The 120,320-nt window shown below is 48.3% G+C and overlaps 6 protein-coding genes, 1 long non-coding RNA gene and 1 other non-coding gene across 15 annotated transcripts in view; 4 read left to right on the forward strand and 4 right to left on the reverse strand.

Moving 5' to 3' along the window:
* The window catches only part of PHB (prohibitin), a 5,769-nt gene extending 1,713 nt beyond the window's left edge, over positions 1-4,056 (forward strand). The window contains exons 5-7 of the mRNA XM_042787420.1: positions 571-687; positions 1,862-1,957; positions 2,922-4,056. Coding sequence (XP_042643354.1) covers positions 571-687; positions 1,862-1,957; positions 2,922-3,134 — 426 coding nt within the window. The 3' untranslated portion in view covers positions 3,135-4,056. The remainder of the gene's footprint in view (positions 1-570; positions 688-1,861; positions 1,958-2,921) is intronic.
* Positions 4,057-10,070: 6,014 nt separating this feature from the next.
* Positions 10,071-14,938, reverse strand: LOC116959662. Its single transcript, XR_004405999.2, has 2 exons — positions 14,459-14,938; positions 10,071-10,980 (listed from the first exon to the last, which is right to left on the reverse strand). It is a non-coding gene; the product is annotated as an uncharacterized LOC116959662 (long non-coding RNA).
* A 275-nt stretch (positions 14,939-15,213) lies between these two features.
* ZNF652 (zinc finger protein 652) lies at positions 15,214-43,520 on the forward strand. Of its 2 annotated transcripts, XM_032984985.2 has the most exons (7): positions 15,214-15,516; positions 16,033-16,199; positions 31,750-32,897; positions 36,333-36,480; positions 36,785-36,900; positions 38,166-38,310; positions 38,740-43,520. In XM_032984985.2, exons 3-7 carry the CDS (start codon positions 31,989-31,991, stop codon positions 39,252-39,254), a joined length of 1,833 nt encoding a protein of 610 aa, XP_032840876.1. In that variant the 5' UTR covers positions 15,214-15,516; positions 16,033-16,199; positions 31,750-31,988; the 3' UTR covers positions 39,255-43,520. The 2 variants fall into 2 exon arrangements, with proteins under 2 accessions (XP_032840876.1, XP_032840875.1); XM_032984984.2 differs by lacking the exon at positions 16,033-16,199.
* A 9,069-nt stretch (positions 43,521-52,589) lies between these two features.
* PHOSPHO1 (phosphoethanolamine/phosphocholine phosphatase 1) lies at positions 52,590-60,482 on the forward strand. Of its 7 annotated transcripts, XM_042787389.1 has the most exons (4): positions 52,590-52,779; positions 53,487-53,623; positions 54,705-54,807; positions 58,287-60,482. In XM_042787389.1, exons 3-4 carry the CDS (start codon positions 54,715-54,717, stop codon positions 59,046-59,048), a joined length of 855 nt encoding a protein of 284 aa, XP_042643323.1. In that variant the 5' UTR covers positions 52,590-52,779; positions 53,487-53,623; positions 54,705-54,714; the 3' UTR covers positions 59,049-60,482. The 7 variants fall into 7 exon arrangements, with proteins under 7 accessions (XP_042643323.1, XP_042643322.1, XP_032840903.1 ...); XM_042787388.1 differs by lacking the exon at positions 53,487-53,623; XM_032985012.2 differs by lacking the exons at positions 53,487-53,623; positions 54,705-54,807 and adding an exon at positions 57,343-57,459 and having other exon boundaries at positions 52,591-52,779.
* ABI3 (ABI family member 3) lies at positions 60,402-65,743 on the reverse strand. Its single transcript, XM_042787387.1, has 8 exons — positions 65,578-65,743; positions 64,409-64,576; positions 63,363-63,539; positions 62,604-62,686; positions 62,312-62,407; positions 61,756-61,919; positions 61,525-61,644; positions 60,402-61,269 (listed from the first exon to the last, which is right to left on the reverse strand). Exons 1-8 carry the CDS (start codon positions 65,692-65,694, stop codon positions 61,109-61,111), a joined length of 1,086 nt encoding a protein of 361 aa, XP_042643321.1. The 5' UTR covers positions 65,695-65,743; the 3' UTR covers positions 60,402-61,108.
* A 1,251-nt stretch (positions 65,744-66,994) lies between these two features.
* Positions 66,995-70,592, forward strand: GNGT2 (G protein subunit gamma transducin 2). Its single transcript, XM_032984983.2, has 3 exons — positions 66,995-67,172; positions 68,184-68,273; positions 68,663-70,592. Exons 2-3 carry the CDS (start codon positions 68,190-68,192, stop codon positions 68,786-68,788), a joined length of 210 nt encoding a protein of 69 aa, XP_032840874.1. The 5' UTR covers positions 66,995-67,172; positions 68,184-68,189; the 3' UTR covers positions 68,789-70,592.
* A 500-nt stretch (positions 70,593-71,092) lies between these two features.
* TRNAQ-UUG lies at positions 71,093-71,164 on the reverse strand. Its single transcript has one exon. It is a non-coding gene; the product is annotated as a tRNA-Gln (tRNA).
* Positions 71,165-80,472: 9,308 nt separating this feature from the next.
* Positions 80,473-109,888, reverse strand: IGF2BP1 (insulin like growth factor 2 mRNA binding protein 1). The gene is made up of 15 exons (XM_042787383.1): positions 109,714-109,888; positions 108,565-108,625; positions 87,908-87,956; positions 87,357-87,408; positions 86,523-86,586; positions 84,544-84,825; positions 83,715-83,849; positions 83,340-83,462; positions 82,715-82,850; positions 82,492-82,614; positions 82,042-82,158; positions 81,829-81,903; positions 81,403-81,534; positions 81,082-81,195; positions 80,473-80,677 (listed from the first exon to the last, which is right to left on the reverse strand). The coding sequence occupies exons 1-15, from the start codon at positions 109,886-109,888 to the stop codon at positions 80,585-80,587; spliced, it is 1,731 nt and encodes a 576-aa protein (XP_042643317.1). The 3' UTR covers positions 80,473-80,584.
* Between the last annotated feature and the right edge of the window lie 10,432 nt (positions 109,889-120,320).

The following is a 120,320-nucleotide window of genomic DNA, read 5'->3' on the forward strand; positions in this document are numbered from 1 at the left end:
GCCCTGCTGAAGTGTAGAATATGTTGTGCTCCAGAATAAAGCTTCTCTTTCCAACCCTCAGGCTCTCATGGGCCATCCAGAAAAGCTATGTAGCTATGCTAATTGCTTGTTTCTCTGTCACTGACTGCTTGGCCTGACTTGACTCACATCTCTGGATGGAAAGGGGTTTTCTCATTACTTGCTCTCGGCTGTTAGCTCTGCTCTTCAGGCTGGGAATCTCGAGCAGGAGACTGGGATTTTCACTTCTCATGTAATCTTAGATTTCCGTTTACAGTTTACTGAAGATCTCTGGGTTTGGAAGCATCCCCAGTGACTGCTAAATAGCTACTAATCAGCTTTAGTCTAGCTTGTGTGCTTTTTATGTTAAGTGCTCACCTGGACAACCTCCCCTCCAGCTTACACTTAAATTCCCAGTTGTTCAGTCTTTGACTTCAAACACCTGGGCAGCTCTGTGTTTGCTAGCTTTGGGAGGAGAACTGGATTAACGGGCTCATGGGTGCAAAGACAGGCAGGGCCTGGAGAATCTGTCACTTCTGGGAGCTTTCTTATTGTTGTCCATCCTGGTTTCAGGCTCGCTTTGATGCTGGAGAATTGATCACTCAGAGAGAGCTGGTCTCAAGGCAAGTGAGTGAAGACCTCACGGAGAGAGCAGCAACCTTCGGGCTCATTCTGGATGATGTGTCCTTGGTAAGAGTTTTCCCTTTTCAGTTTTTCTCTTTGGGGTGTGCCCAAGTAAGAGCAGTGGAGAAGAGGCTCAGTGGATGGCCAGAGAAGGGTGGGCTGGAAGTTTGGATGCGTGGACTATGTCTGTCTGTCTGCCATTGCATGGTATGTAGCGGTTACAGCTCAAGCCAGTACCTCTGGTTTTGTCGCTGGCCTGTGACCTTGAGCAAGCCCTTGAAGGCTCTGCTGTGCTGGCTTATCGACAGACTTCACTGTTGCAGGGCTTTTACAGTTCAAATAAAGAGCAAATGGTTCTGTGGGTGATGGATGAGGCTGCACCTTGCTTTAGAAAAGGCAGCTGTTCCACAGGTACCCTGAGACACAGGAGAAAGTGCAAGGCATGAGGAGGCAGTGCAGATGTATATTTTTCATAGCATCTTTTTTCTATGAAGTATTTATTAGTTATTCTCCTGGCTGTGTAAGTCTTCTAAGACTATTCAAGGAGGGAGCTTTTCCCTCCTACCGCCCTATAAGCTTTGTAAGTTAAATCTGTTTTCATCTATCTGTACATGCACTTCTCCCTCTCTCTTTTGGGACTTCCCTTGAAAGTCTGCTTAGAGGAAATGGAAACAAGCTCTTTCATTTGCCTTTGAACATATAGGAAGTCTTTGCAGGAAGGTGACTTAGTTTCTGCAAAACGTGAGTTTTTGACTCGTCATTTCTGGTGCTTTCCACTGAGCACACTACTGAAGGAAATTCACCTTTTCCCTGTCCCATCCCAGGAGCGCACGGCTGTCCAGGCAGCCCGGGCTGAGCACACCAGTGCATAATGGAGCATGAGAGGTGTAGATGGGTTGGCAGAGCGCGGGCTGCCCTGCTGTGGGAGGGGCGCGCTGAGCCAGCGGGCTCCCTCTGCCGGGTGCTCGTGCAGGCGGTGGTGGCAGGAGAGCGTGGTGCTTCTCTGAAATTACTGGTGTTAGGACTGGAGCTGTGCTGGTGATGGCTCCCTTGAAACATCAAAACTGGATGGGGAGGCCTACTTGTCCCAGTTTCTGTTCTTTTAGGGATACTGGCTTTCCATCTCCATTCCAGTTTCACTGATACAGGCAGGCTGCCTGCCCCCGGGAGCTGTGCATGTTGCAGCAGCACTGCTGTAAACTGTCAGTATTGTGGACTTTGCTTGATTTCTGCCCTGCAGACCCATCTCACCTTTGGCAAGGAGTTCACAGAGGCGGTGGAAATGAAGCAAGTGGCTCAGCAAGAAGCAGAGAGAGCCAGATTCATTGTGGAAAAGGTACCTCATCCTTCTGAGAAACTTGGAAACGGTTCCTGGTATTTCCTTCTCACTCTAGCTTGCAGTGAATGTCTCGCTCACCTGTCCAGGAGACTGGGCAGGTTGAATGATGAAGTCACTTAGGGTCATAATGGTGATATGGTTCTCAGCTCTGGCACATGATTGTTGGATAGATAAAGCCTACGGTTGGTTTTGTTGAGTTTTGGGGTCTTTCTTTTACTACCATGTCAGTCTTACTGGAATGCTGAACAGAAACATCTGTGTGGAGGAGGGAGGAATCAGCAGTCAGTTAGAAATGGGGTTCGAGGTTGAGATTTGCAACCCAAGCGATCCTGCTATGAATTTTGAATTTTGAGAGGGTGGCCAAAGCTTTCCATGGTGGTTGATATCATGGCACGGGGGCCCATGTCCTTGGTGTGTTACTGACTGCATGCAAGGCCACATCTCAGATCAACCCAGGATCTTGGTGAACGTCCACAGAAACAATTCGTGTAAAAGTACCCCAGTATGGCTGAGAACACACACCTGTTGAAATTGCAAGAACCTACAATTACACCTAAAGTTAATCTAGTGGATGCAGTAAGATGCATGTAATCAACCAGGAGGATTAAACAGTAGAAGTGTTTATCTGACCTGGTTTTAACTCCACTGAAGTTCTCGACTCTGATAGACAATTTTCCAAAGGGAGTGCCCCTTAGGTGGGTTAATGTTTCATGAGGTTAAGACTGACAAGGCAATTTCAAGATGATTTTTCAACATTTTTTTCCACAGCAGGCAGAAAAACAGTCTAACAGAATACAGCTTTAAAATAAAATCACCTTCTATCTTAGCTCTCCCACTGAGGAAAAGAACTGTAGGGTGGTGAAGTGGGAATTTATATTTTAAATGTGACAATAGCATCTTCCTTCTCTTTCGCTCTGGTTTTCCCTGTTGCTTATTCCCCTTCTCATGTGTTTACTTTCAGGCTGAGCAGCAAAAGAAAGCGGCTGTCATCTCTGCCGAGGGAGACTCAAAAGCAGCCGAGCTGATTGCCAACTCACTGGCCACTGCAGGCGATGGCTTGATTGAGCTGCGCAAGCTGGAGGCGGCTGAAGACATCGCGTACCAGCTCTCACGGTCCCGCAATATCACCTATCTGCCCTCTGGACAGTCTGTGCTCCTCCAGCTGCCACAGTGAACCTGGCTCTGCAGCCATAGCTAGCCTGGTCACCTCCACCTATCAGATCAGCCCTTTTCAAAAGAATCCTTGCAATTTCCTCATTGGTAAAAGCAGAGGAAATTAAACCCATTTTGAATTCTTAATCAAATAAAACTGAACACTTGACAGCAAACCTCCATTCCTCCCATGTACGGTCAGAGCAGTGGCTCCATTGACCTTTTAGCTAGGCTTGAGAATTGCCCCTTCCCAGGCAGTTTGAGCAACAGAGTTTTCATCTGTTCACTCCTGGGATGAACAAGTAGCCCAGGTGACTCCCTGACCATGAGTGCTGTATCAGTCAGGTTTCACAGTGATGCTTCAGTGCCTTTAGGCTGGCTCAGCCAGGGTTGTTACAGACTTGCAGGTCTTGGACTATGGAACAGGGATGCTCGGGGCTCGCTCTTCAGTCAAGCCAGTCTTTTTTCAGGTGCCAGCTGAGAGGGGACATCTTGGCTGTTAGGCAGTGGCTCTGCTGTGCCTGTGTGAACCACAGCACTGACAGCTGGAGGCACAGGTCGAGTGGAATGGCTGGGGGTGAGAACAGAGATTCACTGTGTGTAGTAGATAGATTTCAGGCACAGAGGAAAAGATGCTTCCTCCACAGGAAATAATTCTCATGTACATGCTGGCAGTGGGACATCTCCACTTCTCCCCTTGCTGCCACATGCTGATCTTTTGCTGCCTTGTGCAGGACCAAGGTCAGTAGAAGTGGCAGTTGGCCTATTGCAAATGGCACCTGGGACAAAGAGGGGATGATTCGGTGCTCTGTGGCTCAGGCAGTCGGAGGTGGGCAGAATTCTCTGTTAAATCAATACTCTTTATTTAGAGAACCTGAATTGTGAGGAGGATGTGATGGGTTTGAGATTGTATAATCAGCCTTCAATAAATGTCACGGTCCCAAGTGTAGTGTGGGGTGGTTTTTCTTGATAACTCAGACAAATGAAGGTTGGGTCAGTGGAGCAACACACCTTATACTTGTGCTAGATTATTTGGTTAAAAGTCACTTGGCACAGGCAAATAGGTCTTGCTCCTGACAAAAGCCTGAAATATGACTCTTAGCCTGAATTCCTGCAACAAGGTAAGGCCGAGAATATCTTGAGGTTATTGCAAAGGCTTTTAACTGCTTTCCATGCACAGTTCAGGCTGTTGTTTACTGAATGTACGTACATTTTCCAGGGTGCTCTTGACGCAACGCTGTGCTGTTGGAAAGAAAGCGGGGGTGTATTGTACCAGATACAGCCTACAGGGAACTTCAAACCTGTCAGCAGCTGTCAGAAGACATGGTCCTCGCCTGGTACAACACTACCCCCATCCTGCAAACGGGGTGCTCATACCATGTTTGTTAGCCCTGTGCAGCACAGTCTTAGGTTGGCGTCATCGCTATGCTGAGGATGTTGAGCCCTCGGGAAAGCTGCTGTGAATGGTGGGCTCCTTTCGTCATTGTACAGCCACTCTGAGTTGTTGCCCTTGCCTCTGGCAAAATGGAAAGACTTGCCTGCTTTTTCTGTTGGGCAGGGTACAGTCTTGCAGTGATGAGGTGCCTGAGCTTGCAAAATATTTTAAGCAGCTGAGCAGTCAGGTCCATAACTCCCAAATAACTTCCAGATCTCTTCCCCTTCCAGTGCTCTTGTTCTTCTGGTTTACTGCTTCAGACACTTCTAAGGAAGCTTCCACTTCTCTCCCAAGGCTCCTTTTAAAGCCCCCTTAGCGTTTCCTGCGTTTCTCTCTGTTAGTTTCATGCACCAGGTGTTGGGCTCAAAACAGTGTGTCTCAAATCTCTTCTCAGCTTCTGTGGCTCTGCATTACCTCTCCCTCCAGTTCTACATTTTCAGTGGAGTGTGGAGTGTTTCCTGCTGCTTTTGCTGTTGGCCTCTCTGGAGGAGGTGTCTGAGGCTCTAACGGTGGCCCCTGGGTCTGATTAATCACCATTTCCTTTGCTTTTGGGTATAATTCTTTTTACAAATGTTCCCTGGCTGTTAACTGCTCTTTTACCCTCGCTTTGCTTCACTTAATGCCTAAAGCTGCCATGAACTCATCAGACTTCAAAGCTGCTCTTGAACCTGTAGCTGTCTTTGTGTGTGCTAGCTGAACCCCTTGTTTATATTGTGTTTATAGCCACTCTTCAGCCTTGTAGACCATGTGGACTGTTGAGCTATCTGGTTCCAGATGAGAACAGGGACCCTAAAATCAGGATGTGGTTTTGTGGGGGCTGTACAGGGATATTGGGTGAGAAAACACCTTCTGCTTACTGGATGTATGCTGCTCTGAGAGCTGCACAGCAGAGTGAGCACTGCCTGTCACCCTCTGCCAAACTGCTTAGGTGCTAGCAGTCTCCCTGCTGTAAAAAAAAAAATAAAACTTCAAGATGGTGTAGTCAAGGACTGGCCTGCCCGGAGTTCCAGGGCAAGGCTGGACAGAAGAGAGCTGAAGGTTGAATTCTGCTTCCCAGGACGCTGGCCCTTCCCTTCCCTCGCAGCATTCGGGAGGTGTTAGCAGGGTGTGAGCACTTGCTCTCAGTGCTCTACTTGTCAGGGCAATAGAAAGAGCTTCGGGCTTGGGTAACATGAAGGCAGGCCGCCCATGCTGCTCGAACAAACAAGGCACCCCCACCCTCTCTGGCGTTTCTAACCTTGTTGCTCTTAATAATCCATTAACAAAAACTTGCTCATGGAAGCGGAGCGCAACCTGGGGTAAAGAAACAAGAGAGGGTCTTGTTGTGGCTTTGTACCGAGGACAGTGAGAGGAGTTCAGTTGTGCAGGTCTTGGTCTGCCCTCCCAGAAATCCTCCATAAACCACTCCCTCAGCTCAGCATCCTGCAGGGCCTCAGCCAGGCTGGCTCCCAGCTGCAGGGCAGAGCTATTGCAAGGGCTACCTGCTCCTTGCAACTCTCACACATACGAAGGTGCTGGAGATGCTCCAGTAATGGCACATCTTCCCCCTTCACCTCATCCTTAGAGAGAGCAGGGAAGGGGCTGTCTCGTGACCATGCCCAGAGGAGCAGGCACTGTCTGTGACACAGGACTCCATGACCACCATGTGCCACATCTTCTGGGTAAGATGCTTCAGGCCCAGGTAAGCTGTGAGCGCAGGTGGGAGGCAGCTGGATGATACCACTTGAAGGGAGGTGAAGAAACCTCAGGTTTGTTTCTGTGAACAGAAAAGCCAGTGGGCCTATGGTCTGGCACAAGTCCAATTGATTGAAGAATTTTCTGCATCAGGCAGTTACACCAGTTGTCTGTTGTGTGGGCTTTCTGCTGCTTATTAGGGATTGCAGCCATGCTTTGGGAAGGGGAATGTATTCCTTTTCTTCATTTTTGCCACTTATTTGCACAGAACACATTGCATTTAATATATTTGACAATTTTCAATCCCTCATCAAATTAGTTTGAAATTGGTTTTCTCTGGAGGAAACAGCATGATTGCATAAAGCCAGTGCTTCCCCAGCAAGTTTGGATGTGTTACTGGGCTGAAGCAAGCACATACTTCCTAAAGCAACCCAGATAAAAAGGCCCAAAAATTTACTCAGAGAAAGGGTCTGCCCCAGACCTTTGCCTGGGTGTTCGCTAGTCAGAATTAAATGCCCTTCTGTCAGGCTCTGCCTCCCCAGAGCTAAGTCACACCAGGTAATCCTGGATCTTTCCATTTTCCAGCAAATTGTTACATTTAGCAGGAAAGTCTTGGGGCCAGGAGTGTTTTGTGGGTGAGAGGTGGAGGCTGTAGCTTTGCTGCTAACCATGACAGACTGCATTAGCCGGGAAGGACACTTGCGAAGAGGTCACCTTTCTCAGAAGGCAAGATGACTGCAAACTGAAGAGCAGCAGAGGCCGGCAGCCAGGCTGCTCTCCCACCAGATGGCAGCAGCAATTCTCGCTGCGTGGGAAGGGTAGCGGGACCAAAGGGTGTCCCCCCCAGCCTCCCGTGGGGGCAGATGAGTGGGGAGGTCACCCTGCCCTGGGCAGACGATGCAAAGAGTGGACACGGTCAAGGGCAAACACAATTAACACAGTCACCAGGTGAGGAAGAAAAGGCACAAGCTGGCATGAGAGCTGTCTGACGGGCAGTACTGCTCTGATAGGTACGAGGGCTTAGTCCCACTGCTGGGCTGTCCTGGAAAACCTCTGGTGCCCATTTCACTCTGCTGAGCATCTCTAGCTCCAGGTTTTAACTCCTCTAGCCTCAGGTAGCACACTGAAAGGTGCAAATGCCTTTCTAAGCTGGTCCCAGAGTGATTTGGCTTTGCATCCAGTCTCCTCGCAGCCCTTTGAGCATTCCTCCTTTCCCACTCACCAAAGTATCTCCCTAGTTTATTACTAATATTACTAATTCAGGGTGAACAGGAACAACAGAAATGTCTAGGCATGACTTCAGAGGTGCAAGTTGCTTTAGCTTGACATTAGGAAACAGCACTGAGTCCTTGGGTCCAGAACACTAGTATAATGAATTCATACTGGAGGGCCCAGCGTTGGTAAAAGCTTGGTAGTTCTTTAGTCTGAAGCCCTGTAGTTTTGTGGCCACGAAGCAATTAGTGTAATGGCAGCACGGACTCATCACTTGTATTTCTCTGAATATAGTCCAAAAACTAAACTACAGGGACCAGGTTTTGGGTAAAGGTCTGCTGGAAATTGAAAATGTACTTAAAGGGTCCTGTACGAGAGGGACTACAGCCCTCACTGCTGCCAGAACGCATCACCTACTTGAGACCAAAGAGCAGCAGTTGGCTGCCACCTTCACACTACAGAGCCCTATGAGCCAAGGTGAAACCTTCCTGCCCACCATTCTGCCTTGGCTGTAAACCTCCAGAGAGGTTTGGTTTGGTTTTTTTTTTTTTTTCTTCCTGTGAGACTTTGCCTTACTTCTTCCTTTCATGCTAGTGGAAGAGCTCAGCTCTGCACCACCCGCAGCAGCTGGGCCAGCTTGCTAGCAACATTCAGACCAGCCAAACAAGCTTTTGTTCATGATAAACAAACAGGAAACTGCCTGATTTCCTCTGTGTGTTCACCTTCTCACTCTCTCTTGCACGCGCTCTCCCTATTTAATAGATAACCAGCCTACCTGATTTGTGAAGAGACAGAAAGCAACCGCATGGACAGGTGCTCCGGAGCAGTCGTAATTTGTAGACCGGCTGTTGCACTGAAACGGGCATCTGATCCCCAACAGTCACTGATGCACCAGAGCTGAAGCCTCTCCAGGTAAGGGATCTCCCCGAGTTTGTGATAATTTGTACCCTGCAGCAAGCTGGCAGCATGTCTGAAGTGGTTAGAGCAAGGGATAGGGAGGAGTTTCCTTATTGCTTCCTTTGTGCTGTTTATATCCAAGTGGATCTAGCACAAAATGCCTCTGTTCTGAAACACAAAGGATGGGGCAGGGTGTACAGGGGGAGAAAGCACTTGTGAAAGCAGGTAGGAAATAACGTCCTAAGCCAGGCTGGAGCTCAGCTCGGAGATGTGGAGCAATTCTTAGGGCCAAATTTGTTTTTAAATATTCTTTGTCTAGCACTAGGGGCTGAGACATTTCTCATATGCCTGTTTTCCATCAGCAGTACCAAGCTGACTTCAGTCCAGCAAGTCCTGACTTACACTAGTGTGTAAGTCTGAGAGGTAGGTCAGGTTGGCTTAGGGATGACTGGATGCTTTGTGCTTTGGTTTACTTAGTATATCAGGAAGACTGTCACTGGTAGAGAAGTATAAGGGTCAGTGATGGGGGACATAAAGTGTACTGTAGCTAGTGGATGCAGAACCAAGTCCAGAGAAAGTGAAGCATCTTGAGAATGCTTCTAAAGACACCTTTAGATGTGTTTAGAAAAATATGGTGGATACTTCTTTTAACCACACGATTACCCACAGCCATGTCCGGTTTACTTTCTCCACCCATAGAAAGCAATAAAAACCTAAATCTATGGGGAAGGGACATGGTAGAGCAGGCATCCAGTTCTTGATGAACACATCCCCAGACAGGAGCGGAACTAGAGAGGCTGGACTCAACTGCTGCTGCAAAAACAGCATTTGGGGTTCCCCACACTGGATCTGCACACAATGCTGATCTGGACCAAGTCAGAAACCTGCAGTGAGTTATCCTTGATCTCTGACAAGCCAAAGTTGTGCATGAGCATGAGAAATTGTGTCCCAAACTGAGCTGCAAAATGGCAGTGCAGATGCCAGTTGCAAGATGTGTTTGTGTCCCCCATGCTGGTAGGGGCAGCAAGGCAGGAAGGGCAGGAGGAGGCTAGGAAAGTGTGTGCAGGATGCCTCTGAAGCGGTACGTTAAAAATATTCAACAGAGGCAAGAACAGGAAGGAAGCAGGGGTTAAGCCTGAACAAGGTGAGTCTATCCCAGAGACATTAATTCAAACAAGAATTTCTTGGGTATGAGTCTTGCAGTGCCTCTTCTGCAAAGCTGGCAAAATACAGCTCTGCTTCCTCTGTCACAGCATTCTCCTCCCAAGCACAGCTTTCCACCGGTGCTTTTCAGACCCAGAGGGAAGTTTCTACACAAAAAGCTAGGCTGGAGGATTGGGTGTGAATGGAAAGGACTCTAGTTAAACCAGTCTGTTCCTCACCAGCCAAGATACACGGACCTTACTTGGGACCTTACTTGTACTGCTTCGGTAGGGGTTGGTGCTGATCTGAGCAGAGGTGCTCTTTAACACGGGAGCAGAAGTGTCTCTAACAGCCTGCTCTGGTGACATTTCCATTTAACAATTACCTCAGCACAAACTTTAGCACTTCCCTTATGTGGGCAGTCTGCTGGAGAGATCACTTGGATTACAGCGTAACACTAAAGCTGATTAAACAGACAACAAAGAGTAAAAGCCCAGTTCTGTCTCACTCCCATCCTGTTCTTGTCCAACTGCCATATCTCAGGATCTGTATTTTACTTTATTAAAAAAAAAAAAAAAAAAGGCACAAAACCAAGGCTCCCCAAGAGAACTTTTTATTATTTTTTTTGTGGCATGATTTTTATGCAGAGGCTGATGGCTCTGATAATAGTCATGCTACCACCCCACCCCCAGTATCCCAAAGTTAATAACCCACACATGGATCTACCAGGCTCTTCTGTATTATACAAGGCTGTTACTGCTGTCCTGTCCAGGCTGAGCTCAAGCCCTTAATGCACAAGGCCCTGTAAAACCATGGTGAAATGAGATAGCCATGCCGGGACCCTGAAGAGCTGCCCCTCAGCACGCAGGTGCTTGCACCATTAAAATCCTTGTCAGGGAGGGCCCGGTGTGTCTTTTCAGAAGGGCAGAGTTAAACCTACCGGTACCCGCAGTAGGTACTTCAGTCTGCAGTTCTGCCTCTCTGTTGTTTGTTGCATGTCAACTCTGCCTGTATCCTGCTGCTCCAAAGGTCTAATCTTGGGCACAAGGAGATGCTGGTGGATGTTAGCTTGGATGATACGTTATTTGGAGGCAGTTAATCTTTAATTGTGGCTTTACACTGAACTAGTAAAGGAGAAGGGAGAATGGGAACAGGAATTTCCTCTGCTTGAACTTCTACTTTGCTCTCATATAGTCTCAAAGTCCAGCACCTCTGCACTCAGTGGTGGTGGATCCCTCAGACAGTGCGGGGCTTCCTGTGACAAGAGCTAGCAGGAAAGACCCTTTGTTTTCCTTTTGCTTCCTTTCCCATTGCCTGCGAGGATCCCAAATCCTGCAGGACATAGCAGGATACCTAAGAGATAAAGCATTAATTTGAGAATCACCTGGTTTGTGCAGACTGGATCAGCAAGGCGTCAGTGCCCTGTCCATGCCTGTTTCTCTTCTCAGCCTTGGCTTGTTTTCCTAGTGGGCCAGGGCCTGTTCTCTGCAGGGTCCTTGGGCAGCACCTCAGGGAAGGAGAAAGAGTCCCCATTACAAGTGCATTCTCACAAGTGTCAAGTCATGCCCAGGTCAAGCTGTGCCCAAAACAGATCTGTTATGATTTGGAGGCCTCAGCAAAAGACCAATTATGTAGAGAAAGACTAGTGCTGTTCCCCTGGGCCCTGCTTAGTATCAGCCCTGTCACCGGCACCAACAAGCCACCTCTCACCATGGGAGGAGGCAGGGAGGACAGCAGGAAGGCAGCCCATCTCCCTGTTGGCTGTGGGAAGAAAAGGGCTAGAAGGGCTGGCTTGCTGGCAGCTGAGTTTCCTGAGAAATCATCACAAGTGCCCAGATGAAGCAGCGAGCCATCACTGCCTGGGTAAAGCCAAGAACTCTCATAAATTGGGCCCCATCTCCCAGCAGCACAGCTCACATGGGACTGCAGGCCCCAGACTGGGCTGACATCTCTCATACTAGAGGATTCCAGCCCCAGTTTGCTACCTGAAAGACATATAAAATAGCTAGAGCAGATGGCTCAGGGATTGCCCAAGAACACCCAACTTTGCAAACTCAAGAAGCTTGCCCACACCACATGAAAATTAACGGCTGATAAAAGCAGGGGTTTACCTCTGTTTGATTTTTCTCCTTCCCACACTATTCTGCAGCTGGTACTAGTGGTTATCCCCACCACAGAGCTCACTGCATCTCAACAATACTCTTGTTAAGTTCACTTTCTCAGCAAGTCTAGAATATCTTATCCTCTAGAAAAAACACAGGTGAGTAACACAGTGTTCTGCTGTATCTGCAGCCCTTGGCCCAACAAATTCTCATACTTTTATTGTACTTTTCACCCTGAAAGGTCCTAAGCTACTTAGCAGAAAAAAAGGCCTGGTTTCCAGGGAGGGACAATGTCACCTACTGTTGTATTGCTGCTACTTCTGGAGCGAGCTGAAACACTGCAGCAGTTTAGGGAGGAAATGAAGATATGCATCACCTGTCCCTCGCACCACATGCAATGAGGGGGATGCATAAAGGCATCTCCCACACTGATTATACTCTGGAGAAGAGGGAAATGCCAGAGAGAGGGGGCAAGGGAGCCACAGCGTATTACTAAGCAAGTAACAAGATGCAGAAAGTTGCCCCTAGAAGTTATACACCGGTGTGAAGGGAAAACAGAGATGACAGCAAGGAAATCAGAGGGCTGATAAGGATCTGTGGCTATGAGGCAGGTGTTTGCTAGGGAGCAGATCATGTGCAAGCAGAGATATGGGGTGGTTAGTGCATTTTGTTTGTTTCCCTTTACCTGGCTGACATGTCTTTTCATGTCAAAAGCTAGATCAAAGAGAGGGATGTAAATAGCTCTAACAGGCTTCCTTGTGGGAACAGGGCTAAGTACAACAGCCAACCTCTCAGCTGGATCTCTCCCTGGGAGCAGCATGAGGAGCTGTCACCCTCCATTAGCTAAACACCCAGGGAAGAAAGTGTGCGACTAGTGGGTGCCCTGGGCTTTTGGGAGCCAAACCAGGCAGCGAGGCTAGGAAGAATCACTCTCCTCTGCAGTTCTCTCTTCCCTAGGCCACCACTGATGCTGATGGGAGACAAGGAGGGCCATGAGGACAAGTGCTTTGGTTTCTTCACATCAGAAGCCCTTCAGAGTCCAGGGATATTTGCACTTGGCGCTTGCTTTATTTTTTTTAAAACTCTCCCTCTGCAGAGTCAAGGACTCCACTGAGAAAGAGGGACTTAACACTTCGTTTCAATCTCTGCATAGCTCTTATCTGGGAGGAGTAAAATCACCCTTGCTGACATATGTGAAGCTGAGGATGTAGAACACCTTCTTCAGGAAAGGCCCCTGCAATTCTTCAATAGCCATTTCAACGCAAGGGGACCTCGTGCTGCAGGCTCAGGGTACAGAAGCCAAGTTAGAAAACCACAGACTGCATCAGAGAAAAGGGAACAGCAAAACAGCCTGGGAGACCAAAAGCTCACCTCATGCTGGAGAGAGATATTATCAAAGCCCCAGCCTACTCATGTCCCATGGACACATGCAGTGGCTTCACATTTGTGGGTGTTGAAACAGTTGATGGCTTTACTTTTCATGTGTACTCCTTTGGACAAGAGCACCTACTGTTTTCCAACATCCCTTAGTTGTGCCTCTGATGAAATCCCACATGTGAAAGTGGGGCTCTGTCACTGTCTTGTTCATTCACTTTCCAAGAAAAAGGTCCCCAGCCCTTTCAAGGCAAGAAATTCTACTATATGGCATCCTTCACATGCACACAATTAACAAACAGTAGCACCACATCCCCTGACATCCTCTATTTTTCTCAAGAAGCTGCACTGCACAAGGGTGTTAGGCTAAAATGGAGCAGTGCCCATTCTCTCAAAACCCAGGGTCTCCCCTGGCTATCCCCTCCCTCTCCAGCTACACAGTCCCACCAGAGATGAGAACAGCCTGGGGCCTGTTCTGAACTGGGCCAGTTAGTAACAGCTCCCATGGGGCTGGTCAGAGTAAAGTGTGACATGCTCTGCTCCTTTCCCATGCCCACACATCAGGGGGTTGCTGGGGCAAGGAATAAAACTGGCAACATTGCTCTGATCCCACCAAGGAGCTTTCCCAGCCTACCCTGCCCCTTTTATTTGATTATAAACTTTAATTCTGAAAGCCCCAATCCTTGCTCTGCACAGGGAGCTCAAATCTGGGCTTTACGTTCAATAATCAAGAGCAGGTCTAATACACTGGCATGAAACACTGCATTTTAGAGGAGTGAGGGCATATAGATTTTTTTGCAGAACCTCAAATCAAGTGCCCTACACTGTTAAGTGGGGGACATTTGAAGCAAACAGCAAAAACCACAGGTAGAAAAGGGATTGCGGTCTATAAGATTTAAAAAAAGGGAACTACAGCAGGAACACAGGTCTGAGAGTAGACAAGAGGGAGCCAAAACTACAGGGCATAAGAGATTCCTGAAGTCCCTGGGAAGCAGCTAACACTACCAAAGGGGCTGGTGCCATTCCCCCTTTTCCTGTTTCTGCTACTCTCACTAACTCTTTTACCGCCGCCAAACCTAAACCACAGCAGTGCTCCTCCCTCCTACACAGCACTCAGCAGTGGTTTTCAGGGCTATGGAGTAAGCTTTGCAGCTTCCTGGGAGAAGTGGTTCTGCTGCAAAACGCTGTGCCAGCCTGGAAAACAGCAGCCCTGACCCTCCCCACATCCCTTCCTGAGTCCCATACCTGCCGCTAACAGGGAGCTCTACCAGCAAAAAGTATTTTTTTTACTTCTGGTCACATCTCCCTCATGCATCAGTCCTGGGCCCTGCAGGTGGGTGTAATCAAGAAACCACAGGCCAGAGTTAAGTAGTTATTAGTGTTTTAAGGAGAGATGAAGGTTTGAGTAAGTAGGAGATGGGGTTTGGCATAATAACAGAAGCGACCGACTCCTCTGGCTACTGTAAATTAGATTGGGCCTCACTGATAAGGCCTTTTTTAAGGTCTTACCTGTCTCCTGAGGGGCAGCTCTATCACCCTACACGACACACGACCCTTTCAAGGCGTCTCCCATCCCGTGGCCGCAGCCGCTGTGTGAAGCATTAACCCCACTTATCCGTGAGGACCAGGGCCCCGAAGCCTCACGCCGACCCGGCTCCCATCACGACGATTATTCTCCCAGCTGCCAGCGGCAGAGCTGCGACCGGCGGCCTTCACCAGAGCGACGGAGGCGAGGCGAGGCGTGGGCCGGGGTTAGCCGCAGCTCGGCGGAGCACTCGCCACAGCTTGCCCGGCTCAGCTGACTGCAATTAGGGCGGCCTTCCCTAATTACCTCAGCGGAGTAACGGTCGGCCCCACTGAGGGGAGCCGGCGCCTTCCCGCCGCGCGCCAGGCTACACGCGCGCGCCGCCTCACCTGAGCCCCGCGGGGCGCCGGCCCCCGCGCATGCGCAGACACCCCCCCCCGCGCCTCACCTGCGCTCCGCCGCAGCCCGAGGTGAACAGCGAAGGGGGGGGGGGGGGGGCAGCGAGGTAACAGCCCCATGGCGCATGCGCCCCCCGCCCCTCAGCCTATGGGTGTTCCGTGTGTGTGTGTATACCCCCCCACACACATACACCCCCCCCCCCACCCTCACTCCGCCCCGCGCGCGCGCGCTCCCCTGCCCGCGCACACGCGCGGCAATCCACCCTCCTTGCGCGCGCGCCCGCCCGCCCCGCGCCGGCGCGCGCCCGCGCGCGTGCGCGCGCGCGCGGCGGAGTCGCGAGACTGGCTGCGGCGGCCACGTAGCGCTGCGGCGGCGGCGGCGGCAGCTGAGGGGAGCGGGAGCCGGAGCCGTGTCCGCCGGCGGCCGCGGGGCCTGGGCCTCAGCCCGAGCCCGAGGCAGCGGCTACTCCGCGGCGGCGGCTGAGGGGGCCGAGCGGAGGGAGAGAGGGAGGGCCCCGGGCGCCCTGCCCTCCGCCCTCCCGCCTCGCCTCCTCCACCCGCCCTTCGCCGCCTCGCCTGTGCCCCCCTCCCCTCGCCGCCCGGCATGGAAGGCGGCGGGGGCGGCCCTGAGGGGATCGGCCTGGGTGAGTGTGGGCCGCCCGCTCGGCTGGGGATCCCCTTCCCCCTTCTCCTCGGGCCTGGCGGCAGCCGCCGAGCAGCGCTAGGCCCAGCCCGGGGGTGGGTGACGGAGGGAGCGGGGTAGAGCCGCCTCCCGGCCTGGAAGGGAGCGAGGAGGGGAGGAAGCGCCATGCCCGGCCCACAACCCCAGGGGGGGGAGCAGGGTGCGGGCAGGACACCCCCCTGGGCGGAGGGGTGCAGCCAGGGGAGCCCCCCGCGGGAGGAGGGGAGCGGGCGGGGGAGGAATGCTGCCGGAGGGTCGGGGGATCTGCCCTGGCTGCTGCACCCCGCTGCGAGGGGGCTGTGCCACCTGCCTGGGGGGGAGGGGAGGGAAGGTGAGTTGCACGAAGCAAGCCGGGGAGTGACGGGGGGGGGGGGGGGGGGGGCGGGCAAAAAAAAAACAAAAAAAAAAATCTTGCTGCATTTGGCTATGCTGGACTGCCTTTCCACACCTCTCTTCGCTTTCTGCCTTTGCTTTCCAGCCCCCTCCCGCGGAGCGGTGGCACGGAGGTGTGGGGGCCACTGGCAGCCCTCTCCTTCCTCCTTGTCACTTGCGAATTGTGCAGCCACGACGGTGCACGGTCCGCGATTGTTAGGAGGGAATGCGGTTCTTAAATGCCCTCGCTTCTGGGACTGGAGTTGTCATTGGGTAGGTGAGGAAATGAAATGTTACCTTTTACAATTGCGGGTTCTGGGTCTAGGCGTGTGAAAGGAAAAATCAGACGTAAAATCAGTTGTTCTCTCTCTTCCTCAGTCTTTTGCTTAGGTATCTTCCTCTTCTCTTTGCTCTCAGGACATAAGTTGTGGTATGTGCGCTCTAGGGTTTTGTTTTTTGTTTTGATTTTTAACTGCCATCTGTGCAACTTTCGGTCCTGTGGATGTCTTGGAACAGGTATTGTTAGAATGAAAAGATATGCTTCAGGATAGTGTATCTCTTTGGTCTTCATAGTATTATGTAAGTATCTTTAATCACAACTGAGTTTTGGCATCTTGTGCAGTAGAAGTGATTTAAGTCAAAGCGAGGGAAGTACAGCAGACATAAAGGATGTGAGGAATGTGCATTTTTATCTTTTCAGGGGATGACCTGAGCTGTATTGTTCTGGGAATGGCAACTGGCACATGCTTTGTTGACAGTGGTGTATGCGCGGTGAATCAAGAGACTGATGGTGGGGTATGTGTGTGCGCGCTGAATAAAGGAGATGTAATGTGCGAGCATTGATTTGTGAAGGATGGTCTGGTGCACCTTGATTTGCCACTGTGCTGATTGACTGCAGCTTGATTGTTCCTGTGCGGAAGTTGGGCACCTTTTCTTTTGAGTTATCTGGTGTGTATTAACAAAATGCATTTTATAGATACAGGACTGTGAATACTGGTGGTGTTAAAAGGGCTGTGGAGCTGCAAAATGTCATTTTAAAATGATCTAGTATTTTATGGTAACAGATCATTCATTTACATCCTTTACGTGGGTTTAGTGTTCTTATAGGTACCTATTTGAAACCCATTTATCTGTCTTTCTGCCTGAATGTAAGATGCATTTTTTTTCTGCTTTTAATCAAGCACTTGCAATATGGTTGCTGTGCTGAATGAATGAAGAGCCCCATCCCTGCCCCAGGCAGCCAACACTTAAATTTAGATGCTGATAATAAAGTTGAGATATAGAGTAAACACACAGAGTAAATGTGTAGTTGAGGCATAGAAATTTTGAACGCTTTTTCAGAGAGTATGTGTTTGAAAGAAAAGTGCAAAATCAGGAAGGGTTTTTATTTTTTCGAAGCAATTGCATTTAATAGGATGTCAGAGACTTTAAGATTTTATTTATAATGTTATCTAGTATTTGGTGACCAGTATTTCTAGCTACTTCAGATTTAGTTGGTGTAATTGAGATTTGGGAAGATCAGTAAATGTTTTGTGGCTTAGCATCTGTAATATTTGTAAAAAAACCTTAAAAATATTTACCTGATCAGAAGAGACTTTGGCATTATAGACTACAGTGAATTTGTTTTAAAGGGCTTAATGGATTATATTATTATTTCTTCTTATTTAATACTGATACAGGAAGCCTTTAACTGATGTTTTCTGGAGAGTAAGTTCTTCAGCAGTTTTGTACAAATGGTTAGGTATGTATAAAAGCTGTTTGTCAGGTTCTGTTGCAAGTGCAAGATACTGGGATGTTCTGTTTTAGCTTCTCTTTGCCAGAATGATAGCATGTCGACATTTCAGACTGAGAATTTCATCTAAAGGTGGAAAGTATATGTATAAGAAATTGCTTATAGACCAGACATAATATTTCTGGTGTCATACCACCTAGAGCATGAGATGTACAAGTATGAATGACTTGGGAAGAGTCCTTTGAGTTTGTCCAACTGCATTAAATAGATATTTTCAGTAAACAAGATCCCATCTTCCAGTGTTGGTATCCTGTGTTGTATCAGTGCCTAATGGAAGAATGGTGCACCAACAGCGTATCAGAGATAGGCACAGGTATATTTGAGGTGATTACAAAACTACATGTCATCAGTGACCTATTTCTCTGTGGCATGCTATAATATGCCTTATCAAAGAATAAATTTCTTTCTAACCCCACAAAAAAGAGAGACATAATCGGAAGGAAGTACCAACCAGTTGAGAAGATTGACATCTCTAACAACCTGATTCTGTGGGTTAATATTGTTTTAAAATATTTTATAGCCATTCTCTGGGTTAAATGCCTACAACACAGAACAGCTGATCTCTTAATGTATTCTGCTGTGAAACAGCTCTCTCCCTGTAAGGTTCAGATCTTGGCTTCTACATGGAAGATGACGTAAATTTTAAATAAAATAATTTTGTTTTTTAAAACAATATTATTTTACATTTTGCTAAATATGTGCTATATGTCTTTTCAGAACCTTATAATACCAAAGTTTGGGGTTTTTTCCCCCCACAATAGTTAGAAAAAATGTAGATTTTTATGTGGAGGTCATTTTATTATCATGAAGTTATACACCTTAAATATTAATGCAGTCAATGTGCAGATACTGTCTACTAGTTGACATCACTGTATAATGTCTTGAGCTTCCTTGAGCTGAGGAAGCATGGTTGAATTATTTCAGACAGTGTTTTCCAACAAGAATGTGTAGTTTGTAAGCTGTTCTTTCTGTGGATCTAAATGCCTAACTTCCAACTGTTGCCATTGTAAATGTGAGGCTTACATATTTTAAAAACTTCGCAGTAACTCCTTTATTATATCAAAATTCTAAATAACTAATCTCTTAACAGAAAAGGATGTTTTGTGTCGAAGTGACAAATTTTATGCCTTTAAGAACCTTTTAATAAAAATATTATTTGTTCTTGAAGTTGCAAACTGTTTAAACACATACCCTTATAAGCGACTAACTGTGAGTAAAATTATATACGATCTTGGGTCTCTGCAGAATCTTCATTTTCAGTATTTTGGAAAGTGGGTGGGGTTTGCTTATAACTCTTTAAGTAGGATTCAGGTAGCTCTCCTAACTAGTAAAAGCATAACAGACAGCCTCTCCTAGTTCAGTTGAAACATTCACTATAACCTAAACTTCTAGTATCTACTTTACAAATTACCTTTGCAAATGCTTAATTTTCCAGGTAATCTTAAATTGGTGATTTTTAGGTTGCTCCTTCCTCCTGAAAAACAATTGCATAGGGAGTGAAACTCTGGCAGTAGCTCTGGTGCCAGCAGCTTAAACTCATTAACACAAGCAGCTTGCATTAGTTTCCTTGACACTTTCAGACACCCTTCCCTGAGGAGGTTTCAGACTAGTAGTTTTCACTCAAGAGAAACATTTAGCTATGCTAAGCAACTACCAGCACTTTATGCTGTATTGCTCTCTTGTTTGTGTATTTTTAAGTTTTGAAATTTGATTCTTTCAGTGGAAATGTGATTTTAGGAATGTAATGTGAAAGGCGAGTGGGCTTGCTTGAAGATACATTACTGGAACTAGGACCCATATTAATATTTGAGACAAAACCTGTTAAGCCAATTTCGTTCTGTCCCAGGTAGTAAATACAACCGAACAGAAAGTTTTTCAGCTGGAATTTTGGAGGAATATTTGTGGTCCCACTGCAAAGACAGATGGCTTGGTAGGATAAGGTAGTAGAGCTTTTCCTTTTTTACAAGCAGAAAGTTTTATAGTTTAAAATTTACAGACAAGCATCCATTGATCCACATACCTTCTTTTATGGGAATGTTGTACACAAAAAGTTGCAAATATTTGAGTTGGAGCATAGCTGAATCTTGCAGGTGCAGAAAGCTTACTAGAACTTTGCTTTTCCTGTGGCTGACTAGTCTCATGGAAGACAGTAAAAATCTGTTCTGAACTCCACAGTTGCTTGCAGGTCATGCTTATTTAAGCCTTTTTAGTGCTTATGTGATGAAAAGGGAATTATGGTATGTGTCTTAATAGTGCTGTCTGAAGATAAATTACATACAGAGACAACTGTGAATTTTAATGGTAGAAGGTAGATTATTTCTAACGAAAAGCCCGATTGCTGTTAGCATCCAGTATCCTGACACATAGCAAGTACTGTCAACTAGCTGTGTCACTGTAATATTTTTGGATATTTGCTGAACAGGAGTATTTATGTTTTCTGATTGATGCAGATATTTTTTGCTACATGTGTTTTAAAGAAGAAGCTCTCCTTCCTGCTCATACTTCTGTAGGTTTTCTGGTTCTGTCCTAAAAACTTACAGTTTCATACAATGATGGGAGCGCTATCCTTAATTCCAGTAAATATCCCTTTTTTTCTTTTTCAGGCTAGCAAATTTGAGGTATTAATCACAGAAATGATGGGGTCACATACATTGCCATTCCTCAGTATATTTTGTATGCTTTCTTACTGTAGTAAATTATCCAAGTTCCCTGTTAAGTGACATGCACTGTGCTTGGATTTCCTGTGTTTTAACCGCATGTTGCTTTGAGGGACTTACGCTGGGATAGGTGTTTGATGCACTGTGACACCAGTAGGCTTGAGATTATGAAAATAGAAGTTGTGGTATATAGATGTGACTTCAGAAGTCTTTAGCAGGGACAGAAACATATCCTAATAAATCTTCAGCGCCTTTGTCATGTAATAGTAAAAATGGCTGCTGAGAATCCCTAGTTTGCTTTATTGTAGTGTGCATGTCTTGAATCATTCATTTCACACTTAGTAGCTGCAGTACAAAATCTATTAGAGTGAAATGCCATGCTGACTGCAGTTTAAAGGTCTGAAAAAAAATGTCCTGAATGTAATTGCAACTTTTTGAAAGGCAGCCTTGTATTAACACATACCCAGTTGGACTTTTCCTCTTTCACTTGTACCTTTCCAAATTCATTCCAGTACTTCTGTTTTCCTATTTGGTGTCCCCTCACCTTAATCTATTGTAGTGTTTTCTGCTGCCTTTTTTTAAACTTGTTTCCTAAACTAGTCTGTTTTCTTTTCCCTCTTTTAGATTTTCAGACCTTTTCCTCTAACCTGCAGATTTCTTGATGAAGGATCCCACCTTCTACTTATCTTTGGTAAATTACCTAGCCCGCTTATGGTGCTATGAAATAATTTAAAATAATCTCTCCTGTACACAACTAACTTCTGTCATCCTACACTCCAAGCACTTTAGATTCAGACAATATGATGAAGTTAGTAATCCTTGCTGTCAGTGCACACTTTTTCTTTTATCACCCTCCCTTTGCACAAATAACCCAAACCTTACTGAGATGCTATTCCCTGTCCTGCTTAGGAAGCTAAATAACTGTTGTTCCTTTCTGCCAAGAGGGAAAAGAAAAGTTTGGGTTTGGTTTTTTTTTTGTTGTTGTTGTTTGTTTGTTTGTTTGGGGTTTTTTGTTTGTGTTTTGTTTGTTTGTTGGTTGGTTTGGTTTTTTGTTTTTGTTTGTTTGTTTTTTTCCCAAGTGTTGTACCTCTCATCTGGCTTGCTGTAAAGACAGCATCTCGTTGCTGAGATTTGGAATTTGTGTGCCACTAAGGGGGTTTCCTGAGGTGGTTTCTGTGATACGTGATTCAGACCTTTGCCAAGATGTGGATCTGACTTGAAGCCTGTTACTCTGCTACTGTTCTTAAAGATAGATCTGTGGGTTTAGATTATAACATGTCAGTAAGGAGAGAAAACCCATATCTCAGAATATTTTCATAAGCATTAGGAAGTTATTTTTAAATGAAAGCATAAGCTATGCAAAGGCTGAAGTCATATGAGAAAAATTCCTGTTTGCTACAGGTTCTTGAAAGCATAGTTATTTTTCTAACTTCAATTCTTAAGCATTATCCTCAGATTTTTTTCCACAGACTTGTTATTGTGCTTCTGGTTCTCTTACCTTGGTATTTTATGGAAGGTGAAAGTCAAGGTGGCATCTGTAGAACAAACTGATTATTTCAGGAAACAAAATCTTGTAATGGAAGGTAATATTCATGAAATTGCACAGTGAGCTCGTTCAGAGAACTGATCCAGCTGAAAATTTATCCCAAGGAATGGTTATTTTCCAGGCAGACTGATTTCCCAAGGCACCCTGCCTTGCAACCATAAGAATGCTGGTATTGGCATATAAATAGGGAAAGAGTGTACTGCCTCCTTTGGCAGCCACACAGACTTAGATCAGATTAAAATGAACAAGTAACTTTGGTCGTAACTGATAATTGTCCTGACTTTCCCCAGAAGGAAATTTAAATACAAAGTGGTCATGAGATGTCTACAGCTGCATAACGAATTAGAGGAAAAACTGGGAATAAAATCCACTTTATCAGTGGGAAGAGTATTTATGCTTGAGAATTGCAACTGTAAAATATGTGAGGGTTAAAATGAACTGCTGCGGTGGTACAGTGTCTGTTCTGATCACACACAGACTTGCTGAACAGCTTCATATCCCCATGTCTAACTGGTAACCTCAGGGAGAGCGCTGAATGTAGTTTCTACTTGCAGAGGTAGCACATCTGCGAATAGGACTTCTGTCGAAGTGTTGTTACTTGGTTAGCATTTCTTGGAAGCTGATAAGTTTGTGTATTGTTAAATTATGTAAGTATTAGAAAAGCAAGACCCTCTGTTTTTTCCAGATGTACCCACTGTGCATCTAAAACTAGTTTCATAAGATTCAGTAGCTCAAAACAAGACAGGAATTGGTGGTGGAAGATAACCATACCAAATGGTTATTTGGGGTTTACAGGAGCGTTGTGACATTGTGCAAGAAGAAACACAATGGTATAGTTTTGGTATTGACACATTAAGACTTTGTCAACACTACATAAACTTCTACTGGTGATTTGTTCTTGCATGAACACGTATCATCTTTGTATTAACCACAAGGTTAGCCGGGCTTGATCTTAGTAGCGTTTGGTGATTTGGTAGTTAAAATGCTGCTTGAAGTTATAAAACTGAAACTCTACAGGTGAATGCAGGTGTGTTTTGGTGGGCAGTTTGAAAGGTGGAGATACTAAAAGAGAAACTCAGGTAAAGAAAAGAAGGCAAAGCTCTTTGAGCTAATTCTCCATCAGCACAGCTTTTAACAGTATTTATGCAGCTTTTACCAGAGAGAGGTGAGTCATGCTCCTAGCTAGTGCATCTGCCACTGTACAGGGGACAGTTGTGCAGCTGCTGCGAGCTTTTTTGTTGCTATGGTGGTTTTTACAAACTTGTTGCTGGTTTCAAAGGCAAAATTATCTAGTGTGTAAAGAGCTCTAAATGAAAAATGGAGAGGATTTTAAACCTATCCGTAAGCACATTCCAATGATGTGAGAAGAACAAACTATTTTGGAGAGATCAAATTCACACTTCACGAAGCCAAAGAAGATTTTGCTATTTAAATTTTCTTTTTTCTACTACATACCACTCTTAGCAAAGTTCCAAAATATTGAGCAGGTTTTTTTAAGATAAACTGGTAGACTGGAAATGAATCTAAGTGTTTTTTAAAAACTACATTAAACTGACTGAGGGACTCTGTAAAGTGTGTGTGTGTAACAGCGTGATCTCAGCTCAGATGAGATTATTTTAAACATTCCGTTATTACAGTGCAAAAGATAAATGGTACAGGAGCACATTATGTGCTGTGATGTGTAGTACAGGCTGGTCAGCAAAAAGCTATAAGCAAATAAGTGAACCTGTCTGTGGGTTTTCTTAAACTGAACCCTTCTGTAAAAAATACAAAACTTCATTGTTACCTCCACTCTGTATATTGCAGAGGTCTCCTTTAGGACTTGGTAGGAGAGGAGGTAAGTCTATTCTGGATATAAAATTTTATTATTTCTTGCCAAGCTAGTGCTGTCAGCTTAAACCAAGGAAAAACACCTTTCCTCTGGAATAAATGCCCAGGTGGAAGTTATACCTGTCAGTTTTACTTTGTGGACAGACCATTTACAGACGTTTTTTTGAGCTCTTTCAATTGATTCCATCTACATATTCAAAGGCACAGATACACATCTAATGCTTCTTTCTCCACTCCTCCCTGGGAGGAAAAATGCTAACTTTGGGAAACAGAAGTACAGAACTTGATGATAGATTTCCTTTTCGTATTCACGTGGCCTTGTGTGTAGCCTATATTGTCTGAACAATCCTTTGCAATCTTAGAATAAGTTAATGATGTTTGGTAAGAATAGTCATCACTGGCATCTATTAATGGATGGTTTATAAAATCTTAACAGTTTTTACTAGTCTTCAAGATACATGAGCAGACAGTGATGAAAGCATGAGCTTTTAAAGCAAAAAGGAATCTTGCCACTGAACAAGAAGAAAACTAGGCACTAAGATGTGATTTGGAACAAAGAGTAGGCTAATGGGAGAAACGAAGGCCCTGCAGTGGGTAGTTTTGAACTTCTGGCACATATTTTGATGAGTATACAGATTTGAAGGGACAGATAATATGCTGATGTGGTCAGATAAAGCTTTTTTTGCTTCATATGTGTGTATATATACAAGTCATCAAACGATTTATCAAGTTATCAGAAAATTACAGAAAAGTAGTGTGAAAGGTGTATACATGTGAATGGCTACTGTTGAGGGGTAACTACCTGGTTTTATTTTAATCTTGCTTTCATTTTTTTGCATTGAAAGATACAGATGCGACACAACAATGGATTTGAATATGAGGAAGTTTCTTATTCAGTCACAGGTGTTTAATTTTTATATTTTTAAGGTAGTAGGAAGGGCTTAGACTTCTAATTAGAGTGTATATTGTGGTGTACTAGAACTTCTTTCGAGATGGTTTTGCCTAGTGAAAGAAAAATATTGAGATTTATGGCTGTCATATCTACAACTAGTTCATAGCCAATAGAAAGCCTTCAGCTTATTGCAAAAGCTGAGGGATTATAATGCTGCTGAATTCTGAAATGGCAACCTCTTAAACTATTTTCTGTGGAGATAATGCTTGAAAAAATTCCAGATTCACAGTTCTGGAAATCACTGGTTTGAAAGCCTTTGTCCCTCAAACCAGATTCTGGATACAGCCAAATAATTCATCTTAAGAAATGGAAAAAGCCTGAAGGTTTTTTTTATCGTAGTTTTTATGTTTTAGCTGCAGGACATTATATAAGGCATTTTTCTGGAATTGGAAATATGTTCTGCTTCATTTTCCATTAGACTGTTAAATACTTACAGGCAAATAGCCAGCTCCATACAGTGAAAATATGTTGCCTGCTGAGTTAGCAAGATACCTATCATAGATTATTTTAGGAATGGTCGAAAAAAAATAACTGGAAGATGGGACAGTCTAGATGCTGTACTGCATCTTCAGTCTTCCATATACCATGCTGTCGAACATACTTCTGCCCAGACCTTTATTTTGAGAACTGGACAGTATTTATTCACTCTCCAGTCTTTTGTTTCCCTGCCAAGACTCCCTGCAATACTTTCAGTTGTTGCCAGAGTTGTTGGTTTTTTATGATGTGCGTGTCGGTTTGCTTAGTTGTACCAAGACTAATCCATTTGAGACAGAGATGCCCAAATATGCGGCATAGCTTTAATTTTACCAAAATTCAAGCCACAGTGCCACACACCATTTTATGTCTGATCTTTTATACGAGTCGATGGGAAGATCTATTTCAGGCGAATTTTGATCTTGGAGTGAAAAGAAGAAAGTTACGATTTTCTGTTTTTCACAGAACAGTCCCAGGAATGTGAATGCTGTTTCCAAATATCCTCTGGATATGTTACACTGTATTCTCGAAGTCTGTGTCAGCTACACAGAATTGTCCTGATACAGACAGGATTACTCTTTCCTCCTTTTCTTTGTAGCTCTAATAAGCGTGAACCCATTACAGATACCATCTCTTAGGTGGGTGTTAAAAGCTGTCCCTTAACGTTTCGGAGATGACAGAATAGATCGTTAGTTGCAGTCAAGTCTTTTTATTTTGCATTTACATGGGCAAAGGCAGGCTTGAGTATTTACCCATAGAAATGCAAAAACTGAGGATGTGCTGACTGGCTCTGTCTTGAGATAAAGCTTACCACTTAACATATTTTCAGGTTTTTGCATATAAAGCAGCTGAGATGCACAAGAAAGGAGTGATTGTACAATGATATAAATAATTCCCTCTTGTGTTATAGTCCTGATTACTATCCGCTGACATGATGTAACTTGTACCAGATGTGTTTTCCCAGTAACTGGGAATTGCTGTGCCTGTGCACTATTCTGTTTCATGCACCTGTTCTTCAAACTGTGCAAGTATATTGAAACTATTTTTTTCATGTGCTCTGAAGTATTGCTAATGTATTGAACTGTAGGAGACTGGATCGTTTGAGTCAAACACTTTGTATTTCACATTGCAATCTCTAGGCATGTCTTGCTAATATGCTATTCACATTAGCTAAGAATTTCATAGAGCAGAGTTGTGAGAAGGCATTCCTGGTTTGTTATCTTAGGAAATACACTGCAGAACTTTGCACTGGGCAGTATACTTAAAGCTAAGGTGTATCTGTGCAATGAAAATTAGATATTTTTTTTTTCTGATGCATTTTCTTGTGTTTCTGTTCTGTCTGCTGACTTGAAAATGATTAATGGATAACACTGATTAATATTAACAGAAACTAAGTGAAAAATCACACTCTTGTTTACCTGTACATTTATACTTACCAGAATTCACTTATCAGCCTTTCAAAATAAACACGTGCCAGTTTATCATAGTTGTAATACTTCTGGATCCAAATAATGTGACTAGTAAGTGTGAAAGCATTTTAACTTAAAATGATACTGCCGTTTTGAAAGGGTTGAGCTACACTTGCATTCTGAATTCACACAGGTTTTAGCTGTACTAGAAATTTCTACCTGATGAGTAAAAAGGAAGCAGGGAAGCTGGAGCTCCAGTTTTGGTTAGAAATTTGGGTGGCAGCCAGACTGTAACATGTCCCATCTTTGAGTTAATGTTGGAGCTGTATATAATTAATCCTCCTAACCTGCAACCACTGTCTTATTCCTGTTCTTAGTGAAGTTTCTTCAGCAACTACTTGGACTAGTTTAAAATTGGTGCATTATCTTAAATAATGTAAACTATTTATTTATGCACATGGTTGTTTCACCACTTGTAAACTGCCTGCAAATCTGGTTGCCGCAGGACTTAATGGAACTGCTGGATTGTAACTTCCAACCAAAAGGCATCTGGGATCCTTAAAAACCTCAGATTGTTGATGCATATGCAAAGTAGCATTGCCTTTAATTATAACAGGGTTATAATTTTTTTCTTAACTTTTACTTTCTCGAACTGTAGTTTGAGAGAAGTCTTGTTTTATGGAAAAGAAAAATTAAAATTTCAAGGTACTCAAACTTTCTCATTGAACTTGGTTTGTGATGGTCTGTATACCTAAATGGCAGAGTGGAAAACCTATTCATGCCCCACAATGCCTCCTGATTGTATCCTTCAAAAAGCTGCTGTTACACTGAGATCGGTCTGCTTTTAAACTGAAAAGGGGAAGAAAAAGAAGTATTGGGGGTTGTCTCATGTGAACGTAGAGGTTTTGTGTTGTAAAGGAAGTGTGCAAATTATTTGTGATGCTTGTATAAGGTGTGTGGTATTTCAGTGCTGCAGTGTTAGCTGTGGCTCAGATTCCCCCACGTGTTAGGTGCTGTATACTTTTGGAGGAATAATTTTGTCTTGGTGTCTTGTGAGCTATATTAAGGTTGCGAGCACTTCTACTGTACCAAGCTGGAAGTGAAATCTGGAACAAGTGTCTAGTAAACAGAAACAAAAAATATTCTGTACCTGTGTCAAAAGGCTGTGTTATAACAGAGAAAGAACATAATGGACGGCTAATAAAGGAATGGCATTTTTAATGTTCGACATTGACTACTGCAATCTCTTTTTTCATAGTATTAACTCTTCATGCAAGAAGTAGGTGAGCTGCAGGAAAGCCCCAAGCTCTTACTCTTCCCCCTCTTTTTCCTTATGGTATGTGTAAAACTTTCTGTGGCAAATGCCACTGATTTGTGAATTGTGGCATGGGTATTTTTTTAAAGGAATTTTTTGGTCCCTGTGCCTATCTGGGAAGAGTGAGGGGAACTTCCAGATGTTGACTAATTAATAGATCGATACAGTGCTGTCTTTGTGTCTATAGACAAATCACCCTTGTGCCTGCGATGCTTTGAGACTTGCCAACCTGCAGCAAAGTGAATTAGACCAGCTCTCAATTTTCAGAGCTAATATTGGTAACGTTGTGGGCTGCAATTAAACTGGTTAAAAATAAAGAATAAAAAAAAAAAAATTAGGCTACTGTCACATTGACCAGGAGTGGCAGGGTCATCGCTGGTTGTGGGGTGCCCTGAAGTGCCTCTTCTGTGCTTTTATGGGAGCCACCAGAAACATCCAGGCAGAAAGAATGAGCAGTTAAGTGTACATCTGTGGAGCTGGCAGCCTGCTTGCCATCGAAGGCAAACAGCTGTAGGCCATGCAGGGGTCAGGGGCTCACAGCGAGCCTTGATAGGCAGGAATGACTGGGCAGCCTCTTCACTTACTACAAACGCTGGAAGAAGCAGTGTTTTTCTTTACATCAGTGTCTGCTTCTGGTGGATGCTTGCCAGAAGTCAAATCGTACGTCCTTGGCACAGGTTAGACGATAATATGAGATAGCCAGACTGTCAAGCTGGTCCCTTTCTGAGGGCAAACTAAGGACATGTAATGTAAAGTCGTTAACCTCGGAGTGTGTTGCTCTTGGTCTGTGCTGATTTCAAGGCATCTGTTGAGCCAGAGTTGGGGCAGGTAGTTGTGCTAGCGCTCTCTGCTATAAATTGTTCTAATTTTAGTACAGATAATGTGAAGAAATGTGGTTTTTCTTTAGAAGTAGCGAAAGCATTGTAAGAAGTGTTGCTCCCACATACACATGCTTCTTCCTCCTACACGTTTGTCTGCAAGTTATTTGTACTTTTTTCTGGGTTTGAGCCTTTAATATTCGTAGGCTTGCAAACCTTTCTTGTATGAGCTTTGGTTGCTAAGTGTTGCATACACCTCAGGTTCACTCTATGCTTGTACTACAGTTATTCCTCAGTTTTATGTCTAGATAGGCTGCTTCAAGAATTGCTTTGAATCTCTGTGTATCCTTTTTACATTTTAATCAGAACCTGTGTCGCTCCCTTTTGTAGTGTGGCTGAAATTCATTTTGTGAGTCCAAGCTGTTTAGCAGCTTGGAAAAAAGTGGATTCACCTTTAAAAAGAAAAAAGGCAAAAAAAACCCCACCCAAACGGTGCTTTGGGATTAGAAACATAAGGGAAAAAAATCTTCTATTAAAATATTTTGGGCAGTATTTAAACTACTGTCTCTCAGAACTGTCAGTAGCCTAGTAAAGCACTGATGGTATTAAATGTATAAGGAGGGCTTTGCTTTACCAGCTGTTTGACTGTTAAATACTGTTGTTCGAAAGTTGCGGGTCCCTTGAGGGTAGCAGGCGGTGTATTCAAAGTGAAAGTAGGTTACGGATTCTGCAGAGTGAAGTGGTTTTAAGACCAAATAGCTTTGATAACTCAGAATAAGCCCCTTTGTTGTTTTTATTTGAAGTGGTACTGTGTTCAAACAAAGTGGTTTATTATACAGAATATTCCTTAAATGTGCAGAGGTGAAATGATGGCAGGATATGTAAAGAGAACATTTTGACACTCAATAAATGGGGGATGGAGGTAAAGCTTCCTTTTCATGGCAAATTTTTTTTACTTTTTCTGGCAATCTAGCAGCAGCATTCTGATAGCCTTCCTGATTTACTTGTGCAACTTGAGAGATGCTTAATATGCTGAGGAAATAATCGGGTATCATTTTCTACATGACACAGTGATTTTTCTGAGCTTCTGAGTAATTAATTAAATTTTATTAAAGGAAAAGCTAAACTGGATTTCATCATGCCTACTGCTTTCTAAGGGCCTTCCTGGGTATAGGATTGTTAATTTTGGCTTGGAATTGCAACCAGTTTATTTTGTTATTTACTAGCTTTTCCATCTGAATATTACTTGTGATCACAAGCCAATGCTAACAGCCCATCTCCACGTATTTCCTGGCCCAGCTGGGTCTTGGCGCTCCTCTTCCTGCCTCACCTCTGGAGCTGCAAAGCTGGGACCGGAGACCCTGCTGAGGATGGAGCGGGTATGCAGCAGCAGGAATAGACCCTACTCTTGTGGTGCTGTGAGTCTGTCTGCAGGTCACTGTCAGGCATCTTCAGGACACTCTTTGAGTGCATTTAGAAATTGCAGAGATCTGGTCAAGAATCTTTTCATTAACTTTATGCTGGTAATCAGATGAGTGATTATTGGTCCATCATTTTCCCCAGTGTGTCACTTCACAAAGATTATAGGGCACAGTTCAGTCTTCTTATTCAAACCACCAAGAACATTGTTAGGTTTATCTCCTGTTCAATTAAATTCACTTCAAAGGGGGAAATTTCTAGTGGAAGAGTAAAATAGAAACTATAATACATGAATTGTATCAAAACATGTTTGGATAGAAGTTACTGCATTTGTAGTGTGGAGAGTATTTTAACTCAGTGTACAGTGTGGTAAGAAATTTATCATAAAAATCCATGTCTGTAATACTGCTCTAGGATGGTTGGTTTTTATTGTTGTTCTAAGAATACTAAAAATAAAAATGGCCATATGATTCTGTGAAATCCAAGTGTTTTATACCTGTCTGCTGGATTTAGCCCAAGCTTATAGCCTCAAGGAAATCTTCACATTCCTATAGCAGGGATCCGGTTTTCTTCATATTTAGGTGCTTGATCCATCCATTTTCTGTTAGGGCCCTTCTCTGTCCTCTAGTCATGAGATGTCTCTTCAGCTCTGTTCTTCTGCACCCTCTAGTCACAGGTTTAGCTCTGAGTATGCTGTTTGGTCAGGAGTCCCAATGTATTTCTGATTTGATCTGCACAGCCAAAAATCTTGGCTTGATGTTGCAATACTGTGCTACCAAAATGTAATTGTTCTGGTGAAAAATAGATGTGAGAGCTTGATTACTTGTATTCATTAGGGATCATGTGGCATTTTTTGCAAGAGGAAGTAACAGTGTCCTGGTCAAATTCCAACTTGGATAACTGCAAGTGAAATTTAGATGGGCAAATGTCATATTGTTTGGCTACTGCACTGAGGAATAAGTAGCCGGGAGAAGGGAGAATAAGACAAAAGAATAAGTGCCTTATATTAAGAGGCTGTACAGGAGATCTCTGAGGTGCAAACAAGCAGTGGGCATGGTGTTCTTAATCTGATTTAGTGCTGAAAGTTGAAAAGGTCTCCATTGAAATTCTTCATGCATATCTACATTAACGGAATGTTGTTCGGTATAATAAGTCCTCTTTCTGGGTGAGGATGGGCTCCCTTTGGGAGATGTAGGAGAAGAGGTGTTTCTGTGTAGCTATGCAATTTGTTTGATGGAGAGAAGATACGGGAGTAGGGCAGAGTCTCGGGACCAGTGCTCCCAAGAGTCCAGGAGAAACACAGATCAGCATCTTTACCCAGTGTTAGGTGGGTGGTTGTGATCTTTGGCAGGTGGAGAATATTCGTTGCCTTGACTTCCATATCTCAGGAGCCTAGTATCAGTTCTGATCCCCGCAAAAGATGCACGTATTTTTACCTGCCAGTTTTGCTTGAGCCAGTGCTACAGGACAGTTCACCCCCAGCAGATACAGCTCATAGATAATATACCCTGTGCTTTATCCCATTTGTACAAACTAAAAACAAAAGAATTTGCTGATGATTTTAGTGATTTATTTTTTAATTGACTTTGTTTTCTCTGTTGTCTTTTATAGATAAAATCCTCAACGGTTCATTGGCAACTTTCTTCAGAAGAATAATTACTACTGCTCTGCTCTTGCCATAATACCAGAATTCTGTGACCTACACGTCAGTGCTAAACACCAGCAGAGAATCATATTTTGTTCATTCTGTGTAGATGGAGCAGGCATCGGTCTTGAAAATCCATCCTGATTTAAAGCTGCTTACTTGGTTTTCTGGGATTAAAGGTGCTCAATGAATCAGGGCCCCCCAAATGAGTCAAACAGCCAATTCTTGCCAACAGGTGGTTGAAAACTGTGCCGCGCATGTAGCAGGGATGGCACAAGAGGACAGTCGCCGTGGTCAAGTGCCACCCACGTTTTATCATGGTGCCAGCCAGGAACTTGATCTGTCCACCAAAGTATACAAGAGAGAGTCAGGAAGTCCTTACTCTGTGTTGGTGGACAGCAAAATGAGTAAACCACATCTCCATGAGAGAGAGGAGCAGCCATATTTCAGGGAGAACAGATCGGTAGGAGAGGTCCGGGCTGTGAAAGAAGATAGAGAAAACTCTGACGACTCTGAGGAGGAAGAAGAGGAGGAAGATGAAGTGACTTACAAAAGGGAGCAGATTATAGTAGAGGTAAACCTTAACAACCAAACATTAAATGTATCAAAAGGGGAGAAGGGTGTCCCCTCCCAGTCCAAAGAGACTGCTGTTCTTAAGACCAGCAGTGAGGAAGAGGAGGGTGACAGTGGGGAAGAGGCCACTGAAGACAGTGATGATTATGAGGAAAATGAGAGGCAGAAGAAAAAAGAGAAAAGAGTGGAAAAAGTTAGTGTTGCACAAAGGAGAACAAGGAGAGCTGCATCTGCTGCAGCAGCCACAACTTCCCCATCACCCAGAACTACAAGGGGTCGTAGAAAGAGTGTGGAGCCCCCCAAGCGTAAGAAGAAAGCTGCAAAGGAGCCCAAGGCACCTGTGCAGAAATCAAAGTGTGAAGAGAAGGAGACTTTAACCTGTGAGAAGTGCCCCAGGGTGTTTAACACACGCTGGTACCTGGAGAAGCACATGAACGTCACTCACAGGCGCATGCAGATCTGCGACAAATGTGGGAAGAAATTTGTTCTAGAAAGTGAGCTGTCCCTTCACCAGCAAACAGACTGTGAAAAAAATATCCAGGTAGGTTTGCTCACCTGCTTGCCAGATTTCCATACCTTCTGTCGTGCCCTGGATACAGCTAGTGGACACTTCAGAGGGGGAAATCTTTTGCACAGACCAGGTTCTGACCAAGACCTTGTCTCTACATATCAACGCTTTGGTGTCTTCCAAAATAAGTGAATTGCAGGGAACAGAGTGTACAACTGACATCTGCTTTAGCAGAGTTACTCTAGTATCTAACTACAAGTTGGGGAAAACACAAAGCTACTCTAACAGATGTCAGACTCAAGAGTAACTGGCCTGAAAACAAGTTCATTTGCAGTGAAGTACTTTGACAGGATAAACCCTCCTTCTTCAGGTGCTGAGCACCTGCAGCTATCACTAGCTTTGAAGTTCAAAGTGTTTCAGTGTCCTGAAATGCAGTCACAGAGTGTGTCCAGGTAAGGTTTCAAGGCAGAACAGAATTATGGCACTTCGCTGGTATTAGAATCAGAAATTTGTAAAATACCAGAGAGGCAAGCAGGTGAGAAAGAAACTGGTGTAGTCAGGATTTGAACTTGTGTTAAAATGTAACTTTTTTAAAAATCCTACTGAGGTAATTCTATGCAGGTAATTTCCAGTAGTGTTCATGTATGCATGGGAAGTGTATGAATTCAGCAACTCAATCTGTTCATGAGCCTGCCCTTTTCCCAGTGTAAAAAGCTCGGTAAATCTCACTGATAATATAAAGATTTCTGGTCTTTCTCACCAGGAGATTTGCAACTTTTAATTTTATACAACAATGGAAGCCTGTGTTGTAATAGAACCATTTGAAAGTTTAAATTGTGGAAAGAGTTTCAGAGTTTCTTATTCATCTGTGGTTTGTACTTTGCTCATAGCCATCTATGTTCTCATGTAACTAGGGGCAGTGTTGTTTTATCTGGCAATTCGAACATGCTTTTTTTTTTTTTTTTTTTGCCTTGTTAAACTAGGCAGTGTTGCCACCTACTTCTGAAATAATCTCACTGCCAGCATGAAGCAGATCAAGTTAAATTTTTGTACAGCTGAAATGTTGAGAGCTTGTAGGGCAACAAGTTTTTTGTCTGTCCAGTGAGTTTTACCAGAAAGATTTAAGATTTTTTTGTTTGTTTACTTAAAGGCTAAACTGAATTGGTATTCAATTCCCACTGTGTGGGAGACAGTTGAAATATTTATTGCAATTTCTCTTTGCTGTAAGACTCAAATGCAGCTCTGTGTAACGCTATGCTATTTTTCCTTATGTTTCAGCTCATAGGAGGAAGACTGAAGGAAGGAGTATAATATAAGATAATGAGTCTTGAGCGTAGTTAGTAGAATACATAAAACTTTCAGTATGTCCTTGCAGTTTTTGAAATACTTAAAAAGTTTAATGTAGCACAGAACATTTAAATGTAAATTTAAGGAATGCCCTGTCATCCAGGTGGCTCTTTCACAGTATCAAATGTTTTGACTTTAAACAGGAATTCATGAACAGTTTGAACCTATGGTATAGAATGGAGAAGTATCATGTAATCCATGCACACACATACTTCTGGTGGGTTACATTCCTATGTCCAAAAGTGATAGGAAAAGAAGAAATTGTAGAAATAGTATTTTATATCCAGTACCAGAAGAATCAGGTCTAGAAACTTTCCCAAATATTCCTAGTGCCAGAAGCACTGCTAGTCATCTTCACATTCTTTGTATAAGCATATATTCAACAATTACTTTTGTCTGTCCTGACATTTGGATTGTGTTTCACAGCTGCCTGCTAATTTGTTTTTATTACACTTGGCAAAAGGAGTAAGGGGATATGAAAGTTTTACATTAATGCAGGGTTTAATATGTCAAAGTGGATATGGAGCTTTGTCTAGGAAAAAACTGTTTCATTATGTAAGTCATAATTGAACTGATAAATATGGCTGGCTCCTCTCTATATTTTTCATCTAAGTGATGGAATATATCTGCTTTTCCAGGTAATTGCTGTTTTCATCCTTTCAAAATAAGCACCTTCACAGAATTTCTGTTGTCACCTTAGACTCTGTGTAGTAGCTCTCAGTATTAGTGTTGTAAATTACTTTCTGCTGATCATCAATTAAATTGTAGACTGACCTCTTTGGGAGCTCACTTAACCTTAAATCACAGGATTTTTGATCGTTTCTTAGCATTGCTTTACTCTCCAGGGTGGTTTTTTTCACCCCAAGGGCTACAGTTTGTTCCTCACATGCCTCCAAGTAGGTACTTTTGGAAGCAGAGCTCTTGGAGTCAGCATGGCGAGCGGTATACCAGAGGTTCAAGCACTGTGGAAGCAGCGTAACTTGTCTGTGCAGAGAAGAAACAAGTCAAGTTGGCAGAAGGCATGGTATTTTCTAGTTCTTCGGCAAACAGCGTACAGCCCTTCTTACTTTGAGGGAAGGAGAGTAATTGCTAGGCACAAAATTGGAGATGTACCAAAAACCCCAAACACCCCAACAGCTAACAAAAAATAACAAGCCACAATTCCTTCCTCTTCACTTCAAAGATGAAAATTACTTGGTATCCTCACATATGTGTCTGCTATCAAGTTTTACAACTAAGGCTATTCTGGAATTTTCAAAATTGTACAAGGATTTTTTTTATCTAGTCTTTAACAGGAACCGACTAATGAGGAAAAAAAAAGAGTTGCATGAAAGCCCGTGGATGCTGCTCGTCGCTGACTTTCTGGACGCTTCACAGTAGTTGTGGGAAGAGATTAAAACATTGTTTGCGTATTGTCATTTTAGACCTACAGTGCTACTGATATGTATAAAGGAAGAGTCATAACACGAAAGACGGAGGTGACAACCTGCTTTGCTGTATGAGCTGTGTACTGGACTCTTCACATGGTCAAGAGCTACAAGATGGAAGCTGTCTTCTGTATAGAGCTAAAAGGACGAGAGCACTTTGACTAGTTCACGGGCTGTTAGAGCTGGAGCTTGAGGGGTCCCAGCGCTCCTGTGAAAGCCAGGGTTGGACACGCACGTGGGTTTAAGGCAACTTGGTGGTGTTGGCCTCCTCCCCCTCTGTTGGCTTCTTCCCACACCAGTGGTTTGGATTCTTCCCACACCCAGCAGCATCAATCAGTGCCTATGAAGTTGTCTTCTCTGTGTTAGCTCCTCGAGGGCTGCATCCAGCTATATGTGCTGTTATGTTTCGGAAATAAATTAGTGCAGTGGCTGTGGTGCTCTTTCGGTGGCACCGGAATGCAGTGTGTTAACATCCTCTCTAATCCTGCTTGATCTGGCTTTTTTTAGTGTAATTGTTTCAAGCGTGAAACAGTAAATGTAAGTTGAAGTACAGTCTGAGACAGTATACAGCATTTTGACTTGTTTTGGGCTTCTTTTTGTCATGCAGGAGGAGGATATGGGGACTTAACTCCACAAACTTGAATCACTGAATCTTTCTAATTTAAACTTCCTTCTGTTTATCCCATTCATTCAGTGCGTTTCCTGTAATAAATCATTCAAGAAGCTCTGGTCCCTCCATGAACATACCAAGATTGTCCACGGATATGCAGAAAAGAAATTCTCTTGTGAGATTTGCGAAAAAAAGTTTTACACCATGGCCCACGTGCGGAAACATATGGTTGGTGAGTTATTGATCAGTGCTTCTGTTGGTTCTGCCTTATAATGTGTTTTTGTGGTTCTTAACTCGTAACTGCTGTGTTGAGGAGAAAAATAAGACAAATTTTGTTGTCTGAGCCTTATCCTTAGCAAAAAAGTTCAAGTCCATAGTACTGGGCAGCAAGCAAAATATGTATATGTGTATGTATGTGTATATACTTCTACGCTGTTCAGTAGTAATCATTTTCCTGCTCAGAGGTGGAGAAAATAATTGGTTTAAAGAACTGTTTGCATTTGAATGACCCTCTCTAACATACTGTTGTGTTGCAGCACACACAAAGGACATGCCATTTACATGTGAAACCTGTGGAAAATCATTCAAACGAAGTATGTCTCTCAAAGTCCATTCCCTACAGCATTCTGGAGAGAAACCTTTCAGATGTGAGGTGAGGCAGTGACTTGTTCATATGCTTTGATACGGTAGCATAAGGTATAAAATTAGTAACACTTGTCAGTAGGGCATGTAGGTGGAAACTGAATTGACTGACTTGTAAATGAGGTGGAGTTTCATAAAAATTTGGGGAAAATTCTCCGTGTGGAGAGCACAGCAGGAGTGCATTAGCAGTAGTTCAAACTGAGATGTATTTGGTTTGCTTTCACTGCTGGCTGTCAGGTTTTCCTCAGTGAGTACACGGTACAGCAGGATTTGAATCCCTCGGTGTTCGTAGCAAAGCCTGATGCAAATTACATTAATCCTCCCTGTCCTGCCCAGTAACTTGAAAGAGATAGAAGTGGCGACAGTGAAAGTAAACAAATTATTGCTTGATTTTTCACTTGTGGGAAAAACTATTGTCCTCACTGCAAACTATTACCTCCTTGAGATCTAAGATAGTGCTCTGAATTTGCATTTCTTAAACCAAGTGTATTGGAATAGGAGAGAGTATCTCACTGATGCATTCGCATGCATTTGGGTTTGCAATTTTATGCCTGCCCTCGGGAAGGAGACAGTATGGGACAGAAGTACCCAGTCATATGTCTGGGACAGATAATGTCTCGGTCATCTGATGGGGATGCTTGTGGGTATCTCATGATGGAGGCAGGGGAGGTGCAGAGCCCTTCCTGTTTCCAGGGCAGGTCTCGTGGCTCACCCTGTCCATGAAGTAGGGCACAACACCAGCCAGACACACAGTATTAATGGCAGTAGTGCAGCCAGAGAAGTCTTGGGGATAAGACTCATAGGGGGAGAGAAATTACCTCATACCAATAAATAATAGCTGGAAAACAGACTGGCTTGCTGAAAAACAAGGCTGCCGTAGAGCTGCTCTTGGTTTTGCTGTGCGAGCAGAGTCCTCTAGTGGAGACACGCTGTAGTCCAGCAGAGATCGCCGGCAAAGCTGCAAAACCTCCAAATGATACATTAAGCCCATGGAAGCACTTTGCTGTTGGCATAACCATGTTTCTGCCGGTCTGTGTAAACTAAAGGTTGTGACTGTTCCATGCTCCTTGCCAAGGCTCTTGTGCCTTTCGGTTCAGACCAAATTCTGTTCTCTCTAAAGAATTTAAATTCTTGTGATTGTGTGAGGGTCTGTGTGTGTACTAGTTCAGGTGTTCTTTACTTCTTCACATAGTAGGTCTGAGTGGTGTCCCATGACTGCCTTGCTTTCTGACGTGTGATGCCTGAATATTATGGGTTGCTGTTTTTCTGTTGCAGAACTGTGATGAGAGGTTTCAGTACAAGTACCAGCTGCGTTCCCACATGAGCATCCACATTGGGCACAAGCAGTTCATGTGCCAGTGGTGTGGCAAAGACTTCAACATGAAACAGTACTTTGATGAGCACATGAAAACACACACTGGTAAGAACTTAGCAAAACAGAAGTACCTCCGGGACAAAAACTTCCAGCTGTATTCCTGTCCTTGGAATTTGGGATTAAAACTTACCCAACCTAGAAAATAAGACAGGAAAGGTTAATACATGAACTTACTGCTAAATGTAACTGTGTGTAGTCCTGTGATTCACTGCAGGGCAAAGTGAGAGGTTATGCATACTTCCTTGTTATTTTGGTCTGAAGGAACCCCTTGCCAAAGCCTTCTAAAAGGTTGTCTCGTGCATCAAAACCCAAAGGTGAGAGAGGTTTTCATGAAGACTGAGGACTTCTGTGGAACAGCTGTCGCTGTATTTGCTGAAAGCAGCAGTCACAGTAGCTTTTGTAGGATGCAGTTTGTTTGTGTAAGTATGAGCAGACGTTCTGTGCCTAACTGATTGCTGTATCTGCGTTTGGCAGGAGAGAAGCCCTTTATCTGTGAAATCTGTGGGAAGAGCTTCACCAGCCGCCCCAACATGAAGAGACATCGCAGAACTCACACAGGAGAGAAGCCCTACCCATGTGACGTGTGCGGCCAGCGATTTCGCTTCTCCAACATGCTTAAGGCACACAAGGAAAAGTGCTTCCGTGTTACCAGCCCCGTCAACGTGTCAACTGCTGTCCAGATCCCACTGTCCACGACTTCTCCTGCCACCACAGTCCCTGCTGTAGTGAACACACCCACCACCCCAACTCCACCTATCAACCTGAACCCAGTGAGCACACTTCCTCCACGTCCCATTCCTCACCCATATTCACACCTTCACCTACATCCTCATCCTCACCATCCACATCATCTCCCGGTCCCCCCGGTTCCTCATTTACCCCCCCCTCCAGCTCTTTTTAAGAGTGAGCCTTTAAATCACAGAGGCCAGAGTGAGGACAACTTTCTGCGACACCTGGCAGAAAAAAACAGTTCAGCACAGCACCACTAACATCTTTGCTTCCTGCCAGCTATTCTCCCATTTTATGCACATGGAAACATGCCCTCGTGGAAGTAGTTGGTGAGGATCTTTGTCTTTCTCTTAGCCCCAGCAGATGGTCCTAATTTTTCCCTTGAATCAGTTAACAAACAAAGAAATCCTGTTTTGGATCAGCAGTGCTCATTTGAACCTGGGAACCGACAGGACTTAAACCCAATTTGCTTGCATTTTACTGGTGACTTTTATAAATTTCAGATACTGAGACTTGTGGAATTTTATAATTTCATATCAGCTGATGAGGTATGCTTGCTTTTATATCCTGGACTTCTCCTCAAAGAGGAGATAGGCCTGGTTTTCTTTGTACTAATCGGAAAGGCTGTGAGATTAATACAGAGCATTAATTGTATCACTGTGTATCGTAATGGATTCTTTTCAGCTTTTGGTGCCGGCTATGGAGTGAGCCAGCCACGTATCACAGTATATTTGAGCATTATAAAGAAAGACAAAAAAATTTCTTGTTTGTGTAGCTCTCCTAACACACTCTTTATTTTACTACAGAAATTATTTTAGAGTTTTTTGTATAGACCTATTTAGTAGTCTGTTTCTAAAATGAAATGTATTTCAATAAGCGGTGTAATTTTTTCAGTGTAGCTGGACCTATGTTGTATAATAGATAAATTTTTATAATCATCAAAATGTGATTCTTAAAAGATGCATATAGCTTCTATAGTTAAAGTTATTCTTACAACCATACAACTTAAAAGGTGCTTCAGAGAAGAAAGGAACCCAAGAGGTCTCTGGAAAGGTTGCCTCAAAAGTTATGTTGATTTCAGAACTTTATGTAATTTATTTTAGTAGGGCTTTTTTTTTTTTTTTCCCCCCCCTTAACCTTAAGTTTCCCTCTTCACAGTTTCTCTTAAGCTTTTTGGACAAGGACGTTGGGATACTGTATTCCTGCTCCACAGGTTTCCTTTAGTTCAGCTGGAGTGAGGTATGAGATGGGTTAGAAAGGGAGCCCCTCACACGCAGGGACCCACCAGTTTGGGAACAGTCACAAGAGAATGAGAGATCCGACAGCAGAGAGGAAAACAAGTATCTCAAGTCAGTCGAGCATCTTTTCTCTTTATGTAGGAGAGCTGGGTTTAGTGGCTTTTCATGGTATGATTTTAAGTTGGGGATCATATCAAATGCTGCTCCTCAGATTGCTTTTTGGAATTCCTGGAGTTGTTAGGAGAGGGGAATTAAGTGAGATCATCAATGTGGTGTTTCTGACTGGTTGATTGTAAGAGTGAGAAGTTTGAATGAGACAATGGTGTTTCAGTTGCATTGCTAAGAAAATGCTGATAGCACTGTATGTACCATGTGAAGTTTTATCCCATAAATGTAATGTGCATAAAATTATGGGATGATTTTCTAGGGGTCGTAGTCATACTTTTGGCAAATCTAAGTTTTACAGTTGTAGGATAGGAAACTTTGAATTGTAGGCATGTCACTGTTTCATAATCCTGGGAGGCAATGAGGGGGAAATGACAAGTTAGTGCAGGGATGGTGGGCTGGAATGCCAAATGTATCTGTTTTAACCAGTGAGTAGCTGTTATTTTTTCAGGTTTGTATTTCTCTTCATCTAAAACTAAATATAGCAGCATTATGCAATCTAGGAACTTGTTGCCACCTTCAATGAAGACAGAGACCTAAGGCAATGTACTGTAAGTCCTCTTTTCCTTAAAATTCCTACTTTGTGCTGCTTTTTAAACTAAATTCCACCAAACTATACATCCAGAGATCCTCATAGGCAGATGTCAGACATTATTCTGCTTGGTAATGAACTGGGGGTTTGTGGCTAATGGGATTAATTTTTTTTTTCAAGATAGCAGAAAATGTGGAAATTCTTCCTAGCGTTACTTCCTCAAGGTTAATGCTGTTAAGCACTGTGGTTTGAAACACCATGTCCTCTGTTGAGAATTAGCTCCTTAGTTGATGTTTTTCACTATTTTGTACCACATAATCATTAATGTTGTTTTTTTCATCCAAGCATAGGAAACTTTAGGAACCAGAAAGGGCAATTTTGGCCCAACAAACCTACTCATTTTTGACTGAGCTGAAACCCCTTCCAGCATTTCTGAAAAATAAAACAATGTTTTTTAAATGTTTTCTCTATAATATTTATATACACCCTCTTACCTTCTAGAAGAAAAAGCCAGTTATGAAAGTGGATTTACACTCATGATGATGACTGTTGTATTTACTGTGGCTGGTCTGCCCTGGAGGTTCTATGCATTCCACGTCACATTTGCAACCTACATTTCTGTTGTGCCACTATTTTATGGTCAGGCCTGTTATTAAATGATTTTTAAATGATAAGAAATTCTTGGTAAATCAATTGTATTCCAGTTTTGCAAAATGATTTTCTTCTCAATAAATTTACAGTATTAGGCTGCTATTCAGAATTCTAAAATCTGGGACAGTTTTTTTCTATTATTTAGTTCATAGCAATGATACACCTTGTATTTTTTCCTTCTGAGACTTATGAACTTCCTTTCTGTGGAAGAAGATTAAACTATCTAACCCGCTTAACAGACTGTCATAATGTGACATGATGTCAACAGATTCTCTTCATTATCTGGGACAAACATACCAAAAGCCGACAAACTGGTATAAAAGTGTTGCCGTGTGATATCTTACAAAGTACCTATTTGAGCAATAAAAGGAAAATGAGTATAACAAAAGGCAGGAAATTCAAGGTTGAGATTTGCTGTGGCTTCTCACTTTGCTTAAATTTGCATTGCTATGCACACCTTCTACAGAGTTTGCGCAACACTGAGGAATGTATTCAAGTGTGTTTACTACTTTCTGCTTATGTTGACAAACTAAGTGTAATGTTTTGTATCAGCTTTACTGTATTTAGTAAGTTAAAGGGTTGGTTTGTGTTGATGAAATGCTTCCTTCAGGAAGAGCAAAGACAAATTATACCAACTTCAGGTTTGGTTTGAATGTTTCTGGAAAGTGGGACTAAATTCTCCTTTTCACCCCCCCCCCACACACATACCTCTCTTCCCCAAAACCAACTTGCAGCCTAAGGCAAAGTCTTAATGAATTTTTAACATTGCATTTTTAAGGGGGGGAATTCAACAGAATTAACACACGTTCCAGAGGTCGGCATTCTAAGCAGTTTAAAGGACAGCATCTTTTCTGGAGAAGCTTAAACTGCTACTCCGCCAGCCAGTGCCTTATCCTTACTAAAGGCATCAGCTGTGTGATCTCATTTGATCAGTGTATTATCTGACTAACTCACCTATCTGGATAAAGGTGTGGTGATTATTTGTTTTGTATTGTTATGCCTGCCTGAATTAGCGACTCTCACACAGCTCAGATACTTCTTAGATGGCCTATGGTATTGCTGCACACATCAAAATTTACTGTCACTCACCTTGTATTCCCAACCAAATTTTAAATTACGGACTTCCAAAAGAGTTCTTTAAGCTGAATTTAGGCTTTTATCACTGGGAAGTTAGTTCATATCTCAACAATGCAGTCCATCTGGATGCTTTCGTCTTTGCCCTGTTGTATCTCTTGAGCGTGTAGTAGCTATTTTCAATTTATTGAAGAGAGGAGGAGGTAGAGCTCAGCGTACGCAGTTTAAAAGGTGCTTCCCTTTGACAGTGTGAGTCAGTTTTAGCCAAGTGAGTGACAGACCAAGATTACCTCTGGGCTAAAAAGATTAGTATTTTTGTAATATATTTAATTTGTTGCCTGTTTCTTTTCCATTATAATGACCAATGGTGTGACCATCGATGGGGTCTAATACCATTTTTCTAGGAGTTTGAGATACACTGTTGTGCAGGGCTGTTTCTATTCACGCAAAGATAGTGTTGTATTGTGTTGATACTTTTTGGTTTGATTATTACTTGCAGAGTATGTAGGTAGTGTGCCTTTGAGAATATGATAGAACAATATGCAATTTGCAGTGGGGCATTCAAGAACACTAATAATCTCAAACTTCTTTCAATCTTGGGACTTGCTCAGGGTCATAAAACGTTTAAATGATTATTTTATGGTTTTGTATTTCTATTGACTAACAGTATTAAAAAAAAAAAAAATCCAAACATAATGTATAGCTCAACAAGACTTTTTTTACCTGCTAGTAAGGAACATCTCACTTGGAAATAGAAGATGGATCAAGTTTTAGTGTTGGTTTTGCTCTTTAAACCTGGGAGACATGGCTACCTGAGAGACGATGGAGGCGAATTAAATAAACATTTGTCCAATTTCATGATAAAATGAGCTCACAGTTTCTCTAGCCTATTATGTACTACACTATGAATACGATATCATAGCATATCTCAAGTTAGAAGGGGCCCATAAGGATCACCAAGTCCAACTCCCTACTCCTCACAGGACCACCTAAAACATCCGTATGACTAAGAGCGTCGTCCAGATGCTCCTTGAACTCTGACAGGCTCGGTGCCCTGACCGCTTCCCTGGGGAGCCTGTTCCAGTGACCGACCACCCTCTCAGTGAGGAACCTTTTCCTCATGTCCAATGTGAGTGATTCTTAATTCAAAACATTACTTTATTCTTGTATCTTACCTGCTTCTGAACTTTGAAGTTCAGAAAGTTTTTCAGGAGTGATTATAAAAGTTTCAGATCTTTGTTCTCACAGTCTGATGACGTTAATTTTTTAATGGGTATAATTTTTTGTGTGTGTTATTTTTTTGGTTGGCATATAATATGTACTGCTGAGCAGAAGACTTGGATGTCATTTTCTTCATCCTGATTAGAACAGTGTAGAATGGAGGTGTGCGTACTTGTTAGAACCAACAGCCACATCTCTTTGAAGGATATTTTTATGTTAAAGACAGTGAGACTGGCAGTACATATTCTACTGAGTAATTATAGATAACCTTGTAATGCACTCCTTGAATGATTTGGAATTGCCATTTGATTTTTCAGAAATTAACACCATTAGCTACAACTGCATCAGTTCAGAACTGATAAATACCTTACCTCCCTAGACTATGTAGTAAATCTTCAGGTATTTCAAAAGTAGAAGAAGGGTACATTGAAAATTAATGATGGTTTCACTCTTTTACAGTTTAAATTTGAAAGCAGAAGTGTCACACTGCAAGTTTTGACATGGGTATTAAGATTTAAACAGGCTTTCATAGCACATCATTTGCCACCTTTCATCGAATGAATTTGCCTTGTACCATAATAGTTATTTTGCTTGTATCTTGAAAACATTTTTGTAATATTTCACCATTTGTTTTCTTTTGTAGAATGCTCTTTCCTGTTGGTTCACAGGGAGTGTTCTCTTCAAAGGGTGCAGGTGGGGAAGGAGGAACACTCATTTTCCCAGGGCTTGTGTGCATGTGAATGAAACCTGGTAATTTTTTGTTGAGATTTAAGGGTGTTCGAAACTGGAATTAAGCTCAAATTAGTAACGTTCACTGTTTTAGCAGACAGAAGGCAGTTTTTGAAGTAATCCAGCACAAGTAAGTGGTATCGTCTTGCTGGTCTTGAAAGGTATAAATTAATTAATTCTTATATTTTTATTTTAGCACATTGATTGTGCTAAAAGTAATTTGCATAATATATTGTACATGTAGTGGAGACATGGTAGAAAAACTAAAATCAACCCTTAAAGAGAGAGAAGTTCAAAACAAAGGCAAGCATTTGCATTTCCTGTAGACACTAGGAAAAAGGTCGACCTTTTGGGTTCACAGATGTCCTTAATAAAGATTTTTATCCTGGCAGCAACAAGATAAATTTGCAGGTTTTAAGCTTCTAATATAATTCTGGGTAAGAAATGAGAATTACATTAATTTCATTACTGCTTTCCAACCCACCACGATCATTTTTGCCTGAGTTGACCTGTTCGAATTTAATCTAATACCTAAGAAAAAGTTTGTTGTGGATCACAGGGGGCACCCTCTGATCTCAGAAATAAGCAGTGCTTTTTTTGGACAGTGCCACATTCTTCCATCTCGTTAGCTGTGCCTTTTTAAATGAGGATAAAGATTTGAGAGGAGTTTAGTGGTTTGTGGTTTTGGTTAGGTTTTTTTATTTTCCATTTTTTAAAATTGGCCCCCGTATTTTTTTGAAATAAATCCTCTTGGTTTCTTGATCTGTTTCTGCTTTTACAGATTGGAATTAGCAAATATCTTCTGATGAAATGTCTTTGAATATTGGGAATAGCTGCCTTTGTACTGAGTCATGGCCTACATATATGTACAGAGCTGATGTGTTTTGCAATGTAGGCCATCTCTCGCTGTACTGAGAACTTATGTACATGAGCACTGTAGTCAAAGGAGGCTTCTCAAGAACAGCAGGCAGTTGGTCTAGATGTTTGCAGTCTGTCCTCTTATTTAATTATATTGCTAAATATTTCTTTCACCCATGTCTTACTGATCCCTCTAATTAAGCATGAAAATGGGTATGTATGATACATAGTTGCATTTGTAATTCCTATGCTGTTTTCCGTGGTCTAAAGCTCTTCATGTACTGCAGCAGAAGAGCCTTATAATGCACAGTTTAAAAACATTTGAAAGTGAGAAATTATGTAAAATTTTCCACCAAAAAGGAAACACAGCTTTTGTTTGAATTCTCTTTCCTGAAAAACCTGCCAAACTCATGGGCAGAGTTCAGAAGCAGACTAGAAGTCTGCTGTTGAAGTGATCTATTAATTATTATCTTTCACTTGGAAAACTCTGAACAGGGTCATTACTGTTTATTTTAATCAGCCTATACAGCAGTAGCATAGTTCCCTTAGATATTTTTAATCTCGCTTCTGCACAGAGGAGAAATTTGTAGTAACACTGACGCTGATCAGTTGAGGAGGTCTTTCCAAGAAACTGCATGTACATCTAATTTTTTCTGAACTAGGCATGTGGCTTCCCAAAGGGTCATTGAAGCCTTTTAAGCTGAATTGAGGAGTTACAGTGTCTTGGCTTAAAGGTTAGTCTGGAAATACCCCTACCCTTCCAGGAACAGTAGGATTGATTGATTGTTCTGATATGCTGCTGAACTAATGTACTTTCCTAGGATAAGAAGAGGCATTGAGGGCAAGAATGAAAGTCTAATGACCAGTTTAAAGATATGCATGCATGTGGTCTGTTCAGAGTTAATGCTGTTAAAAGGATTACCCCTAAAGAGAAGCCAGTTATTGATCCTGCTGGACAGGTATACCAGGTTGGTTGGTAGTACAGGACTAAATCATGGTATGTCACTGAGTAATACAGAAGGTTGCTGCTTGGGGTTTTTTTTTTCTTTCTTCATGTATCACTTAAAAACAAACAGAAGAAATACAAAGATTTGGTGGGAATTCTTGCCTGTAAGAAAGCAGGAGGTTCCTCAGGTGAGCTGCAGGAGAAACACATTTTCTTCCTAGTTTAGAGTGGCAGGTATAGGAATGAAACCATTGTAAGAGCAGAGATTTTGTTTCTTCTTGCAGTTTTCCATGGTCCAGCTGGAAAAAATGGCTAGCAGGCAGTGTTCAGAAAGCCACTTGGGTGTTTCCAGACACATGTAGTCTGTCTCGGGGATTTTTTTTCCCCTAACACAACTGCAATTTGGAAACCAAACTGAATTTGTTGAAATTAGAAGTTTTAAGAAGTGCTACTTCACTCTGGCTACCCTGGCCGCCTTGCTCCTATTGTTGACGTTATAGCCGTGATGCTGAGAGGGATTTAGTGATGTTGCAGCTTTCATTCTTCAACCTGTAATTCCAACATCAGTTGTGGAAAGATTCTGGAGAGTTGTTTTGTCTTTGGTTTGGGGGGTTTGGGGTTTGTTTTGTTTTTTTTGGTTTTTTTTGGTTTTTTTAATGCAGCAATAACTAACTGGTAAAATTTCTTGAGTAGCATGGGAAGGTTACAAAAATGAGTTGTTGCTCCATTTAAAAGTCATAACGTAGCATGTTTCTCAGAAATGCATAGTAATGATTTTTCCTGACGTGAGAAGTTGCATAACATATTAAAAGAAGGGGAAAGGATAGGTGTGTAGGGAGCTAAAATTTTCTGACTTTTGGCTTTCTCCTGAACACCCCTTGGAGTTAATATATTTAGATTTCTGATGAGAGCTGATACTAGCAAGAAGTAAAAGGGATTAACAAAGTGAAGCCAAGAGAAGGCTGCAGCATAAACATCAAGTAGCCAAACTGCTGACAGCCCTCTGCCACCAGTAACATTGGACTGAAAAAAAATAGCAAGGTTCTGTAGTTGTTGCTTGTATCAGACTTCTTGTTTATTTGACCTGAACAAAAGCAAGTGTGTTATGGCTAAGAGCTGTTTCTGTTTACAATCTTAATTTTGCAATTTCATCTTCAGATTGCCTCAACTCTGTTTTGCCTGTAGTCTGGGAATAATAATCATGGGGCAACTGATAGTGGAACGTAACTTTGTCCTCAGTGATTCACATGTGCTGCTAACCATGTGCTGCATGTTCAAGGGGGCTATGTGAGTTAAACTATGGGATGTTGTGTTTCATGTCTGTGAATTGCGAGCTGCAAAATAGTTCTGCAGCCGTGCATTGGCACATCTGAGAGCTTGCAAAATGAAAGACTGAGGAGACAGCATATTACAAAATAGTTTCCAGTTTTGCTTTTCAAACAGGAATTCAGCCTTCCTTCTTCCCTGAGTAACTCCGTGCAGGGCAGTGAACTGAAGTGTTGTTTGCATACTTTCCCTATAAAATATTGGTATGGTTTCATCCCTGTGCTTAAAACTCTCAGCCTCCCTCCAACACCCTGTGAGAATTACTTAATACCTTTACCAGGAAGACAGCTTTCTCAATAAGCTTTGATAAAACTAGGAAGTTTATCAGAAAAGAACTGTTGTAAAAGAGAACTTAGTATTTAAGGGTTTCCAGTGGTGGTTACTTGTGTGTCTACTTGAGCAGACTGTGTGATTAAATTTAGTGTATTACTGTCAGATGAGTAAATATCCCTGTTCTGCAGATGTGGAACTTAGACCTGCCTGACGTTATGTGAGTGAGTGACAGCTGGGGTCAGAGCTCGGTGTTATTTCTGATCTGGACTACTGCTCTAACCACAGGATCACCATTTCCCTTTTCAGTTCTTTCAGATTTTCTACGTAACTTCCTCTCTAAGGTTTTTCAGACAGTGGATAGCATATGTTATAATGAAGGAGATGAGAATCAGTCACTTCTTTGTGGTTATATTGAAGCTACTATGTACAGGCAAAAAGCTGGGAATGCAAAAAATAGCAATTGGGAAATCTTACTCGTCTCACGATGTGTTTCTGATTGCTTAAGCTACGCAGGGAACAGAACATAGCCAGTGTTTCAACTGAAGATGCCTCAGAATAATGATACATAAAATTAGTTCAGACTGAAAAATGATCCCTTCCAAGACAGCCCAAGCATGAAGGTATCAGCTTTCCATTAAGCCTTAGATATCATTAATAGTCCAAAGGTCTTAAAATGAAAGCCTGTGTCCTGTTCAAACTCTGGTTTGATAACCATGCTCTGATTCTTATGTAACCCCTGTGATTTCAGCAGGTTACGGTATCCTGCACCTCCCTTTCGCAGCAGTTTCTGGAGGGTACTTAAAGAAAAAAGCATCATATGTCAACAGAGAGGTTGAATTTGATATTAGCTGCGCGATGACCTAGTTCCCAGGGGCCAGAAGGAGACCCAGTGCATTGAGAAATGAGAGCATCAAGGAAGCATGTTATCTAACTGTCCATTCTAGTTGCAGGTTTGCAATGGAAGATGATTCATCAGCCATCACCAAGGAAACCGGAGAGTGTGTCAGAATATACTAGTTTACCTAGAGTTAGAGTTTGTGCCCCTTTCTTTTAGAAATCATATATTTAGTAACTTAGTGCTGTTAATTCATAGGAAAATTCCTGCTTGGCCTGAAATGTTGTCTCATGTTCTGTAAAAATTTAAGCTTTTTGTTATTACCAGAAAACAACTGGATTTTATTATACAGTCACATGGATTTTAATTTACTTATTTTAGACAAATATTTTGATTACAGTAATCCATCCACTCTGCCTACTGTTTAAAAAAACACAGAAGTAATGTTATATTGTCACAGAAGGTAAATTTAGTGGTTTAAATTAATTTAAGCTAATGTCACTTGTGATATGTTATGTTGCTGTCATAGCTCTTGGCTTTTCCAATCCCACAGAGAAATCATTCCCCAGGGGGTCGCAATTTAATCTCTGCCCTTTCTGGTGAGGAGGAGACAGACCTGCAGGAGGAGCAGTTTGTGGAGGATTAGCCAGGAGATGGCAGTGGAGCGGACCGCTGGCTGCTGCCTGCTTCTCCAAGAAGCCAATGAAGTGGATGAAGGAAGGCAGCTTGCTCCTCTGACGGTATCGATGTTGGAATCTGTGCGTGAAGTAACTTAACTGAATTAGAAAACATCTCCAATTTCCAGCTTGTGTCTAATTAATTGCTAATGTCTCTAATCCCTCAATTTTTCGCATTGCTTGAGTTGTATTTCCCTAACTAGAGCCACTGAACGCTGTCAGTCTGTGTTGCAGTTGCAGTGACTCTTCATTGTGGCTCTTGCCAGCAGAATTGCCTGGGCTCGTTTATGAATTGTGGTGAGACAGAGCCTGGAGAGTTTTGTTCTCAAGTATTTTCTAAATACACTCAGCAACTTGAGGCTGCAGTGAGAGATTTGTCACCTCTGTCAGTCTCTTTAGAAACCATTGTGATGATTGGTGTCAGTTATATTGGGTAACTGGCAAGGAGTAGGAGGATTTTTAGGCTTGGTTTATGATAAAGCGGGTAAAGATTTAATTTCCTTCCTTGTGAAAGGATAGGATTTCTAGTTGACAGAGTGCAAGGGGTTTTACAAAGTGGGCTGCAGTTACTGAGAGCAGCAGCCGGAGAGGCCGGTACCGCTGCCCTGTAGCGTGGAGGTGGTCGGCGTTACCTGCACATCTCCTGTGCCACCTCAGCAGAAGCTTATCCCACCTCATAAAAAGCCTGATTTTTTTTTTTTTTTTGCCTGTTTTGTTCTGATTTCTCTATGTTCTATAGAACAGAACACATAAAATACTTTGGCTTCTGATGGCTGATGACCTAACCCCTCCTCTAGCGAGTCCTTGTTTCTTTTAGAGACTTTTAGCATTCAATACAAAACTGAAGCCCATGTCAACAGGAGAAACTGAGGGAAACTCAGCTCAGACTGGTGTAGCTCGCACTGTAGTTGGTCACATTGTCGAGTGTCCCAACTGCTGCACGGTGGGGACCCACAGAGATGCTTGGGAAGGTCACCCCCATGGTGCAGTGCACTCAGTGGAGTTGGCTGTCTTGCTTGTTGGTTCTTGAGGTTTTAACTGATATTGACCATCTAAATATTATTCAGCCATCAGAAATGTATTGCTATGAAAGAAATACGGTTTGTTAGAGAATACTGTGGTGGGGAGATGGTACGAGGTGACCAGCTGCAACTGAAGTTTCCTTATCCGTGTGCCTTGAAGACTGAGCTATAGGGATTAGCCCACCTCGTGAGTCAAGGAAAGCTCCAGTTTTATTCCGAGCTTCCCCAAAATACATGTTGCTGACCGTGGGGGCCAGTGCAAGGAGGTCTGACACAGGCGGCCAGCTTGATTTCATGGGGGCTACTGAACGAGCCTTAACAAAACTTGTTGTGTGCACTGCAGGATGGAAATAAAGCAGAGCGGGGACGGGACAGACAGACAGACGGCTGTGTGGACATTGTGGGTTTAGGGTTGCTCGTGTGCTGATGCAATCCACTTGCTGAAAAAACAGGACAGGCTTGGAGAGGAGCGTGCATCCGTGTATTTCTTGCAGCACGAGGATGTTACACCCGTTCTGGGGAATCCATGTGTTCATAAGAGGGTTGCCTGTCTATTCCGGGGTTGGCACGAGCCAGCTCAGCCCAGTGCAGAAAGCACTGTCCTCACTTGCTCTCCGGGGTTCTTCACAGTGGAAAATCACTGGGAGACGGGATCACCCTTGCCAAACTCCTCCGTCTGTGATGTTTCTGGACTGATCTTTGCCCCGCTGCCTGTCAGTGGGAAGGAGACAGAAGGCAGCGGAGAATTTGCCCTTTCGAGGTTCCCACTTGCCCCGTGCCCACTGACAAATGGCTTGAACGTGGTCTCCTGTGTTAATAGGAGGTGGTGTAACTCCAAAGAGGGGGTAACATGAGAAACAGCAAAACCCACGCAGTGCAGAGAGAACGGGGTGTGCTCGGCATCAAAAAGCCAGAATGTCTTAGACTAAATAGATGATAAAAATTTCCTTGATAACCAGGGTTGTTCCTCAGGAGAGGCTGGTGGCTGCAGGCAGCTGTCGGTATGTAAAGGTCGATGTCCTTTAGCAACTCGGAGCAAGGGCTGTTAAAAAAGGTCTCCGAATAGCAACGGTTTGGCCGCAGAAACGCTCAGAGCTCTAGGCTTGGCTGGGGCTGGAACTGAATTTTGCCAGAATGGGGAAACTTTAGAACTTTGGGGGTTACGGCTTGAGCACTGCGGCAACGTGGCAAACCCCGAGCCACCAGCGCAGACTGCCGGCCCTTGTGCAGCCCACAGCCGGAGCAGAAAACTGTGGGCTTTTTGCAGACCTTTTGAATTTTGTTTGCATCCTTCCATTCTTAGCCCTTTTTAATTAAAAAGCAAGACAAACCCCAACCTCTGGTGATCTCTAACTATGTGTTTTTAAGGCTGTGCCGCTGCGGCCCCTCCCTGCCCACACCCTCAGCCTCCAGCCTCTGAACAAACTGGCCTTATTTTTTTTTTTTATCCCAAACTATCACTTACCCTCCCGGGCTCCGGGGTGGTGGTTATTTTTGGGCTGGGGAGAAGCTAGCTGGGGCTGCCCTGTGTGGGTGTGGGCCCGGGCACCCTGTAATTCCATGGCCTGGGGCAGAGCTGACACCTAAAATTAGCCTCGGCTCCCCCCCCCACCCCGGCCCGGAGGCTCCTTTCCCCGGACCTGCGTTTTGGGGAGCGTTTCTGTATTTTTATTAGGGTTTTTTTTTTTTTTTTTTTTTGCTTGTTTGTTTCCTGAGCCCCTTGGCCTCGGGGCTGCACACTGTGGTCACCCCTTGTTTTGGGGCAAAATCCACCTCCCTCGCCCCCAAACTGGCTAAATTACAAAATGGCGACATTGGCTGGTTCTACAAGGGGGGGGGGTTGTCGGTTATTGACGGTTTTGCAACTTTCGGGAGCAAAACGCTAGCGCGGTGTTACCGGGCGGAGAGGGGGAATAGCGCTTTTAGCAGCTCTCCCCTCCTTTCCGCGGGGGGGGCGTGGCTCATCGGGCACCGCCCCGTTGGGTGCGCGCCGGCGCGCTGCCATTGGCTGGACGGGCTGTGACGTAGGGGGACTGCGGTTGTTCCGCGGGGCCGCGCCGCGGCTCCGTTTGCGTCGCCTTAAAGGGGCCGCGCTCGCGGCAGCCCCGGCAGCGGCGCCGGCCCCGCCGTACCGGAGCACCCACCGGGGCCCGGCCCCGTTCGCGGCCGAGACGCCGGGCTGCCTGCGGACCCACCAGCACCGGGGCGAACCGGGCGCTCCCGGCAGGTTCCGACCCGGTAAGGAGGCTCCGGGGGCTGATCAGGCGTGAGTCTGTACAGGGGCGACCGGTGCCGGTACCGGGAGGTGCCGACCTGGCAGGAGACACCGGGAGACGCCGATCCGTTACGGCTGGTGCCGGTAGCGGGAGATGCCCGCTCGGTGGGGGTCTCCGCTGGCTGCGGCGGCTGGTGCCGGTACCGGGAGGTGCCGATCCGGTAGGACACTGCGGGGACCGGGGCGGCTGATGCCGGTACCGGAGGGTCCCCACCCGGTTGGACTCTTAGAGAACCGGTGAAGCAGGTGCCGGTACCGAGAGATGCCGACTGGGTAGGAGCCTCCAAAACCCATCGTGCATGAGTCAGCCCCGTTTCGGCTGTCACCGGTACCGGGAGTGAGGCAGCACCGGTCCCGCTCCCCGGGCAGCGGGCTGGGGTGTGCCGGTACCGGAGCCGGAGCAGCAGCCGCTGTCAGTCCCGGCACCACCGGCCGCAGGGAGCTGACACCGGGCTGGCCCCGGCGGGGATGCGTGTGCCCGGCACCGCGGGGCGATCCGGCAGCCGGTTTTGGACTCCCACCAACCAGCCGCCAATCCGGCACCCGCTGCCTGCTAGCCACAGCATTTTGGGGCCAAAACCACCTGTTTCAGGGTTTTGGTTGGGTTTTTTGTTTGTTTTGGGTTTTTTTTGGTTTTGTGTTTTTTTTTTTTTTTTTTTTTTTGTTGCAGAGCAAATTGCTCCGGCCCTGACGGCTGCAGCGGGAGCCCTTGGCTGTGGTAACGCTGCGGCTTCCTGGCAAGCGGCAAGAAAAATAAACACCATTAAAAAAAAAAAAAAAAAAAAAGGAACATCCCCATAACCCGAGGTGACCGGCTGCAGCCAGGCGGGTGGGGAGGGTGTTCCCATTCCCATTCGTCCTTTCCCGGGGGATTTGGGGTGAAGCAGGAGCCGTAGAGCACAAGAAGGGGCGAGGTGACGCCTCAGCATGTGGAAGGGGGTCAGGGCTGGCTGAGACACCCCTCCGAGCTCTGCTGTTGGGTGATTTCTTATTAATTTGCTCATTTGCTTCTCCTTCGGGTGCTGTGTCAATGGCCAGGGGTGGGAGCAGGTTGGATTTTATTCCAGGAGTGGCAAAATCGTGTCGTGATCCCGATGATGTGCCTGATGGTGCCGGAGAGGGAGGTTTTACCCCCGTTTGCTTTGGGGGCAGCAGGGCTCTGGCCTCTTGTTTTGCCCTTAATACTGTCCTGGGGGGTGGGCGAACGAGTTTGCCAAAGGTCAGTGGTTGGGGTTTGAGTTAAAATTAAAAAAAAAAAAAAAAAAAAAAAAAGCACGTTGTACACACTGGAAATGTCAAATGGATTTTTAAGGTTAAAAATTACAAAAACAAGCAAGAGCAGAGCACGCCGGAGGATTAAAACCAGCCCAGGGGCTGTGCCTGCAATTGGGAAATGCCCCAGTGCCCCCTCGCTTTGGAGGCTCTGCGGTTCCCAGCTCTGAAATGGGGTGCTGATCCCCGGCCACGCTCGCTTGCCTGCAGTGGGGGTTCACGTAGGGCCTGACCCTGCGGGTGCGTAGCGCAGCGCTGCTCCTCTCCGTGCAGCTTGTCCCGCGCTGAACCCGTTACGGGATTAAGCCCGAAATCGCACGGGGACACGCAGCAAGAGCCGATCTGCAGAGATAACGAGGGCAACAAATATTGCTGGGCTTCAGCTTTTCCTCCCTAGGCCTCTTCAGAGCAGAAGGATCCTGGGGATGGATGGAGGACGAAAACATTGAGATTTTGGGAATAAGCTACCCTGAGAAATTATTTTTGCGGGGCGCTTAGCAGCTCACCGCTTTTATCAAGCATATTTTGATCCTCATCCCAAATTATTTGTTTAAGCCCTTGCGTGTGACATGATTAATGAGGAAATATCTGTTTTATTTTCTGTTTCAACATTCAGGCTTTGCATAATGTTAGGAAGCGCGGCCGCTTTTCTTTTGTTTTGGAGGGAGTCCCTTTTTTGCAGAAGGTGGACGGACGTGCTCCGGGGAGGCAGCCGCTGGGTGAGTCATCTCCGCGCAGAAATAGCTCTGCTGGGAGCCGTGACACGGTCCTGCAGGGATTTCACTTCTCCCTGCTCCGGAGGGAACCGGCTGCTCCATCCCACGCCGCTAGCCCACGGGCACTGCCAGCTCCCGGCTGGATTTAACGGGGTAATTTAGGGCTGGGAGATTTGCAAAGTATTTTTTTTTCTCATCTCCGCTCCCCTCCTGCGCAGGGCAGAGTCAGGGTTTGAGGTGGCTGCTGCCAGAGCCCACAGCTCAGCCTCCTTGTCTTTAGCTGGAAAGGATGAGTGGTGGTTTATTACGAGTCGCTCCTAATGCTGGTATTTCCCTTTTCTGTATCATAAGGGGAAAACAGCCCAGGGGGGAAGGATGTGATTTGCCCAACAGCCCCCACAGGACAGCAGTGAGTAGTCCCATCCCAGACCCTTATTCACCAAATAAAGCTGGCTTAGATTTTAATTTCTCATTTGCAAAAAAGCAATGCACATTTTGAAACAATTAATAGCAGTGTTGGGGATGGCCGAGAGCAGGAGGCGGCTCTTGCAGAAGCATTTTAGGGATGCTCCGGTCTCCTGCCGGTAGATGGGGGCAGCAGTTGTCCAAGCTGACTTCATGGAGTATCATTTCCCTTAGAAATCCTTTAGAAAACGGTCCAGTGGCCTCTCTTCTCCCCCACAACCCACGCGGGAGAAGCAGCCAAAGGGGTGCTTGGCTCAGAGCCCTGCACCGGGGGAGGCTCTGTGCGGTGGTGGTGGCAGTGCTGGGGACACCGGGGCAAGGAGCCTGGCGAAGCAACTGATTTTGTTCTCCAGCCCTTGGGAGCAGCTGGATTTATCCCTGCTGGGGCGGTGGGTGCCCACGGTGCTTCAGGGAGAGCAAAGTGCTGCCGAGGAGGTGGGGAGGGGAGGCCAGAGCTCGCAGGGAGCTCTGCTGAGGAGAAGTTAACCTGAGATCGGGGTGGCTGATGCTGCTTCCAACCTCCTGGCGGTCAGCTCTCAAAGGAGGCAGAGCTAAAATAAGCCAGACGAGACCAAACGGGCTTTTCCCCAGCTTGTAGGTCAGTTTTTTATGTACATAACAAAATGTTAATTCAGGAGAGGTGGCTAAATGGAAGGTGTTTGGGGAACCTCAGCTGAAAAGCGCTAAAGGGACTGTAGATTGCATGGAGGTTGCTGTTCGGGTCTGTGTTTGACCTCATCTGCCCGAAATCCAAGATGTGTGCTGTTAGCCTTAACTGTTTTACAAAATGCAAAAACCTTGGGCCCAGCAGAGCTTTTTGAGGGGCGGGTTAGCTCCCCGTGTCCACAGCATCCCTTACAGCTACCCGTAACGGCATGCACAGGGTTAACCAGCCGTTCCAGGGCTCTCCCTGTGCCACTGCAAAATCTCCTGAAGGCTTAGACCCAAATTATTTTCTCACTGCTGGCAGCTTTTTAAAACATAATGACAAAAATTACAACTACTCTTTCATGTTTAATCTTTTTTTCTGTTTCTCGTGGTTTAGACATGAAAATCTTGGTGGCTAATGCCACTCCCAGGCTGGCTGTAGCATTATTTGGCTTCAACTGATGTCTGTAAATAAACGTCAGCTTTTAATGGAAGCTTCTACAAAGAAATAATTAGTGTTTGGTTTAAAGTTTTCACAAAAAGTCACTTTTACAAGATTTCACCCCAGGGTTTGATTTTGAGTGCCCGCTTCCTTTTGCAGTATGCCACCTTCGAGTTGCAGTTGTGGTTTGTTATTTTAGCAGAGTCATGAATCGCATTTGTGCCCAAAATAGTTTGATGCTGGGCTTCAAACCAGACAAATCCCACACAGATCACCTTCAGCTGAAAAACTTCCTGTTATGCTGATGTCAAAAAAAAAAAATCACTGAAATCCTCCTAGCCCCAGCTGGAGGATTTTAACTGGTGCCCAGTTAAAATTGTCTGTGTCCCAGTGTGTTATTCTTCCCACTAACCATCCGGCTGAGTTTCCAGCCGGGTTTGGCTGCGAGGTTGGGGTGGTTTTTTTTTGAGGTTTCCCATCGCTCTGCTCTGATGGTTGTGGACCACAAGAGGTCGGCAAAATTCAAGAGACGTAACTCGGGCTCAGCCTTCGCTCTGGGGCAGCAGACTGGCACATCCTCACCGGCGCTGCCTGGGCACCCGCTTTCATTCCAGGATAATTACTCCATTAAAAGAAACACCCCAAACTAATTATACTGGAAGAAAATCAGGGCAGTTTTGGAACAGGGCATGTGTTGCCCGGGTTTATTGCCGAGCCGTTGTGCTGGCTGCTTTCACATGTGGCAAAGCCCGGGCGTTGGGGGGAATTAAGAAGGATCAGAAGCATTAACCGGGCTCTGCCCGCTCACCCCGCTCTCCGGAGACTCCTTTAATTCCTCCGTTCATGGTACGAAAGGTCCCAAGCTTGGGAGTTCGCTGCAGGACGTAGAGCCCCAGCCGTGCCGTTTGGTTGCCGTGCCCAAAGGCGGCAGCCGGGGAAAGCTCAAGCCATTAACCAAACTCCCCCTTCTTTGTGGTTTGCAGCCAGGAGAGCAGCCCGGCGAGCCCTAAGCGCTGCCTTCAGCAACGCGCTGCCTGCAAAGTGATGGTCTTAAAATGAAAAGGTGCTGTGAGGGCGTTGGGCTGCCATGCCTGTTTAAGGTCAGTGCCGTTCTCACCCGTCTTGGCCTCTCTGAACAGGGTTGTCCCCTCTCTTCTCAGGGGCAGGGAGCAGGAATCGGGTCCCCATCCCGCAAACCTCTGGCCACAGGCAGCACGGGAGGTGAGCGGGTGCTGCTGGGGCCGCGGTGGCTTTAGCTGAGGGGAACTGGTGGGCACTGGGAGGCTGGTCCGGGGCTCACCAGCTTTGCACCATGTTGACAAAGTGGAATTACTGTGGTTTTAGAGCAGAGCAGGAGGTGGCTCTGAGTTACCCCGAGCTTCTCAAGAGCCTAAAGTGCCTGCCGAGCCCAACCCAGGGGGAAACTGCATCTGGGTGATGGAGCAAAAATCAACCTGCAAAATGTTTTCCTCTGTCAGGGTCAGACTCATCCTGGCAGCAGGAGGGGGTCTGCAGGGACACAAACCCCTTTTCAGAGGTGGGAACGCAGCAGGTTAGGGGTAAACCACCCCCTCCCCAAGGACCCTCCCTGCACAAAATGCCGCGAGGTGCCGCGTCCTCTGGGAGGACGTGTGTGGTGGTCACTTGGCACAGTGACTGCCTTGACTGCAGGAATGGGATTAGCGGTGACAAAATGATCTCTTTATAGGCAGGATAAACGCCTTAGGGCCAGGGCTGAGGTATGTCAGCAGGGGATTAGCCCCCCCCCCCCCCTAGCTGGGCTAAGCTGCCTGGGGGTAAGGTAGCCAAGGGGTGTTACTCTGCGGGGCTGGCAGCCTCTTGCTGCTGTGGTTACCACTATCGCTGTGCCAAGGCTGAAGCAAAGCGCCTGGAACTAACGGCTGGGCATTATCCTTCCACCTCGCAGGGTGTTGGTATGGCCAGCCCCCGGCCTCCCAAATACCTCCTCGTCTTCGATTTCGACGAGACCATCATCAATGAGAACAGCGATGACTCCATCGTCCGAGCAGCACCGGGGCAGGCGCTTCCAGAGCACATCCGACAGACCTTCCGCGAGGGCTTCTACAACGAGTACATGCAGCGCGTCCTGGCCTACATGGGGGACCAGGGGGTCAAGATGGGGGACTTCAAGACTGTCTACGAGAACATCCCCCTGTCCCCCGGCATGCCAGACCTCTTCCAGTTCCTCTCCAAGAACCACGAGCTCTTCGAGATCATCCTCATCTCTGATGCCAACATGTTCGGCATCGAATGCAGTCTGAGGGCAGCCGGTTTCTACTCCCTCTTCCGCAAGATCTTCAGCAACCCATCTGGCTTTGACAAGAGGGGGTACTTCACCTTGGGGCCCTACCACAGCCACAAGTGCCTTGACTGCCCGGCCAACATGTGCAAACGCAAAATCCTAACAGAATACCTGGCGGAGAGAGCCCAGGAGGAGGTGGAGTTCGAGAGGGTCTTCTACGTTGGAGATGGTGCCAATGACTTCTGCCCTTCCGTGACTTTGACTTCAGCTGACGTGGCTTTCCCGCGGAAGGGCTACCCCATGCACCGCATGACCCAAGAGATGGAGAAGAAGCAGCCCGGAGTCTTCCAGGCCACTGTCGTCCCCTGGGAGTCAGCTGCAGAAGTTGCCCGCTACCTCCAGGAGGTCCTCAAGAAGAAATGTTGAGGATGGCTTGGAAGAGACTTGCTTACTAGAAGCAGCTGGGAAAGGAGAAGCTTGGGGGGGTCACGTCCTGTACCCCACACTTATCAGCACTGCTCGCTCAGCCCCCACTCGTGGGTTGCTTTCCTGCCTTTCCTCTCCGAGCTCCTTTCTCCCTGGTGATTAAAGCACTTTTTCTAGGTCCCCCCCCCCCCCCCCTTCTCCTTCCCTTGCCATGTTGAGATGAATCCTTCTCTATGCAGCTCGGACATCTATTCCAGCATCAGTGTTTACCAACACTAATGGTGATTTTTTTGTTGTTGTTTGGTGTTTTCTTTTTCTTTCCCTTTTGACTTCACAAGAGCAATGCCCAAAAGACCAGAAGCTGGCTCCCTGCGGGCTGGGCCCTGCACATGCTTCCTCCTGCCTTCATCCCCCTCACCCGCCCGACCTGAGCCGGCTACGCCAGGAGCTGAGTGCTGTTGCCTTGAACCTGATGCTTGAGGGCTCCTTGCCTCTTTGCGAGCCCACTGGAAATTTAATCTGGGAAATTTGTGCTGCCCGGGCTCCCTGGCTTGTCGTCTGCACCCTGCCTGGGCAGGGCAGCCCCTGGCTCAGTTGCTGAGCCTTCTGATGGAGTTAATTATCCCTTGAGACTTTATTCCCTAAAAAACCATGAATGAAGAACAGGAAACCTTTTTGGAAAGGTGGTACCTTGGAAAAAAACCTCCTCTAGCCCATCCCCACCCACTTGCCCAGGGCACGGCGACCGCATCCCACTGCGAGGAGGAGGAGGAGGACCTGCCCTTGCCTTCCACTTCCATCCTCTGCTTCCGCTTCCAGGGCACAGTGGCCCCCACCTCCTCGGGGCTGACAGGTTCCTCCTCGCCCCGAGCCATTACCAGTCATCTCCTTGTGTTTACTAAATCTTGTCAACTCCCCTCTTGCCCCCCGGCGGGGGGGAATTTCCCTCCTGACCTCTCAAGAGGTGCCAAACCTCCCCCGGGGAGGGGTGGTGCTGTAGCATTTCTCCTGGCATATGTCCCCGGAGGCCAAACACCCCTTGTACCCCCGTTGCCCCGCTGCAGTATTAATTGCCCCTTCTAATTGCACTCTGCAGGGGGGACCTACAGTATTCGCTGCTCTCTGGTGTTGGCTTCTCCTGGATTTATCCACAGCCTTACCGGCCCCTGAGGGTGGCTCATAATTCCTCCAAAGCGTAGAAACCCTGACAGCAAACCTGAGCAGTAAGGAAATAACCAAAGCAGCCCTGAATTGTTCCCCCTCTATTTCATTTTCCTCTTCTTTGTTCTTCCTCCTCCGGACCCTGTTCAACTGTGTGGAACTTAAAGCCATGGAATTAAAAAAATACATATATATGTATATAGATATATATCTATATATTGCAGATACAAAAAGTTGTTTGTATCCAGGACATAAACCTGGGTGTGAAACGGCTCTCTTGAGTTGCACGTATGTGGTGTTTCTCTTCCTTGGGCTGGTGGAAGCGGGGGGGACAGCGTTGGAGGGGGAGCAGCAGAGCAGGGCCAGGCTACAAGCAGTGCTCTGCAGGGGACCCTACGGGGACCCCTTTGGCGCAGGATTGGGCCCTGGCTCATCCCCCTCCGTGTCTCAGGGTGGTGGGGAGAGCAGGCAGGTTCCCTGGGGCCACAGCTGGCTGCTGCTCTCCTCCTTGGTCCTCTGGGTGTTTGGCCCCGTCTCCTGTATCTGCGCTTTGGTACGGCGCTGCCCTCGCTCCACCTGAGCTCAGACCTCTGCGTTTCCATCAGCCGAGACGGCTCCAGTGCCCCAAGTGCTAAACCTCCTGGGCACCAGCAGCAGCCATCAATTCCAAAAATAAAACGAGGACGGGAGAGAGGCCGGGCAGGGGGGATGCTGCCAGGGTGCGGCGGTTCCAGCGGCGGCACCCAGTCCAGCTGCCCCTGCGAGGGCTGAGCTGTGCGAAACCCCAGCAGTCAAACATTGAAAGGCAAAGCAGAGCCCTGCCCGAGCAGGATGCGGCCAAGCTGGGGGGGGGGATGATTTGGGTGGGGGGAGATGGGGGAGCAGCCCACCCCTGGTGCTCAGAAGGGCTCCACGTAATTGCCGGGGAAGAAACCTGCTTCCTCGCCCATGACACCCTCGCACCAGCCGTCCGAGTAGCGCCGCGTGACGAAGAGGAGGGCGCCGGGCTGGAAGGAGAGCTCGTTGTCCTTCTGCCGCGTGTAAGGGTAGAGGGCCACCACTGCAAGAGGAGGGAGAGAGGGGCCGTGGAGCCCAACAAGGCCACCACAAGGGGACAAGCCACCACCGGGAAGGGCAGGAGGGGTGGGGGGACGTGAGCCTCACCGTCCTGCCCTGTGGACCACGGCACCGCTCGCCATCCCAGCCCCGGCTGATGCCACGCAGAGCTGGGCCCTCGGTGCCGTGGCTGCGGGCAGGGGCTCCACCAAAAGCCCCGCGGCGAAGAGATCAGAGGGGATTTGGGGATCCACCGTACCTTTCTCCAGGTAGCTCTCCGGGACCCAGGGCGGGTCCTCTGCAGCGGGTGGTGGCGGAGGGGCCAAATCCTCAAAGTCAGGCAGAGCTGGTGGTGACGGTGGCTCGAGGTCATCGGGGGCTGCAAAATCCCCACGAAAAATCGATGGGAGATGAAGGGCTCCACGTGCAGCACCCCCATGTCCCCGCTAACCCCGCTTGGGTGAGCGGCCCTGGACCACCGAACGCTCACCTGGGGGCATGAGGTCCAGGGGGAGCACGGCCAGGTCCCCCGGTGGTGGCAGGTCCCAGGGGAGAGGCGGGGGCAGTGGGATGGCAGCCGCAGGCGGTGGGGAAGGCGCCGGCAGGGAGGGGAGCGGGGTCCCTTCCCCGGGGGCTGCCGGCGCTCCGCTCGAGCTGCGGGTGGAGGAGCAAGGCCGGGGGGGGGTTGGTTTTGCCCCCTCACTCTCAATATCGACACTTGCCCCACGCCGGGATGGGGTGCCACCCGCTGTGGTCACCAGTGTGGGCAGGAGATCCCGGCACCTGTGTGCAAACCCTGTCCAAACCCTTTCCCCACCCCGTGCATCGTTTTCCCCCATCAGGGACTCTCTGAGAGTATTTTTGGCTCTAGAGACACGCACTGCCCAGGGTCACAAATCTCCCTCTCCCCAGACCCCTATTTTTCATCGAACCCCCTTTGCAGCAGAACCTCTGAGCAGCAGAGCGATGGTGGCTGCCCCGGGCTCCCCCAAACCTACCCCCCCCAAGGACATCCTGCCCCCCCCCCACCCCAGCAGGGCCGGTACCTGACGGGTATCAGCGAGGAGGTGGAGGTGGCCGCGGAGAGCTTGTCCTCGGGAACCACGGGCGGCTGGATGGGCTCAGGGACGCGGGTGCTTCTCCTACGGGCAGAGCAGCTGCTGAACCCCCCGGCCCGGCCGGTGGCTCGGCACAGGGACGGGGCTGACACCCCGATGGCAGCAGCACCGGGTGAGCCCGCGGTGCAGCTCCTGGCTCCGTCCCCCCACCCTCGTCACCTGCTCGGTGGCACGGAAAGGCAAAGCCAACCCCCGCACCCATCCCCACCCGCAGCCTCACCCCAGGGTGCCCGCAGCCTGCGCCGTTGACTTGATCCCCTTCCGAGCCAGGGTGCCCGTGCGGGACAGCTGGGTGCTGTGGTCCTGCGGGCGCAGGGAGACGCGACGGGTGAGGGCGGCCACAAGCTGCCCCACAAACTCATTACACCCCAGAGGGCTCTGACACACCATCCCCCGCTCCCCCCCACCCCCCAGGAAGCAGCACCCCGAGGTCTCTGCTGGGTGTCGTGTCCCCCCCCCCCTCCAAGGGAGCAGCCGAGCGGAAGGAGCCGCCGGCGCTGCGGGGGCGGCCGAGAGGCGCCCGCCACCGTGGGAACCACGGCCCCAGCACTGCCACTTCCCCTCCAGCCCCGCGGCTGCTTCGAGGGGGGGGGGGGTTGCGCCTGCGAAGCCACCGAAACCCCCCGCCCCGTGGGCGCCTTCCTGCGCTGGTGGTTTCGGTGCTGGGAAAGGCACCGTGGGGGTGAGAAGCGTCGCAGCTCAGCACCGGCCCCAGCAGCGCTGACGGCCTTTGCTCAGCCTTGTGTGCCTCAGTTTCCCTTTGCTGTATTGGACCGTGTCCCCTCCCTCCCCATGCTGGGACCACCAAGTGCTGGTGGGATGAGTCCTGGAGTGGGCTGTGGGGCACGGACAGACCCCACTTCTCCATCGAGGAGGGGTTTGAGGCCACCTGGGCACCCATCAGTGCAACACTGGGGACCGAGAAAGCCCATCCAAGCCCCCTCACCCCTGTGGGACATCCTCCTTGCCCTGGGCTGACCTTTATGCCATGGCCAATGTCATCCAGGACGCTGAAGTTGAGGGGTTTCCTGTAGTAGGGCTCCAGGCAGGGTGGGCTGGGGGGGGCCATGATCTTCTGGTAGGAAGGGAACCTCTTGCTGATGGTCAACGAGCCGATCTCCCGGCGAGACACTTTCTCCTTGTGCATGTCGACCCTCTGTGGAGATGAGACTGTCCCCACCGTCCCATCCCAGGTTCTCCCCACCTCCTGCTGCCCCCTCCAAGTCCCAACAACCCTTCCCAGCCCTGTCTCCCTGCCCGTAAGGGAGCTGTTGCAGGGAAAGGTCAGGATTGAGCCTGAACCCCCTGGCCCAGCCGAAGCCACAGGGCCAGATCCTGCTCTGCTCCATCACAGCAGGGCAAGCGACGCCCTTGATGCCGCCACAGCGGATCTGGCCCTTCCTAAAGCAGGGGATGGGGGGACAGGGCAGTGGCGGGGGGATGTGTGAGCCTTGGCTGCCCATAAGCTGCTTTCCTGCTGCTTCCAGCATGACCACAGGTTCCCATCTCCTCCCATGGCTGGAAAGGCTCCAGGCGGCTTCTAAGTGCCAGGAAGAGGGTGGGTGGCCATGGGACTCCGCATCGGTGTCCCTCAGCTCTGGGAAGGTGAGGCCAGGCTGCAGCAAGGGGAAAGCGTGGCAGCCAGGCCAACACCCTGAGCCCCGTTGCTCCACTCTGGCTCCTCTGAGATTTTTCCAGGCAGTTGCCACCGTCTGGATTTGCAAGTGTCCATGCTGGAAGAACACTCCAGAGACCAGTTTCCCAGCCTCAGGTGGACTCATCCCTTCCATGATACCTTGAGCGACCCCCCCACCACCACCCAAGGAGATGATCTTGCATTTCCACTGCAAGGTGATGCTACGGGGGGGGTGGGGTGGGGTGGGGTGGGCTGGTGGGCTCTTGAAGCTGTGGGGAAGGAGAGTCTTCAGCCCCTTCAAGCTGCCCAAACCCCCTTTCCCAGTGCCCACCTCCTTCTCATGACCCAAACCCCAACACGCTCCGGCAACGGTCGGAGGATGGTCCCACCTGGGCCACGATGCTGATGTCGGCCTCCACCTTCCGCAGCTCGGCCGCCTGCAGGTCCAGCAGCCGGAGGAAGGTGGTGGCCAGGCTGCTGACCTGGTACGTCACGCTGGCCAGGGACTGCGTGCTCAGCGCCATCGTCTCCTCCAGCGCCTTCCGCTTGTCGCTGGCCTGGAGGGGGGAAACGCAGCCGGTGAGACGAGCCCACCCCTGTGCGGCCACCGTGGATCTTCACGCCGGGGTCACACGATGCTTTCTTCTGCTTTCCAAATGCATCAAACTTCCTCCGGCTCCGCTGGCGGGACACACGGGCACCCGGCAGGCAGCGGCGCTCGGCTTTTCTGGCACCAGGGATTCACCGCGGTTCCTCCCGGGATGCTGCCGTTTCGGCAGGTGCCGGAGCTGAGTGTCCAGCCGAGCCTCCTGCCACCCTTGGGGACAGCTGGGGTGCCACCAGCCAGCTACGCGTGGGACAGCCGGCCACGCCACCAGCTGTGCTGGGGACAGCGTCTCGGTTCTCTGAATAATTGAGCACGTTTCCCCTTCAGCTCTGCTCCAGCGGGTTCAGCCCCCTGGGAGCAGCCTTGAGGTCTGCAAAGCCCACCGGGACCCCTCTGGCCAAGACACCCTCCCCAGCAAATAGGACCAGAACAAGCCTTTTCCCTCGTATTTCATCCCAAAAGCTCCTGCCCCCCACCATTTCCTCAGTGGGGGCTAGGCAGGGAGGAGGAGGAGGGACGCTGATGGTGACAGAGCTTCACGCTTGCTCTGCGTGTACAGACACCCACCTTGCCTCTGCCCTGCCAGGAGGCACCTCTGAAATGCTGGGGACAGCTTGGGGACAGCCCAGGCAGGGCTGCTGAGCCTGGTCCCCTCCCAGGGCTTCTTTGGAGGCACCAGATCCTCCCTTCATCCCAAACCCACCCTGAGAGCTGAGCAGGAAGAGGGGAAACTGAGGCACGAGAAAAAAAAAAAAAAAGCAGCATGAACTGCTCAATAGGAAGCTAACAGGGACAGTCAGGCTCCCATCGCCGAGGGCAGCGCCTTCACCATCACCCACCAGCCACCCCTCTGGGACCACCATCTCACCAGGGCTCCCGGCTCTCCCCAGCATCACACCCAGCCCCAAAAACTGCAGCTCGTCCCCGGCTGTCCCCGTCCCCCCCCCCCACCTGCAGGTAGTTGCTCTCGCAGTAGTCGGCGACCCTGCGGAGGTTGCAGTGGTGGTCGCGCAGGACCTGCCGGCCTGCCGGGATGTCGCGCTGCTGCAGCTGCTCCAGCTCCGACATGGTGCCGGGCTCCGTTCCCACTTCCTCCCCGGCCGCCTCGGCGTCTGGTTTTGAAGCTGGTGGCGGTGCTGACGCAGGGCCCACGGGTGCCGCGGTGTCCCCGTTCCTCCACCCCCCCCCCCGAGGGGTACACCCCCCACTGGCACCTTCACATCACAGCCCTCCGGAGAGGCGGGGGGCCAGCAGGGAGGAAGCCCAGCGTGTCCCCAGCCCCACGAGGGATGGGTTGGGGTGGGGTGGGGGGGCAGCCCCCGGTGTAGTTGGGGGTCAGCCCGGTGGGGCAGGGGGATGAGAGCGGCTGCGAGGATGAAGGATGCGAGGCACGGGGGAATCGGCAGCGCAGGGTAGAGGCGAGTGAGTGAAAAAGATCCTGACCCCCCCATCTCTGCCACCCGCGCCCACCCTGCCGCCCTCCCAGTGGGTGTGGGGCTGAGCAGGGCCCTGGCACGGGGCGGGGGCAGCGATTCCCTTCCCTTCATCTTCAGCGGCCGGGCGAGAGATACAGGCAAGGGCAGAGCTTCCACTACGGGGTCCTCCTCCCTGGAAAAGCCCCCGGTCACCCCACTCATCATCGCCCCGGTTACCCGGACCTCGCTCAGCTCAGGGCACAGAGGGACGTGACAAGTGACCCCACGGAGTCACCCGTCCTTCCCTCGCCCGGGACAGCGTGTCCTCCACGCATTGCTAACAACACTTCACATCCCCACGGGTGAGACTGTGCCCAGAGCAGGAAATTCCCACTTCCCCAGTGCTTGGAAATCCCCCTCCACCCTCTCCTCCTCCTCCTCCTCCTCCTCCTCCTCCTCCTCCCCACTCAGGTGCTTCCTTGGGGCCTCCCGGGCTCTGTCCTCAGTCCCAGCAACATTACACCAGCCAGCCAGGAGCAAAACCCACGTTAAGGGCTTGGCCCTTCCTGAGCCCGTGACCCCACAGCACAAGGACGAGGGAAATGATGAATTTCCTCCAGCACCAGCCCAGCTCCTCACACCCCGAAGGAACGAGAGCCGCCCGTGCTGCTCCCAGCCCCCGAGGAGGCTGCGCCAGCCCCCCCGAAGTGCCCCCGCTCCCCTCCTCTCCATCCCCTCACTAAACTCAGGGAAAGCTGCTCCCGTTCCCACAGGGACCAGTCCCTCCACCCCACAGCCTCAGACCCCCACAGCAGGGGCTCAAAGATTTCACAGATGCCTCAGCCGCCCACCCCACAAAGCTTTTCTCCACCCCATCCTTCCTCTCACCCTCCCCACAGCCCCACCACAGATTACCCCGGGGCTTTGAGGCTGATGCCCAACACCTGACCAGCTTATTCTCCTGAGTCCTATTATCAGCTTAAGGACCAAAGACATCTGCTCCCCGCTGCCCTCCCAGAGAGCTGAAGGAGTCTTCAAGCTCGCAGCAAGAGCTCAGCTGAGGGCGTCTCCTCTCCGATGGATCCCTGAACGGCCCCAGCGCTGAGAGGGGCAGCCCCTCGCCCCCCCGAGGTAAGTGGCTTTGCTCCCTCCAGGTACAAATGGCATCGTGGGGTTCACCCGGTTTGAGAGCCATCTTCTCCGGGGGTTGGCAGTGTGGCTGTGCCCTGCTTTTTGGCTTCTCCCACTCTGCCACGAGCACCCCCCCGGGGGCATCAAAGGGGAGAGGAGCCCTGGGGACACACACCAGGAGAGCAGCTACAAAAAAAACAGCGGGGTGTGGGACACGCAAGCTTGACACCTTCCAAAGCAGGGCTAAAGGCATGTTTCAGCTTAATCACATTTACATTTTTTGTATTTAAAAGGTTGTGGCCAGGCTTTTAAACCCGAGTTTTAACATAGAAACACATCTCAGCAGCACAGGCCAGCTGTGTGGGAATCTCACCTAACCCTTGGATGGGCTTTTGTGAAAAAAGAGCTGGGCTTTTCCAAGCCACACAGCCCCAAAATCTTCCAGCAGCAACAAGCGATGCCTCTGCGTGCAAATAGGCGAGTTCACAGCAATAAAGGGGCCATAATCCCTGTTACCACTTACCTGGGGGGAAGGCACAAGGAGGGTCAAGAAGAAAAAAAAAAACAAATATATACTTAGTTCCTTAGAAAACCTGCACAAATGCTCTTGCCCAGACACGGGACACTAATTGGGAAGGTCTAGTCTGCAGACCTGGGCATCCAGCTTTTCTCAGGCCCACTCAGCCAGCCACTTCTTGTCTTTGAGGAAACAGCCTCTGTGGTAGCCAAGACCTCTTTAAAAACCAGGCTGGATCCTCCTCCGCTGCCCTCAAACTGCATCTGTCGCTCGATGTCCCTATCGAGAATAAGCAAATGGAAATCTGGTTACAGCAGATATTACAAGAAGGGGTCTGAAAGGTGCCTCCTTTTTAGCATCAGCCCTTCTCTCACCATGGGGGTAGCTGAGACCTTAGTGGTGTTCACAGTACCGTTAGGGCCGAAGCAGTAATACTGATGTGTCTTAGAAGCCCAGCTATACACTAATAATAAGCCATTTCTCCGTGGTTACAGGGCAAAATGGCTCAGGACATGACAGAGAAGGAGCTGCTGAAGATGGAGCTGGATCAACTGAAGAAAGAAGTGAAGAATGAGAGGCAAATGGTGAGTCTTCCACCTAAAACGCAATGGGGCTGTTCCCCAGGGTAACTTTCTGACCTGATCGTGCTGTAAAGAACCACGACCCTGAAATTAAACCTCAAACACAGGCAGAAGCATGTGCCTTCCCACCTCTCCCCTCAAGGCAAACGTCCCCCTCGGGCTCAGCCCCATGTCCCAGAGCCCGGGGGCTGCAGCCCCGCACCCGGCGAGGTGCCTGTAGCAACCCTGGGGATGCTCTCGGGGACATCCCGCGCTGGATGGGAGGTTCATGGCCACAGTTCCCCTCTCCCAGCCGCATGAACGGGTTTGTAGGGAGCTAAGAAAGAGGGAGCGCAGCTCTGCAGTGAGGATGCAATCCCATAACCAACATGGAACGTCTCCTTCCTCGGCAGGTCTCCAAGACTGGCAAAGAGATCAAGGAGTACATCGAGTCCATGGCGGGCGAGGACCCGCTGCTGAAAGGAGTCCCTGAGGACAAGAACCCCTTTAAGGAGAAGGGTGGCTGTACGATAAACTGACCCCGCCACTGCTGTCACTGCTGGGCACAGGGATGCTCCTGTGTGCAAGTCAGAACTGTCAGAAACCTGCTTTCCCTGTAGTCTGACCTCGGCAATGGGGAGTCCAGAACCAAAGCGTAGCACACAAATGATGGCAAAAGTAAAAAAAAAAAAAAAAAAAAAAATATATATATATATAGAAACAAAAGAGAAAAAAAATTACCCCACTGCCACCGGAGATGAGGTTCAGCCAGCTCGGCGTGCACTTTTGTGCTCTCACAGCTGATCTACATTAGGCTCCCTGCAAGCAAAACTTCTGCATTTTTATCAGTCAGCAGTAAACTGGCCTTTAATGAAATCTGTGTCTGGTCTCGGACTTCTCCAAGCAGCCCAACCCTGGAGCCGAGCCCCCGCTTGCTGCAGAAGAGCCTCCCAGCAGCACCTCGCTCAAGTCGGTTCCTCTCGGTGCCTGAGTTTTCCCAACTGGCACAGGACAGCAGGACAGCAACACCCACCCTGCTGCTCTGGGGCTTCCAGGGGTCTGACGCTTTATTCTCTTTATTCCTATGCATCCCTCCGGCTCGGGGCCGCCGCTGCCCACCGCTTGCACCCCCCACGCGGCTCGCATCGAGAGCAGGGATGGGTGGGCTTCACCCGACGCAGAGGAAAGCACGGGAAGGAGCGAGGCCCCAGGCAGCTTGCTCAAACCCTCACCCCGCCTCTCCGTCTCGCTTCCTCCCCTGGAAACCCCCTGGCAGCCGTGGGAAAGCAAGCCCAGGGCTGTCAGGTCCTGCCCGCGACCGTGGTGGCTCCCAGAACTCCTTCTGCTTCACCGTCAGCTCCTCTCTGCTGCTGCAACCAGGCCCCGAATGGGCAGAGGGGCTGCAAAGTCTCATCCCGCCGGTGACGGGGCTGACTTGGAGCAGGCAGTTTGGGGGACAGCAGCTCCCCGGAGCAAGACAAGACTCTCCAAGCCCTAAATTTAGCAATGCCGGGCTGTAATCCTCCTGCTCCCACGGGCAGCTGTTTTCTAGGACAAATTTTATCTCCCACTTGATAGAAAAAAAAGCGCGTTGGCTGGGGGGGCACAGCCAGCTTCCGAGTTCAGTAGGGTGATACTTCAGGGGAAGATTTGTGGGGGTTTTGGGGGGTGTTTGGATTTTTTTGGTCTTTTTAAATCCATGACAGCAACGTATTATCTTCGGGAAAGCTCTCTCAAACGTCCCCAGATAACCGACCCCAAACAGAAGCGGCAGCTCTGAGTCCCTCGGGTCCCTGCCGCAGGTTTGTCCCCATCCCTCTCCAGCTTCGCGCTACCCCACCTCTGCCAGGGGAAACACTCCCCTGGGGGGCTCTGCCAGCCTCTGCTCGGGGGTTGCACACACCCCACGGCAGATTCAGATGCAGCAAAGACAACAACCACCAACTCCAGGCGGGAACAAACCTCTCCCACGCGGTGTTCGGGAGGAGGCAATAGCGCAGCAAAGCACCCCTTCGGAAGGGCGCGGGGTGGCTGCGGGGGCTCTGGGAGCACACGGAGAAGGGTCTGAGCCCAATTTAAAGGCGGGAAATGGCTTTCCAGCCCAGTTGGAGCAGCTTTTTCCCGCCTGCTGGGCCAGCGCTCGGTCTCAGTAAGGGGCTTGGGGGGGGGGTCCCTGGGCGCTTCGGCCCCAGAGACACCCCAAGATGGAGGGTCCCTGGCAGAAGGCAGCCACGAAGAAGAGGCTTTTCCTCACCACTCCCCGTTACACCTGAGCCACAAAAGACAACAATAAAGGTTGTTTCGGTCTTTCCTGCAGACGCTCAATAAACCCGCCAGCTCCACCACGGCCTCTGTCTTTCTTGCGGCAGCGAGGGGCTGGCCTGAAGGGCGCGGGGAATGCTTCTGGCCCAACGGCGGGTTAAGCGAGGGCCGGGCTTTTGCGGCCGTTCCCGCGAGGCCTCCCCCAGCGCCCACCCGCGACCGCGACCCCCCCCCCCCCACGCCGTGGCGGGGCCGCGCTGAGGCGGTGTCGCGCCGCTAGAACGCGTGAGGGGAGCGCGCGCTCCCAGCCAATGGCAGCGCGGAGAGGCGAGAGTGTCAGCCCCCCGCGCCCAATCAGCGCCCCCGCCGCTCTCTTTGCCCCACCTCCCCCCGCTCCCCGCGCGTGCGTAGAGTGAAGCGCTGCGGCGCCCACGCACAAAATGGAGCCCGGCGGGGGCCGGGAGGGCGCGGGGAGGGGGTGGGGGGGGTGCCCCGCTACCGGCGACCCACGCCCCGGTTCACCGGCTGCGTCCCGCCGCGTTACCGAGAGCGGGCGGCGAGCGAAGGGCAAAAAGAACACGAGGTCCCACCGAGATTTGAACTCGGATCGCTGGATTCAAAGTCCAGAGTGCTAACCATTACACCATGGGACCGCTACGTACAGGGTTCCTTGCCGCGCCCTCAGTCTATCTCTCCACCCACGGGTGAAAAAAAAAAACCAACACAAACACCCCCCGTGGCGGGTCCGCGCCCCCCCCCCACTCCCACCCCCGTGACCTGGCTCTGCTTCCCACCCCTCCCCTGCTCCGGTACCGCCCGTGCTGGTGCGTCTCACCCCCATACCCCGGGCTTGGCCCCGCTCCGCTCCGCGCCCGGCCGTGGGTTGGGTTCGCGGGTGGGGGGGGGGGGGTGGGGATGCAGAGGGACCACCCCCGGGGAGGAAAATTCTATTAATTATTCCTACAAAGCCCGTGAAATCCCCACCCCCGCGCCCTTTGGGTGCTACCGGCCCCGAGGACAGGCCCCAGCTTCACTGCTACCACCCCCGCTCCCCGTCCCCAACCCTCAACATCCATTTCTCCCCTTTATTTATCTATTTTTCCCTCATTTTCCCCCCTTTCTCTATTTTTTTCCCTCTATTTCCCCTTTATTTCCACTTCCCCCCTTATCTGTTTTTTTCTCTATTTATCCCTTCATTTCTCCAATTCCCCCTTCATTTACCCCCTTATTTCTATTTCCCCCCTTTATTTCTACTTTTTCCTTTTTCCCCCTTTCTCTATTTTTTCCTCTATTTCCCCTCTATTTCCATTTCCCCCCTTAGCTGTTTTTTTTTTCTCTATTCCCCCTTATTCGTCTGTTTTCCCTCTTTATTTGTTTTTTCATCTGTTCCTCCCCTTTATTCCTCTATTTTTTCATCCCCCTCAAACTCTGGAAAAACACAGAACCATTTTTTTTTTTTTGCTTGTTTGTTTTTTTTTTTTTTTTCTCTTTATTTTTAAAAATGAAACAGTGGAGTAAAGCGGTTTGTGGCAAAAAAAAAAAAAAAAAAAAAAATAACCTCGCTGGAAGAGAAATGGAGCCCACGTCCATCCATAATCCCAACTCCACATCCAAGCCAACAAACTGCCTCACGCGAGGGGACAAGGGAAGAACACGGATTAGAAGAGGCAAGGAGAGAGGGAGGGGGAAAAGGTGAAAAGGAACAAATCAGCTGAAAAGAGGAAAAACAAAATCATTACAGGAAAGTACATTTTTTTTTTTTCTGAATAGCCTGAAATTGTATTGGGGCAGCTGCAGGGAGAAGCAACACCCTCGGGTGCACCCATCTGGTGGGTGAGGAGGTGCTGGGTGCTCCTGGCATCGGGGTGCAGTGATGCGACACCCCGAATTCAGCGCGATCACCCCCCTCATGCTGCCACCAACCCGCTGCTGCCGTCCTGCCCCAAAAAGCCACTGGAAAAAAAAAAAAAAAAAAAAAAAATAACCATCGACTGCAATTTCCCCAGCAAAAAAAAGGGGTTCAGCCCCATCAGGCTGGGGAAGTGAGGAGGATGGAGGTGTACTGCTGATGGAAGAAGTAAATATCCAAGTTCAAAAGGAAAAAAAAAAAAGTCATGGAAGATTGAGCATTCAAAAAAAAAAAAAAAATCAGTCACAACCAAACATTTCGGACTGCTGAGGTCTGGAGCTTTTACAACTAATGACCACTTTAAAGTGAAAAGAAAGCCCATAAATTCTATTTTTAAAGAACATTTTTCTTTGGAAAAAAGAGAGTAGTTTTTTTTTTTCCCCTAAACTACAGCATGTGGAGTTGCCACTACCTAGTTTTTAATCTATTGTCGCTAAGAGGTAGATAAACAAAAATGAATTGGTTATATATAAGGTTGTGCCCCTGGGTTTGACGTGCGGTGAAGCTGAGGGACTCCACAGGCACCAGCCGCTCGGGGCTCTCAGGAAATTTCGGGCTTCACGGGGGGTTTCGCCTCCTCTGGAGCCACCCTAATATTTGCCGGGTATCAATTTGGCCACGGGAGCCGACGGAGGCGGCAGTGACATGGGGGGGGGTGTCACGTTTAGGGCCAGATTTCCTCCTGAAGTCAAGGAACTTGATCCCGAGCTTAATCCAGATGCACTTCGAATGAACCAACGCAATTAACTGCTGGATAACAAACGCTCACACCCATTAAGGCCATTTTAAGGATTATTTTCTGCCCTGATTCCGGTCAATCCCATCAATTTCCCAGGATGATCTGCCGACAGCAATGGGAGCGCCAGCGAGCCCAGCGCCGTTCCCAGTCTCCCTCTGCTGGGGCCGTGCTCCGGATCAGCCCTTCCCACCCCAAAACATCAGCAAACTCCTTCCTGCTGGACTTGGCGTCGCTTTACAGAGACCGCTTCCCAAACTGGTCCAAAAAAATGGCTTCAGTTCTGGCGCACATCCCGACTCCTGGAGCTTAAATGATTAATTTTTTTTTTTTTTTTTTTTTTTTTTTAAAGCAAAAAATCCCTTTCGGTGTTAGATCGGGCTGATCCGCAGCACCCAAATACTATCCACAGTTCATAACCCGCTGCTCTGCCACACTGGCAGGGATGGGGTGCTGTCGTGGTCCGGCACAGCATCCCCTCATCCCCCAGCACAGCATCCCTCCACCGTGGTCCAGCACAGCATCCCACTGCCGTGGTCCAGCAGAGCATCTCACCGCCGCACCCCGGCACAGCATCCCACCGCCGCACCCCAGCAGAGCATCCCACTGCCACGGCCCAGCACAGCATCCCTCCACCGTGGTCCAGCACAGCATCCCACTGCCGTGGTCCAGCAGAGCATCCCGCCGCTGCCACGCCCCGCCACCGCTCAGAGAGGTATTCATCTTCAACAAAAAAAAAACCCTAAAGAACTCTGTAACGTACAAGAAGCCGCAGGGATCAAACGCACGCCCGAGTCAGCCCAGGGCTGACTTTTCAAGGGGTTCAACTCAGCCACTGTCCCATCCCACCACCCACCCGGCATCCTCCAGAGCCTTCCTCCTCGGCTTTCCTCTTCCTCCTCCACCACACAGCTCTCCCTACCCACCGGGTGTAAAGCCAAGATGCCAAAACTGCCTCCCCACCAGCCGAGAGGGTCTTTGCTGAGCTCGGGGGTGCCGGAGGCCGGATCCTGCCGTGGGGGGTGAGGTGAGGGACCCCCCCCCGTCCGTCCCTCGGGGCTCCCTGTCAGCTCTGAGGTAGTTTGCACGTGTACGTTTCCAGCCCGCAGCACCTGCACGGTCTCCAAAAAAAAAATTCATGATTTAAGAGCCTCTGGCTGTTTTTGCTCTGCTCTGGATCTCATCCACAATCACAAATGAATTAAAAAAAAAAAAAAAAAAAATACAAAACAAAACAAAGAAGAAAGGTGGATTCGACCTAACAGGGACACATCTCTCTCCTCCTCACACGCTGCCGATGCGGAGCAGCATTCGGGCATCCCAAATTCATTCCAGCCTCGAACAGTTATCGCCGAGCACCCGCTCCGAGGCCGCTTCCCAAGCGCCCAGTACATGGCCCGTGGCCGCCCACCACCAACCAGCAGATCGAAGCCTCCCGAGCTCAAGCACCGCTCGTTCCCAGTGCCCCATCGCCGCTTCCAGCTCCCAAAGCAAATCCATAACCAAATCCTGCACCCACTGGCCGGGAAAAACCACAGCCCGGCACAGCCCGAGCGGCTGCCGGGAGCCAGCGTGTTATAAAGATGCTTAAATATTTCTGTGCCCTCTCGGGAGAATACACGTTTCACAGGATCGCACCGATTTCATCCAAACAAAACAAAAAAGCTACAGCGGAAAAAAGAATTTTAAAAGAAATTAAAAATGACCAAAAAAAAAAAAAATCAGAACCCAAAAACACCCAACCCTCAATTACTAAGTTCTCTGAAAATAAGGAAGTTCCAACAATATTAAAAGCCTATGTTGTGTGGACCAGCAGGGGACAGGGAGGGAAGACCTACATCAATAGAAAGAAATTAAAGAAATGTCTTCAACTGTCTTATACCAAGTCTGCATTTCTGGTCTTTTTTTCAGAGTCTAGAAAACACTCAAAATAGTTGGAGCTAGAAATTAAAAGATTTTTTGTTTTCTAGCACTGATTAACTACCTGACTAACTTTTACTGCTTTTTTTTTTTTTTTTTTTTTAATGCACTAAAAAAATAAAAACAAACCCAAAACCTAATGCCCAGGAAAGATAAAATGTAGCTTAGAGGCAGTTTCTTTTCAATATTTACAATGGATTTTCCTCTAGTTTGACTCCGTAAAACCCTTCCACGCTCGTCAGCCGGGTCAGGCTGCGGGGAGGAAGCACAGCCCCGGCATCGCTGCTGAGCCCACAAATGCTTTAGCAGCCGAGAAAGTGTTCAGAGCTTGGAAGAGAAGAAACATTAGCTGGGATTTGGGGATTAATTTTGTTTCCTTTTTCTCCCTTTTCCTCCAGCTGAACGGCAAAAGAAGACTCCGATAGCACTAAAATGAGGCGAACCCCCAAATCCAAGTCTCTCCGTAGTGCGGCGGCGGCTGCTCATTCTGGCGATGCTCTGTACGGGATACGGCACCGAGGAGCTGCAAGTGCTTCCAAGACGTGAATTTGTTCATCCTCACAGCAGCCCTGTGAGGTAGGAGAGCAGCATCACCCCCCCGGGGGGAAACTGAGGCACGGAGAAGTGCTTTGCTTGCTTGCTTGCTTTTTTGCCCCACGGCAGCAGAGGCGGCCAGCGGCGCACGCGCTGCCTGCGGCTCCTCCCCGGCGTGACCCAGCGAGCAGAAACCCATTTTACCCTGTCCCCCAATCCTGCCCGGAGGCTCCCTACGTCCCCCTGCCCCAACTTTAAAGCTCCACATCCTTCCTCACCCCACGGACAAGGATGTTTCAGGACAGCAGCCGACGCCCTGCGCACCCCAGGACGGGGCAGGGCTGAGGCTGCTCCTTGCTCATGAGGGAAAGAAAAAATTAAAACGAAAAAAATAAAACCAAATTATTTCTGCTAGGATAGAAGCAAGGCAAGGAGGAGCTGATGGCACATCTCACCCCTCCGTGCAGATGTTGCCCCTAAATTACCTTTTATTCTGGCACAAAGAGAGCAGCTAGAAGGGCTACCGTGGGGCCAGGGATCCTTCCTGCTCGTTTTCGGGGTTCACTAGAACTTGTTTTTGTTTTTGTTTTTTTCCTGCTTATTCATCCCAGGCCTGATCCAGGGCTTGCTCGTGTCTCCTGCCACCCATCTCACCGGCCGCCGTGCCGGGGATCCTGGGTTATCCTGCTTTCATTCTTCCCAGCTCAGCGTGGCTCCAGAGAAAGATGGGAGATGCTTGGAGGCGTCTTCCTTACTGCAAATCACTTTATATAAATAATTTCCCTTGGGAAAACAAAGAGATTTCCTCCCCCCCCAAAAAAAAAAAAAAAAAAATCACTGATCACTCCTATGTTACAGCAACGGGATTAGCTTGGGGATGGGAAAAAGCATCAAAGGTTTCCCCTGAATCATCAGATTTTAGGTCAATATCTTCTCACTGCAACAACCAGATCAACAGGACTGGGGGTGCTTGGGGTGGGATTTGGTTGTTTTTTTTTTTTTATCCCTCAATGATACAGTTTGAACCAGTTATCAAAAACGCTTGCTGTCAGAAAAAGACAATTATAATCACCGATGTCTGAATACACTGTTCTGTGCAAGGCTGAAAAAAAAAAAAAGTAGAGAGCCAGAGATTTCAAGTAATAAGAAACCGTTTTTCCTAGGACAAATATCAGTCTTCCTAAAAAAAAAAAAAAAAAAATTAAAAAAATTAGGAAAACCCCACGGAAGCCCCTCTCCCACTGCCCTGAGGGGCAGGAACTGCCAGCCAGGTGCTGCCAAGCCTTAATTTTGCTCCTTTGACCCCAAATTTATGGAAAAAAAAAAAGGGTCAGTGTTCCCCTACCACCAGTGACTGGCCGGATCCCACGCTCCTCACCCACCCCAAATATTGGGGGGGCGGCGGGATGGGGACCGCAGCACCTGCTGCTTCCAAATTCACTTTACCACCACCGAATTTTTTGTATTTTTTAACTATGATTCAAGCAAGGCTCATTTTCCTGCAGATATGGTGAAAAATAGCAAGATGGGACTTAAAAGAAACCCCCGTGAACCTTTTAGAGCGGGCAGAGAGGTTTGGGCCCATCGGTCCTCAGGGTTGGATGCATCCTCTCTCTCCTCCATGTGCGTTTATATAAAAAAAAAATTGGCTCCTATTAATTTCTCCCTCTCCTTTTCACTTTTTTTTTTTTTTTTTTTTTTTTTAAATTGCTTATCCTCGGTAAAACGGAGGCAAATCTCTGTAAAATATTAAACAGCATCATAGTGGAGAAGATGGTTTGACGCTGCCTCCGTGGCAACACAGGAGGCCAATTCGTTTGGGTTCTGAGATATATATATATAAATATGTATATATATGTGTATATATATATATATATATATATGGCTTCCAAGTGTTTGAAAAAAAATCGCCTGAGCTGGTGTGGTTTAAATACCAGCAAACCCCACGTACCCCACTTTGCATAGTCAACGCTGCCTAGGAGTCCGTCCTCACATCCCCGGGAGTGGAAGGTTTCTGATCCCAAAGCTCTTTCATAATTTGATTTCTCGATGGAGTTGGACTGAGAAAGGCCTTTCAGCCAGTGGCAGGATTTGGTTGGTTTTTTCTGAATTTCATTTATTAAAAAAAAAAAAAAAAAAAGAAAAAAAAAAAGGAAAGAAATTAAGCTTTTCCAATTGAAAAAGTTGGTGGGCTCCAATTTGTCCAAGGTCTCGAAGAGTCGCGACATCTGACAGCTCTTGTGTTGTGGTGAAATTCATTAACTGGCTTGAAAAGGCCAAAAAAAAAATAGCTGCTGCCATCTTTTCCACTATGTCTGAAATTCCTGTCGTTCTCCATAGAGAGCTCATAACACTTGGTTACCTGCACATAACTCCTGGCTCATAAGAAATTATGAAACTTAACTTCTCTTTTCATTAAAAAAATAAAATATTCAAGACTATCAGCTTTTATATAAAATATCAGCAAGCCCAAAAAAAAAAAAAAAAAAAAAAAAATCAATTGCTGAGGTAACTTCATACCTTGAGGTAGCTTTTTTTTTTTCTTTTCTCTTCTTTTTTTTTTTTTTTTTTTCTTTTTTTTTTTTTTCTCTCATTGCTCAAACACACAGCAATACCTGGTCTTCCCCCACATCTCCCTGTTGTTGCAATGGTTTAAAGGACAGTAACTGCTGCCGTGTTCCCTTATCAATGAACCACCCACCTTCCTGATGCTGCATGAACTGAATTTCAAGCCGGGTTTGGCTTTGGAGGATGCGCCCAGGAAAACGCCTGCTCGAGCGGAAGGGCTGGTCTCCACTTCAGAAAATAAACAGGTAAAAGCATCAGTGTGAGGTTTGTTCCAAATTCCCTCCTTTTAGTCTCAAATTGCTCACTTGGGGGTTGTTCCCAGCTCTCCAGCCACACAGTGAGTGAGGGATCCAGCATCATCCCTCGCCCCCAGAATTAATCCCAATTTTGCTTTTCTACCCTCCTGACCCCATTTGCAGGAAAATCAGCATCAATCCACGTTTCAGCTGGATTTGCAGCAAAAAAAAAAACGTGGCACAGGGGCTGCCCCAGCCCCACCATGGAGACAAGACCTTCCCCTGCCTGGAAGAGGCGATGGCAGCAGTTACTGTCCCTTCTGAATACTCAATATTAAAAACAAATCATTAAAATATATCTAAATATAAAATCCACATAAGAGTGACGGGAATCAGTAACCATATTACATTCGTTTGACGTATATATTTGGTATCGTCTCATGAGAACAGTTATTCTTACTGCAGAAAGGGTGGTGGTTGGTGGGGTGGATTTTTTTTTTTTTTAAATAACAAAAAAAATATCTCTATAAACTAATAAAAATGTGCCAAATTTCAAGAATATTTTTTCCCCACCTAGACAGATTTGGAGGGGGGGAGGAATAAGACACAAACAGCCCCAGGGGAGTTCATGTGAGCTGGCAACTCCCCCCAAGTTTGCTAATAAATATATTCCCTGGGTGTTTTCTGAAAAACAAAAAAACCCTGTATTCCCCCACGGCTGAGCCCCCGGAGGCTCCGATGGGATTTCAGGGCACAAACCTCCCGCCCCGGGTGGGGAAGCGGAGGCCGAGAGCAGCTGGCAGAGGACAGGGCAAAGGAATCGGGCACAAAACCGGCCCCGGATCAGCGGCAAAGCCGAGTCCCCTGCACCGGGCATCGCTCCGCTGCACCCCTCAACCCCTCCGGCTCCCTCCCGACCCCCAAAACCATTCTGCATGCATTTAGTTCCCATAATCTGATTACTAAAGAGATGAAGATTAATTCAATGTTTCCTACCAAGCAGGGGTTTCTTTGCCTTTTTTTTTTTTTTTTTTTTTTTTGGTGGTGGTTTATTGCTGTTGCTTGAAGGGAGGAGGGAAAAGCAAAAGCCCTTCCCTCGCCCCTTGCCTTCCCCGGACAGTTTGCCTCATCTCTAGGACAGGTCGTCACCTCCGCAGCGGAGATCACTGAGAAAAAAGGTCGCATGTCCCGCTTCTGCCATTATTTCATAGGCTTCCAAAAAAAAAAAAAAAAAAAAATTAAAAAAAAAAAAAGTCTTTCTTTAAACTAACCTAAAATGAAAAGAAACATTTGAACAACTGAAAGGAAAAAAAAAAAAAAAAATCATCCTGGAAAATAGAGGTGCTCTCCTGGCTTCTAAGGCTTTACAAGGCACTGCACTGCAGGCAGCACAGGCAGGAGGAATCCTGCCCTCCCGCCCGCCGGTGGTTCTGAGACTGGAGCGGTGCAGAGCTCCCAAGGGACCCCAATACATTTGGTACTAAGGTGAGTTTTGTATCTTTCTTTTCCTTTTTTTTTTTTTTTTTTTTTTTTTGCCCACAATGGATCTCATTACCAACAGGGATTGGCAAGAATCCACTGGAATCTGTTTTAAAAAAAAAAAAAAAAAAAAAAAATTGGGGGGAAAAAAAAAAAAAAATCAAAATTAAACGCTCCAAAAATCGTAACGTTGCTCTGGGAATACCCACCAGCCGTGAGGAGGGAGGGAGTGAAAGGTCGAGGAGATGCAGCCGCCGGGCGCCCCGGCTGGGACAGGACCTCCAGGGGCTACTTAAATGAGAGGGGCAAATGCTGCACCCGCGAGAGGGGCCCAGCGCCGCGGTGGCCGCGGCTTCACCGCACCATCGTCCCTGGGCACCCGGCACCGCGCCGGCCTCGGCAGAGCAGCCCCTTGGCCCGGCACGCTCCAGCACCTCTCGCTTCATTTAAGTAGCTGTCCTGGCACATGGAGCTAAAAACGGATCCAATTTTTTTTTTTTTTTTTTTTTTTTTTTTTTTCTTCTTCTTCTTCTTCTTACCCTAGCCATCTACCTCGGAAGCCAATCAAACTGCCTTTTAATCTCAATTGGTTAATGAAAAAATTAGCATCTGTCTACGGTAACTGATTCCCAGCCACTCTTAAGCCCGGCATTGGCTTGTTCCGCTTTTCACGTTGGTGTCGGTGCTGCTCTTATTTCCTCCGCGCTTGCGTCTGGCCGCTCTGTCCCTTCTGGTGCTGCTGCTTCACCTGGGCCAGGATGTCTCGGATCTTGCGCTGAGCCATCTGCGGATGAGAAGAGCAAAAAGGGGGGAGCTGGGAGGGGGGACCCCAGGGGTGAGGGAAGCGGCTTTGCGTGTCGTGAAAGATGCTACAGAGCTCAGCCAGGCTGGGAGAAGTAGCTCCTGGAAATCCCTTCCTGCCCTATTTTGAGTGTGCTTTCCTCCAGAAGTCGGGTTTGGCAGGGCACGCTCTGCGTGTGCATGCGCTCCTACAGCTCTCCCTGCTTCCCCCACCACCCCACACCATCACCCACGGGAAAAGGCACAGCTCACCATCACCCACTTCCACAAACACCATCAGCCAGGCGTGGAAAAAAACTTCCACAGGAGGATATGCACATGGACACAACCCCGTACAAGCCATCAGAGAATCCACTAGTGTTAGTTCAGGAGCTGCTGGGGCCATACCTGACTGGCGTAGAAGTGCCCGATGATCTTTACGATGACCTGCTCATTCTCGTCGGGGGTCTGGTCCCGCGGCACCACCACCTCCGCTGCCGTCAGGTTCTGCAGCTCGTTGACCTGCCGGGAAGAGGCAGCGGCCACCCCGTCGCGCCGTGCGGGAGGGACGAGCCCCTCCGGGAAATCCCAGCCCCGTCCCCTGGGAAATCTGTCCCTGGGGTGTCCCCAGGCACTGCCACGAAGCAGCAGCCACCCTCCCAGGGCCGTGTGTGTGTGTGTGTGTGTGTGTGTGTGCGTGTCCCCCACCCAAGCACCGCTTCTGCTTACGGTTTTGCCCCCTTTGCCGATGACCCGGCCGGCGGCCGAGGCGGGGACCCGGATGTGCGTCTCCAGCTTCACTTCTTCCTTCGGTCCAAAGAAGTTTTCCTCCTTCAGCTTCCCGTAAATCCTGCCTTGCGCCTGCGGAGGGGATGGAGCGCGGAGTCAGGCGCCATCCGAGACATCCTTCCCCCGCGTGTCCCCACCGCCGCACAGGCGTGCGGCCGGCTCGGGGGTCCCCATCCCTGGGACCCGCCAGCATCCCATGAAATCCCAATTCCTCAGGGTTTCAACCAGCCCAGCCCCTGGGAGAGCTGACGTTGGGTTAACCCAGCCACAGACGGGGGGGGTGGGGGCTCAAAACTGGGGTCACCACCCTGCTCCTCCCTTCCCTGCTCCCTGAATCCCCCGTGGCGATGGCAGCGCAGGGGGAACCTTGAACTGAGCTTCTGGAGGGCCCGTGATGACGACCATGCGCACTTTGGAGTCCGGCGTCTCCGGAGGAGCAATCTGGAGAGGGGAGAGAGATGGGAGCTGCAGGATCGGACCCCACCCTGGGCTTTTTGGGTAGTTTTCCCAGCCAGAAAGGCCCCCCTGCTCAGGGAGGTGCTGGCAGAGGGGCGGGGGTCCCCACCGGGGCAACCCTACCTTGATCGAGGCACTTGCGAACCGGGAGAGCTGCTTGATGTGTTGGCCCTTCTTGCCGATGATGGCACCGACCGCCTGCGCGGGGATGAAGACGTGCACCGTCTCCTGCTCCGGAGGCTGCGGGTCCAACGTCACCGGTCAGGGCTCGGTGTCCCCATTCAGGGCTCAGTGCCACCACGGGGGTCAAGGCTCCAAGTCCCCACCCAAGTGATGCCCACACACCCCTCCCGAAGGCGCAGGGCTGAGCCACCACCGGTCCCTGGGGGCTCTGAACACCTTCTCCACCGCGTTTGCAAATCCAGATCCTGCACCCACGCCGGATCTGAGCTGCCTGCTGACAGCAGGGGACGCTGAGGGCATAACCCTGACCATCGCCAGGGTCTTTCTCCACACAGGGGAGATCCCCGAGCTGGAAGCAGGAATGGTTTGAGCTGCCTGGTGTTCACCTACCATGAAGGAGCTGTACGGTGCAGCCCCTGAGACACTGCTCGGCGGAGGAGGTACTGCGTTGGAAGAGGCAGGGAAGAGGCCAACTGCAGCCAGGTTAAGGCCAGGGATGAGGTGAGATTGCAACTGAGGGCGAGAGGAGAAAAATGCTCATTGCTTTTATTGGGGCATCCTCCTCGAGAGCTCCCATCAGCTGAGGTGCAGGGCGGGACCAAATCCCACTCACGCTCATGGCGGCCACGTCGTTCTCGTAGGCTTCCCTCACTTTCTTCATGATTTCCTGCTCTGCTTTGCAGCAGTTCTCGATGGAGCCCTTCACCGTGATGGTCCTTTCGGGGTTGTAGAGAGTCAGGTCCTGCAAACTGATGGGAAAGCCAGCGTCAGCGCCGAGACCCTGCCCTGACCGACCAGTGCTACGCTGGGTTCTCCAGTCCTTCTGATGGGTGCTATTGGGGTGCTGGGGACACTGGGTGCTACTGCCACCGTGTGTTGGGACCTCCTGGTCCCAGTCAGAGCAGGGACCAGCATCATGGTTTGCACTGGCAAATCCACTCTGCCTTCCCTAAAAACATGGATTAACAGTTAAATCCCCATCCCAGCCATCAAACCAGCCAGTCTTGAGCCCTGCAGCCCTGAAGGGACAGGGAGGGGAATACAGGGAATACAGAGCCAAGATTTTTCAAGAGAACTTTGGGGAATAAAGCACCCATGCCACAGGCTGGCTTCCCAGCTGACAGACAGGCATCTCTGCCCACTCTCATCGCATCACCCACCTCCTCCTCGTCCTCCCCATCCACCCCAACCTGAGGAAGGTCTGCCCTTGTTTCCCCAAAGGACGCGAGGAGCCTTACGATGAGATGGTGATTTTTGTCTCTGTGTCCTGCTCCACTTTCTTCAAGTTTCGCCCTTCTTTGCCAATCAGGCGCCCCACAAAGTTGTTATGGGCCAAGATTTTCAGAGGCACTTCATCAGCTCTTGAGAGAGGAATAGGGGAAAAAAAAAACAAAACAAAAAAAAAAAAAACAACATGAAGGATTACTGCAGCCAGAAGAGATTTGGTACAGAGGAATGGGGGAAGCTCAAGTCCCCTTGCTTGGAGTCCCTGGGTCCCCCAAAGCAAAGCTCCGGCACACAGGGGAGCATCACCCAGCCCCGGGGGTTGGGACAGTACCAGAGCCCAGCGAAGAGCCGCAGGTGGGACAGGATGGGCCAGGGGGAAACCTTACGTCTTAGTGTCCTTTGCCTCCTTCTGCATGATCTCCAAAATCATCTTACAGGCAGCAGAGCAGCCCTCAGGGGTGGAGTGGATGCTGATGGCTTTTTCTGCGGCTCCCGCATTTTCTTTCCGGTGCACATCAATCCTGCAAGCAGGGGATGGGTGCTGGGGAGGGGGAGCAGCTCTGGGGCTTCCCGGCAGCGCGAGCACCGGCTGCTCCGCTCCCCACCAACCGCCCGGAGCTCACACTTGACTGTAAGGTTACATGCACCCAGGGAAGGCAAGAGGAATTAATTCTGGGCTCACGGATGCAACAGCTAAAAGCTCAAATCACAGAAATCCAAATAAGGCATCAGCATCTATTTATTTTAAGCAACAGGAGTGATTAGGTGGTGGAACAAGCACATGCCTGGGGGACGGGATGGGCTGTCCATCACTTCACGTCTTAGATAAAGCCTTCCTTGGGGGACAAGAGCCGTAGCCAACACAAGCTCGGGGCTCAAATGTAACAGCAGGCGGGTGAAGCTCAGCAAGCCTGTGCTAAATGAGATGGGCTGAAGCAGCGACCTGCCCACGCGCCTGCCCAGGTCCCGTCCCAGCCAGGGCAGCCCCGGCAAAGGGTCACACGTAGGGAAGTGCAGCCAAGAAAGCCTGCCTGGGGTAGGGCACGGGAAGGTGGCTCTTGGGCACACTGCCCTGCACAGCAGGAGAGCTAGCGGGGCCTCAAATAGCCCGTTCTCAAAAAAAAAAAAAAAAAAAAAAAAAATCCAGCCTCGTCTATCACTGCAGACCACTCAGCTCACCAAGATGCAAGGTGGCTCGTGGGAGAATGGACTCACTTGGACTGAGTCTGCTTGGTGATGTTCCTGATGGTGGCCCCTTCCTTGCCGATGATGGCACCCACGTACTGGGTGGGCACCAGGAGGCGGAGGGGGATATCCACCGGCTGCTGCTTGACGGGAGCCCCCGCAGTGACGGGGGAGCCTTGCCGGGGGGCACCGCGCGCCCCGAAGCCGCCCCGCCGCCCGTTCTCCGGCCCTTGCATGGACTGCTCGTCGGGGATGTAGGAGACCTTCAGCGCGTGGTTCTCCAGCTGGTGCCCGTTCAGCTTCATGATGGCTCTGAAAGGGTAGAAGGGGTTGGGGGGGGGGGGGGGGGGAAGGGCCCCTCCTGGCACGCTCCCGCACCGAGCGGCAGCGCATCAGCATCAGCTCAACCCAAAATGGGCCAAACCCCCCCCCTGGTGTAATGCCCGGTGAGAAAGCACCAGGACCCGGGAAAGGAGATGTCACCGATGCTGCGGGGACCTGGCAGGACTTTCCACCCAGCCTGGATGAGACAAAGTATTTTAAGGGAAACCTCTTCAAGCACCCAGGGCAAGGACAGGATCATGCAAGGGAGCAATTCCCACATCTCTTCCGCCTTACGATTTTTATCCGATATCTCAAATCCCTCTCCCGGCAGGACTTCAGGGACTGCAAGAGCTGAAAGCTGTCGATAGATGGGGCTGGCAGCAAGAGCAAAGCGATGGCTTTGGCCACTGCTCTCTGCAGCTCCTTCAAACCTCCCCGGCTTTCTATGGAGACAACACAAACTGCAGCTCTCCAGAAAGCGGTCAGTGGCTCAACTCTTGCAAAAAAAATAATAATCAAAGAAAAAACCAAACCAAACCAAAACAACAAAACACAAAAACCTCCTAAAACTGGCTGAACAGAGAGTTTCCCTGCTAGCAGCCCCAACAGTGCAGGGTGTGAAGGGACCAGAGAAAGGTGCTCAATGAAGTACACACGTCCCCAGAGGAGGAAAAGGCAGAAGGGCTGCAGATCTGAGAACAAAACTACTTGCATGAAACACTTTTACTGGGTGCTTCCTGGTAAAAGAAACTCAAAAATATTTCACCTTACGGGGTGCAAAGTGCAGGGCTGGTGTGGATGGACAGGGGATGGGAGGACAAGCCGGGAGCGTTTCTCTTGCTAGGCTCCACAGCCTCGTGTTATTGCAGAAAGTAAAACAAGACAGTGGTTCCCCCACAAAGGTTTGCTGCGGCCACACATGCAACCACAGGGAATTTGGGTTTGACAGCTGAAGTATTATCGGCCGGGCGGCCATTTGGAAGTCGGCGCTTTGGCAGAGTGACCACAGGCGACGTCCCCGGGGACGGTGGCGCGGCCGCAGTGGCCACATTTAAGACATGCCCGCCTCGGTGACGGAAACCTTCCCGGATTAAAAACTAATCAATCAACCCCTGCGCTCCTCCAGGCTGCCCTCCAAGAGCTGATCCTGTCCCTTTCCAGAGCCGTCCGTCGGGGCAAAAGGAAAACAAAATAAACAGCGGTGAATACCCAATTAATTTTCCATTTGCATTTAGTGCAAAGTCCAATCTTCCCCAGGCAGGGTGGGGAAAGGAACTGCAAGTGTCCCAGTGACACGGCCATCAGCCAGAAAGGACACGTGCTGCCTAACACCTACCAGCTCCTATGGTATTTGGTGTCATTAATACTTTTCCCGGAAACATAACTCCTGAAATCATGTAGGTTCAAGAAAATCTCTACTTTTTCTTGAGCCAAAAGTTAGATTTTTAGTCTCTGAAGTGCAGAGAAAAACCTAAAAACTTAGATGTCCATCTGAAGGTGAAGGAAAAGGAATCAGAGCTCAGGGAGGGCATCCTCAAAGATTTACTGCATTTTTAGCCAAAATTTAAGAATTCTGAGGTAATCTGACTCCCAGCACTGGAAATCCTGTTTTCTGCAAGCAGGGAAGGGGCTGGAGCCACAGTGGGGAGGGCAGCCCGAGCTCCTGGGGACCACGGGGCACTTACTGCCTGGTCTGCTCCCGGTTGGCATAGGTGACGTTGACAACGGCCGTCTCGCTGTCCGTGTTCACTGTGAGCAAGAGAGGCAGAAATTAGAGAGGCAGGCCAAAGCCCCCCGAAAAGCTGAGACACCCCCTCGGACAAGGCCCTTGAGGGGCTCCCCAGGGATTTGCAAGCATTTTTCTCCTGCGAGGGAGAAGCATGTCCAAGGGCTCAGGCCACGCTGGGACTCATCCTGAGCAGCACAAACCCTCCTGCCTTATTTAAAGGATCCCGACGCGCCGTTGAGCTCTGCAGCAAAGCCACCAAAGCCACCTCCATCCTGCCATCCTCCGCTGGAGCCTGGGGACAGTCCCAGGAGCTCCTCCGAGCCCTCCTTTCCATTTCTAGGAGGGTTATGGTAACTCTACTCTCATTAAACGTCCCGGGGGCAATATTAAACCTCCTGTCTGAACTGATTGCCATTAGAGGCTGAGATAAAATCTGCTGAGCGGAGACAGATAGTCCCCAGCCGGCCTCGGGAGAGCATCCTGCACCTTCCCCCAAAGTGGCTGCTGGTGGGTGCCCGCAGGTGTGGTGGGAACGATGCTGAGCCAGCACCCAGTGCAGGGACACCCACGTGCTCTGCCCAAAGCCACCGCACAAGACTCGCCTTTTAGCAACAGGGAACAAAAAACAAAAGCCCCAGCAACCAGGCTGAGACCTCTTGACATCTTTAGCTGCGGCTTCTGCTGACAAAGGAAAACCGTGTGTCCGTCCTCGCCCTCCTCCCCCCCCAAAAATAGCTAGGGCAGAAAATATCCTAAATAACAGCAGATTGGCATCTTTTTTCAGTCTTACCTTGCTCGCAGTTTTCTACGGTGCCATACTGGGCTAGCAAACCATCCAGAACCTGAAAAAGGGAGAAAAAAAACCCCCTAGTTTACACTGGGAATGTCAGAACAGACCAGGGAAATACAATCAATCAATAAAGGCAGCTTCCTAGTCATTAAGATTTCACAAGCAATTAGATGAAGGAAGCTCTTGCCTGCCCCAGGACACTGGAACAAGGGGCCTCGGAGCCAGCTGAGGGGGGGGAAAGAGTTGTGGAAAAGTCTCGGCAGTCAGTGGGAAGAAAAGATCCAATTTGTTCCTTATACGATAGAAAAAAATCATATAACCCTGCTATTAATGGGGATTTTTGTTGGTGTAGCTTATGTTGTTTCTACCACTTGAATTTACTCCTGTAACAGAGAGGAATAAGCTATATAGACACAAAGTCTAGTATAATTAGACCCAATTAATAACAAAGAAAAGGATAAATCAATTTTAAACCCAAATACAGAAACCAGGGGGGGGGGAAGGAATTAGTCCTTAAATCTAATCTGCACTTCTCTGCTTGCTCTTCTTACCTCCCATCGTAGCTGGGGTGGGATGTTTCGGATCTGAATTTTCCGGCTCCTGAAATAAATGAAAAGCAATTAAAAAGCAGATTTGATGTCCAAAACGTGGCCATCTTTCATTGAACTGTTGCACGTTGGTGTATCTAATCAAGTTTTGCATTTCCATACGTTACTGGGGTTTCTGATGGCTTTTGGCTAGTTACACCCAGCCCAATCAGTGCTTGGTTTACACTGGGAGCTTCCCCAAGAATAAGATGCCTAAATCCCCCTGATGTTTCGACACTGGCTGGAGCCCTAACGTGGGCACGGCTGGAAAGGCAGAGACTTTTGCCAGATTCAATGGAAGGATTAGAAAGCAAAAAGGGGTCCGGGTGTTCATGTAACCTGCCCTCCTGCTCTGGAGGAATGAAGAGACCACCCTTGGGATGCCACCAGCCACTGGTGGGACCCACTGGAGCACCACTGCCACACACAAAAACCCAGCTGGATTTTAACCAGGGAGATCAAGGCACGGGCATCCCAGCTCCGCCACCCGAGATGGTCTCGGGCTGCTTCTCCGCTCACATTTTTGGCTTTTCCTAACCTCGCTTTTCCCAAAATAGAAACTCTTTTTTTAATTCCGATGCCAAATTTGCCCCGGGGGTGCTGTGTGTCCCCCCCCCGCCCCTCGCCCTGCAGCTGCCGCAGACAGCTGAGAGCAGCCGCCGGCTCGCCCGGCAGCGCCGGCACCGACGCGCAGCCACACCACCGCGGCTGCCGGCACCCCGACACCCTGAGAGCCCCCACCTAAAGGCCACGACACCTTCAGGCGCCCAAGGCTTTGAAGGATGCAGCTTTGTGTGTACAACCCATGTGCAAACGGTGCCAACCCCCGCCCCACGGATGGCTGGTCCCCCCCTTCGGCTTCTGGTTTTCAGGAATAACCAAAACCACTGAATTTTAAGATGCCTAGAGAAAAGGAAGATAAATGCCACGACCATGGCAGGCAGCTCGGCGCTGGGAGCACTGTATCAGGTAAACACTCTCAGACCTGCTCATCACAGACCTGGGTTTCAAATTCAAAGTATTTATGAGAGCATGGAATAATCCAAAAAAAAGGAGAGAAAATGAGATTCCAGATCCTTATCTTCTAATTACACAACTTCAGAAGGTGGCTCAGCTCATTTGTCAATGAGAAGAAATTGTCTCAGCATGAAATGGCCCAAAGCCATGGGCATGATTTAGCCACACAGGTAAGGATTCCTCCTCAGCCCCTTCATCCTGCGAGGTAAAAGCAGCTGCCTCAAGCATCCCCTCTGATCCGTGCTGCCGACACAAACCCACACACATGAAAACCCCCGAAAGGCCTGGCTGGGTCAGTTTGTTTCAAACAAAACTAGAACTGATGTTTCCCAAAGTCAACAAAGGTTTCTCAAACATTCAGCCCAGAGGAATGGGACAGCCAGATTTGGGGTAACTCTCCTTTCTAACAGTCAAAACGAAGCACAAAAAATGAGATTTTCAGCGCTCCCGCCAGGTCAGCCACCAGGAACGCTCCGCAACACCAAATTTTGTCACTAATACAGATGCAAACTGCGTGGATGGGGAAAAAGAAACCAACCCAATCCTTAAAATCACAGCATGTTGTGGGGGGCTGCAGGAAGCAAAGGAGTGGGGGGCACACTCTGAAACCAGATCTCTCAGATCTCTCGTTTACATGCTAATCCGCATCCCAAAATGAATGGGAGAGAGATTAAGAAATTCAGAATGCAAAGAATGTCACAGCCCAGGGAGGGTCAAAAGGATTTGAAGTGATAGAGGAAACCCCGTAGGTCTCCCACCACCCACCCCTGCCACGGAAACTTGTCCGGATCGCTACAAGCATCTGCATGGGCAGAGCATGTGTTCTGCACATACGTGACCAGAATCAAATGTGCTATGGAGAGAAAAGAGCCATTTATGTCCTCACACTGTAATTCCGCTGGTGGCATCTAATTTTCTCCCCCTAAAAATCAAATAAATAAATAAATAAATAAATAAGAATCGGCTCTCCTTTTCTGAGCTTGCCCTGCCTGGGCAGAGCATCACCTGCATCCGCACCATCTAGGAAAGGTGAGGGGCTGCTCTGCGCCTCACTGGGGCCACTGTGCTTTTATTAATATGTTAATTAACCGGTAATTCCTCCCATCGTGACCACGCCACTGGGATTATTTGCTCCTCCATCGCTGGTGGATATTAAATCCCTGCGAGGCCGCACTTGGAGGGAGAGACGGGCCTTTTGTCAGCCCAACCAGGTGAGCTGCACAAAACAGAGCAGGATTCCACGGAATCCCGGGATGAGCCGGCACCCCGAATACTCGACTCCTGGCCCATCTCCATCGGTGCCCATCCTGCCCCGGGACGGGGGGGCAGAATCGGGGCCACATATTTCACCCTTTGGTGAGGTCTGGCTCGACATGGAGTTGCCCCACAGCGGGTGGAAACCTCCCCCTCCGATGAGCAGCCCCTGCTTGAATCCGGCTCCGTCTGAGCTCTCAGCAACGGCTGTGGTTAGAATTACAGAGGAAGTCATGAATAAATAAACCCCGCTATTTGCTTTGCTAGAAGCAGGTCCTGCTGTATTTAAATCCTCGTCGTGAAACGCCACTCTTCGCACCACCGAAGGCGACAGCCCGGTTCTGCCCGCTCCCACCTCCGCGCCAAGCGGAGCTTTACTCCAAATAAATAACTCCGCGAGACGGCGATTCCCCGGCTTTTTATTCACGATGTGCCAAAGGCGGGAGCTCCTCCCTCCCGTGCCGCTGAAGGGCTCTCACAACCTCCGCTCGCCCGACCTCGGCTGCCAGCCAGGACCGGCACTCGTGCCCCTCGGGCGGGCAGGAGCCACGGACCAGCCCCAGCATTTCCAGCCTGCGGGAGAAAGCAACAGCTCTCAGGGATGCTGCTCATCTTATGCCGAAGGCAGGAACCTCCCAGATCCTTGGGGTGAGCCGGAGCGGACGGATCGACCTGGTAAAAAAAATGTCTGTTTGCAAATCTGAATGGTTTCTGCCCACGTGCTGGTGGCTTTTTTTTTTTTTTTTTATTTTAAAAGGAAAAAAAAAAAAAATGGGGGTGGAGAGAGGAAGGCGAACAGCTGCAGGGCTGTAAGGGGAGAGGAATCGCAAGTCCCAGGGATGGATCCTGGCGTCGCCCTCCTCCTGCTCTGGTGGTGCTATTTGTGGTAACGGGATTTTAGCATCTCACTACGTCCATCCTTAGCCCTCGAAAACCTGCCAACACAGCCAGCAGCCCTGTGCAGATCTGCTGGCTCTCCTGCAGAACCGGGAGGCAAAGTGAGACTGTTGAAATCTCTTGATGTTCCCAATAAACCCTCCCCAGCCTGGGGAAAAAAAACACCCACCCTGCTGCCACCAGACTGTGACAGGAGGCTGCAATGGGACCCACATCACGGAGCCACACCACAGACGAGCATCTTGGGTCAGTCCCTCGTTACCCTGAGAAGTGGGAGCACCAAGATCTGCTCCATCAAAGGCTTTCCTTGGGTTTTACCTCGACAAGTTTTTTAAAGAGCTCAACACACCAACAGGTAAAAACTTCCCTGGGGGGAAAAGCAGAGACAGAGCAAAGTGCCGTGGAAGATTCTGCAATATCCAGATACCACGGAGATTTCTCGCCCTCTCACACTGTGCCCATCGATACCGTGTGGGTCAAACCTAAAGTGCACCAGGAGGAACCTCTTCTCCAGAAAGGAGGAACCAAAAAAAAAAAGCGGCAGCAAAGGAAAGCCTTGTTCATTCAGAAAATACCCACTGCTGGTCTCTGACAGCCCCGGAACCAGCTGGAAACCATTCTGTGTCCCTCACACACCCAGAGCCCCCCCAGCCCACACGGCACCACTGGCTCCCGGTGCCACATCCTCGGAGCCGTGCACCCTCGGGTGCCCACAGCCCGTCAGCAGCACGAGCGGAGTGGTACTCGCAGAAAACCCTGATCCCCCAGGGAGGCAGAACTGTCATTAAGAAACCTAAACTAGGTTTTGGGGGTTTGGGTTTTAATTTTTCAGCCAAACTGGGAAGCATCCAAGCACAGATTCACCCATCAGCATCCGCCTTCTCTCACCCCTGGACTCATCCCCAGAGATCGCCTTTGAGAGGGTGGCCAGAGCCTCCCGCTTAATTAAGAATCTGCTGGTAATTCCCTGGAGTGGACTGGCACGGTGGTGCCGATGGCAGGGACCCAAGAAAGGGGCACTAGCTAGTTAGGAGCAGGCAGCCTGGCCGGGGGCCAGCGGGAGGCTGGGGCTGGCCGCTGCGAGCCGGAGGCGACGGCAAAGCAGCACCGGCACAGCCCGGCTTCGCTCGAGGGTTCCCCTCCCTTTTGCACGAGCCCTGCGCGGTGATTTCACGGCGATGCTTTGGGGCAGCAGAGCTGATCCTCGTCGTATCACCAGCACAAGCGCATCCCTGCCTCTGGCAAGGAGCCCCAGCGAGACGTGAGGTCACCTCCTCCCAGTAAAGTTTTGGCCACAGATCCCAGCTGAGAGAAGAGCTGTTCTCCCTCCGCACGGAAAGCGGGAGAGGCGTTCGGAGAGGAGCAATCGCCGCACCCACAGCCGCTGAGTGGGCCGGCAGCGGAGCTTAGGATAAAATCTGCATCTCCCTACCGCACCCCATGGATGCGCCTCCTTCCCCTGCCCCACGGCACACGGAGCCTCGCGGTTGAGGCAGGGGCTTGCTGACAGCCTGGGGTTATTTTCCCACCAGGATTTGACCCCAAGCATCACCAGTGCTGGCAGCATGGAGGCAGCTGGAGGGATCAGTACGGTGGGCGCGCAGAGGGCACAGGATGCTCAGGGGTCGCCCTGACTCAGTACTCTCTTTTGAGCATTTAGCCCCAAACAAGATTCCCTGTGATCCACAGGTAATGACACTCACAACCACCTGCATTACCGAAGCACGAAGGCTCATCTTTAGGGGGTAATTAAAACCCCCTGCACAGGGGTGACCCCCTCCAGCACAATGGCCCCACAGCACAGCCGTCTCCAGCACTGCCAACCCCATGGATTTCCTTCCTCTTCCCTGCCTGGTCCAGGTTTTGTCCAGACAACTTGATTTCTCTTTAGCCCCAGAGCAAGGGGCTGATTTAGTGAACATCTGCTAAAGAAAGGGACAACCCCGAGCACCATGACAGGAGCCACCGGTCCTCTACCCCGCATCGCTCTGCATTAGGGTGTCAGCAAGAGCTCTGCAGTCACCCCAAAGCTGCACACATACCAGACACACTTTCTGTGGGACATTGGCTACAGCATCTCCCTTAAATCCAACACCTCCTGGACCTTCTCCATCCCCCACCATGTATTTCTCAAAGCAGAGGTGACTAAAGGCACCAAGATGCTGAGGCACCAAGCGCTGATGGTGAAATACAGCCAAGCTCTGAGCTCTCCCCAACCCCAAGTACCAATCCCATCCTGGCCATCTCCTCCTGACACCATTTATGCAGCTCCTCGGGGCAGGAGGAGGATGGCCAAAGCCAGAGACATGGGGGGACCTACTAGAACTGAACAACATTAATGATGGCTGTTCAATCAAATGCAAATGTTATGCAAATTTGGGGGCTGAAAACACAGTGCATCCCTGATTCAATTAACAGCATTTCATTTATCTAGTTAGGCTTTGATTCAGGAAAGCACTTAATCCTGTGCTTAATGTGTTGTTGTTGTTGTTTTTTAATGTTTTAAACATTTTTAAATAGGAAAATGTGGTTGCTAAGACACAAACGTTGCCAGGGGGACTCGAAGAAAAGTTGTAGCAGAAATTACTTGCTTTTCCCTTATAAATGGATAGGCTTTCAATTTGCCATCCTCTCCGTGAAGCAGGAATATTATCCCTAAACTCCCTTCATTGACAAGAAAACAAAAGCACAAAAAGGAGGTACCTGGTGGAAGCCCAAGCAGATCCCTACCACACCTCTGAGCACCACCCAGCACCATCCATCCGCTTGTATGGGATCTGCCTCCAGGCTTTAGCCACTTCACCTGTGATTTCCCATCTTTTACGTTGCCTTCCAAGCCAACATGTGTTTCAGCTTCTCCACGTGCTGGTCAGTTGTACTATTAAACCCACTAACACGTGGACTTCCCAGCAGGACCAGGCACGCGAGGTCCTCGCTGGAAGCGCTCACAGACTGGCAAGGCAAAAAAAAAAAAAGAAAATCACCACATACCAAATTCACCAGATGATGCTCGAGCAATGCCAGTGATCTTAATACCCTCCTCAAATGCGGCATTACTAAGGTTTGGGTCATACTTAAGCAGAGACAGATATTTGAATCTTTTTATGAATCCAGACCTCCTGACCCAGCTCCACATGGAGGTGCAGCAGGTCCAGGTTGAACTTTCAGAGCCTTCGTGGTTTGGAAGAAAAACCTCAATGTGGGAATAGGGAGGAACCATGGAAAATTCTTCCCCCAAGTTTCCAACGAGCCTAAAACAAGAGCTCTAAGATCTGGAGGCATCACATTTGTTTTGAGCGCTAACGCCACAATGTCAAACATCAAGAACATTCAGTTTGAGCAAATAAGTTAAAAAAAAAAAAAAAAAAAACACAGATCTGGGCTAGCATTTCCTAAAGGTTGGGATTGAGCCTTAAATTAAGGGCATTTTTTAGAGCGCTGAATTTTTCTGCCGGAGTTAAGGTCATCACTGCCCTCTCCTGGCCATGCCGCTGCCCATCACTGGGCCCCCACTGCAGCGTTGCCCGGGCCCCCTGTACCCCTCTTGTGCCCCCCACTTCAAAGCCTGGCTTCACTGCTGAAGCTGCTGATTGAGGTAGATTTGGACTACGACATGGGTTGTGATACGGGGCAGGTCAGGCATAGTCTCACAGCGCAAGAGAAAAAGCAGTAGAAAGCCATCAAAAAGCCCCCAGATGTGCTAGAATTACGCAGGATCCAGGAGGGGTGGAATGGGAAAGAAAAGCAGCACCTCTTTTCTTGTCCTGGAAAGGGACCCAGCTTGCAGCCTGCTCAGAAAACACCGATTTAAACAATGACTTTTCTTTATCTCCCATAAAGAAAAAGCCAAGGTCTCCCAGAGAACCACTCCCCCTAACTCCAAAACACCTTCTCCCACCAGACCTCAGCTTAATGTTATCAATGCAACAAATTTAAACTCCAACACCCTTTCTTCTGAAAGCATCTTGTGTTATTTTGAGTTGCTATCCTCCTTCCTCCCAACCCCAGTGACCTGCTTGCCCATGTATCTTAAATCTTCACAAAGAACCAGCTTCTCTGTAACAACACACCAGTGAAAAGCCTCTGTGGCCAGTGGCTGCTGTTCACTGGGGGATCTGGCCAAAGCAAGAGAGGAGTCTCAGCTGCGCCTGTGCATCAGCAAAGCCAGAGCTGCAGGGTGGCTGACGGGGAAGAGATTTGGGGGTGGGATAAAAGGAAGAGGGGGTTAAGAAAGAAATATGCAAATATGTAAAATGATGAGATGAAAGCAGCAGTAGAAGAAAGAAAAGCAGAGAAAACTAGGCGCATCCCTTGAAGAGAAATGATCCAAGAGGCCCCTCCTGAGGAGATCAGGCCAAGGCAACAAAGACATTTGGCTTCTTGCAGTTGGAGGGACGCAGAAGTGAACCAGCCATGGGATTTTGGAGAAACACATCATCCGTGCACGAGTCTCATACAGACCCCCTTGCCTTAGCCTGTAGCTATCTCTGGCAAGCAAGCATGACATTATTAATCCTTTCCATCAATCATCTCACCAACCAGAATTTGATCTTGGGCTAATAAATCTGTCTAATTGGTTTCTCTCCATTAGCTCTTTTTCGGAACCACTTTGTACACAGAGAATCACCACCTAATAATTGATGAGATTTTTTCAGGAAGCTGCCAAGAATGAGTTGTCCACGAGCATCCCTTTGAAAACCTTGAACTAATTCCTGTTTTTAGAAGAGCTGCTGCATCTCGGGTGCAGAGGACAGAGATGGGTTGATGACCAGAGCTGGGAAAAATCCTCTGTCTCGTATTTCCTCCTCTATTAAACAGTTGTGCTACCTTTCCACTCCTCATTTTCCCCACTGATCCCACATAGACAGTGCTGGCATGGAGCACGTCCCACATCCACCCAGCTAAGTGCCAACCTCTGAGAGGAGCCAATACCTCGGTGCTTCAAAAGATGCAAGAAATCTCAAAGAAATCTCAAAAATCCTTACCCTCAACTTGCCCAGAGGAAGACCCTAGTTATCCCCCAGACCTCTGAAGTTAGTCCTTGCCAAAGTCAATACATCAAGTATCTGCGGACAGGACAAGTTTGACAGTAAGTAATAGAGAGGAAAGATGGATGAGTTTTATACAATGCATCCATTTTGCATTATCTCTCCATTCTAATTTGCTGGCAGGTTGCCACATATTGAAAGGCTCTTTCTGATGCTCTGAACATGCCCCAAAGCCAAGCCCAGCTAAACTTGGTCGTTCCCACAACCGACAGACAACCCAACCCCAAACCTCAGTTGGACACGGTGCCTCTGACAAACGGGTGGCAGATAACACACCAGTTCCCTCCCAGCCCCGGGGCAGCTCAGTCCCACTGTCACCCAGCAGCCAGAGACACGTTGAGAGATTTTAATCTGTTAAGAAAAATCTAAAACTTCAATTCTCAAACTGAGCTCAATCAAACCTAACCCCTGAGCTGGCACTGCCTGGACTATGAACATGCCAACAAATGTGATGTTTAAAGGCAAATTTTCTTGCAGACCATTACATGTGGAGGGGTGGCAGAAGTGGGACTTGTTCCTTGCCCCATCTTTTACCCGTACACCTCGAAGCACTCCTGAGACCATTGCTTCAGAGCGCAGCACCACGCAACAAACTCTGAAAGTAGCCAGGCAAGGGAGCACACAGCATCACCTGCGTGTCCTCAAAGCGTGGAAGGGAGCACTGTCAACCCCACACGGCTGTTAGCTTCCCTCCATCCCTGATGCCGATATAAAAACCTGAATAACAGCACACACTAGATAAAGTATATTCTGCATTTTGGTGCATTCTGCACATTTCAGAGCATCTCCCTTCACACACCAGGGCTGACTTTGAATCGAAAAGGTCCTAAGCGTGGATTCTCACTCAGCCACTTGACTCCAGGAGCTGCGACATCAGCCACCGAGACAGGAGTTATCTCAGACCACCACGTCTCCTGCCATCCTCCCCCAAATCCAACAACGTTTCAAATAAAAGCCCAGATGGTGTGAAACCCACAGCGTGGCCACGCCAACCTCCCACCCTTAATTACTGCCTTCGTTAGGGTGCTGGGGATGGGGTTTCCGCAGGCAGCTCGATGCCACCCGTGCACCTCTCACCCAGTTCCCCTTGCCATGAGAGGGCACCTCTGCCCTCCTCCAGTTCCCCAGACACATTTCTAACTGGTTCCCAGTGGCTCTGATGGTGCTGCAGGCTCAGGGACGCTTTGAGGTGAGCTCAGGCTTTGCAAAGCAGCCAAGTGAAGCTTTGGGTAGCTCCCACACAGTTAGAGACAACGGGAACCCCAAACACTGTCAGCACGTGTTCTCAGGTGGGTCTTGGACCACTCTAATTTCTGAAGAATTAAGCATCATTACCAGGGTGATTGACAGGTGTCACTCAGATACATTTCATATAATTTTGTCTACTGAAAATTTCAGTATTTCCAGCGTTCCTGGCCAGGAACATCTTTTTATTCTGTATTTCCATTCCCCTTGGACAGTGGGGTATTGGCCTCTTACTAGAGATCTTACAAACCCCGCAGGCTCAGAGAACTTCAAGCAGGGGAAATAAGGAGGGATTCGTTAAAGCCGAGGGGAGCTGCAAGGATTCAGAGCCCCGGCAGCTTCAGATGCACAAGCACATGCCAGCACCAGCACGAGTAAGGAAGAGGAAACAAAACGGCTTGTGACTTCTGAGGGTTTTTCTGATCGAGGTCTGTGTCGGGAAGAGGAGGCGGCGGCAGACGAGGCAGCACAGGGACCAGCAGCTTTGAGGGCTGCTCCGCTGCAACGTGACAGTGCCGGAGAGCAGCACGGTGCCGCAGCCCCCGCCTGGCAGGTACAGATTGGTCAGATAAGCCTGGATCAAAAATCGATATTAGAGAGTCTCCGTGTGGGGCTCTGTGCCAGTGGCAGCGGGTCTGTTTTAAGCCAAATCAGGTTGAACCAGTGCAGCGATTGCATGCAGACAAGCCCTCCGAGATCAAAGCAGACTCATAAAGGGAGAATCCAGAAGTTACAACATGGATTATGCTATCTTCTGAACTTAATTTGAGGGTGGAGACCCTTTTGCTAAAACTCAAGTTAAAACCCGTGATGCCGTACTCAGACCTGCCAGTCCTCCCAGTTTGGGTGGGGAGGTGGCAGGGAGGGGTTTCAGACCTCCAGCAGCTCGGGCTGCAAGCGGCACCCTTGTCCCCAACACGTCAGGCACAAATCCCCGCCCAGATCCCAGCCAGGAGCTCCCCAAGCCCCTTCCAGCCCTGGCAGGTCCAGACAAGGACAACCCACGGGTCGGGGCAAGTTTGGTGTCGCAGCCGGGGCTCCACCTGAGCCCCAACTGAGTTACAACTGCAACGTGTTTTCCACTGACAACTGCAAGTGAAATCAAAATGCTTCCGTTCTTCTGTTTAAGGGAAGGTAAAGAAAAGAAACTAACCCGGCTGAAAAAGTACAAATGAGGTTTGTTTTTTTTTTTTCCCCCTTCTTCATTTCCCGCATAAATTTTAAACAGAAGAACCAAGTTCTTCACCAAATCTGGTTGAAGCCAGACTCACTTTCTCTTGCATTTCCTCTTCAGAAAGGAGGTGAGAGCAAAGCAAAACTCTTCTAAGAAAACACAACCTAGACTTTTCATTGAAAAATGAGAAATTAAGGTTTCTCACACAGAGCTCACATAATCACCCGTTGGGGGCAGGAGGAAAGATGCCAACGAACCCACCACGGGCAGCCTGACCGAGGAAGACAGCAACTGCTACGAAGCCCATGCGGATGCGGCCGTGCTCCTCCTCAGGCATCTGCTCAGGTTTGGGAGAGGGTTAAACCCCCCCAGATGCTTCCTTCACCCCACTAAAGTTGGACCGGCAGCAGAGGAGATGTAAAGCTTCCAGACTAGGGAAGATACCCTATGTTTGGTAGTTTGGGGTTGGGTTTTTTGAGCAAGGGGTCATGAATAAGAGGAAAAAGAGACTCATGTAGGACAGGGCAGGAGCTGGGAAACAGCGAAGATGGGGCTTTTCTACTCCCCTGCCATTCACCTCATTACAGAGTAAATAGCGGTGCTGAAGCAAAGCCATTTAAAGCCCACCACCACTTTGGCACAGGCAACACGAAGAACCAACCCAACAAACACACACCAAATAAATTCAACGCACCGTTCAGGAAATCCAGCACAAAGCTGTCTGAATATCTGATCTGGATTTTTTCCTAAGTGAATTCCCCTCAGACATGTTCGTGCCCTCTCTCCTGTCTGCCTTCCATAAACATTCACATCGCCAAGTTTTACTGGCACAAACAGTGGCAGAAAGTAGCTTTCAAAGTTGCATGAACAAGTATTTGGGGAAACTAAACATAAAATTTGCGCTGTGCAAATATTCATGCCAGGCATGCAGGGGTGTGCAGCCAGTAAGGCACAGGAACAATATCACGGGGCGGAAAAAGGCTCACCTGGAGAAGCTCCTGATTCAAACTGCAGCTTTTAAAAAGTCACAAATATTCTCTTCCCCCAATACATATCACATATAAAAGTCACAGCCACTTTGCATCTCTGCCATAAGCAAGAAGAGGCTACAGATGTCAGAGAAATTTGTTGCATTATTAGTTCAGCTGTAACTGAACACTAAACAATGACTATATAAAGTTCATATAAAGTTGTATATTTAGGCTCAAATTCAGCACATGCCTCATTTTACCATCGAAGCAGCCCTATTAACTTCAAAAGGATGGCTTCCCTGTTGAAAAGCGCGTCCTTAGGAGCCTTGTGAATCCGAGCCTAAAAGCACAACACTTATATGAGGTTCTTGGCTTCTCATGAAATTACACCCCAACAAACAACTCCATAAAAGCCTATAGCAGCCACAAGCTCTTCTTCCTTAGAGAGATCACAGTTTTCTTTTAGTCTTTCCTCATTTGATCAATTTGTTTGTAAATATTTTTATGCCAGAGGCTTGAACCACAGGAGATCACAAAACACATGTGAATGTCTTCCTAGCAAAGAAAACATACACACTCACACATATATGTGTGTGTATATATATACACACCTGACTACCCACTCGGGTGATCAAGTCTGCTTGGACGTGACCAGTAATAACCAAGGAATAATGTGGATAAGATTGATAGTCCTGCTTATAAGGCAGAACTGCAGAGCTCACCCTACGCCGGTAGCGTTGCTGTTGAGGATGCAGCATTTCCCACCACCTCACAGGTAAAGGCTGCTATTACTTGTGGTACCTGAATACAGATATCGTTTAATTGCAGGTAGCTCCCTGCACGCAACACTCAGAAGGTCTGAACCCACAGCTTTGGATCGCACAGGAGTTTAAGCAAAGCCAGCTCTTCGCTGGTGAGAAATGTCAGAGAGAAGGTAGAGCCAGGAGGGAGAATGGAGCATTTCAGGTGTCGCTCCATCCCCACCTCACCGTGCAGCAGCTTTGCGCCCCTTATTCTGCACCTCATGTCCATGCGCACCCCCAAAATACCCAAATACTTTGAAGAACCTTTCACCACAAGCACTAAACACAACGGCTCTCAACACAGCCAAGAGCTAAAAAGCAGGGGGACAAGTAACTCCCCTGGTCCTGCCAGCCTGTGCCCCCCAGCATCACCCCCTCCTTTGGGGCAGCAGCCGCCTCCGTGGCATCGTGGGGGCGAAGGGGCAGGACCTGGGGGGGCCCCAGTAACTGCTGAAACCTCCCAGGTGTGAGCTGGCAGATCCAAATCGCAAGAAATAAGAAGGAATCCCGACAGTCAGATTTTTCAAAAGTGCTCAGCACATCAGGCGCTAATCGCTTCTGAAAACTGAGCTTTTATTTAGACGCTTAAATGCAAGTTGGAAAAATCTGGCTCCAATTGTGGGTGAAAATCTGGCCCTGAGAGCCTTTTTTTTTTTATTCTCTTCCCTTTTATTTGGCTCTAGATCACAATTCTCCTGTCTCTTTCACACTCCGATCCAGGAGGCTGGTCCCCCAGGATCTCCGCTTTTAACCTTATAAAAAAGGAAACTGCAGTGGGACGTTCGTCAGAATCAAAACTTTCTCCTTTTTGTGCAAATCAATTTCCCTGTAATCTCAAGTGCTGTTTACACATCGCAATACGCCCGGACCGGGCGGGATTTGCATCTCGCCGTGCGCTGCGTGGAGCCCTGCCAGCTCCCAGCGGTTCCTGGTGCACGGGGCGGCTGCTGCTTTTATTATAGGTGGACCGTGTTCGTAGCATCTTAAACTCAACCTGGTGCATTACTCTTAAAAATAATGTGTGGACTAGTTCTGCTGGGGATGCCCCGTGGATTAAGTTGTTGTGTTTTGGTTTTTGTTTTTTGGTTTTTTTTTTTTCCTCAATCCAGTCTGCTCCATACGGACGAGACAATTACAGTAGCCAGAAAAGTGTGAAATTTCAGCTCTGACCATGTCAGGGCTCCCAAGTGTCAGTTACAATAAAATAAATGACCCATTTCCTGACGGATCGCGAGGGCTCCTCCGAGACGGATGGACAGATTTTTTATGTTTGTTTATCTTCTCTTTTTTTTCCCTGATGGAAAGGCTATGCTCCCCTGCTCCTTCATGTCAGGAGGTGAGAGTGGAGTAGCAATGCTCTCGTCCCTGTGCCGCTGCCCTGGCAGTGCCCTCCTGGCTGCTCCCTTCTTGTCCCCAGCACCATCCCCACTGATGTCCCTCACTCCCTCCCCACCAAACTCCACCAGCCCCTCGCCTCCAGAATCTCAATAAACGGTCCCCCAGTTATTAGCCTCCCTGGGGAAGCTCCCATGCAGGGGCTGGAAAGGCAGCTGGAGCAGGCTCAACCCAAGACAGCAACACTGGGAGGACGAACAGTTTCCCAAGAAGCACTTCCCAACGCACATGGGTCACCCTGGTACCCCATAACCTCCCCTCCGATCCAGCACCAGCACCCAAAAGCCACAGTGATATCAAAACACAGCTTGCTTTGCTTCAGATGCTCCTAAAACAAAGCCAACCCCCAGGGAAGGGGACAAGAACCGGGCAGTGTCCCCTGCGGGAAGGGCTGGCAGGAGCCAGACAGGGCTGCAGGAGCCCAACGCTCACGAGACCCTTTCCAGAAAGCCCCATCCATTCCTAACTCTGTCCGGAGGAGAAAACCAAGTGGGTTTCAATTAAAGTATGATTTTTTTTTTTCCTTTTAAATCTATATACCTAAAACAGTGAAGACCCCTCCAGCATCTTCAAGAGCAGGCTATGGACACTGGACATAAACCGATGGGGAACTGGTTTCCACTCCCCTTCAGTGGGTTATTTCATCAGAAGCAGAAAACACACACTGGTTTTAAGAAAACCAGCTTAAAACAACACCTAACATTAACTTTCCCACAGCCTCCCTGGGGCACTACCAACACACAAGTGGTGTAAAACGTCGAGGCTGCTTTGGTCCAAGACATCTGCCCTCGGCTCAGGGCAGGACTCGGGCGCAGAGGGACCTCCCGAGGTCACTTGGCCAACGCCAACGTTCCCCCAGCCCGTCCCCTCTGCAGGGACACGGGTCTCGATGCCGCCCGGGGAGAACATCCCACAGTTCACCAGAAAACATGCAAGGATGAGGACAGACAGACAGAGACACGTACACCCCTCCAGCACCTCCTGCAGAAACAAGGAAAACCTTCCAGCCGAGACCCCTACAATCCCCCCCAGCTCCATGACCTTCAGGATAAACTTACAGTTTTCAGGTAAACCCCCCAAAAAGATTTCTGAGCTCAATTCCCCACAACGTTTGCACATTTACTGGTAGTGAGCAGACAACCTGGACAAACCACTACGCACATATCTGGAGTGGACAAACACCCCCGTGGGTCTGGGCTTCTCATTTCATACAATAAAGGACAAGAAAAACTTTCCTGGTGAGCAGACTATTCCCTAACTGCCTCTGCAACACTGCTCATGCCTCTCCCTGCAGCGGCTAAAAGCCACCTCAAGCGGATACGGGACGATGTAGGACACCAGAACTGATGCATTTTTCTCCTGTGCTGCTTGTTTTCTTACATTTTTTAAACTTTTGTTGGGCAAGTGCATTTTTACCTCGCCAGGTACTCAGTGCAGGACCCCCTCAGATCATTTCCACATTTCAAACTGGGCAAAATAAGAATTTAAAGGTGCACAAAGGCTCAAATCCATCGGTCTGCGAGAAGCCTGACAGAGAGGACAGGCAGACCTTGCAAACTACTTTTTCTGCCTGTTCCTCCACACTGTCTCCTGGTTTATTGGGGTTTGTTGGGCGGCCAGGAGCCCCTCTCACCCACAAACCCAAAGAGGCAGCCAGCAATGCTGTGCAGAAGTGGGTGATTTAGGAGCACACATCCTCACTTAAGCTTTTAAATGCCTCCAAGTCATGGAGAAAATTAATTTTCACCTAAAAATTTTGAAAACCCCCTCTCTGCTGAAGAAAATGAAAACAATAAAAAAAACTAGAAGATTCTCTGCGACCTCTTTAAAAGGCTTTCTTTTCAAAAAAAACCAACCTGCAACCTCTAGGTTTCAGGCTCTTAAATTTTTCAGTGTTCTCCTACACCCCTCTAATTTTTTGAAGGGGGAGACACCAGCATGCCCCAGAGGCTTTCCTATGCATTTGCTTTAGACTCCCACTTCTCCCCATCAGAACTGTTCTATAAAACCAGTGTCATCATTAAAAGAAGCAGAAAAAAACCCCTCCTTCGATCATCCTTAAACCCAGCAAATCTGGAAGGCAGCGGAAAGGCAGGTGCTGGAGCCAGTGACCCCAGCAGGGAAAAGGGGCTGGAGATGTTTCCTCCTGCTCCAGCCTGGAGCTGCAAACCCCTGGGCCAACCTTCAACAATCCCCAGCTGCCTGAACTCTCCCCCAAACCCTCTGGGTAACTCTGGAAAACATTAACATCCCTGGGGGCTTGGGCTGAGGGGGGCAGAAATCTCCGTGTTTTTTTTTTTTAATTATTTAATTTTTAATTTTTTTTTTTTTTTAATTCTGAAAGGTCTCAATTTTCAAAGCGAGTACTTTAACCCCAACTTCCCTTAGCCATATCTCTGTTTGCTTGTTTTTTTAACCTAAAAGGCAAAGACAGAAACAAATTCAACTGGAGAAGCGGATTCAGTCCGAGCAAACACCACCAAGGTTCTCTAGGAAGTTCAATTTATTCTCTTCTCCTGAATTTAAAAATCATCAAACTCTTAACAAATGTCATCTACATGGGATGGGCTCTGTCTTCTATTGGTTCAAAACTTGATGCTACAAAGCTTACAGTTAAATTTCAATTTCTTGGACATATTTGCCAGTTATGGCCCCTGTGTGGAAAGGGGGAAATAAAGGCATTTCTCTCACTTCAGGATGTAAATTGGTAAATAGATTATTTCTCCCAGATATTTTAAAATTTATTATCTGTTTAAAACCTTATGGATGAAATTTATTGATGAATTATTAATGACTAATTTAATGACAAATGATTTCTAGTTTTTCTAGCTGAAAATCATCAAAACATATTAATTTCTAAATGGCTACAGTTCTCAGAGGTGCAAAATCAGTAGCAGAGAGCTCTTAGCTCAAAGCTGGGGGCTCACAGAAATAAAGCAAAGAACTCAAGTTTATTACCCTTTTTGGTAATCAAAAAAGTAGTAACAAACCAAATCCCATTAAACTCGACATCCTCAGAAAGAAGCATTCATCCTGCCTTTCAATTTTCAAGCTCTTGCTACAAACAAGGGTGTTTTTTTTAAATGATACTATAACTTATTAACCAGACTTGCTTTAAGGGGAAGAGAATGATCTTAAGCCTGGATTAAAAGCATATTTTACCTCAACCTTCAAGACAGTGTCTTTATTTTACATAGAAAAGAACTACCAAACTTTTTTCAGTTCAATTTTCAGATAATCCAACCACCACGAGGGAGAAAGGCACATTTTTTGATTAATGCTGACAAACAAAGAAATCACACTCCCTGATATGAAAGATTTTTAAATATTTCGTTACAAACAATTAATTACACAATTATGCACACGAAAAGCGAACATTTCTCCAGTGTGAAAACATTAATTTGAAACAAAGACTAAGAAAAAAAAGCCAATTTTAAGATTTCTCCATCCATTTCTCTGCTTTACACTAAATCCTCACATCATTAACAACATTTAATAATTCCCACCTCTGCTCAGGAGCACACAGACCCTCTAAAATCTATGAGTTGGTTGTGAATGACTTCTGCTTAAAAATATCCTTTTAATTTTAAGTCTATGGACTGTTATCAACCCAACTCCCTCTTCCCCCCCCAATTACTTGGTTTCATTCTCTCTGGTCGACTCACTTCCACATTCCTCATATTTGGAATGTCTGCTTGATGGATTCACTTTTTTCCCCCCTCACCCCTCCTCTTCTCTTCATTCATTCATTCTTTCGACCCCATCGACTTCGGGCTTTTCAGCTTCCCAGTTCCAACCCCCCCCAACCAATCCTTAATCTGAAATAGGAAAACTGAATTTTTTTTTTCCTTAAAGAATCTGTTCTTTTTTAACCTTCTGAAGAATAAAGCGTGCAATAATTTTTAAGATTTTTTTTTAAATCCTCTAAAGTTTCTCCAAGTTTTTCTACCAGCAAAGTTAAAGAAAAAATAACTCCCAAACAGCAATGAGATAACTTAAACAAATCTAAACTAACTTTAAAACACAGGTTTTTTTAATGAAACGACATATTTATCAGCACTGGCTTTTCTTTACAGTCTAATACTTATAAAGTATTTCGTTAAAATGGTTCCCCATGATCATTAACATAATTTGCAGCTTTAAGTGTTATTTGAAGAATCACTGTAATTAAACAACTCTGAATCAGTTAATCTTTCTTGGGTATTTTGGCGCAGCAGCTACACACAACAATCACTTTTTCTTGTGCCATACTAACACATTCAGTATTTTTCAATTAATTTCTATGATGGGTTTAGGGACAAGAGAGATTTTAAAGAAGGAAATACACCAGCAGGAAAGATTTATTTACAACATGCAATTTCACCGGACACATTCATTCTCAAAACACTCAAATCAGTTTTCCTGAGCATTCCTATTTGCACTTTCAACGAGAAGAAAACACAACCAAAAATCCAACTTTTTTTATTTTATAAATTAGCTGGGAAGCGCACCAATGCTCATGACTTGTTTTCCCACATTTCTAAAGAAAAAAAAAAATTAATATCAGGTTGGGAGGGGGAGGGGGAGGTTGTTTGGTTTAGATCCCACCAAACTCATCTGATTTTGTCCTCACTGCTCACACTTAATTAACCATTTCCTGTTCTATGTGCCTTTAAACTGGAAAATCCAGTCTTAAAAACAAGCAGAAAGGAAAGAAGAAGAAGAAAAAAAAATTATAAGTTGCCTTTGAGGGAGCCCCCCCCCCCCCCGCCATCATCTCAGCCCTTATCCAGGGCGGAGGGGGGGGCGGCGGGGGTGGGAAGCAAAATACACCAAATTACCCCCCAAAAAGTTCGTTTGGGGCGACCAACCTGCCAAGTTTACAAGCAGCTGCCAAAAAGTTGCCTTTTTCCGACCCAGAAACACAAACTACTTCCCCAAAATGAGACAAAGTAACCGCGGCCGCTGCACAGGGCGGAGGGACACACACCCCCACCCCCCACCCCCCCCCCTCCCCGGCCCCTCCGCGCCCGCGCAGCCCCCGCAGCGCTCAACAGCGAAAGCGGCTCCTGTCGCTTTAAAAGCAGCACCCGCGGGGGGGGGGGGGGAAGGGGGACTCATTTTACACCCCTCCAGCCCCCCAAAAAGGCAGAGCAGGCTTGAAGGAGATGTAGGAGAAATGCAAACCCACCTTCCCTCCACCTATTGTAAAGTTCCTCCACCCCCCACCCCCCACCCCCAACATTTCTTTGAATTACAGACACCAAAGAAATATTCTCATTTGCAGCGAATTCCTCCCTGCACCCTCTTGGGGGGATGAGATCTGCTCCCCCCCAACCTATTGATTATCCAGCAGCACTACAAAAAAAAAAAAAAAAAAAAAAAAAAAAAGAGTGGGTTTGGGTTTGTTTTTGTTTTTTTTTCTTTTGAGTGTTATTATGTTACCCTTCGGAACGCAATTGCCTTTCCAATAACACCCCTTGCTCATTGAAATTAAGCCACAACAAGTCACCCAGCCCTGGAACCAGCATTATCGATCACCCCGCCACGAGGTGCTAGAAAATAAATAATAATAGTAAAATCTTGGCTAAGGAAATTATTAAATGGCTTTGGGTTTTGCCTTTGGGATCAGCCCCAGCCAGGGGAGACAGCTCTGCCATAGTCAGGGCTGCAAAGTTTGGCGAGGACAAGGTGGGGGTGACCCCAAAAATGGGTTCCCACCGCCCAGCCGAGGGGGGTTTTGTCGAAAGACGAAGGAACTGGGAGAGTTTGGGGAGGAAGAGTTGGCTTCGCCTCCTCCCTCCGCGCCCGGGCGTTGAAGTAACCGCCTCGTCACGTGGCCGACGCGGGTTTTGGGCTGCACGATCCAACGTGGACTATTTGGGGTTGGGGACAAACTCGCCCTCAGCCCAGGCGGCCTCTCCTTGAGCTGGGGGGGGAGGAGGGGGGAAGGTCTCTGCAAAAAAAAAAATGAAATACTCTTTATATTTCATATATAAACCTCAGCAGAGCTGGGGAACGTGGTGCCCAGGGCTGCTCCGGCATCCTGCACGCCAGCCCGGCGCGCAACAACAAAGGGCCAAGAAGATGGAGAGGGCCGGGCTGGGCAAGGCCGGCGGTGGCGGGCGAAGCCGTTTGGCAGGTAGACGGAAACGGCCAAGAAACGCAGTTCTTACCCCAAAATAAAAGTTGCTGCTGGGTAGGAGCTAGGCCAGCGCCCTGCGCTCACCGGGTTTTAAATCCCTCCCCAGCATGGCACAGTGAGACCAGCCCCATGTTGTTTTTTTTCTTTTCTTTAAGTCCTCACTATCAAATCCCAGCAAATTTCACTTTTTTTTTTTTTTTTTTTAAATCTTTTTTTTTTTAATTTTACAGTTCTCTTGGAAAACAAAAGGTATCGCCCATTTCGCAGCAGAGGAGCCGAGCGAGGCTAGGAAATTCTTCCAGTGCCACAAGTTTGAAAATCCCAACCCAAAACGCCTCAGCCATCTATCACCTTGGGCGAGCTGCTGGATAATTGTTTAACCATTTATTTAAAAAAAAAAAAAACAACAAAACCAAAAAAAAAACCCAAAACCAAAACTTGCTCACAGAGGAAGTTTTCTTTTTTTTTAAAAAAAAAAAAAAAAAAAAGAAGAAATTAAACATTGATCTTCAGAACTGCCTCTCACCTCGCTGGGGATGTATCTAAAGCCAAATCACCAACATCTCTAATTTTACATGCACATATTTGGGTATAATTTTTTGCCTCCTTTATCTTATGTTAATTTTTCCCGCAACAGAAATTAGGAACAAAAAAAAAAAAAAAAAAAAAAAGGAAATTAAAACACTGTATTACCTTTGCTTTTTAGGTACTGAATGTTCAATCTCTAGCTGTTTTCCATGAAGCTCCACTTTCCCTAAAAACAAAATGTGTCTGTTTTTTAAAATCTGGGTGGAGTGGTCAAAAAGCTTTGGATAATATACTATCACGTGAAACCTCGCAATTTAATTCAAATTACGATGAACTACGCACAAATACATTTTCCGATTCCTTTACAAGTGCATTTTATTAAATATAAGACTGGCTTCAAATGGGAAGCGGTGGGAGGGAGTGGTGAGTTAGCTGTCTGGACAATGTTCCTTAGAAATATTTAATTCCTTAGTTCATCCTGCTTCGAGTGAAAGAAAATGAGGAATAATATTTTGAGACCAATTCTTCGCCTTTATTTAATTCCGCCTTGTTTAATCCCTGCAAGAAGTCCTTCGGGCAGATTTCTTCCCCCCCATTAAAAGGCTCAAAAATTGTAACTCCATGGCAGAAATGGATTTCTCTTTGAAAATGGAGTGGGTTTCTTTGCTGCTGGGTTATTATGATGATTTTTTTTTTTTTTTTTGGAGGGGGGGAGAAGAGGGGAAGAGCCCGGCGGGAGGCGGGGGAAACCTGGGCCGAGGGGGGGAAGAAGAAAAAGAAAAAAATTCAAATATTTTAAAAATTATCTGCTTCCCGGGGAGCTTTTTCTCTCCCTGCGAGCAGCATGGCGACCTTCGCGCTACTCCACACATCACATGCCCCAGGAAACCCAGTTTCAAATCAAAATGGCCAAAGTCCCAGCCCACCCGCCCGTGCCGCGACGGGACCCCCGCGCCGAGCCCCGCCGGGGCGGCCTCCCCGCAGAGGAGGGGGGGGGCCGGCCCACGCAGGACGGGGGGCTGCGTGGGGGGGGGGGGGGGGCAGCTCTTTTCCCCCCCCAATGCTTTTTTTTTGGGGGGGGGGGGGTGGGGGTGCAGCGCTGGGGAGGGAAAGAGGGGTCCCACCCCGCCGCCCGCTGCTGCAAGCCCCGACGGGGCGCAACGGAGCGGGGGGCCCCACATTTTAATGGGGTGGGGGGTGGGGGGGGGGAAAGCGGTTGAGCTGGGGGAGTGGGGGGGGGGGGGGTCCGCAGCTCTGCGGGGAGGGGGAGAAGGGGAAGCGGGCGGGGAGGGAAGGCGAGATAACGCCGCTTACCCGAAAAAGTTTCGATGGCTTTCATGGCCCACTGCTCGTCGGGGCAGTCCACAAAGGCATAGCCGGACTTGACCAGGAACTGCCCGCTGAAGGAGATCTTGTGGTCGTTGAAGACTTTCTCCAAGTCGGCCGGAGTCACGTTCTCGTTTAGGTTCCCGATGTAGAGCTTGTTCATGGTGGCGGCGGCGGCGGCGGCGGCGGGGGGCGGCGGGCGGGCGGTGGCGGCGCGCCGGGGCTCGGAGCGCGGCTCCCGGGGGGGCTCCACCGTGCGCCCGCGCCGTCGGGGCTCCGGCCGCGCTCTGCCGCCCCACAGCCGGGCCGGGGGCTTGGCTTAAAAGGGGGGGGCGGGGGGGGGGGGGGGGGGGGGGAATGAGGGGAAGAGGGGGGGGGGGCTGCTTTTTTTTTTAACCCCCCTCTTTTTTGTTGTTTTTTCCTATTTTAGTCCTTTTTTTTTTTTTTTTTCCTTGGTGGGGGGGGGTGTGTGGATTTTTTTTTTCCCTTTGGGGAGGGGGGCGGTGGCTGGTGGAGGAAGGGAAAGGGGGGGGGGTGGGGGGGTGGGTGTCCTAGGGGAGGGGGCGGCTCCGGCGGGGTGGCGGCGGCGGGCAGGGCGGTGGCGCCGGCTGCGGGGGCCCCCAAGTCGGCGGAGTGGCACTGGAGTGTCACCGGACGCCTCTCGGCAGCCGGGCACCGCCTCTAAATAAAACCGACCTGGAAAATGAGTGAAAATGTTTGCTGGAGGAAGCCACGTGGTGATGCGGGAGGGCCCGGCCCCCGGGGGGAGGGGCCGGGGGGGAGGGGGGCGGCCGCCACTTATTTATTTATTTTAATTTAAATACTACGTTATTTACCTCCACGCACACCCCTCTTCCGAGCGGGGGGCGCATCCACGCTCTGTCCCGTGTGGGTGTCCGCCTCTCCCCCCCCCCCCCCCCCCAATCCTCCCACCTCCCTTCCTCTGCCCAGCCCCGTCCCGTCGGAGGCACTTTCCCATCTGCTGCAGCCCCCCGCCCCCACCGCCCCTCCCCCCACCGCGCCCCTCCCCCACCCCTTTCCCCCGGTGCCTCAATGGGATTTTTCTGGGTGTAAAAAACTTCGGCATCAAAGGGGCCGGGAGGTCCCCTGGCGCCAGGGGATTGGGTTGGGGGGGGGGGGGAAACAACGTCCCGCCCGCCCCCCCGGGGCTGGCCCGGCCCGGCGGGGCGGCTGGGGGAGCCCCCCGGAGGGGTATTGTCCCCGGCATTGTTTTAAGCCCTTCATGTGCAGCCCCGCGGAAGGGGGCGGAGGGGGCGGGGGGGCTCCTCCCGGCACAAAAGGGCCCCACGGTGGAGGAGGGCCGGTCCCCGACGGGGCCGGGGAGGAGGGGGCGCCCCGTCGGCAAAGCGGCGTGTGCCCCCCTCCCCTTTCCCTTCCCGCTCTGCCTTTTCTCGAGACTTTTTATTTTTAGGCTCAAAACGGGTTGAAAATAGCAGCTAACCCCCCACCCGCCTCCATTCACCCACCCCCCCACACACCCCACCCCACCCCCCCCGCCTTCCTGCTTTCCCCGACGGGGCGGGCGGGGGAGCCCCGCTGCTCCGGGGGGCTCGACCCGGGATGCTGCCGGGCGGGGAGGGACGGGGGCGGCCGCGGTCCCCCCCGTCCCCCTCCTCCCTCCCGCCGCGCTGCAAGTAGAGGCACGGTCCGGCCCCTCCGCGCCTGCAATTAAATGTAACGCTCCCCGGGAGAACTCGCTCCCGCCCGCCCCACCCGCCGGGCCGGGGGCTCCGCTCTGCCTCCCGCCCCCCCCCCCCCCCATCCCTCCCCGGGAAAAAAAAAAAAAAAAAAAAAAAAATTGTAAAAATTCCCCAACAGAAGATTTTTGCCCATCGAGGGAAAGGCTAGGCTGAGGGCTTTCCGGGCGCGGCTCTCCCGGGCAGCTCCACGCTCCCTGCGCGGGAGCGCAGCCGGCTCCGCGCTTCTCCCCCCGCCTCCCCTCCGCCTCTCGGGGTGATCGCGCTGCGGGGCCGGGCCCCCGGGCTGGGGGGCGGCCGGGACCCCCACCTCGCCTGGCAGATTTGGTTGTTTCTTCGGGGCTACACAGATGTGATGGGCTGTGTTCTATTTTCTAAGTATTTTTTATTATTATTAGCTAAATATTTTTCTATTTTTCTTTTTTTGTCCTGGCTGAGGAAGAGCCACGCGGAGAATTTGTTAGTAAATAAATTTGATATTACTCAGGAATCAGAAGTTGTGTAAACCTAAAGAAATAGATGCACATGCCCGAGGACATTTGTATGTGCTCTGTGCTGCAGCCTCCTAGGAAACTCATTAAAATGAATGATAAAAATCCTGGGAAATGGTCATTTAAAGCAAAAAGCCTTTAGCTTCCCCTCCTGCATCCGATCCATTCTGTTATCCCGGGATCTTTGCCTCAGAAACATGTAGATGCTGCTCACCAGGGAAAGTTTGGTTCCCATCCTTCCAGCTGCATTACTTGGCTCTCCTGAAAGTACCAAACCAAGTTAGCCAGAGAAGTCTTTGCAGGAGCACTGCTGCGTCCATGTGCGTGTTTCTGATGTTTCCAGGGTGTAATCCAAGCTCAAAATTCACAGGTGAAAAGAAGAGAGCAATGAAATAGGGAGATAAATTTCCTGCAGCTCAGAAAGTGCACTTCAAGCCTTCCCTGGCTGAAAACCTGAGCGTGCACCTTCCTCCACTGATATGTGTCCCCCACAAACACAGCTAAAATAAATGATTCACTATCTGCTTCAGATCTATTTCTAATCTTGACCAGAATACTTTTGTTGTTGCTTTTATTGGTTTACCCAGTACCTTCCCCATGTAACATAATCCTTTGCAATAATGAAATGAAGGAAACCAACCTTAAAAAAAAAAAAAAAAAAAAAAAAAAAGGAAAAAAATCCAAACAAAGAGGGAAGTCTTCAATTTAGATCTGAAACAAGAAAGGCTATCAGTCCACCTCATTCCCCTCACTGGAGCATTCCAGATGCAAGGTATTTAGAGAATGCAAACAGCAGAGACTAAATCATTGATCTGCTGGGGGGTAACAGAGCTGCACTCACCCCTGTGCAGGAGCTGGGGGGAGGGGGCTGCCCCCCCAAACCCAAACTGCCCCTCCCTGGGCTGAGCCAGGGCAAAACCAGCTCTGCAAAATCCTCCCCAAAGGGAAAGAGTTCTCCCCTTGCTGATTTAAATGTTATCAGCAACTGCAACAGAAATCCAGGGGGATTTCTGGAGCCAGCAAAGGGCTGAGCAACAGTTTGCACCCAGGCACTGTCACTGCTAAAAGCCTCTGTGGCCTTTTTCCTCCCCCAGGATTTTCTTAAATTGGATTGTAGTTTTAAAAATTACTCTGAGGAGTTGATTTTTTTTCTCCTGTGAATTTACAAACATTTTTAAATTTTACTGCCCCGCTTTCCCATCAGTGTAAAGCTACTTTGGATTTAATAGAAAAAATCTGATTTGGGCAAAAATTGTTTGTGTTTTGTTTTTTTTTTTTTTTAAGATTTAAGTATTTGAATCAGGCAGAAATGGTCTTAATGAGTTTTTACAATTTATCTACAAGTTCAAATAGTCATTGTTGCCACTTAGGAGCTTGAGGAAATTTCTTAAGGGAGAAGGTTGAAGCTGGGCAGTAAATAATGCAACTAAGATTTCACTGAAATGGGGGTTTGATACGAAAGGTTGCAATTGCTGCAGCCTGCTGAAGTGTTGTTGATCTGAGGCAAAACATATCTAAAATAGAAATAATTTTTTTTGACAGATTAGCAGTAAACAAGAACAGATTATATTCTGTTATTTTTTCTGCCAGTTATCATTTGAATCTGTAATTTGGTTTTTGGTGTGTTCTTTTTTAATCTCTGGAGATATCACTGGCATTTAATTTGAACAACATTAAAGTTGCACTTAGAAACCCCAGAAACTTTGAAAAAAATCTTAATATTCAAAAGTTTGAAAATATGTATTAATTACAATTAAAAAATATGAGCTGAAAGTTTTCAGTAAAATATACAGGTCATGAAGGAAAAAAAAAAAGTAATTTTATTTTCACATAAACTGTTTCAATCAAATCTCAACTAGCAGAAATAATCTGAATCTAGAGGAAGCCTGTCCTTAAAACATAGGTGAGAATTCAACAGAATAAGAAGAGTGAGGGTTACAGTTGGGAAATATTTCCTTTTACTTAAGTGGAATCCCAGTTTAAACCACCTTTTGTTCAGTTTTTATTATGTGGAAAATATTCATGACTGGAAAAAGCAGCTCATATCTAAGAAGATCCAGTTGATTAAAGCTCATGTTGATAAATTTGTTAAGAACCAAACTTGCTATGAAATTAATAGTTGGCTTTAAAACAAAATTAAACTCTGAAGTAGATTATTAGTAATCCCCTGGTTCTCTGTGCATTTGAAACTCCATCTTGGCATTTAAATGATGTTTTGTTCGAGCCCAGGAGCAGAGGAGCATCCCCAGCCCCAAGGAAGGGGCTGAGCGATGGGAAATGCCCCTCTGCTCCCTGAAGGGTGGGAGGTTCAGGAGCAGCAGTGCTGAAGATGGAAATGGTTAAACCTGCAACTTGCTGGAAGATCTGCCTATTCCCTAAACATTTTAGTGCTTCAGTTAAAAACAAAGCAAATACTCCAATAAACTCTGGCTTCAAAATCAACTCCCATCTTGAAAAATCCTTTAGTTCTGGTACTAAAAAGCTGGAGTCTCTTTAAAACAAACCCAACAGAAAACCACAACCAAACAAGTATTTGCTTCTTCACTATATCTGCTCCTCTGCAGTTCCTGGGCTCTCACTGGGGCAGGGTGCTCAGCTCCGCTCAGGACTGGGGCTGGTTGCGCTTCCCAAATCTCCTGGAACAACAACCTGAATTCTCTGCTGGGGTTTGCAAACACACGGAGAACTGTTCAAACCTCCACCAAACAAAGCTGCTTTGCATAGATTTATCTTTTTCCCCTACAATGGAAATGGTTCAGTTTGAGTTTTTCTGTCCCTTCCTTTGGGTAAGTGGTAAACTCTAAATGTGAGGAAAGGAAAATGCTTATCAGAATGAGCCCTGAAATGCTGTTGTTCAGATAGTCCCTTCAAATTTCACTTTTTTCCCCAAATGACCATGCTACCACTTCTTTATAGCAGACCTTTATAACCTGTCAATTTAGTTTTTCTTGCTCAAAAATCACCGTGAGCAGCTGGACAGATAGCTGGAGCAGCCATTTCTCCTACAGATGGCTGGAGCGGTGGGGGAAAGTTTTGGTCTTGGTACAATGATAAACTAAACTAACGTAGTTGAGAAAGCATCGTGGGGGATGAATCCTGCCGTTGCTGAACTCCCCCTGACCTTATTTCAAGTAGGAGCTGCTCTTTTGAACCCCCCTCCAAACATTTGCAGCACTTATAAAGCACAGATTAAATGTTTTCCTTTCAGTAACTGTAGGTATTTGTATCAGATTTCCTCCAGTCTGAAATAAATGCATTTATATCAGATTTATGCTCCGTGAGTACAAATTTGGGGGCCCTATAATTTCAAGTCAGTATTTAAATCCCCCAAAGAACAGCGGGCTCTCCAGCACTCACTGCTTTTCATCCCTCTACTTTTTAAACTTCCCTGTAGCAGGAGGCAACGAAAGGCTCAGCCACTAATACCATTGCATTTTTGCCTAATTCTTTATACCCAAAACAAGTGTATCCCGGGAGGTGGGAAGCTGCAGAGCAACACTTTCTGTTGTGGGTCACTTTAAAAAATATAGGTCATTTCACAATCGAAACCTTGACCCATACCCCACCGCCTGTGCCAGGGCACCCGCACCGCTGGGCTGCTGGAAAGGTGGTGTTAGGAGAGCAGCAAGGGCACGAGATAGAAATAATTTCACGTTACTGAACCAGCCACTTGGGCAGGCGCCTTGCCATGGACCGGGTTGTCTAGTTTCTCGTCCTGCTGGTACATACTTGGGATTTAGTGGGACTGATTATTTCCTCTCCTCTCCTACAGCTCCACGGCTCTGGTCTCCCCAGATGGTTAGTTCTGGCTGTATCTTTGCTCAAAAAGGGAATAAAGGGTGGTTTTCACATTAAGATAGCTGCCACAAAGTGAATTGTTAACAGGGTAAAGCACAGGTAGTTTTAATGCAAGAGCAAGTCCGGATCATCTCTCATCTGCGGATCATCTCCAGCCTCTGGAAGCAGTGACAGTGCTCACTACACAGAAGTAGAAGTCGCAGTTGTGAGATTTTTTTTTTTATATGCAGCTCGGTGGTCCAAATAAATCTTCCCTGCACAGACATTACAGGTGCTGTCGTGAGCTTTTTGTTACAGCAGTTACTGTCCTGTAGGTCCCTGCTCCTGGGGGGCACAACAAGCATTTAAGAAAAAAAGAAACAAGCAGAGCATGCAGCAAGGAGAAGTCCATATTCCCCATGTTTCGTGGTTTTCATTTTTAGTTGCTGGGGGGAGTTTTTTTCCCCCAAAGAACTGGCAATCAGGAAAGCTCTGAGACAGCCACCGCAGTGAGCTGAATTCATCAAGAACAACCGCTGGAGCCTTAAAAGGCCCTAGGGTTTGTTTGCTGTTAAAAGGGAATATTGGCATTTAAAAACATATCTGGTATTTTGCCATTGTGAAGAAACCTGTTCCATTCCCACAAGCACTGGAGGGGGAGGCAGGGCTGAACCCAGAAGAGAGAAGGAAGCGGTGTTTGGCACTCCAAAGATGCCCTATAAATCCATCCAGCCCGTCACTCATGTCCCCAGTGCAGCTCCATGGGAGTGCTGGGCAGGGTTAAGCGCAGAAGATGGGACGAGGAGCCAGGCAAACCCTCGCTGCCTTCAGCTGAAGCCAAAGCTGCTTTCACCACATTTTGGTAAACCTGAGCTCCCTGGCAGAGCCCTGGCACCCGGGATCGGGCGTGAAGTTTCCCTTCCCGACAGCACCAGCTTTGCTGCATGAGATATAGAAGATGCCGTACGGAGCCGAGGCTGTAAGCGGGCAGTGGGACCCCAGACAGCCCTGGGAAGGGAGGGGAAAGCTGGGCATGGGCTGTGGGGTCAGGGCTTGAGGGAAAGAAGCTCATATTTAGGACTCGTGCTCTGCAAAGATGTAACAGGATGAGTGAGAATAAAGCATGTAAGAGTTACCTCCTCCACGAGACATTGCTGGTATCGTAGGAAGAGAAACGAGCTCCCAAGAAAAGCTTTGAGCCTCTATGCCTTTGACAGCAGCAAAGCTGAGTTAAGAACAGAATTTCTCCTGAATCAGGACCAGAGTTTGAATGATACTCCAATGCCTGTGATTTCAGAGAGAGGATGAGAATTAAAAACTTAAAAATCCCTCCTTCCTCTCTCCCTGAGATTTGAGGGGCAGAGCAAATGCTCATAGTGATGGATCATAGCCAGATACAATTAGGAATCTCAGATCAGCCCAATGCTTGCACACAAAATGGAGCAGAAAGTGTTATTTTCACCTGAGACACAACATCTGAAATCTTTCTCTGGCAGAGCAAAGGTGCCCTGAGCGGTGCCACACAAAACAGCAACCAAAGAGCACTGCTCCAGAGGGAAAGGGAAAATCTGACTCACCACATCCCCTGGGAATAGGAGAAAGGGGTAAATTGTGACACTGAAATAAGATGTTAAACACTAATAAATTTCTTGGGAAGTTTTGCAGCACTTCCATTTCTGAAAACTTTGGGGAATGGATTGGACCAGATCACACTTTCAGAGTGATTTAAGCGGAGCTGAGGCTGTCTGGGAGCAGGGGAGGGAATTGATGACCTCTTAAGGTCACTTCAAGCCCTATTTTCCATGATTACAGGGACATCTAATACTTGAAATGCTTTGTAATCAAAGTTGCCCTTCAGATGTTTCAGTGTCTCAAAGCAGAGCAGAAGGACCGTTTCAGTAAGGCAGTTGTGATCTTCCCAACACATTCCCAAGTTCCTGAAACACCAACTCCTCGAGCCAGGTCTGCTGCAGACAAGAGCAGATCTTGCTCACTAAGCACTGCCAGGCAGGGCAGGATGAAGCAGGGCAGCCCCAGCTCTCCTGCTGAATTTGCAGGGAGAGAAATGCTGCAGCTGGGTGAAACCTAAACTAGAGTGTCTTCTGTCCCAAGCTGGGACCCATCTGAAGCTTGTGAAATGACTTGTGTTATCAGCGAAGGCAGCAGACCACAGATAACACTACAAGGGTAGCGCTGCTGTGGCTGTGATGGGCTGAGGCTAGAGAAGAGCAAGGTTTGCATCGTTAATTAGACCTCCCCCCGTTACCCTGGAAAAAGCAGATGTGGGCACGTGGCCCTTCTCTAGGTCAGCACTTCACTCGTCGCCTCTGCGCGTCCCAGACCTGAACTGGCATGCAGAGGTTCAGCATTTTAGGCAGCGATTAGTGGATATCACACAGGCAGTGCCCACCTGTCTTTGGAAATAACTTCGGCACATCTGGGGTTTTTCTGTTTGAAAGACTGGGAGAAATTTTAAAGTGATGCTGCTGTCCAAACTGCATCACCAGCAGATGCCCTGAAATAACCATAACAGTGAACCCTGGGTCAACATTTAATGTTGCTGGATATTTATTTCACTCTATTAACTTTATATCCTACAGAGGCACTTAATGAGAGGAAAACAAATAGGTTGCACTTTGGAGAAACAAGATATCGGAGTTGGCTGAGAGTGAAATACCCAGAATACATATAATAAAGACACCAGGATAAACTATTCCATTTTATTGATTAGCAACTGTGTTAGGAGTGTAAATTGGTTACTTGTAACTATTATAGTGCATCATTTATTACAGCAGGCATGACGCTCCTGCACAGGTGGAAAGCTTTTGGAGACCCTGGCATGCTCATGTGCTGCTAGCAAAAGGACTAAACCATGTGCTAAGTAGTTCCTGTGAAAGTAGTAATTACTCCCTAATAGCACTGAACTCTTAATCTACACTAATAATGTCCTTCTGAGCCTTTATCTTAATGCCATATAGATGCAACACTTTTTGCTGGCGAGGCTGGTTGTGCCAAGGAGTTGTAGAACTACAGAGCAGCAAGAGCTGAGCTCTGCCAGCACCGGGGTAAGCTGGATGCGGTTCATTGTGCTCCGCACAGTCTCTTGGGGCAGGAATACAGGTAGCAGTTAAAACCAGCCTGTATCTGAAACTCCGTCCCAGCAGCACTTCTCAGAAGAGCAGAAAAAAACACTTTTTAGAAAGGAACTGCCTTTGCGTGGAGGCACATACCTCATCACACTGGAGTTCTACATGTGTTTGGGACAAGATACACTGGGGGCACAGTGCCAGCACAGCGAAACCCTCTCCCACACCAAAACCACCTACATTTCAATTTTACCATTATTACTGCAATTCCACGAAGGGCTGCTTCTTGCTCAGCCCTGTCATTCTACTTCTTTCCCACACAAATCCCTGACATAGCTGAGCCAGCACAAACCTGGGAGGATACACACATACACACACATCCCTCCTACATCTAGGTGTGAGGGGTTACTGCTCCGAGCAGCAAAAATGAACTTTACAAAAAAAAAAAAAAAGAACTTTACAAAAAAAAAAAAAAAAAGGCTGGCAGACCTGAGTGGACAGTTGTAACTTGGATAACCTCCTGCAAACGTTCAGGCTGCTCAGGGAAATCGAGCTGCGGACAGGACTGTGTTCTGCAAGCCAGCACAGTCAGCCACAGGCACTGCTTCACTTTGGGAATGATGCAAGCAGAGCTCAGGTCGGGGATTAGGCTGGTGCAAACATAATCCTGGTCTGCTCCTTCAACAGATTGAAGCTGGGTGTGAGGGGGATCCCTCAGGATCAGAGCAGCAGGTACACACCCGGTAGCAGTCCCTGAACAGGATTTACATGTTGAAATGTAATGGGTTCTGTTCTCCCAGAGAGACTCAGGGGAAGCAGGGCAGGGCAGGCACTGGGGAGAATATCTTACCAGTCACAGCAGAGCTGATAGGAAGAGGATTTACCCCTTGTACTCTGATGGCACAATTAACATCTGCAGAACATCTGCTCTCCTGGATCCAGCTGTGCAAGGGCAGGGTGAGGTGGCGGCCTCACTGACCCACGTCCCCAGCAGCTGCAGAGCCACGGGGAACCACTCCATCACTCACAGAGGACAGAAAAAGCCCAAATGGGTGCTCAGGTCCAGCTGCTACCCCTCACCCTACATAAGTGGCTGCTGTGCCACCACCCTCCACCTTGTTAACCAATGCTGCCTCACCATTTCCTACTAGTTTCCTGTCTGCCACTCTCCATCCCAAGTTTTCTCCTCTTAGAGTGTGCGTTTTAGGGAACAGATGCTGTTTTCAGTATTTGGAGTTTGCACAAGGGGGCTGCAGATCACAATTGGGATGCCCAGACTTGTTAGTAACAAAAATAACAATGATAGGAGCTACTGATTTTGGCAAAGTTATTCTTCCTCTAAGAAAGAGAAGGAGCAGATTGGATCTCTCAAAGATAGCACTTACACTTGGCAAAAGAAAGGATGGAAATTAAGGAAGTTTTTACCATGGAAGGAAATGCTACGTGGAATTAAAGTTTAGACCAATGTCATGTGCATTATGTCCACAATCCATATTCATTCTTGATTTTGTGATATAGTAATG

This window comes from Tyto alba, unplaced genomic scaffold, assembly GCF_018691265.1.
Source record: "Tyto alba isolate M040663 unplaced genomic scaffold, T.alba_DEE_v4.0 Super-Scaffold_12, whole genome shotgun sequence".
Taxonomy (NCBI): Eukaryota; Metazoa; Chordata; class Aves; order Strigiformes; family Tytonidae; genus Tyto; species Tyto alba.

Excerpts from the sequence above, each read along its gene's own strand:
- ZNF652 (XM_032984985.2), top strand. The coding sequence starts at position 31,989 with ATGAGTCAAACAGCCAATTCTTGCCAACAGGTGGTTGAAAACTGTGCC. Across the intron at positions 32,898-36,332 it reads ACTGTGAAAAAAATATCCAG|TGCGTTTCCTGTAATAAATC; the intron begins GTAGGTTTGCTC and ends CCATTCATTCAG. Across the intron at positions 38,311-38,739 it reads GCACATGAAAACACACACTG|GAGAGAAGCCCTTTATCTGT; the intron begins GTAAGAACTTAG and ends TGCGTTTGGCAG.
- PHOSPHO1 (XM_042787389.1), top strand. The coding sequence starts at position 54,715 with ATGTTAGGAAGCGCGGCCGCTTTTCTTTTGTTTTGGAGGGAGTCCCTT. Across the intron at positions 54,808-58,286 it reads TCCGGGGAGGCAGCCGCTGG|GGTGTTGGTATGGCCAGCCC; the intron begins GTGAGTCATCTC and ends TCCACCTCGCAG.
- ABI3 (XM_042787387.1), bottom strand. The coding sequence starts at position 65,694 with ATGTCGGAGCTGGAGCAGCTGCAGCAGCGCGACATCCCGGCAGGCCGG. Across the intron at positions 63,540-64,408 it reads ACATCAGCATCGTGGCCCAG|AGGGTCGACATGCACAAGGA; the intron begins GTGGGACCATCC and ends TCATCTCCACAG. Across the intron at positions 61,270-61,524 it reads GGAGAGCTACCTGGAGAAAG|TGGTGGCCCTCTACCCTTAC; the intron begins GTACGGTGGATC and ends CTCCTCTTGCAG.
- GNGT2 (XM_032984983.2), top strand. The coding sequence starts at position 68,190 with ATGGCTCAGGACATGACAGAGAAGGAGCTGCTGAAGATGGAGCTGGAT. Across the intron at positions 68,274-68,662 it reads TGAAGAATGAGAGGCAAATG|GTCTCCAAGACTGGCAAAGA; the intron begins GTGAGTCTTCCA and ends CTTCCTCGGCAG.
- IGF2BP1 (XM_042787383.1), bottom strand. The coding sequence starts at position 109,888 with ATGAACAAGCTCTACATCGGGAACCTAAACGAGAACGTGACTCCGGCC. Across the intron at positions 87,409-87,907 it reads CACCCCAGCTACGATGGGAG|GTTCTGGATGGTTTGCTAGC; the intron begins GTAAGAAGAGCA and ends TCCCTTTTTCAG. Across the intron at positions 83,850-84,543 it reads ACCAAGCAGACTCAGTCCAA|GATTGATGTGCACCGGAAAG; the intron begins GTGAGTCCATTC and ends CCCTGCTTGCAG.